Source organism: Lagopus muta, chromosome 3, assembly GCF_023343835.1.
Source record: "Lagopus muta isolate bLagMut1 chromosome 3, bLagMut1 primary, whole genome shotgun sequence".
Taxonomy (NCBI): Eukaryota; Metazoa; Chordata; class Aves; order Galliformes; family Phasianidae; genus Lagopus; species Lagopus muta.
The window spans coordinates 71,579,809-71,723,987 of NC_064435.1; the positions used below are offsets into that span (position 1 = coordinate 71,579,809).

The following is a 144,179-nucleotide window of genomic DNA, read 5'->3' on the forward strand; positions in this document are numbered from 1 at the left end:
TTGAAAACTTAGATCTCAATCTTATTTTCAGCCAAGATGCCAAATCTTACCACTCTCATTAAAAACAAACAAACAAACAAACAACAACAAAAAACAGATCTCGTGTAGCATAGGAGCTACATGGCGTTCCCCTTTGAGTTATAGTAACAAAAGAGTTGGATTTATGAGTGCAATATTCTAAGCTATTCATACATAAAGACAGGAAAGTAGACAAAGCTTTTGCTTTTATTATAAATTTTGATGAGGCTTAGTTGTCTACCTACTTTGCAGATGGAGGTCTGAAAATACAATGAGTTATAAGTGGTTTGGGAGCCCAAAGATCTTGGCCTTATACATCTAAATTTTGCTCAAGCCTCACTCTAAAAAACAATCAATCAACCAAGGAAACGAAACTTGAAGAATAACATAATTACTTTTGATATTGTCAACAAAAGTAAATAGCTGCTCCTTTTTTTTTTTTCATAGATTCATTTATCATGCTTGATCTTAATATATATATGTATTTTCCAAATATAACAGCATTAGCTCTTCTAACTAGCTTCAGAAATTCAACAGAATCCTGTGGAGATTCTTAGCATCCGCTAAGTATTTCAGTATTTTTGTAATTTGTAGACATGTATTTATCAGTTGTCAGTAACAAAAAGCAAGATGGTATCTCTGTCCTGAAGACTTTACAAAAGATATCTCTTCTGCTGGAAAATACAGCTTTATCTATACACATAAGAAATTATGTATGACTCAAGCTCTAGATTAAAGTAATTATGGCTAACATTCTTTTCAAATGTCAGTGCAAAATGGAAAACATTGGAGGAAGCTGTGTGCTTGGAAGAGGAATAATTCTGAAATGGCCAATCTGAAATAACATATTTTGAGACAAGCAGTTTTTCAATGAAAGGTGTTTTTCAAAGGAGATATCATGAAGAGCAAACCAGCACTGATTTAATTCAGGAAAAGAGCTGTAATACAAAAATATTAGAGTTATGTTTCCCTTTCCCTCCTCAAATGTTCATGGTACTACTTTGTGTCTCAAGAATAAAAGAAAGAGAGAAAAAATAATGGTTACAGGGATGCCCACCAATTTATTTAACTTAAAAATGCGTACCATTGGAGATCACTTATCACTGTCATTTTGTCTTTCTTAGGGCTTACTACCTGACCTTACCATAAAACATTCTTCCTATACTGTTTGCTACTCTGACTGACTTTTTAAAAGAATCCTACTTCAAACTGTTTTCCCATCAGAATGTCTGAAGTTATTTTTTCCTGCCTAAGCATTCCTTGTATTATTTAGAGAGAGTTTAATTTCCCTTATGAGGGAAAATTAACTGTTCAAAGAAGATGAATAATTTTTTGTCCCGTTTTTAGGCCTGATTTAAAGCTTAAGTCCTTCCAAAACACTCACATTAAGTTCTACAAGAATATGCTTTTCTTACTCTTTATTGTTCTCTTGTTTTTAATATTATTCAGTATACATAGGTCTGAGTAACACGTAATTTTGAAAGGTCTATAATTTGCTCTCTGTAAAGAGCATTATACCTCTGTAGAGGTATTCCTGTTTGGAGTTTAACAAAGGTACGTGATTCATGGGGAGTATTATTTCTGGAGCAGAAAACTCTTGCTCATTAATGTTTTATTCCATTCCTACCAGTACCGGCAGCCTGTGACTAGCATATAACATTTGTAATTTGGCCTTCCAATACTTAAAGAGAATCTGTCAGCAGGAGGGAAATCAACTATTTACATGTATAGATAGAGAGAGGACAAAGGGGAACAGTCTTAAATGAAAAGAGGAGATATTTGGATTTGATGTTGGGGAAATTTTTCACTGAGGGAGTGCTGAGGTCCCATCCCTGGAGGTGCTCAAGGACAGGTTGGATGGGGCCGGGGCAGCCTGTCCTGGTGGGTGGCAGCCCTGCCCACAGCACAGGGTTGAGACTAGGTGGGCTTTGTGGTCCCTTCCAACCCAAACTGTTCTGTGATTTCTTTTTCTCTCATCCCCTTGGTTGCAGGAAAAGACTTGCTTTGGAGCTGAAGCTGTCAGGGGTCTCATAGGTGACTGGCTCTTTCTGATGACATTGCTGTCCCACAGATGGGTTCTTCCATCCATTTTGCAGTGAGCCAGCTTCACACACAGAGCTATTTAATTTTGCCCACGATGGGGTGCTAGCTTGTAGTTCCACAAAGCTAGCACGCCTTTACATATCCACAGCGTGATGCTGATGTCAGTTTGCACCCACACATTCACGTTCACAAGCAAAATCATTGTCATCGTTTCCCATTGGTTCTACGTACCCAAACATGCTCCCTGCCGGTGCGCTGGGGTATTGTCATTTATCCTTCCATTCCATGTGACACCGAGCGCCCGGCCCGGCCGGGATGGGAAGGAGAGGGGGAAGGAGAGCAGTTTCTCTGTACACCGCGTGAGTCTGCAGAAAAGCCGCTGTCACGGGACTGACTCTTGCTTCATTGGGGTTTCTGGCGGATCTCGGGTTTGTAGCTGATAGCATCCTCGAGGGAAGCATGTGTGCAGCCAAAGCTGTTCTCGCACAGGCAGAGCGGGAGCTGAAGCCGTCCTGCCAAGGAGTGTTTGACAGCAGCTGGGCTGCTGTGTTACCTCAGCAAGTGCTTCTAGGGCTTGTTCCTGCTTTTGGGTAATTAAAGGAACCTCTGAATGCCCAGAAGGCAGCTATTGAAATACCGTGCCTTCCTTAAAAATGTGATGTTGTTCTTCCGTGAGAGAGTCACAGAGTCACCTACTCCTGCATTCTTCAAAGCCAGGATAGCTTTCAGGAGTGGATGAGAGAACCGCACGGCCTTCCTGTGGGTGCAGCACAGACACAGAAGAAAGCAAGGATTGCAATGCAGGGGATGAAGCACGAAAAGGAAGCTGGTGTTCCTTCTAATGAGCTGGGCTCAGCAGACACAGTCACTGAGCAGAAGGAGCAACCTGCAGAGGAAATGAGAGAAGAAAATCTATGCAGAAGTATTGGGGGACCTGAGGGGAGAAATAGGATTAAATCACTTGCGACACATGATGATGATCCTAGAGATTGTGAAATATATTTGTCTGTGTCTGACAATCCTTCAGCAATGGAGACACCTGTGGACAGGTAAGGATTTATTTTTTTTATAGAGAAACTTTTTCTTTTGGAAAGAGGTGCTTTCAATATGTATAAACTATGCTAGAACTCACTCTTGTTGTTGGGTACCAAGTTGTTATTTTATCATAGTGTTTTCAAGGTATATATTCTTCAAAGTAGATATTCTTGAAATTCTTCACAAACCCCGATGTATCTTAGTTTCTGGTGTGAAATAAGATCAGGTGTGGAAATTAAGATTTGTCCAATGCCCCAGTAATTAGGGTAAGGACTTGGGATATGCTTCTCTGAAACATTTCAGCAGGCTGTATTCTCTTATGGGGAACTGTGTTTAGTATTTACCACGTTGTTTCTCTCTTTAATTCATACTTCAGTATTGTTAGAAATTGAATCTCAAGCATCTGCTTGAAACTTGAGTAACTACTAAACTATGGTTTCCTACAACTTTACTACAGATGACAGTTTCCTTGTATTAGCCTGTCATTGACTTTATATTAAACGTTTTTGGTCAAGTGCTGGACTGGGCTGCCCAGGGAGGTTGTGGGGTCACCATCCCTGGAGTTCAAGAAATGGTTAGATGTTGTACTGAGGGACACGGTTTAGTGGGAATACTGGTGGTAGATGGATGATTGGACTGCATGATCTTGGAAGTCTCTTTCAACCCTGGTGATTTTATGATTCTATGATTTTTCTTGTTCTCAAGGGAAATATATGCAAATGGGTTAGCAATGTTACTTCTTATTTCTTCTTAAGAAAGCAGATTTGGATGTAGATGAGTGTAATTTAATTACCACCTGGCTGCACAGAGCCCTGCCTTGCAGTTTCCGTAGCTGCTTGTCCTCTTCCAGTCATATGAGATGAGTGAGATCACTGGTTGTTGCTCAACACCAGTAGAATATAGACTTAAAGCTTTGGTGAGTAACGTGTTTTTAGTTGTGTGCACAGATATAGCATTTATGTATATATGACAGAGCATTGTGGCTTTTATCTTTCACAAATCTGTCCTTTCAAAATTACAAAGAGACTCTAGTGCTCTGTAGACCCCATACTGCTGGCAGAAGTCCAGGCAGCTTCATTACTAACATTGGTGTCATAGTGAAGTGTTTAATGAAAATGTATAAGATGGAAATCAAATCAAACAGCTGAAAAGATTAATGACAATTATTTGTACTGTTCCATAATGTGCAGTGTAGTGAGGAGGACATTTGCTGTGAAGCAGAAGAGAGAGAAGATGCTGCACACTTGCAAGACAAGCTCTTCAGGTATGTTTGAACTTTGTGGTATTTAAAAAATGGTATTACAATTAATTGTATATTTCTGTTTGCTTGCCATTTTTGAAGCATGTAGTTCCTTCCCCACCAATAGCTCTGTAGCAGCTCTGTTGTTGTACAGCCAGTCTCTTTTGGCACCAAAGTGACTTTAATGTGATAGCATGTGTTCAGAAGTGCAAGTTAAAATGTTTTTTTTTCTATGCTGTTGTATGTTCTGTTTCATGTTTTTTGTCAGTGTAATTTGCAAATTCTATATTGACAGAATATAAATTAAGTGTTGCGCCTGAAATGGATATCCTGGAGTATTGTGAAAAGGAATGGAGAGGAAATACACCAGTAGCAAAAAGGATGAGAAAGGTATATTTTCTACTTTCTGACTTCACTGGGCTTTTTATTTCTGTGTTTCATAAGTGGCTTTCTACACAAAAGGTCTTTAAAACAGGAAAGGTAATAGCAATATTTTTCAGTGTCGTGTCTTTGAAGTGGCTGGTAACTGCATGATAGTTTTGGTCATACTTATTAAGAATGAATGTTCAGTAAGGCTACTTGTGACAGGCTACGATTTTTGTTTATTGCTCTTCTTTGTGACTGTTTTCAATTTAAATTCGATTTATTTCCATAAAATAGTAACCCTAAGGGCTATTGAAATGGCAGACCAGGTGGCCAAACTTTTATTTTTTTTGCTTTTGTTTTTTAGAAGGAAGTTAACTGAAGTAGGTGAATCACTTGATTTTTAAGATGGAGAGCTTTGTTGGGTAGGATCAGTTTTGTTTTGCTTTTAATTTTTTTTTCCTGATACTTATTTTCTGTACGTTTTTTGACAAGTTTTCTTATATTAATGTTGAGCGACAGCAGTAGAAAGTGAAGTAGAGATTGATTTGGGCGTTCTTTATTTTAAATTGTGTTGGAGAAAAAAAATAGTGGTATGCACAAACATCTTGTTAGACGAGCTGAATAAACATACTAAGCTTCAGAAGCTCAATTTCAGCATTGCTTCTTCTGTTACAAGTGTTTGTATGGGAACAGCAAAGAGGGGACAAATGTGATGAGACATCAGAAACTTCTGTTTAAATGCAAAATTTCCCCTGAGACATAAATAAGCTGCATGTGACAAGTATTGGGTAAATGGCATAAACTATTGCTAGAACTTCTTGTTGTAATCATGCTGTACTTTTAGGTGTGTTTGCGTTTTGTTTCAAACCTAAGTGTGCTGGCTACCTACATTCCAAAGATATTTCTGTTGTGTAGTCAGACAGTCACAGACAGTTACCTACTTCAGTTCCATTGGTTTCTTGTTTGTTATTTAGCAGAACTATGGAAGTTTTGTTTTTGTAAGGCAAAATTCATGACATGAAGTCATACATACTTCCAAATCATTTGATTGATCAAACCTTTCTTTGTTTTTGAGAGAGCTTTATCATTAGATGCTGATGTTCCAATTCCTTTATGATACTGGTGCCTTGAAACATCTCACTCCTTTGAAATGATTTATTAATGCTTTTGTGTTATTTGGATTTTTAATTTTCCTAGGGATATGAAGCAGTTGCACAGAAGTTTGCATCCATAAGGCAAGTACGAGGTGATAACTACTGTGCTCTCAGAGCGACTCTGTTCCAGGCACTAAGTCAAGCTACTCAGTTACCGCGCTGGATGCAGAGTGAGGATTTTACTGCGGTATGTGTCAAATAGGTCTTCTGACAGTAGACATTGTCTCTAGCCTATTGGGTGATTTTGTGGTCTCACTTCTCTGTTACATGCTCACATATCAATATCTCTTGAATTAAGAAGCAGTAGTGTTCTGTTGCATTGTAGGTTTACAGTGATGGCTCCAACTTGGAATTGAGTCCACATCTCTGTAGTTCCTAGTTTATAATGTGTAAATGTTCTTGTACTGACTGTAACATTGCCAGTAGAGAGAACATAGTGCTAATTCGGAGTCCTTGTAAAATGAAAACTGGTTGGTCATGGCTGACAGTACATATGCTGCTCTAGTCAAATGGTTTACTTAATATGAAGCACAAACTACTGCACAAGTTCTAATGGCAAAATGAGTTAATAAATGAGAGCCCAGAACTGCACATACAATTGGTGGTGTGTCCTTCAAGAGGAATGTGAAAGCTCTTAAGTGAGCAGACATAGCTGTAGCATGGAAGCAGTAGAAAACCTGTAGCATGTGAGCGGGTCTTATACTAGAGTGTCATCTGCTGCATCAACTGATCTTCAGGTTGTATTCTTTCTAAGAAACTTTGTTCCCTAGTTCAGGGAGTTCTCTGGAAAGAAAACACAGTTTTTGTGTTCTGGGCTAAGCAGTTAGTGCTTCACCAAGAAATGTGTTTGGTCTGGTGGATATGGCATCTTTCATTGCTGCTTCCGTTGGTTCCAGGAAACTTTCAGACACAGTCACTGCTGTCTGCTGCTGGACTTTAAAAACAAGTCTTGAGTAATTTAAACTTCTTTTTCTCTTGCTTTATATCAGGGGATAGTAGTAGACCAGTGCTCTGACTGTGAGATGGCAAACCTCCGTGTCCAGAGAGGCTGTGGATGCCCCATTCCTGGATTCATTCAAGGCCAGGCTGGATGTGGCTCTGGCAGCCTAGTCTGGTGGTTGGTGACCCTGCACACAGCAGGGGGTTGAAACTAGATGATCTTTGAAGTCCTTTTCAACCTAGGCCATTTTATGATTCTATGATAGGATGATACGATTCTATGAAATATTACCCAGCCAGGTGTGTTCAGTTATGGTCATAGTATGACATGTTCAGAAAAATACAAGGAATCATGTTAAGATGATGAACAATAAAAATATAATAATAATAACATGCAGTTCTTTCTTTCAGGATTTCTTAATTCAGCTGACTTTTCTTCCTCTGTTAACTTCCAGCTTCCTGAGAACTTGTTAAGCAAATATGACTGGATCAAGCAGTGGCAGCTAAAACAGAGACCAAGGAGAAAGACGGGAGAAATAAGTGATGAAATAAAAGAATATTTATTGCTACTAAAGAAGAAGGTTAGAAAAGTATTTGTTTGGTTTTGGTCTTTGTCAAATGGGAAAAATGACAAATAATTTTGAGTAGGGATGCTGTCACTAGTGAAGCAAAACATTTACCTGTGTATACTGCAAAATATCAAAGACAGACTGGTCTTCACCGTTTGCTTTGGCCCAATGCTGGAATTCATATATATGCACCTGTGCAGAAGATTGTTAAAGATTCTATGAAGAAATCAGTGTAATAGAGTAACATTTTGCTTCTGTTATTTTTTGTGTTTGTATGAAGAAGCGATGTATATTACCATTAAGTCTTGTTGCTGCTTTGAACAGCTCATGGAAAGAAAAAAACCCGCAGAATAATGCTGAAGTAATTTCAAAGGAGTAGTTTTTGTTTGTTTTTTGTGCTTTAACCTAGAATGAAAACAGGGCATAACAGTTTTCCAGAGAATTACACATCTACTTTGCTGTATTCCCCCTTCCCTTGCTCCTGAGAAACTGCAATCAGAGGCTACCTGTACTGCCTACCCCCAGCTACCAAAACAACATGGCCAAATAAGCACAATACAGACAGACATTCTAAATAACTGAAATATAAAGAATGTGAAGGTTGTGGATGCCCCATCCCTGGAGGTGTTCAAGGCCAGTTGGATGGGAGACTGGGCAGACTGGTCTAGTATTATTTATGGAGGTTGGTAGCCCTGCCTGCAGCAGGAGGTTGGAGCTTGATGATCCTTGAGGTCCCTTCCAACCCAAGCCATTCTATGATTCTATGAAGGACACAGGAAACAAAGCCCGTTACCTTTCTCCTATGACAGCATGTTTTGTCACCTTGTAACTATTTCCAGCATCCCCCTATTTTGCTTTTGTTGAGGACCAGCTAAAGCAAAATCAGACTAACCCAGCATGACCTTGGCAGAGCAACAGCTGTGGGTATACTGTAGTGTTTCTAATAATGTCAAAGCCTTTCCCAAGTTAAATTCAGAGTACCTGTGCTGAACATCTGACAATTCATGAGTTTTGCAACTCCTGCACAGTGATGGCTATTGATATGTGTTGTACATTGTTTTTGTTTAACAGTGGAAGTGTGTAAGTGACATCAAATGTTCTGCTGAGAAACAAGAAGCTTGTGATGAACTGTTTAAAAACGAAGAGGAGGAGTACAGTCTGTATGAAGCTCTGAAATTCTTGATGCTTAACACTGCCATTCAGTTATACAATGATGAGAAAAATGGAAGGAGAGTTCCCATCTTCTCATGGCTACTGTTTGTTCGTGATACATCTAGCAACCCTTGTCAGTTAATGCATAATCACCTGAATCAAATAGGTCACAGTGGAGGCCTTGAGCAGGTAAGGAGAGATTGTTCCTACAGCACTTGGGGGTTTTTTGCTTGGAGTTCTCAGTTTCAAGGGGCTTAAGAAATCATCCAGCTTTTGTTAGTCTGTCAGAACTTAATGTAGCCTGGTCTTTCATTGGGAAAAATTATAGTAGAACTACTTGTACTAAAAAATCTTCCTTATAAACACTAATTTTGTGTGGCGGATAACATTTGGGTACCATTCTTTGGAAATAAGGTATTCTTTGGATAGTAGCAATTGTCCTAGTGTTAACAGTTAAGACACTATAATAATATGATAAATTCTACCACTCAGAGAGATAAGGTGATTCTGTGTAGTACATGTACTTGCTGAATTCTGACAATGATTGCCTTGTATGTTGTAGAAACTTACATAAAAGATCCCAAACAAAACCTAGCAGGTTGAGATGAATAGTTCTAAAGATTGTAGGTAACATCAGTTTAAAAAATTGATACAGTAGTGCAGTTATACTCAGTAGTTTAAAGACACTAAAAGCACAGAAGTATTATGTTTGGTTCATGTTTATTGGCTAGTAACTAGCATAGATGAGACAGACTACTGTTAAATTAGCTGATTTGTTGTAAAGGTGAAGCTGCAGTGTTTTTTCTTAGCAGTGACCGTTCTTCTGACAAGTTTGGTCAGTAAATAATGTTACATATTTTCACACTGACTAAACTTATTTCTTTTGGTGATGCTTGCTGTAAATTGCTATTTAGAACATGCTTGTCACTGTAGTAGACAAAATGAAGAAACTGGAAAAATCTTCTCAAGTCCATTTGATATGTACAGGCTTTGTAAGGGCTTTCTGTCTGCAGCTGATTGGTTAGAAGGTCAGAGTACTCACAGAAAGAGGAAGGATCACTGCCTGAAACTGCTCTTTGTCTGGTTTGGTGACTTAATGGGATGAACATTGATATGAAAGTACATCTTTCCTACCTGCTTGTGGCAGTAGGGAAGTGAGGTTCTCTGAACAGACCACCATTTCCTAAGGAGCAGTATCTTACTATGCCATTTCTGCAACCAAAGAGCATGGCATCTTCGAGCTATTTATGCAGCAAGTCATGGATGGTTTTAAGCATCAAGGTACTGCATGTATATACATTCACATTTTATCAGTCATGTTTTTTTATTAAAAGTAACATCCAATTGGTATTTCTATAAGAAATACCTTGTAGAAGGCACATTAAATTTTACAAGTTCTATTTCTGCTTTGTTCCAATATAGGTGGAAATGTTTCTCCTTGCTTATGCTCTGCAGTACACCATCCAGGTGTATCGACTGTATAAGTGTAGTACTGATGAATTCATCACATTTTATCCCAATGATCCTGATGAAGACTGGCCTGTGGTGACTCTCGTAACTGAAGATGACAGACATTATAACATTCTGGTCAGAATGTGCCAAGAAACAATGCTATAAAGGGGATTTTGAACAGACACACCTGTGCTTATGGAGGTTTCCAGTGCTATTTTGAAACAGCATGATGATGAAACAGGTGTTATTAACCTTGCAACGACTTGAAATTCTTGTTTTAGAAGTTTGCATCTGGACTAAAATATCAAACAGGTTCTGTCTCAAGCATAATTCAAAAGTTTTGCAACTGTGGCTTCTGTTACTGATGTAAAATAACAAGTGGGAACATTTTCAATCTTTTTCTTTTAAGAGCTTGCTCTGAAATTCAAAAACTATAGATACTATTCTTTTAAGAAGTGATGATCTTCTGTAAGATGGGAGCTGTCTTGTGCCCTCTAAAATAATGAGATACTGATGAATTCAAATTTCTAGAAAAGTGTCCTAACAGATCTTTGTCTGCCTGCACACAAGCAATTTGTGTAAATCAAGGTCTGAGTAATTTAATGTCTACCTTGTGTTTAATGGTGCGAGAGAGGTACTTAAAAGTTTTCTATTGCTCTAGACCTGAGTGTCTAATTTAGAAGCCAGGCATCCGTTACACTGAAAGTGAAGAGTTCTTCCCCTTCTGACCTCTGGAAAAGATTATGACAAAAGGCATTGGCAGTAAAGGAGTACAAATCTCATTTGTTAGCAAGTCACAAATTCAAAACCTGCACAAAATCAACTTCAGTTGTAGTAGCTGATATGAGATGACCACGTGCACGCAAACTCCATGGCTGTTAACATTACTGTTTCTGTAACGTTAAGCTTTGCCAGTAACTGCTGTGGAGAACACAGCACAAGTAGATGACAGTAAATTTATGGTGGAACTCCTCTGCTCTTGGGGGGGGAGCATGTAGGTGGCTCTGTGTTTCTGCTTAGGAATATTCAAAGTTGTTTAAACAGAAAAACTAAAGGGGGCAGTGCTGGCATACCTAAACACAACGGAAGAAAGCCTTCACCTCAGTGGAAGTATGACCTACAGATGATTCTCCAAACAAGAGTGGTGAAAATTTCCATATATTTGGAGCTGTGTAATACTGAAGGCTTTTTAAGGGCTAGGTTTAAAGAGTTAATTAATACCTATCTTCCATTCGCCCCGGTGAAAGCATACAGCAGAATTTCTTCATACGAAGGAAAACAGTGGCCCAGATGATCTTGGGACTTGCTGGGCTTTGCATTGTTACATGTGGTAATGGTTGGTTGGCTGTGGATAGAGCTTAGAGAAGTGGAGCAGCGAGCAGGGTGGAGTATTGGGGCTTGGTGCAGCTCTGAGAAGCTGGTGCTGAAACCAGCCCCACAGTGCCTGTGGGAGCTCACCCAGAGCTGGGCTGCCTGGGGAAATGCAGGTGTGTTCAGTTCAGGAGCATAATGCATGCAGATCGTTGAGTCAACACAGACAAAATCCAGGCCAAGTTTGTTTCTGCAGGACAGCAACAGCCCTACCACACATTTGGGAGAGAAGATGTAACTCATTTTGAACTGGGATGGTAATACAGCAAAACATCCCCATGTAGTTGTTAAGGGAGGTGGGGAGAGGGAGCTCTTGCATTGCATATCAGGTGCATAGCTCTCAACCCTAATACTTGGGTCAGTTGTGCATCCTGTTGTCATAAGACCGTGACTGGCCTTGGTTCCACCAGTATTTTAGTTGGCAGGAAAGGACTGAAAATGTTTTAAGATGGCCAAGTGTTCTTTAAGAATGCTCCCTTTTTTGGTAATGGTGGAAACCCATGGTGAGCACATTCTGGAAGCTTTCCACTAGATGAATCATTGTACTGTGGCATCGACTAATACGCTTTAAATCAGACAGACGCAAAGGTTGTTTTCATTTACACATTTGTTGAGGAAAATCAGAATCTGAGAAATGAAGAGGAAACTTAATTCCAGCAAACTAAAAGTGGAGCAGGGGCTGGTTAGCACAGCTTCTTGGAGGAATGAGTCCATTTCTGAATTGGAGCTGATGAGGTGCCCTTATCCTGACTTCTCTTCAAGATGATAGGGTGCAAAAAACAAAGCAAACAACAACCAGAAACCAAGAAACCCACCAACAACCAAAACAAAAACAACAAAAACTCAACCGTGAAGAGGGATTACAATTACAATTACACACACAAAAAAATTCAGTAATCTTGTTACTTATTTTAAAATTCCTGTATCAAGATACAAAACACAGCTGCATTTTTTTCTCCACTTGCAGAACTATATTTAGCCAGTGTCTCAAAATGAAGACAGTTATTTGACACAGATTTAAGACAGTTCAAGGTATGTTGGATGATGCCCTAGGCAGCCTGATCCAGCGGGTAGCAGCCCTGCAGGGAGTTGAAGCTGGGTGGGTGAAATGCTGCATAGTGATGAAAACTAGAGTGATAGTAGCAGTGGGGCAAAGTCTTTGCCTGCAGCAAGTGAGGACAAGCCCAAACACAGACAGCTGTGGATGCAAAAACAAAGGAGGGGGAGGGGAAAAAAAAAATGCTGCTTACCTTCAAAAGACCTCAGGTACACAAAGATCTCTAGCAAGATACCCCTGCCTCTACTACCAACCCCTAAATGAGGCTCTACCCGTTCACTCAGGTACATTGCATGCAGCTGAGCTCCCCTGGGTTGACCCCACCTTCCCACCAGGTGCTCAACCACTGGTTCAGGCCATGACTTAGCATTTTTCCACTACAGTGGGCTTTAAGGTTCTTTCCAACTCAAACCATTCTGTAATTGTTTTGGGGGTAGTTTACTTTCCTAACACAAAGATGAGGCTAAACAAGGTTCAAGAATGATGTAGGTGGAGAAATAGTGAGGTTGGACTCTCAGACTGTTCAACAGCAGATCAAATCACTTTTAGAATGTGTAAATCTAATAATTTCTACCCACATTTAGGGCTGTGCAGTCCATATTTTATTTTTGCTGGCCTTATTGCTGAATACAAAAATGGTCCTGGCCATCTGCACCAGACCCTTTGATTCGATATCTGAAGTCCTAATTTGCCATAGGGACATGATTAAGGTCCCCTCAGCAATGAAAACCAGAATGTTGACCATGACGTCTGCAGGCCATGTAGCTATTACCAGGGGACTATTGATCCCCAACCTCCAATAATGTCCCCCAAGGTGCAAGTAGGCCACACCACTTCAGTCCCACTATTTGGATTCTTAGCAGGGAGGCCCATTTGGCCTTTCTTTGTGAGTCAATACAAAGGCCCTAGCAGCTGTACTAAGTGAGGTATAAAGGAACGTCAGTATCCCAGTATACCCCAAAATTCTTGCTGCTGCCTTGGTGTGCATCGTAGGGACCGGGAACTCCTGAACCTTGTCTGTTATTGCACTGTGTAGTACTTCGGTCTTTCCCAACCAAACTACCCAGGGATTTCACAGGAAAGCCTGGTCCTTGCACCTTTTTTGGGTTTATAGTCCACCCTTTCTCTTGTAAATGAGTTAGTGAGTCTACTGCCTTTCCTAATGCCCCCAGTGAGTCAGGTGTCAACATGAAATTATCAATATAATGGTACAGTTTGATGTTATTAAGATTATTCTGGTCTGCTAGGTCACACGCCACTAAGCTATGACAATATGTTGGTGAATGTACATACGCCTGGAAACTGAAAGGTCCACTGCCTGCCTCCTCGTGTAAATGCAAACTGACCCTGCAATTCTTCATGAATGGGAATACTGAACAATACATTGGCCAAGTCTAGGACATGGTGGTAGGTTTGTATCTCCCTACTCAATGTGCCCATCAGGGAAGCAATATTGGATACACTACATGAATGGGCAGTGTGATCTTATTTAGTTCTCTGCAATCCACTGTCATTCTCCACGTGCCGTCTGACTTCAGCCATAGATATTTTATAAAGATTGAGGTGTGCTTTGAAAAAGAAAAATGAAAATTATTTATGACTGCCTACATTGTTCCTAAATTACAGAAATTAAATATATATATATATACAGACTTCTAGCTAAAAGGGATGTGTTAACTGTAAAACACTTCTTGAGACTTAAGGATGACTTAAGACTTTTTTTTATTTTCAAAGTATTGCACAACATTCTGGGTTTTGCTTTTCTGCAGCAGATCTGGGTGTTTGGTTCTGGGGCAGTTGTGCAGAGCTGAGAGTATCCACTTGGGTGACAGCCCGCTCTGTGACACTTCAGTGGCGTGTCCACTTTGTAACCTTTTCTGCTTCCAGCTAGCAAAGTTAGTTTTCTGTGTCGGACTGTAATGAACAACAAGGGAAGACTTGCATCTTGGAAGAGTGTGGTCCTTTCAGCAAGTCAGTAGGCAGGACTTAATTGCAGCTTCTGTTCTCCCATCTGAGCCTGTCTTCTGTATTTATACTGTTGGAGAGGAGAGGGGAGCAGAACTAATAATAAGGGCTCACCTCTGGAACTGTTGTTGATTTGCTTAGGTAGTAGTGCTGGAAAGAAAGGGGAAAGGGAATCTTTAAAACAACGAGGGAAAGAAAACACTTTAGGCATCTGACAGTTAATTTCCCCTGCATCGGGTAGCACTTGCACAATGGCAGGCTGTAGTCAGATTGTTTCTTGCTTTTTGGCTCAGGTTCTGGTCTTCTCCCCAGCCCAGAGAACACCCAAGTGGAGCAGCAACACTTGGCCTCTTGCATACCCTCATATACTGCCACAGGAGGTGCTGGCTTGGTGCTTTTAATCTGTCAGGTGGTTCCATTATGTTTGCTTGATTCACTCCCCTCACCCTCACTAAGGCTTTTGTCTCATCAAATCATGCTGAAATAAATAATAAAAAAAAAATTACCACCACCATAAAAAAAAAACCACAACAAAACAACAACAACCAAAAAAACCAAAACAACAACACCTTTTTAAACTAACCAAAACACCCAGTGCTTTTCCAAAAAGTAGTAGGCAATGGGAAACATTATTTTAGAAAGAAAGGGCTGGTGAACTTGGAGCAATGCTTAGGACTCTTTAAAGGAAAGCTTTGACAACTTCTTAAATCAGTCAGATGGTCAGGCAGCCAAATGAAGTGTCCAGGTATTCCTAAATCCCTCAGTCACCACCATCCCATCCCATACATGCTTTATCCCAGCCAACCTGTCTGCCTTTGCAGGAAGATGGAAAATAGCAACAGAGGTCTGTGCTCATGGGAAGTTCAAAGGGAAGAATTGTGCAAGATTTCTTGTGAGGAACCATGATATAAGAGCTAAGAGTGCTGTTGTGAAGGCAGCTCTCTTGTGTGGAAGGGACTACCTTGTCATCAGTGCCTTGCCATAGAAACATCAGGCTCTCTAAAGAAACACTGCATGGATGATGTGTGAATGATGGTGGTAATTGGGTGTGGCATAGCATCGTCTGCTTTGGTTGTAAAAGGATACAGCAAGCAGGTGGAGAATGTTCTGTGTTGGTATTGTGTCTGCCTGCAGTTCTGGACCCGTGCTTGAGGACCCTTGTCTGAGGTCTCTTTGTGCCTTCTGAGGAAATAACCTGGATTAAACCCGAATTCAGTTCACTGAGGGAATGGCAAGTTGTCCTTGTTACCAGTGAAGGAGCAGTCAGAATGCAATGAGGAACAACCTCTCTGCAGGCAGTGAGGAGGCTCTGCTGCTAGGAGTGGAGACTTCCAAGACTGCAAGCAAAGGTGAATCAATAGTGTTATTTGCCCTCTATTTTTTACTTCTCACATGCTTACAGCCTGACTTCTTGCTTAGGGAGAGAGAAATAAAGCTTATATTGTCTGAAAAAAAGTCAGACTTGCTGCATGTGACTGCCTGTTTCTTCACTTTCTGCTGAAACCCGCCATGCAGCAGTGATCCCAGGACTTGTTTTGCAGCTGGGCTCCAGCCCTCCAGCAGTGGGTGCTGCCTACCAGCCCTGCGCTGAGCAGAGAATGCAGCAGGCCTCCTCAGGGCTTGCGGCTGTGGCCATATGCCTGGGGCTGCTGAGTCCCTGCCTGAGGAAACTGAGAATGCGCTACCTTCCTTCTCCCTGTTGAGGGGAAGGAACATCAACCCAGGTTAAACCAGAAACCCCAAACCCACGAGTTCACTGTAGAAATGAGGCCAATAGAAACGGCTCCAACACCTGTGTTCTACTGCTGCACAGAGTGCAAAAGCAACCTCTTTTCCATGCCCTATCCCAGCCCACCTGTTAAACCGCAGATTTTTTCTAGCACAGCCTCCTGCCAGGCCAGTGATCTCCACAGGGATAGCTGGGCAAGGTCAGGCCATGCCCTCTGCAAGCGGCCATGGGGAGGCTGTGCTGGGTGCCAACAGCTAATGAGTGCCTCAGGGAGTTATCTCTTGCTGATTTAAAGGGCCTAATTGTATTTATGGCCATGTTCTGCATTCTTGGCCTTGGGCAGGAACCAGCTATGAGGTGACCAGGAATGAGCAGATCCTGTTTCAGGGACAGGGACAGCTGTCAGTGGCTGAAGAGAAGGAAGGGGCAGCCACAGCGTCCCCAGCCAATGCAGGAGTCTCCGAGGGCTCTCTGGGCAAAACATGGTGGCTGCCCCCAATGACTCCATAGAACAGAACAAACTGTAAGGAGAGCTGCTGCCCAGCCTAAAGCTGAAAATAGAAAGCGACATCTGATCTGGCCTCAATAAGAGGACAACAGAGACAGCAGAGTCCATGAAGCTGGCCACAGGTGTGAGCAACACCCACAGACCTTTGTTAAGCCCTAAATACAGCATCTGCTGTCACATCAGGAGGGCTACTCAGACTGCGATCCCACCTTTGGCCTCCTTGCTGCAGTGGGTGGTGCAGATTTGGTTGCTCTGGAGTGCCCAAGGGACCGAAATATTGTTCAAACACTGAACATTTTTGGTGAAGGAATGTTTTCACAGCTTTCTGAGAGTGCCTTTGGGGCCTTGCCAGATGGGTGGATGAAGGATCTTCTCATGACTTTTGAGTTTATTCATGATGAGAAGAATGCTCTACTTTAAGTAATAACTATCTTTTTTAACAGGAATAATGAAAATTTTAGGGTTAGTGTGGAAGAAGTACTCTGAACATAGCTAGCAACTTATGAAGGCTTCACGGAAATAAAAAGTGCCTGTCCTGCATCATTTTATGGATACCTTTGGATTTCATTAGCTTCAAGTTGTCCTAGTTTCAGCTGGGAGAGACTTTTTTTTCTTTATAGTGTCTGGTATGATGTTATGTTTTGGCATTAGGAGAAAAACAATGTTGATAACACACTGATGATTTAGCTGTTGCTGAGCAGTGCTGTACAGAGCCAAGGACATTTTGGTTTTCAGCTCCTCATGCTTTCCTGCCAGTGAGAGGGGCTGGGGGAGCACAAGGAGCTGTAAGGGGACAGAACCGGGACAGCTGACCCAAACTGGCGAGAGAGATGTCCCACACCAAATGGTGTGATGTAAAAAAGCTTGAAAAATGGCGGGGAGTTGGCCAGGGGAGCAGCTGCTGTGTGGGGTCTGGCTGGGCACTGATCGTCAGGTGGCGAGCAATTGCGTTGTGCATACCTTGTTTTGGGTGTATGTATTTATATACACATATATATAATTATCATTACTATTATTATTTTTTTTTCCTTCATTTTCAGTTTCAGTAAATCGTTCTCAGCTCAACCCATGAGTTCTACTTGGTTGTTTTTTCCCCTCACTCTTTTCCCCAAACCCTCTGGGAGGGGCAGTGAGCAAATGGCTGTGTGGTGCTGAGCTGCTGCCAGGTTAAACCACAACACAAGTCAAGATCTTACAGTTGGCAGCATCGTGCTCATAATTCAAAAACAATCTGAGTGTTGGATTAATTTCTCACCAGGAGGCATATTCCGATTATTCCACATGAGAAGAGTGCTTTAGACCATGTCAGATTGCAAGAATTAATAACACGGAAGCAATCAGAATCATATGCAAACTTGTTAGAACTTTACTTAAAGTAATTAGAATATGAAAGCTGTTGGACAATATTGGAGCACAGATCTCCCCCCCTCCTAAAAGAAAGCATAGATCATTCTTTTTAACAATGCAAAAACATACATCTCTGTTAAATACATAAACAACACTCAATTTTTAATGCAACACGTACTTTTATACTTTCGACCTCAGCAGTCATTGAAAAAATGTACAAAGTTTTACCTTCATTGGTTTCTTTAGAGGTTACAGAAAACCCACATGTTCAAAGCAAAGCAAAACATTCATTAAAAAACTAACGGGTAGCTTTAGGTGTACAACTTCAAGAAAACGACACTTCTTTCGAGAGAAATCAATTGGAATTCTACAAAAGTATGGCAGAAAATGATGCATGAGGTAACATTTCTTTTAAAATCTAGGATCCCTGTACTGTAGTTCCAAATAGGGCTCTGACTTGACACCTACAGTCCTTGGAAAATTGACTTGTTTAAATAGTCAAGGATTGCTATTAGGCATACTGCTTTGCATAAAGATAGCTTTATCCTGAAAGACACTGAAAGAATCTGAATCTGATAGTGAAAGATACTCTGAAACAAATGAATAGCAAAGTGATACCTCTGAGGTGAAATAACCATTTGTTCTAAAATAACAGAAATGAACAAAAAATCAGCTTTTTCCTTATGGAAAGGTAACCTTAACACCAGTGCAAACACAGCATTCCCTAAAGGTGCCCAGCTGTTACTTACAAGCCTACTGAGAACAGAACAAGTCCTTGTCCTGCAGAATGCTCTCCGGACAGAGGCCCTCAAACATCCTCCTGCTCCTTCCCAGGAAAGCCTTCAGATGCTGTGCTGCCCTTTCTTAGGATGCTGCTTCAAGACACTATTCCCCACTCTCATTTTTTAAAAGTATTTCCACTAAACTAAAAACAAGTCAATTTTAGAGAACCCAAAGGCACAATTAGAACATGCAAATATGAGTTCAGTATTTATAGGCATTTCTGTGGTGCTGTTCCCTGCAGTATCCAAGCATTTTTCACCAGCATCAGTGAATTCTACCCTTAGAACACCTTTTGGAGATTGGAGAACCTGCTATCCTTGTTGATACTACTTTACAGATGATGTACAGTGTGGTCAAAGCCATCCTGAACCTCTGCTCTAAAACCGATAATTTCTGGAGGGCATTTCTATGCAATTTAGCCCTCCTCCATGATGATCCCTGCTGCGGAGACAAAACAGTTCTCATCTGCTGCTTTTTCCTTTGGGTTTTGCTCAGCCTTAGAGTTCCTTCTAGAACTACCTTGTGGCTGGCCGTTGCTCAACTATGTGAAGATGGAGAGAGTGGGACGCGTGAAGCTTCCTTCTTTCTCCACTGCAAAAAGTGTGACAAAGTTTGGTGTTTTTTGTATTTCTAGCACTGCAAAGTTCAGGTTTATCTGATGTCAGCAGTGCTGCCTGGTAACCTTCATAGGTGAGTGAACCTCTTGTTAAAGATGACAAATGAGGGAGTTGCACCATTAAACGCATTTCATCTATGCCACCAAGCAGAACAGACTCCTGGTCCCCAGTTGGGATTTCTGCAGCCTGTGGTATTAAGATTCTCTGCCAGTGTCACAGCATAAAGAAACACCAAATGCAGCATCAGAGGACCTGACGGTGACTGCAGTCCCAGCCACAAGTCCATCAATAAAAGGCAAAGTCTATTTTCCCTCTCTCAGAAGAGCCAGCTCTAGGGAAGATTGCTGCCCCCAGCTTGCTCATATTGGTGGAATGACAAACCATCAGGTTTTGTCCTAAAGAGACTCTGTGTTTCGAGTCACCTCCCACTTGGCAGGCAAGCCCTGGGGACCCATGGCCATGCTAGAATACCCAACTAAACAGTGCCCTGGGTGCTTGGCTTCAAGAAAATGGAGGCAGAAGCAACAAAAGCAGATCTAAAGTTGCAGTAGTAGTGGGGGCCAGTGTTCTGAATGAGTGACACCACCCGAGCTCAACTGCCTTTATGGTGGTGGTGGGAGCTTCTGTCCCATTGGCAAAAACACAGGTTGAATTCTGCATCTTGTGCATTTGCTTTGTAATAATGTATGGTGTTTTATGGGTAGATTTTTATTAAAAACAAGGTAAGCGAAGTGCACTTTGAACTGCATTATTGAAAGACTGATTAATTTTAAAAAGCTTGTTGACATCCTCTATAAAAATGCATACGAACCTTCATTTTTTTTACAGGTTTTGCTTTTGCAACGTTGTAGCATTTGCAAGGTTTGTAGATAAAATCGGTTGATGTAAGTAACCTTATGGCCTGTAGCCTCCTAATTGTTTCATTACAGCTTAGGAAGGACATTGTGTTTACTGTAACAGGACGCAAAGCCAGAGTTGCATTCTTGCTGTCTTAGAGCAAACTACAAAGCTGAGCATGCTAGTTCAGGCTCTGCTGCTTTCTGCATGTGTACTCACACTCTGCTTTCCACCCAGGCAGGATATTCATTCAAAGCTGCTTTTTTTTTTTCCAATTTTTTTGTTTGTGTTTTGGTGGAATTGAGGATATAGCTGTCACTTCAATTTTAAAATACATCCTTTCCTAAGAGGGTATTTATATGCTCTCATTTGTAGACAGGCCAAGCTATTTTATTACATAAATTAAGTATTACTTTGCATTATGTTGATTACAGTTATCAGAAAGGATAGCTTTTTTTATAGTGATGAATGATGCACATGAAAAGAGGGAGTTTCTTGCTGGTTGCAGGCTTTTGTACTTAGAGAGTTAACTGTAAAAGTGCAGTGCAGTTCTCACATATTTTGTCTGCATATACAATAGCTGATTTTTGCTTTGCCCTCATTGTAGGGCTCCCACAGGGTGGGAGGGTGCTTACAGCTGACCCTGAAATATGAAAGTTTTGTCATCTGCAAAAGAATCTGTGAAGCTCAGATTTTGGCTTAAATATCTGCATTGTTGAGCCCTAGCAGGCACCATCTCTCAGCCCTGAAACCCTAAAAAAAGCCCAAACAGTCTTAAGATGACAGGACTATCCTAGGTTGCAGAGAACAATTTAGGTCAGATGGAGATGGCAGGTATTTATCTATGTAATCCCAAAGCAGGGCCAGTTTAGATGTCAGTGAGGTTGCACAAGTCCAACTGAATTTTAAACTTAACAGATTCTTGCTATCAATCAGCCTCTCCAACTCTTCAGGCTATATTTTAGTTTTCATCTACACAAAGTCCTGTGCTTCCCAGTGCTTCAAACAGTGCACTGCTGCAGGGCTGCAGGGCCCTGGAAGAGTTGGGCCTGGTGCTCAGAAATCACCAGAAGGTCAAAAAAAAAATGGCTTAAGTAGTGAATTTGAATCAATTCTTTGAATTCTTGATTTTAAATAAAGAACATCCCCCAGTTCCTTCTATTTCTTGACTCCTTTTCAGCTTAGCAAATGAAAAGCAAAAAGCAGTTCATCAAAAAAAGTTTTGTTTTAAGCTACTTTTTAAAGACTACATTACTTGACATTCAGCATGAAGACTACATTTTCTTTCTCAAAATGCCAGCAGACAAAATAAACCTAGAAGGAGCCTTCAGAAGAAAATAAAGAAATGTCTGATGATGCAGAACTGGAAATGAGAGAAAAAAATGAGGTGAAACTCAAGTTGATGTGAGGAGTGACAGTATCTAGTGATTATATAATGCCAAGGAGAAATCTGGCAATGACTTTTTTGGCTGTGCACTGCTTTCCAAAGCAAATCTACACAAGCTGCCCCAAAATCACTCGTGAGCCACGGCTCCCTAAGCACTCCGCTTCATCCCCCTGCTCTGCTGCTCACTGCACCTGAGCTCACGGCTGATCTAATGTAGGTGCCTCACTTCATGCTGTGCATCAGCAGCCAACAACAAGGCATGCTGCACGCTGCTGAGAAGCCAAGAAGTGCCCATGGTGCTGGCGCTGCCTGGGGAACATGCAGCCCTTCAGTGGGCCCTCACCGCGGCCTGCAAACATGGCGGTATGCACATGCATATAGCTAACTTGGTACTTGGGAAATGCCAGTTCGATATCAAAGCTTTGTAATTCACCCTTTGTTACTCTGTTTAACTTTGTTCAACTAAAGCTCGTGTCATTTGCCCAGTTACTGCCAGTTAGAATCAGCAGGCGATGTAAAGTCTCCTCTTTGCACACCACAGAGCCCACATATTGGTTCATTTCTGCTTGAATACCTTTCTGAGATGTTTTCATGCTCGTCTCTCTGTTGACTCCTCAGAAACCCAAATACTCAAAGCTGTGTCTCATTTACACATCACTTCTCACCCTTCAGTTCCACTCCAGCGCAGTTAACAGGAGAATGGCAGAGCCATTTCTGCTCTCTGTTAATTGACTTCCACCCCATGATGCTGTCTTTAGGCTGGCTATGCCACATCCATAAGCTTTTCCACGTTCCCCACTTCTCTCCAGCTTACAGATCTAAATCCCGCTTTTTCTTACTGGTATCACGTCTAACGAAAGGTCGTTCTGATTATTTGTTTATGTAGCTTTAAACTGCAATTCTTCACACAACCTATTCCCTCTTTAAGATCTTATTTATACTTTGCTCCAGCAAACTACGTACAGCCAGTAGTAAAAACGTATGCATAAAACTGTTACATACACACTCGTATATACATACCCTTACATATATATATTCATCTATTTATGCATGGCTTTCAGACACACCAATGGCTACAGGACCAACACTCAGGTATCCCCAGCCACTGTCCCACTGATCACCCTGTGCCCACACCGCAGTGAGAGGCCATGGCGTGTCGCTGCCCTCCTGCTCGCACGCCATCCCGCGCTGCCTACGCCTCGTGGCCTCCCCGAGCACCCGAGGCGTCCTTTCACCCTTCCCTTTAAGCACGAGGCGCCAGCCCACAAAAAAAGAACTCTCTCCCTCAAAAGGCTCGTCTGTGCGCTGTGGCCTGCCCTGAATACACTGCATTCAGCAGCTCGCCCTCCATCTCCAGCCACTGTCTATCTGTCTGCAGCAGTTCGGTACAACCCGACCGAGAGCCAGATATAAATCTCTCCCATTCAAAGGAAATATTTAGCAGCAAAATGAGTAGGAAACAAAAGACTTCTCTGTTACTCACCCATCCTCTTGCCCAGCATAACTCTCACTCTCAACCGCGTGACTGTGTAAGAGGGATGGGACACGCAGAGCCTGCCTCACCAGGGCCATGGCCTGGTAAGCATGTGGGGGAGATAAAAAATAGGTGTTTTCCAACTCCTGTTGGGTCTGTGAAAGGAAAACTCAGACAATTAACACAACCTTAAACGTATTAAAAGCCTAGGAACATTAATCCAGAATCTACCAGTGTCCCTTTGACTTCCTGCTGTGTGGTATGTTCCTTCGTGGTCTAAAATGTAAGATATAGGAGGCAGATCAACTTTTTTCCTCTTTTTATTGCAACTTCATTGATATCATTCAGTTATTCTCAAGAAAGTATCGGAAGGCTGAAACTTCCATGAACTCAGTGAGATGATGGTGCTCTGTCTCTCCCTCTCAAAAGAGACAACAGATTTCTGTTACTTCAAAATGTATCGCACAGATAGAGATGTCATGAGCAACACCACAAAGGAGACAGCATCATCAAAATTCAAGATCCCTTTGTGCGGGAAGAAGCCAGCATGTTCACGAGGGCCTGCTCAGCAGAGACACTTGGGTGGGTAATGATTGCACCCATTCAGAGGGATTCGGTCGAGCTGGACGTGGCGGCACACGCCCTTGGTCCAAAGGCAGCCCAGTTGGACACACCATCAAATGGGGCTCAGATTGTCACTGAAGCCCTTGAAGATGTCACCAGATGGAGTTCTGGGTGCTGCTGTGGCACGTGGAGCTCCTTGTGGACCTGCCATCAGGTTGAGCATGCTAATGTGAGAGAGCATCTGCTGGGACACCAAGCTCCCATATGGAGTTACGTGTTGCAGATACATCAGCAGATTAGGTAAACCCAGCAGTGTAAAAAATACACAACGCACAGGAAATGGGTATCAGTGTTATGCATGAGTCCTTACAAAACCTTGTGAGTACTTGCCTCCAGCCACTCCTGTGCTCTTTTTTTTTTTTTTTTTTTTTTTAAATAAAGGAATATAACTTCCCACAGAAGAACTGAAATTTTGACTTTAACAATACCATTAGTTTCACTCTATATGACCAATAATCTACTCTTTGATGACTGTTCAGTTTTCTATCTAAAACAAAAGACTCAGTGCTTCAACTAATCTGTTTCCCAATTCTTACTTTTTGGTGCAGTGATTACCTTAACCCTACATCTGCCATGCTCAAAATTCCTCAAAATACTGCTATTTGAATTTCATTCAAGTATCAAAAGAAATACTACACACAAATAATTTAGTGTTTTATCCCCACAGTTCCTGAAAAACTGCGTGTTGTGGATTTGGATACAAATGCACAGGAGGAATCAAAACTACAGGAACAGAGAAGTCTTTAACTGGCAGCTGTGATCCGTAACAGTCTATATACATGTTACATACATATGACTGTTTGAGAGTATTCATGAATGCATATGTGTACAGTCTCCATGCTGCACAAAGTTCATTTGTCTGAGGACATTTCTTTTTGTCTTTCTAAAAAATCTCCTATAATAAACAATGAGAACAACCTTGTGGTGGCACTGAAAACGCGTGGCTACTAGGTTTAATCTTATCCTTTACTGCCACCACTAAGCAACCACAAACTGATTTTTCAAGTCTGTCGTTGAACAAAATCACTTCTAAGTCTTCTCTTACTGCATCTGTACATATAACAAATTTGTACAAATGTCTAAAATAAAATTCATTGATACAATGCCTTTCATTCTAGCTACACCTGGTTACTAGTCAACTTGGTAATGTTTTAGAGCCATTTTTAGCCGAACTTGGAAAAATAAAAAATGCATTGTCGCTTAAAATAAAAGTACATAATATACAATATATATATTTATACACATGTGTATGTATATACACACATATATTGATATAACATTTTGAAGTAATGGCTAATTCTGGTCAACTTTCTGAGTGCTGGGACTACCTGGCAAATAATCTAGAAACTGAAGTTGTCCACAATTAAATAATCATTTCCACAACTTACAAAAATATATTTTTACTAAACAAAGTTTAAATTAACTGGTTTGCAGATATACCATGTAGGATAACTGTATCCAGAATCAGAATCTGGCACAGCTACAAATGAAAGAACCCAAGTTACTACAAACTGGACACAGGAACGCTGCCCCGCAGCCAAACACAGAACAGCACAGCAATAGAAGCTGCTCCCGCAGCCATCATCAGTGGCACCCAAAACCATCTCTGGTTCAGTAACCTCTTACATAGGCTTCATTTCCACTTGACAAGGACCAACCATCCAACCCCACGCTCTACTGTTTAAGGCTCAATTAAACTGCACAGTGCCTGCCTTGTTTGCAAAGTGCAACTTGCTGGTTTGAGCAGCTTTCCACTTCCATGACACTGTTAGGAGCTAACAAGTGATCATGGTCCCTAATTGAGGACTTGGAGGATTAGCAGTACTTGAGCTTCACCATACTGATTCTGATCTACTGCATAGGTAAATATATCATAGCAAAACATACATATATGTATATATATATATATATATACTTATATATATATATACATCTGTGTGTGAGCATGTGTACATCACCAAATTAAGAATTTCATGGAGCTATGTGTAGTAATGTGACACAGCATGGTATCCTGCACAAATTACCTGTATTTTTTCTTTCAATATATAGACACCAGAAATAAAAGTAGAACAAATCAAGGTTAAATCAGTGGACAAGAACTTTGGTAAAGCTTGTCAATTTTTATTTTTTTTATTCAAATACAGTCAAATTATATCAGTTGCTATCACCCTCTTCACAAGAGGAAAGTGCATGTTTTTTATTTTTCCTAAAGAAAACTATGTGAGGTGATGCTTAGCTATTCAAATAGATTCTGAATTAAATGCTTACATTTTTCAAAAGATTTCTGTCTTTCAGATGGAATGAAAACTAAACAGAGTTCTTGTCCTGTGTGTATTTTATTTATTGTATGCATATATATATAAATATATATACATGTATGTCTCTGTGTGTGTATATACACATCCACACACTTTTAACAGGAGAGAGGAACCTGTTTTTCCCCATATGGAGACTTACACGTTCCTCCCTGTATCATACCCTGTGCAGTATAAGCTCTAGTGATGAGGCCAAACAAAAAGATATAGTTCACCATAGTATATTAGTTTATGTAGCAAAGTCATTTTCAAGCAAGTAAAATAAAGCTCTGTATTCCAAACTTCTTTTCCTTAACATTTCTCATAAAGAAAAGGAAGGAAAAGGAAAGAGGGGAGGGAGTAGGATTATGGCAGTAGCACTGAGCCAGTGGCACTCGTGTGTGTGCACACAGGCACACGCACACAGCAGGGCTTTGGTTGACAAATGCAGATTGTCCAGAGAAGATGGATGCATAAGTAAGGAAGACTCTACAGTGATGCAATTGTATCTTTTATGTTTGCATGGAGTGAGAAAACAAATTCAATTGAAAAAGAAAAAGCAAAGACCTCTTTTTAGGTCCCTCATCAGTGTGAGCATACTCAGTATGCTAGAGAATTTATTTGAAACCTTTTAAATCAAGGCCTCTTTATTACAAAAATAAAAACAAACAAACAAAAAAGTATGAGAGACGACAAGATGCTGAAGTGTCACTCCAATCGTCCCTGTAGAGAACAATTGCATCCCATTTCTTATTCATTCTCTTCTCTCATTTCTACGATGTCTGTCATTTCCTCCGTGTGGGGTATGTCGGTCATGGCAGAGTCTTCACCTTCTGCAGATGTTTCGTTCTCATTCCGCTTCTTTTTCTGGATTGAAACAACCACTCATAAATATGCAAATATGTTGTTTGTGAACTCAGCCCTACAAACTTTGGGTACTGGGAGAAGCAAGGTAGAAATAATACATTTGTTAGGGTATGTAAAAAAGAGCTGCAATATTTGTGTCATATTCACGGCTTGCCTCTAGCAAGTTGTCATAATTTAGAAGATTTTCATAAACTTTTGGGACTCAGCTTTCACCTTTCTAACATAAATGCAATAATGCATTTCTTATGCTAACAGACATCCAAGACAGGCGTCACTGTGACCGGAGGGAAGAAAGCATCTGGAATCTTTTACATCATGGACATTTTATTATTTAAAAAAAAAAAAAAAAAAAAAAAAAGCAAATAACATATTTATGAAGATAGGTTGCTCTAGGGAGAAATCTGAATTTCTCAAATGTCAAACTTCAATAATTTTTAAGATGTAAGCATTCTGGCTTTTCTTGGTATTGCTGATTGACTGTGAGCCCCCACCCCACCAAAGCCTAGTAATATTTGAGTATTTTTGGACAGCAGGAGCGGGAGGGCATTCAAGAGTCCTATGATTCATCCAGGATGTCCTGGATTAGTAAAGCTAAGAAGTATTCAGCCCCACTAAAAACAAATTGAAGCATCTGTTCCTTATTATCCATTTCTCAGCAGGCTGACTGGTCTTTACTGAAAACACTTGTAATGCTGACAAAAATACTCCCATAGGTATTACTGATTCAGCTGAGTTTAGGCATATCAGAATTTCAGTATTTCAGAGGTGTCTACACAAGTCTTGATTTGCAGATCTCAAGTACTGAATACTTTAGGTGAAAACAAGTTGATCCATACAGCTACTAGTTGGCTCTGCCACTGTCACAGTGGCTGTGGAGATGATGGTGTCAGTTACATGTCAATTCTGGTAAGGGAATAAATTAGCTCGGCGCAGCAATTACTATTACTGCCTGCAAAAAAAAGAAGTACCGTGTCCCTGGCTAGAAGCACTCTTTAAGCTACTACTGTAACAACAAACAATCAAAAGGTAAGTCAAAACCAGATAGATGTACGTTGTGAAACCTCAGGCCAACAATAGCCACCTCAAAGTCTATAGGTCTTACTCTGGTGGTCAGGAAAAACATAAGAGACTAATCATGACAGAGATCAAGGCCCAAGTCTGAATTAAGATGTGCTTTCACCAGATCCTGCAGAGCCTACTTCTTACCTGTTTTCGATAGACGTAACAGGCCGCTATTGCAACCATAGTGGATTCTCCCACAAACCCTGCTAGAAGGGATCCTACTCCCAAGGTGGCTCCATGAACTCTGTGGGTAGCAGACAAAAAATCAGTCATGGCTGTGTGACAGTGCATAATGCATAATTACATTTCCACTGGCATGTAGAACCAATCAGTTTTTAGAACTATTTCCTTCAAAGAAAGGCACTAGCAAAGAGAATAACTGGTATTTTAAAGAACTTTTTTGTTTTTTAACTTACTTCAGTGTTTAGTAAAAAAACACATTCTGAACCCAATTCCCAACTAAGAAAATCTGAATGCAGAATCTAAAGACATGTGAAGTAGAATAGATTCTTTAACTTTATAAACAGAATATTCCGATATCTTTCTTAACAATGCATTTAACATGATGGAAATAAATTCCACATAGGACATGTTTTTGCCTCTCTGGCATTTGTGCATTTTTTTCAAAATGGTCATCAGTATCTTGACTGCCTACAGCAAAGTCACACTTGTAAATCTGTAAATTTTTTTTTTTTCTTTTTTTTTTTCCCCTAGATATTGCAACCATTTAGAGTTTATATTACAGTTAGTGTTTGGGGAAAACAATCTGGATTAAGCAAACTCAGGAGACAGGACAGAAGATAAATCAATTCCATCATCTCTGGGAAGAGCAGAGAAACTTACCCCAAGTAAGGCAGAACAATGAGACTAGTGATGAGGACGATAATCCGCAGCACTGAGCTGGGTGCCAGCACAAATGTCTTCTTTAGAGTCATCAGCCAACCAGTCAGGTGTGCTCTGACTGTCACTATTTATGAACAGAGGAAAGGAAGGGGAAAAGGAGGCAAAAGCAGTGAACATCAGTCATTTCATATGAAGATTCTGTCATGCAGAGAGCACTGTTCAGAAAAACACATGGTGAAACTTCTTTCTGGTAGCTCTGCCCACTGGGAAACTCTACTAGAAATGAAGTAGCTTTAATGTGCGAATTGTTTAAACAGCATGACTTTATTTAGTATTATTTATATTATATATTATTTTTATATTATATATATGTAAATTAATATATATATATACACATTATATTTTTATATTATATTATTTTATTTATATTATATTATATATTATTTATATACTTAGTATATACATATATTTAGGATAGGATAAGATATATATTTAGGAAAGTCAACAATCCTTCACGGGAGCTGTTCTCTTACAATAATTTTATTAAATACTCCATTCTGATATATGCTACACTACATCACATAGCATTTGTTTACAGAAGTTAGAAATTTTTTGAGAGGAAACATTTTGAGCAGTGCTGTTAAGCTTCTCTCCTGAAATACAGACATTAACTAATATCCTGTTTTTTATGATGTGATGATATCTGAAAGTGTCATTCAGACTGGCTGCTGAAAGGGAGACTACTGGAGGCAGTGTCACAGTGCAGTTATTCCTAGATGCTACACTGAAGTTAATTGCAGCCCTGGTAGAAGAACAATACATGGATATATGTATCACTAATGCTAGCTGTGTGTGTTCTCATTGAACTGCAATAGTCTTGCTTTGGACATCCAGCAGTCTGCCTAACGACACCCTGCTCTTACTGCAACCCTTGCATCTTGACTACTGATGTAAACAGCCTTGGTCTACACTGACTCTGATAAAAACAGTGTTATCATGTTAGGCATGCATTTAACCATTCTTACATGTACAGCCAAGTCTGAATCTATGGCCACAGCTCAAAGCTGAGTTTTTGTTTTCTTGTTTTTACCTGGAACTGGGAAAAAGGAGAAGATGCGCAAAGGAACAACACATAGCTCTGCAAAAGCAAAGTCTACTCCAATTATGTCAACTAAAATCTTCTCTGACACATTTGGTGTCCAAAACATCACAAAACAGAGCTGGAAAGGAAAGACAAAAGAACAAAATTAAGAAATGTTTATATTTCAGAAGCAAAGCACAATAAAAGATAGGATCTCCTGGTCAAAAACATTGGGCATTTTTGGTATTAAATGAAGGAAGAAGATGCATACAAAGTAAAAAAACAAAACAAAACAAAATAATTTGCCTTTCCACAGCATTGACAGATCTGTAGCATGCAGGGATTAAGGTTTCATCATCACTAAGACAAACATATTTTATTATTAACTTTAATCATTTTCTTTGAATATTCTTGGAGATTTCTGCCTCTTTGGACACAGACCAATGAAAGAATACAAAACCTAAGTGCTAAGCAACAGTTCTGACTCAACAGGTTATGAAGCAGTCATAGAAAAAATAATACATGTGCAAGCCTAACAATACTGGTTTCCTGCACTTGGTTTCCAACAATTGGAATGTTATGGTTCAATCTGACCGTAACCAGGAAGATATTGGAGGTAGGCTTTTTAAAAGGCTCTTCAGAGAGCCACCTGGACCATTACCAATTAGTGTCTTCAACAACAGCTGATGATGACGAACCCTACAGAAGTTATGGGCAACCTTACTGTTCTCAAGAAAGTGGAAGACAGATTCTCTTCTCTCTTAAATCAATCAGAATCATTGGAAAATAAACAATCAGAAGCAAAGCTCCTGAAGATAATGATTTGCTTTAAGAAGTGTATTCGAAGCAATATTTTCACAATTTAAAGAAGTTTTCAATAATTTAAATGCAGAAAGACTCTAAGGTATAGTGTATTTGTACTCAGCTTGCATTCAGAAACACAGACTATGCACGTGTACATGAGAAGTATGTTAACTTTAAAAACAATTCCTGGTCTTCAGGTTCATCACATAGGAAGGCTGACACACATGTAAGGACTTTTTTTTATGGTGCCTGCAAGTGGATGTACTTGAATAGTCTAATTTATACAAACACAGTAAGAAGCTTTGATATTTACAGTGCTTGCTCTGTTTAAGACATCCATCTCCCTAAAACAGATTACGAAGTGTTTTAGCAAAATAAATAAGAACCAGAGACTTGATCTAAGATCAGATGACTAAACACATTGCTGTTCATAGAGCTGTTAGAATGCAATACCTGTGACAGTAAAGTAAAGATCTTCAGCAGCCACAGCCCTGCAGACATGGTGCCTTTCATACATGAAAGGAAGCCTTCAATTAAAAAGCCCACAACAAATGGTACAGCAGCAGTACATGCCATTTAACCTTCTGGTCAGTAGTGGGGCAGTGCTTTAGTCTAGACTGAGGGGCCTCTTTGCAGCTGGTGGTTCCAGCTTTGGTTCAAGGCACTCCCCAAGGAGTGGTACCAACAGCCTCTGCAGGACTTTGTTCTGTAAGAAGGTACACCAGAGCTCCTTTCAAATATAAGTGTTTTTGCAATTAAAAAAAGTGATTTCTTCCTGCTATTCTCCCAGAAGGAAGCAAGCTGACTGAAGAGGGCAGAACTTGGAAGCATAAACACCAGTGTGCCATGTAAAATATGCACATTCACTGTTAAATTTGATGGCTCTCCATGATTCTCAAAGCATGCTTTTATTTTTTTAACCTATAAGTTAACATCATAGTAGCTGTCTCTCTTATTATCCAGGTGTCACATCCATACACATTCAGATGGCTTCTAAGCCAGACTTTGAAGTTCTACTGCCTCCAGAGCGGCTGGGATTTCACTCCTACTCTTTGCTTGTGTGCCAGAGATCGTCCTTTCTATTGAGCCTACGTGTATCCAGCACATAGAAGTTTCTAAAGGTCTGTCACTAAGCGATCTGTGGGAGGTCTCACATTCTGACAGCCTGAGCAGTGGCAAAACCTTTTGCATTGCTGCCAGCGGAATAGTAACTAGTTTTCTTCCCTACTTCTGAGTGTAGGAAACAGTTTCTTTTCCCAACAATTGAACCTTCTACTCCATTACTTTGAATCCATTTTGCAGTGCATTTCATAGAATCATTAATATTGGAAAAGACCACTAAGATCATCTAGTCCAACCATCAACCCATCACCCATACCCACTAAACCACGTCCCTCAGTGCCAGAATAATATATGGAAGAAGGTAAGAGTGGAAGGCAAACTTGCATCATATGTTTTTCTGCTTTAGCCAGCATTTAGCCTTGCTAAGCTACTTGTGTAGGACACAACTGAAGCAGAGGGGACAATCCAGAGCAGAGAAGGTTGTGTGGCTGAGAAACTGGTTATTAAAAAGTTACTGTAAAGTTACAGGGCAAATTCTTTCAGTATCATAGACAAGGCAGACTGCAGTGATTTATACATGCTAACTGTAAAGCAACCATATTGAGAGTATTTCCTCAAATCTATCTTCAAAGTCCAGTGAATAACGTAAGATGCAAACACGTCCACTCTTCAATTATAGCTTACTGTTTTCTGAAAACCACAACCTTTATGTTGCTGGTACTGCCCAATACAATTAGCATCCTACTGAGCAGTATAGTTACTACCACTGAAAGACTCCATATAAAAAAGCAACTAAGAGAATTATTCTCAGCCATGTTCTCTTTGAAGTTAAAGTTTATTTCTAGCCTTGATAGGAACAGACTCAATCTCCAGCCAACTCAGACAAGAGAAAGGCCAGCTTGCAAATCAGGGATAACGTCTACCCAGCTGGCACGCAGGCATCCCTCCTCAGCTGTTGCAAACTACAGACCCACCTCCAATCAGCAGTCAGTGCTGATAAATGGCTTTAAAGAGCACTTCTTATACAGTAGCTGATGGATAAAGATCACAGTGATTGCTAAGCTTAAGGATAAGCAGTTTTGGGCCATGAGGTAGTAGAAAGGCCTTCTATTTCTGACTTAGCACCCTTTTGGTTTTGTAACGTTGGTTGAACATTCATTTTGCTAAGGGATTCCTCTTTGTCATTTTACATACTAATGACTTTCTCACTGCTAACAGGGTACAAAGCTGCACAAAAATAAATGAATGCTTTGCATCATGCAAGCTCTCTGTAGTTTTATTTCTAGATTACTTTCAGTTTAAGAAGTTTCTTGATTACACCAAGGACAAATTCAAAATATAGTGCAAAAAAACCCCAAGCCCTGCTTTAGGAAAACAGTAATGTTAAACACATGAAGCAGGAAAACTATCTTAGCTATGGTTGAGGTATACAGAAAAGAGATGAGTCTCAGCTTTTTCTGATGCTAAGAGTTGTGATTATGTTAGTAGAGAACTGAATAGTAATTGGAAAGGAGAGCAGAGAAGACAGATCCAAAGCAGTGCAAGCAGTCCAGCGAAAAAGTGTGGCACACTGACTTGGAGATGGGACCTACTGGAGGAAGCAGTGGTAACACCTTGGGGCTCAGACCAGAAAAGATCTTAGAGAACAGATTTACACCTGCTATGTCCCCTGTCTTTTTTGTAGGTTAAAGATCGTTTACCTTCTTCTGCCCCTTCTCTCCCCTATGTCTCTCTGCATATGCCTGCAATGTTAAAAATAGAGTAAATAGGCTTGGGTAGGGTTACAGTTATAGCTTCATTTAATCTAATCAAGAGCTGAAGACAATACAGTAAAAGCTTCAGCACTGACTAGCAGCATGCATGCATGCTTACACTCTGCAGCTTCAGGCTGTGATTGCAATTGATTACAATGCCTGCAAACAGCAAAGAATATTGTACATAAGAATTCTGCAGTTGAGCATTTTAATGCTTTGAAAGTAAGGATTTCTCTTGCAGAATTCTAGCAATTCAGCTAACTTGATTTTTCTCTCATATAGTATGAGTGCAGGATGATATTAAAGCCTTTTGTCATTTGTCAAACGGCACTTCGGCTGACAAGTGGTCACTTCAAGAACACAGGAAAAGAAGATAGAGGCAGAAGAGTGAAATACTACAGAGAATATGGAGGTCTGAATAAATAAGATAGTATTTATTACGGTGTTATCTCCGTACGAACACTAGCCTGAGTACTTCTGAAGATGTTTTAATCACTTGAAGTGATTTGAAGGGTTCTGCAATTAGGTAATGTGTCTTTAACCGATCTGGTGTAGTAAAATTTGAAAGACGTTATTAAATATGTCAACTTACAGCTGTGTGAGAACCAATACAGCTGTAATGGATCAGATCAAAGCTCCAACTAGATTAGTGCTGTCGCCCTGCTCAGTATTGCTTGGGTATGCCTAAGGAAAGGGCACAAAGAGAAGAAAAATGGCAGAGTAAGAAATGCCCTTTCCCCAGTGCATGGTCTGAGCTGCTGGCAGCTACAGATTTGGGCATTCCTCACTTAGGTAAGGCATTTGTAGAAGCATTGCCAATAGCAGTCATGCACCATTATCACGTGCAGCACTATTCTGTGCATACAAAACATCTAATGTTAGTGTTTGTCTTTTGCAAACCAATCATGCATTAAAAATACGTCACCTCAAACCCTTCACTTGTGACTGAGATGTTCTCAGTAAGTACCTGTGCTTACTTTCATGCCAAACCTTGTTTTTCTCATCTAGCAAATTCAATGTCCAGGCATGCTGAAAGAAGATGCTTTGAAAACTGTTGCTGTCAACAAGCCTGACAGAACACACCAAACTGTTATTGCAGCTGGGAAGGCATCCAACTGGTAGTGCTCAAACTTTTCTTTAATCTCTTATTAAGTGTACTATGTGCATCTGACTTTCACAGAGGCTTGTAAAAGACTGTTCATGAAACTTTATGTCAGATGCTGCACACGTGAGTTCTCTGGTTTTCCAGAACTATCACCATTTGGTCTCTTCAAAGGCCCTAAAGCTTCTGGAAGCTATTTCCATTTATTCTGGTTGTTGACAGGGATTGCTAGACTTCAGAGACCCACTACAGAACAAATTATGCTAACAAAGGCTATTGTCGTGTGTAGAATAATCTGCAGGGTGCCGGATTGATTTGCTTTTAGGCACTTATGGAAAACCCTGCATCTCTTGGGACATTCACTGATAAATATAAGGATTAAAGAGTATCCTGGTGAGCTATGAACAATGGTATAGCACTCGCAGACTTCAGTGCAACCTCCAGTAAGAGAAACACTGACAACAAAGACATGACTGTTCCTGAGGAAGAGGCTATGAAATCTAAAATGAATGTTTTTAAGAATGCATTAGATGTAACCTTGTCTCATTCCAGACTGGTATAACAGATTTAACCATGGGAATTTAACCAAATGGGTGGAACAGTGAACCTGGAAAAGGACCTTCTGTGTTGAAATGCAGTTCATAATTTTCCACTGCAAAACAACTGCACAGATGTTTCCTATCACTTTTTGAACTTAATATGTTTTCAGAAGTGTGGCTGTCCAAGAAAGGTCTTCACCCTTGAACCATTGTTTTGTGTGTGTATTAGTCTGCATCTTAACTAATTTACCCAATGCCTTGTTCATGGCATCTCTCTGCCCTTTTATGGCATTTGATGCTTAGTGAGGGCTTTATTATATATATCAGCTTTGATTTACCCCTCAGGTATTTGAGACAGTTAAGTTAATCATTTCTACTGATACAAAAGAACATTGCATGGTTTTTGCCTTTTAAAAATGTGCAATTTAAAAATGTGCAATAAATGAATTGTATGAAATAAACTTATCCTGTATTCTACACAGTCTGATCTCCTGAACTGCCAGTCATCTCCGAGATCTCTGTCATTCCCACATAAGCAGAACTGTCTCCTTTCAAGGCTTATAAACCAGGATGAGCTGCTCTTGTAGATACCTTTGCAAGGTGAAAGAATGTCTTCTAACTTGCATCAGTGCGACAAAAGAGGAGGAAACCTCATATTTTGCAAGATATTGGGGATGGAGGGAAACTGCACCTGATTTTTGCTGAGTTTCTGTGACCATTTTATACATACTTTCATTGAAGGACCTTGAAAATTGAGTCTTCTAAATCACTGTGTACCAGGATTTTTCTTAAACTTACTCTAGCATCTTAACGTTAAAGAAAATAGCACTTACTTTTATTCTCCATTATAAAAATACAAAGTTGTGTATTGTTAACTGCTAGTACTGAAACTATGGAAATAGTTACTATTAATTAGTCACGCTTCTTTTCAGACTACATTTGGAATGTGTATTCTGTTGCATAGCTTTATTCAATGCATAAACAATTTCCCAATACCTCCTGAAGCATTCATTCCACTATGCAATCTCTCAGGTAGCCAAACAACATGAAAAATGCTCAACAGGGCTCCTGCAGAGGAAGGAGACCTAACCACACACCAATTGGAAAAACAAAGGTTTTCATGTTTTACTGCTGACCAAACAACAACAAAATGCCTTATCACAGACATACTATTCCTTGTTCATAGGAAATCAAATGCAAGTATAAGATGAAATTAATCAACAGAAACAACTTTTTGCCATTTGAGATTAAGATTTTTCTGTTCTTTTTTATTTAAAAACAAACTACTATTAACTGCCAAAGTTATCTGGAAACTGTGTGGGAATTTCTGTTGCATGGTGTGAGAGCAAAGGGCAGCATCGTCATATTGTTCTGGGAGCTTGCTGCATACCAAATTCTGGCCCATACTGGAAGAGACTTACAGAATCCTCTCCTATCTTTTTCGTGTATCATGTCAGAAAGCAGTTTCCACCCAGCCACCCCCATTTCAGCAACTTTGAGGAATTTTAGAAAAGCTTCGAGGAAATCTAGAAAAGGTGAGGAATGTCTGGTCAGCCCAAAGAGAAGTATTTAGGTTTTCCACTGTGTGCTGTTGAGGTTTAGCACCGTGATCTGCTCTTGTAACTTGGAAACGGACTAAAAGTCAGTCCTTTTCTTGTGTAAAGTTTTCAAGACAAAACTTGGTGAAGTTCCACAGAAAACCTGCTCTCACCTCACCTCACATCTGACTCTGCTCCAAGCCAGAGGCTGGGCCAGATGAACTCTAGAGGACCTTCCAACCTGTCTAATCCTGTGATCCTGCGAAGCAAAAAGCCCCAGATCTGCGTGTAGTAAAAATGTCAGGGCACAGTCGCATTTGAAAACTGTTTATCATAACAGTACTGACATGAATTACCAGGACGTTCTCTTACAGAAATTATCCCTCAGGCACTTGCAAGTCAGTACAGATTTCTGTGAACTTTCTTTTCTGTGAAGGGTGCTATAAAGCTGAAAACAGTTGTCATAAAATTTGTCAAGCAGCAGGGGGAGCAAAAGAATCCAGAGCCTGCCTGCAGGAAAGCTATGACTTCATATCTTCTGACATAATTGGTTTCTGCAGATTTAAGTCTCTCCCTGCCTTCCCCAACTTTCTTTGCAATTCAGAGTGATGGATCATGCCATTCTTTGGAAATAAAGATAGGTCCAGCAGCTGCATGATAATCAACTCTCTGATAGCATTTAGCACAATGCCACAGATACTTCTCCCCCAGCTGCCACTGAAAATACTCGGGTGGTATTTTCAATTTCACAATTTAGTCATTTTTCTTCTGCCTTAAGTTTTCTGCAGCACTTGCTGTTTCCTATCACGATTGCAGTGCCTGAGCAGAAACATGCTGCAGGGATGATTTTTGACCCTTCGTTTTCTGCTTGCTTCAGCCATTCGTGAGAATAGACCCTTTGTGCAAAACCTGAACAATCATGAAGGAGACATCAGTCTCCACCTCACTGCACCAAACAGAAATCCTTTGTTCTGCAACAAAGGCTCAGTGCGGTTCCACAGATGGGAGAAGGCCCTGTGCTCACTCATGAGGATTTTATAAAGTCAGCCTCTAGTGGTCCAACATCTTCCTGAACAGGCAGGAATACTTCCATCCGTATCTGAAATAATCTTCACTGGAGCAGGAAGTAAACCTGACCTTGAAAAGGTAAAAATCTTCAGCCAGTATTTCTGCCAATACTTCATCTCCAAATGGTTATTTTTGTGCCTGAAGATGAAAAAAATATCTGGGAGTTCCAAGATGGGCAAAAATCAAAGCAGTGAAAACCAGGTCATTCACTAGATGTATTATTTTAAAAGCTGTCCTTGGCACCCATACAATAGCTGATAGTAAATCAAAAAGAATGTAGATTTAGTCTTCAAATTTAATGCTTTTTTTTTTTCTTCCTATAATGTAAAAGTCCTAGATCGGATGTGTGATAGCTTCTCAGTATAACGAGGCTGTAATGAAGCCATTGATAAAATAAGACAGGGGAATGTGGAGGAAATCTATTCCTCTTTTTTTTTTTTTATTGCTCTTCGTTGTATACTCATTAGAGATAATGACAACGAACCCAGTCACCCAGAGAAATTCAGACACTGGCACTGTCAGCAGCTGGGGCTGCATCCCCTGAGAGGGAACTGCTTCTTACTGTGACATTTCTTCCTGTGGTTTTTACTGCCCTGGTTCTATTATCCTGTGACTTCAATAAGGCCCAGTAGCAGCCTTTGGTAATAAAGCAATGCAGAGACATAAGATGAAGACAGCCAATAAAAGACAGGAAAAAATGAACGAACCCTGAACACTGCAGCTTCTGCACTGGCTTAAACTTTTGGCTGAGGTTTTATCCTACTGGAAACTGCAGGTATATGTAGTGGCAGCAAAACAAAAACTGTGTGGAAAGTTAAATAACACTGTGCAGAACGTTGGAAGAAAATAGAGTTTGTAATGTTTCTTAAAGCCAGTCACTAACCATGACTAAGCCTTGCTTTGTTACAAGATGATACTCATGAAAGCAAGCAATAAAATACAGGGGAACAACTATCCAGAATGGATGGAAACACTGTAGTGGCTGTTCAGCAATATAAGGGGAAATTAATAACTCTCATAAGCAGAAAAGAAGATATTTAAGGAAAATCTCCTGCTGAGGAGAGTTGTAAGTATGGCAGAGGAGCTTACTTACATGAACTACTGCTTTAATCTGGACAAACAGGATGATGTGCTATGAAGTACTGTCGCTATAGATTTTGTGCATGGGGAATGAGGATAGGTGATATTAAACCATGATTTGTGTTGTGTGATGCATTTAAATATTTCAATTATCCTTCAAACTATCTATATTCAAACTCAAATTTCTTAATAAACAGAAAAATACTCCTGCTCACATATTCTTGCTCAGCTTTAGAAAGCACAAGAATCACAGAATTGCAGAATGTCTCGGGTTGGAAGGGACCTTAAGGATCACGAATCTCCAACCCCCCTGCCACATGCAGGGCCACCAACCTCCACATTTAATACTAGACCAGGCTGCCCAGGGCCCCATCCAATCTAGCCTTGAACACCTCCAGGGACAGGGCATCCACCACCTCTCTGAGCAGCCCGTTCCAGCACCTTGCACTTCGCAGTGCACCTAAAGAGGTTCACCCAGACTGTGATGTTGCTGTGTCTACCATGACATAAACTCAAGATAAAAAAGAGGCTTCGTGAACTTCAATCCACTTGGAACTACTTGTTCAGCTGCTAGATGTTCCTGCACCTTCACTGCACAAAGACTACGTGTTTGGCTCTCTCACTAATATTAAATAATGTCCCTCATATCTTCCTTCCCAACACCTTTCCCAATTCCGCAGTGTAACTGTTTGTCCATTAAAAAAGATGCAAAGCAGCAGTGACATCACTTTTACAATAGCATTGGTGCTATTAAGCCTAAGCTGGAAAGTCCTTTGTGCCATCTCTAATAAAACAAACGTTACAACTGCTCAGCTCTCCTCCTGTGCATTAACTTGGTGACAGACAATGAACATGGTGTGGTGCATTCAGCCTGCCACCTTCAGCACTAGTAAGGGAAAAACTGGTAATACATACAGTGCTTGAAAACCTGAAGATGCAACTGGCAATATGTTCTTGCATACACTTCATTTAATAGAAACCATGCAGCTAATTGGAGCTGTTGTTTGAAAATGCATCTTTAAAGCACGTGATCTGCCCCAGCTGAGGCTGCTTGAAGAGGAAGCTGAACTGAACAGTGTAGTTCACTAACAAACACTCTAAGAAATGATTTCCTCTTTTCCAGTGTTAAAAAAACAAAACAACAAACAGATTGATACTGTTAACTAGATACTGTTCAGTAAAACTGACAAACTTTTGTGTCATCACAGAAGACCTACTTTAATAGAGTTCAACTGTGAAACGGGGATGGGATTTAAAGGAAAAAATAAAAAAGAGAGAGAAAATTATGTGGCATCAGCTCAGGCATCAGGCTACTCTGGAAAACCCCTGAATTATGCACTGTCATGTCTGAGTTCAGAGACACTGCTGCTATTTTAAGAAGAATCCTTGCTGAAGATGAGTCCATTTGCTGTTACTACTGCTGTGTAGGCCAGAGTTGCCTTAAATAGCTTACTTGTCACATAGCCTTTAGGCACATCTCACAAGGGAATGCTCTCCTCAACAGAACCAAGCTTTTCTGCAATGGAAAAGTGCAGTAATTCAGCACTTTCATTTGGAGATTTCTGCACTGTACGTAGACTGACACATCTCACAACTGCACAATGCGTAGTACAAATGCACTAGTTTTCATTCTCAGGGGCCCATGTCTGCACTTAGTTTACAACTGTACGTGGCTGACTTCTAGGGTAATCTAAACAGGTCTAGCATTGAACCAAAATGTTTGGCTCTTTGACAGCCTTATCTAGCAACGGCAGCAAGATCGGCATTGGGCACAATATCTCATTTATAGACCAAAGCCTTTTTGTCGAAGTGTCTTATGACAATGAAATAATAAACAAGTAAAAGCAGCATTATCCACACTCTTTAAGCCAAGAGAAAATTATCAAGTATGTCTTATTTTCTAAAATCAGAACCACTCAATTTTATGGGCAAGACTCTTCAGCTGAGTCCCTCCCCTCTGCTATATAGATTGTACACTCAATTACACAGCTGCACAAATTATGACTGTTGGAAGGAATCACTGCTTGCTTTCAACTAAAACCACATCAGTATGACTAATCATATCAGTTCTTTTACATACGGGTAGTCTAATGACTTCTGTTTCCAGCCTTTAAATACAATGGCATATCTAGACTTTTTTTTCACCAAGCAATACTACCTAATTTCCATTTGTTGAAAAGGCAGCTTTAACATCAGCCTGGAGCTTCAAAATCATGAGACAATCACAGACACTTCTGTATGCTGCCCAGTTAACTCAAGAAGACTCAAGTGCAGCCTTTGAGATCCTATGAACATTTTTAAAACAAAACCAAAGTTCTGTTTCTTAATAGAACTATGCATTTTATTATATTCTAGCCCAACACTGTCAACTGTCAAGGGTGACATACATATTTGCTTGGTTTGGAGTATGTCTTGTGTAGGCAGGACTGGTCTGTGGAAGGAGATGGGATATTTTTCTTCCAAGTCTATGAAATCAGTCTTCAATGATTGGGAGGTTTCACAGGGTTTTACACTGGGAGAACGCCTTCCTACATGATTGCTGCTCATATTAAGTGTCTGACTACTACAATGGAATTTTTTCATATTCCCACCTTCTATCTAGTGAAGAATGGATTCATATAACACGTCTAAGTGTCTTGTTTTGATCTCCTGAACCTAGAAGCCTGTTTCCCATTCTCATGCTGATTCCAAAGAACAGGATGTTACCAACAGTGATGCCAGTAGTTTACTGCAATCCATTACAATAGAGTCTTGCCAGGAATACAAAATTACTGATGATCATGGGAACAGTGGCCACCTGATGTAGATGCAAGAGAAGGAAATTTGAAATCCAGTTCCTTACAGTCTATGGTACATGGTAACTTGGCTTGTTGCTTCACTGAGCTTGATGTGCTGAAGCATTTGTGACTTCAGGCTCTTGAATCAAAAAGAGTCTTTAGAGCTCATGTGTCTATTTTTCTTCTCTGTCTACTGACAAGCAATCCTAAGAACTTATCGCTAGTAGGCAAAAATAGAGACAGGACAGAAAAAGCTATGGACCTCAAAAGTGTTTCTGGAATGTCAGTGAGGACAAATCTCTCGGGATGAGTTTATGAAAGGACTGCCCTTGAGACCTATTGGAATGCATCCAGAGAGAGGCCACAAAAATAATCCAAGGGGATCCTTGGAGCTCTCCTATGAGGACAGAACTATGAGCTCTCTCCCGAGAGAGCTGGGGCTGTCTTATTTTCCTAAATTTTTTCCTAAAGATGTAATATGTGAATGTGCACAATCTGAAAATCCTGCAGGTTGAACAAAACTTCATCCTTAAGCCTAAACACAACCCAGACTTGTGATCCACACATACTTTAATCTGTGTTACTTCTCATTTAAGATGAAAAAGTGTCCCCCACCAGTCATCATTCAGAGGAAATTTCAACAGTCATCTCATGTGATTTTCCTATCTCTTAAATTTCAATTTCCAACAATCTCCAACAAACTGGCAGCAGGAGTGGACTTCATCTAGTACTCTCACAGCATCTGCGGTCATTTAGTAGTCTGCTCTACCTGCACCCAACTGCAAGCTTCACAGATGAAGTAAAAAAAAATCCCAGTGAGTCTCTGATTTCCTACCTCTAATATTGCAAATACATGGCAATATAGCACATTACAGATTTAATTAACAGAATACCATACTTTAGCCTACCTGATAAGTCGATATTTTTAAGAGCATGAGCAAAATTGAGTAGATTAAAAAAATATATATATCTGTGATAATAACTTTCAATTGTTTGGTAATTTTTGTTATAAAGCATAAAAATCTAAAGGAGGTTTGAAGAGGATTTAAATGAAAAGGCTGATAAATAGTCCACATAGTATTCAGGCCTTGAGCTTTTGCAATGGATTTCATCTCCCTTTATGCTTTTTTAATGCTAGGGTAGATACTTCTAACTGTAATATCAGAATCAATCTCTCTAGATGGAGTACAATCACTTGCACAAACATAGCAAACTACAGAATTCAGGCATCAGTCCTTGCAATTCTTCCAACATAGACACAAGTTCAGATTCTTTCATCATTGTAAGCACCATCTCTGAGGTGCCCCTTGTTAGCTCATTTGCTTGTCAACTTGTATGCAAGTAGCCCTACCATGGAAGACTAGGGCCCAGTGAGGCAGCAGGGAATAGCTATGGCAGCTTCAACATATGCTGTCTTTCCCATTATTCACGGTCAATTTTGAAAGCCAGGGAATGGGCTGTCAATCCATATTGCATGAGACAGATGCATTTTTTCATTTTGCTGATAAGCCAGTTGTCAGAAGTTTTGTTCATTAAAAAAAAAAGAAAAAAGGGAGAGGGGAAAAAAAGAAAAGCAAATCTCTGATATCACCTTGAATGTGGCAGCTGACTTGAAATGAAAAGTAATGAGAAGAATTAAAGAAAATAACTCTAGCCCTTAACATATCTACTCTGAGTTAATCAATGCTGATTTTCTTAATACTCCAGTACTATGATCACCTCCAGTTAAAAGCAACACACTAAATAAGAAAAGTCACATGTTTTTTTCAAACTACGGTGCTTTTAACACTAGGAGATAAGTTTCTGGTTTAGATGAAAGCCAGACAGTTGAACAGAGGTTTCTTACCGTTAAGGACAAAGCCATGCAAACAAAAGTGAACTTCTTGATATGTGTCGCTGTGACGGTGCTATTGGTGTTCACCAGTTTATTGCTGGGGTTATTCTAGGGTAAGAGAAAGAGATAACAAGCATTAGCTTGGCTCCAGACTACTGAGAAGCTGACGGCACTCACAGTCCTTGTGTTGCATCTGACTGTGTGCATATACATCTTTTTTGCTTGCTTGCTGTTCAATCTAGAGCTTTCTGAGTATTGTGTAGCACCACAGAATATTTTCTGCTGAAGGTGACAGTAACTGCTGCTATGGCTACTGAGGACTGAGTAATATCCCTGCTTTTCTAAAGAGTAAATCCTATTTAACACATTCAGCTTTAAAAAAGAACAGTAACTCTTCCTAAGAAAATTCCATGTGATTTTTTTTTTTTTTACTTAGTTTAAAAATTGTAGCAGTTTTTCACAGGAGAAATGAGATTCCATTCCTTTTTACTCCAGAGTGATACCAAATTCATATATGCTTCCAAGTATCCTTACTGATCCAATTAACCAGGGAGATAACATAAACAAAGCTCCTCAAACAGCTGGCTCTGCTAATGCAGATTAATGAACAGAACATAATTAGGACGATTAGATGTTCCACCTTGAACATGGGCTCTGTACTCAGTACACATAGCAGTGAAGTTTTGCTTAAAACAACGAAAACCATTCCCCAAATGTCTAATGCACCAAATGAAGCTGAAGATTTAAAATTGCCCTCAGGGAACATGTTGAAACAAACTAAATGATCTGTGAAAGAAAAGAAGAGATATCAAAAGTAGGGCACCAGCTCTACAGCAGTCGGGTGTTGGATCATGTACTGCATTTACCCTGGGGCTGTTCGAAATACACTCACCTGTAACCAAACTGGTAAGAGTGCTGGGGAGATGTAATGCCACACTTATTTACCCTTGTGTATCTCAGATGGAATACCAGTATCTATCACATCTTGCCTTACTGAACTTACTTGTATGAGAAATAGGAACTAGCACAGACACATCTTGGGAATGAAGAAAATGAACATGAGCTCTGTGAAGGGCACACCATTATACACACAGTTGAGAAGTCAATAGAATTTTGTGATTTAAAGATTTTGTAGCAATGAGTACAGTGATGGCATGCTGACAGCCTTACTCTCTCAATAAAATATCTACTTGGAAACTTGAGCACATGAAAATTCTTGACCTTTTCATATAAGCATGTCAATCTCTAAAGGAGGAAGCTACCCTCAAGCTTGCCCTTTTGGGGTATAGGTTACGAAAACCTTCTGTAAATATTTTCTTTATGAGTATATCCTTATTTCTTGTGTTTCTGAAGAATATTTTGTTATCATTGATTTCTACATATGTGAAGATGGGCCCTATTTACATCACTCATCAAAGTTTACACAAACTGCTACATGGCTCAGCTTTATGACATTTGTTCCTATCTCACGGCTGCTTACACTGCCCTTATTTTATTCTGCCCTTTGCTGTAACTCCTGCCCACACACTCTTTATTCCCATCTCTTGCACACTGCTTAACTCTTGAATCAAAGCACCATACATAATATAGAGTAAAAAGAGTATCCATTCCCATCTACTTATCAGTAGCACTCACAAATCATCTCATAGTCACTGTGGTTGCTCTGAATCAGATCTGTTAAGGATAATGACATTATCACCATATATTTTCAGGCTGGATGGAGCTCTGAGCAACCTGATCTAGGTGTAGATATCTCTGTTCATTGCATGGGAGTTGGACCAGGTGACCTTAAAGGGTCTCTTCCAACTCAAACAATTCTATAATTCTATTATTCTAAATCAAAAAACAGCACAGAACCAGTATATTCCTGTTTCATTTTAGCAAATCAGTAGTAATCCTTAACTTGAGGGCAACTGCTACGCTGTGAGGATGCTCTGCAAACACGTATGACTCTGCATCTTTTACATATATGAAAAGAAGTAACCATTTTCCTTTGAAGACAAAAGTCTGACTTCTCCAGTATAGGCACTGAAGAGGAGCATACTTTCTGGATCCCAAATCACATCCGTCAGTTAAGGCAAATCAGTGTGTTTCTGGTGGCCATCAGCATCACCAGACTGTTGAGTAACTGGCAAAAGAAAATGGAATCTACATACATGCAAACTATTTCAACAATTAAACATCACAACTGGAGTTTTATAAAGAAATAAAAACAGGTTCTGTTTGGACTCTTCTGAGAAAGAAAGCCTTAGCTTTTGAAATGCCTGGTGACACATGAATGATGTGTGACCAATTAAATGTGTTAAAACAATTCTCACAGCGATTTAAAAATAAAACAACACTGTGGGTTTCTGGTTTGTTATTGTCTGAAGGGCACAGTGGGGCATTTGAAAATATAGTTCTTAGGATGAGGTATCTTTTATACTGTTGATACTGCACTTAGCATCTTTTATGCCAAAGTGCTCTTCAAACATACAACTAAAACCCCTGTTCCTTATCTTTTTGGCAAATAGATCATTTGTACCAATTTCTGCCTTATCTTCACCTTTTCTTCCTCACATTTATTCCTCAAGAGCTCCATGAGGTCTTTTAACTGAAATAAATTGACAAATCATGATCTAATCCTGCCACCATCTTAGCCAGGAATGCATCTTCTAGCAGGCAAGTGAGACCTGGATTTAAGCTTCTTAATTACTGTCAATTTTGCTAGGCAATAGTTTGAAAGAGATATGCATTTGGTTGTAGCTCATAAGACATAAGGTTAGCAGCCCCTGTGCTTCTGTTCCAAACCATTTTTATTTTGTGATCCATCAATTTTGCATTCTACAGGTTCTTTTCAGCAGTGTAACCTCTGAGAAAGTCTGTGTGTTGTATTTCACCTGATATGTCAATTTAGCTGCATACTGGCAAGTTAGGACCTATTTGATTTTTCTCTTTTTCTTTTTAAATTCTTCTTGGAAATATCATGGATCAAATCAAATGAGGCTTGCTTCAGTTAAGTACATACCTGAGCAAGCAAGCATGTTTATCACTAGTGAACTATTTGGAACCAGAAAGTTCAGCTGATATAATTTCTTGGTAAATAAAGAGAAGGAGAGGAGCTAGCATTTGAAAGAGTATCACAGAACATGACTGTTCTTCACACAACTTATGGGTTAGTGAGTACTAATTATAACACAGTAAAAAAGAGTCTAAAGAAAATTAACTTTGGTTATATTTTCACTGTGCACTCTGTTCCAGGAGCAGTCCTTGCATTCTTATGTAATCACATCATTTGCCAGCAAAATTCTTCATAGACTTGGTCAGCTAAGTCACTGCTACTAAAATAATGGTTTATCTGTGTTGTTGCCAAATTAAGAGACAATCTTTGTTAAATATTAATATATACCAAAGAACCCAAGCCTATGTCACATATGCCTCACAATAGAAAGAACAAGCTGATCGGAACAGAGACATGAACTCTTACACTGCTGTATACTTTATGAAACCTCATTTCATTAGTTATGTAGCTAATGAAATGCACAGTTAGTGAGGACGTTTTTTAATCCTTAAAAAAACAGCATCTATCTATTCAAAAGACAGCTGAATACCCTGTAACACAGTTAAGGTTAAAATCATAAATTAGACAGCAGCTTGAAGCCATTGAAAAACAATTCATTTTAACTAGGATTATAAGAAAACCTTATCAGTGAGACAAAGAACAATTGGTACCAAAAGCAAAAAATAAAGAGAAACAAAATGATAGATGGCCATTAATATCACCCTATTCAAGCTCTGGAGGGTTGCTCCATTTTTTAAAATACTCTATTACACTTGTTTATGCAGGTCCTTTCCAGCTCTAAGGATTCTACGACTCCATGGAGACATGAACTAAGCTTCTTCGTATCTGTTTGGAAGAAATTTCTCAGATATCAATGAAGTTACCCTCAAATCAAAACGTTGCAATGCAGAAGAAAGGAGGACCACAGATGTGAAATCACACTAGACGTATTTACTACATTCCTATGACAGGCACTCACCTTGTCAAAAGCTGGGTATACTGCTCTAATTTCTGTCAGCCAGCCATACGGCATGTGTCCCACAGGATAGGTAGCTGTCAGAATTGCCACTGCCTATGAAATGAGACAAGGAAACATAGACCTCAAATCTCTGAGCACAACAGTTAGACTAACATGCCATCTTCCATAAATACTGCTACGTTGACCTTGATGCAATGAGAAAAATAGGCATGCAACTGGAAGGTCTTTGCTTCAGGGGGGATGGCCATCACTCAGTCAGGCATTCAGAGCTTAGGAAATCCATCATGCAATATTGTTAACATTACTCAGCTTTGCCATTTCACTGTCATGCTGATAACTTGGGGATGACTGACACCTTAAGCTGATGTGTTCCCTTGCTCAGATGAACACCACCCTCCCACATTTCTCCCAGACTATTTTATCTAGAGATACTTGAGTAGCAGAATGAACTGGGGCCTTGTATCATATCTCATGATCTGAATTTAGACAGATTTTCCTTTATTATTCATACGTAGAACAGTTTTAAGCAAGACTGATTCCAAAGCAATAGCGCTCAGTGGCTGACTGAAGTTGAGTATCAAACTACTGTGAGGCATGAGGCACTTATGAAACAAAAGAAAGGTGCTCTCCCAACTTTGGTTCTAACCAACTAGTTGATTGCATTTTGTTCATAGGATCAGATCTGTTATGATTCACCTAAATTCAGACTCATTTCTTATCTTATGGTAGAGTTAAGAAAGACTTTTAACTACTGCTGTGTGTTTCACTTCCAAACTTTCGAAGTACATTTTCTTGGTTAACTGACCACATTTTCCTGTTATAAATATGATTGCTGTCCTTGTCTGGTGAAAGATCTATCCAAACACAGGAAACTGACTTTGCAACAATTTGTTCTCTGTGCTGTTTTGAAAAAAACCTCTGTTTTTCAAACAAGTGTTAATGTGCTCTTTGTATCTGTAGCTTCCGTGGAAACGAATAGGAGGTGTTGCTTTTGGAGCAACCTGTGCCATAGAACAGTTCCACATGGGACTACTGGTAATTGTACTAAAACCTCTGGGATCAGAACAATCCAGAGCAGAGCTTGACAACCTGGGACGTAGGAACTGTTCAATGAAAAAAATTCACTGGTCTTGTTGAGGGTGAGAATTTGGTAGGCCTGGCAGAAATGCCCATGTATTTAGGACTTTTTCTTGACAGTATGGCTGAGAAGAGAAACACAGAGGCAAGTAGGTGTAAATGACCATTTGAAGTAACAGGCAACACTGACTTCCTCACCTCTGTGGCTGAAGAACTGCCACCTAGGTCTCGGGAGACAAAAAGGTTGACAATGGGCCTGCTTATTCGCTGAGTTGCCAAGATTAATGCCAAAGGCCACCAGAAGCTCAGCATCTTCCTGATCGTAGCCTCTCCCTGGAGAAAACAAACAAAAAATAAGTGGCTTTGACAAGAAGTACACTGAACTGAATCAAAAGCACAGAGAAAGTATTTCTGTTTCTCTTACCCACTGTCAGTTTGGTGCATTCATTTCATTAGGTTTAAATAGCAAGACTCTAGAATATATTCATTCATTTTAGCAATAATGATTCAAAAGAAGTTGTGTTGAGGGTGTAAAAAAATAATGCATAAGGTACCTGAATAATTGTTCTGATTATTAATTAGGAAAAAGTATGTGTACTCCACAGTACAGAAAAAGAAATTTTGAAACATTCTTCCCCATGAAATAAAGCATCTGCTTCATTCGGTGCTGTCTTACAGCATTAGAAGGAGAGAGCTCAGCACTTGAGATATTAAGCACATCAATACCACCTAATGCACTGTCTCATGAGCATTAATAGCTCTGTAATAGATTCCATCAGCCCTTTTTAAACAAATATGGTTTTCCTTGCAGGATGGAGCAAGCAAGCCCTTCATACATAGTGGTTTAATAGAGTATTGTAACACAAAAAGCAAGTTTAAAGTCACTTAACCACAACATCACCAAATATTAAGACATACCCCCATTTCGGGCCCACTTCTGTCAGGAATGACATCATGTATGTTCCTGTAGTATCCCAGGCATAATGTGGTACATCGGACAAGCGCTCCCATGTATAGGGACAAGATTGGGATCAGGAGAGGCTCCCTGCACTCCAAGTGACTGTGAAGCAAAATGGCTACAAAAACGACCTGCAGAGCACACAAAAGAAAAGATGTGTAGTTTGTCTGTCCGTTTCTTCAGGAATAACATATCTCCTGTCTGACTCCAAGCAAGCCTGTCTGAGCCAACAACAATGTGTGACTATGCTATCTGACTTGCAGCATGCAGAAACTTCTGTCAGGATTCTTCCCTGCATTTGGTCACACAAACAAGAGTAATAAATTATCATCATACAGAAGCTGCATAAAAAGTACTTAGAGGCATGGGCAGATGTCAGACTAGAGGCTATAAATAGGAGGCTTGCATTCAAGTCCGGTAAAGTCTGACATCAAGCATGTACGGTTATAAGGGTGCCAACTCTCACAGGACAATTAGGTATCCTGATATCAACTGAGGCTGAAGACATGCCTTCAGTGTCAGCTTCTAAGTCTTGCCTTCTATATTATTGAGGGGAGCATGTGAGAATTAGAAAGTCAGATGTCTTAAAGCATTCAACTCAAAATTTAGAAGCAGGAAGTCTTGTGTTATCTCAATTTTGTACTTTTCTGAATGCAATTTCAGTATTCCCTCATTTGCTCTTGAGCTGAGCGTTACACTGATGTTACCAAAATGGAAACCATTGGCCTAATGAACAGCTCATAATTAAAACATGCAAAATGAAATGCTCAATCCAGAAAATGAAAGGAATTGATTAATACAATATTATTCTCTTCCATAGTCTCTTCCATATTCTCTTCCGTAAGAGCTGACGGCATGCCTGTTAAATTCCTAGTGTCTCTGCATGGTGGGCACAACTGGGAAGCCAACTGCATTTGCTTTTGTGAATAGCAGCATCAAGAATAACTCTGCTAGAGGTTCCATGAGTTCCAAGAAATATAAAACACATTGTTCAGGGGCAGGTTCTGTCTTTTATTGCTAGAGCTTAAGAAATGCTTAAATCACATTGTGCACATATTTATTAAGCAGGCCATGATGTTTGAAAGGATTTGTAAAATAGCTTTTTTGAACCCCACAAAAGAATTCTTCAGTAAACTGATGCAAAGTCAGTCACAAATTGTGCACACAAAGCTATTTAAGGAGAATTATCTACTGCCTGTGCACCTATTGCTTGCGTAAGGCATAGATGTAGGTGTAAGGAAAGTTAGGGTGTGGAGAATCACTACATTTTGTCTTCTGGATTTGCTCTTGCTCTGTGCAATACTTTTTTATAGACTGGAGACAGGTGTCTTATTCTTCATGAGCCTGGCACCCCACTCACTTGTGAAAAGGCCACACGTACCACGGCCAAAATAGGAATTCCAGTTTCTGTATTTAGGTGTAGATGACCTGACATGTATCTAAGGTCAGTCATGTCAGAACAAAAGCAGAGCCTGGGTGTTAAGGTCATTAAGAGTAATTTAGTATTATCTTCAGGGATTTAATGTAGTACTGCAGAGGACCAGACATGCCAAACATAGAATAACAGCTGACTGAATAGTTTAACCTGATTTATAGTTTTCTCCTATTTTGTATGAAGAAAATGTGATGGAAAATTGAACTAAGTGCTAATGACCTCATATTTCCTTTGATGCTGTACTATTATTATACTCTTCCTTACCCAGTCACTCCCTCAGCTGGTAATGGGACAGTACGGTAACTGTTTACAGGCTCTGGGATTCTTCATTTAATAATACGTTTATAAATACTCTAAAAAGAGGGCTCTATATTGGTTCTCAAAAGGTACAGCACTGGACATCAGCAATGCATATGAATATTGTTTTGTAAGTGTGTCTCGTACGAAGCAAACAGGATATTTAAGACCTCCTTCACAAATGGAAGTTCAAATGCTTGGTCTTCGCTGCTCCACCCAGGAGGTATCAGCACAGAAGGCTTCTGCTGCAGTTCCAGGCTTTCGTCTTTTGGTCCACTAGCAAGAGCAGTGCTACAGAGGCACTCAGAAAACGGTTTACACCTCTGTGTTTCACTAGATTAAACAGCATGTGAAAACTGACGTGTGGACATCAAGACATCATCAAGCAGTCATCTGATGTCATCTGATGACAAGCAGTCATCAGTCTCTCGGTCTGACCTTCTATTTCCCAGGTGTACAACTATATATAACTTGATTCTCAACCATCCCAACACAGTATTTGGAGGTGCCCTAAGCCAAATTGCCCTGATTCCTTTCTTCTGACACTGCATCAAGACTAACTTGATCCAGCCAAGTGAGACCAGCCTACACCACAGCTGTCTGCAAAGAGCTTCCACACAGTGGGGAAACTACTGGAGAGCAGCATGCAAAAGGCAATCCTGGTGTGCTGCCCGTGGTAGAGACAGAAGCCAATCTCCGTGCAAAAGCACCAGTGCTTAAGAAAGCATCTAATTCATAGCATAATGGAAACAGTGACTGCCAAGAGGAGCCATTACCTGAGCTATGACATCTGAGATGGAGGCACATCCCACCAGGAAACTGTACTTGTGTTTCAGAAGAATTCCAGCATGGGTCCATGCCTGAAAAAAAGAAGGCGGAGCAGAATTTGGGAAATTATCATGCTATTTGTTACAGATTTCAGGTCCCAGAATGCTCTTTTCAGTATGCTATATTATACACAAAAAACAGTAGCATCTGGTGTGAACCTGGGTAAACGTTAAGCCAGCAGTACAGAGAAAGTACTGCAACTCTTAGTTCCTCTAGGCCTGGGCTAGAAGGAAGAATGGAAATAAACTTACTAATTACATAGAAATTTCTGAGGAGGAGTGCCAGTAAGAAACTGTCCTAATAAAACAGATGCTGCATTTATCAGATTATCACACTAAACAATCCATCAGAAGAGTGGTTCTTCTCATTCTCACATTGGATGCATCTCAAAAATATAAAATTAATTAGCTAAACTGGGTCCCATCTGGAAAAGAAAATCTAATGAATCAACATCCTTTTATTGTCAGCTACTGTTTTAAGAGGAGAAAGCAGTGGAGGCATGCCACAAAAAAGTTATCATTTTTACTTTTATATAGAAGTATAGGACTGAATTATTGCTGCCATATTGTTGTTTACATCGTGCCAACCACATGCAGTAAGCCTGGTGATGAAGAGAGCAGCAGCCCACGCACTTGAGATATGCTGGACTTAGCTGTGCTTGCACAAAATGATGGCAACATATATCTTTTCAATACATTTGCTTAGAAAAAGTATTGAGCTTATTCCTTGTGAGCTCTGCAAGTAATCTGAGAACGTTCAGTAAATCAAACTCTTCCACTGCTAATTGCATTGAAAAAACACACAAACAGTCTGTGAGGCTCGTCACAAGACGATCAGTGCTTTCCAGCATGCATATACACTAACTCTGACAAGGAAACTAAGGACTTTCACATTTGTCATGATCTCTGGATGTTTAAATTCCACCCAGGTAGCAGAAGATGGCATGTTAGTGTATATCCAGAACTACTGCTTGCAAAGGACATGCCTTCCTCCTGCAGACCTTCATTTTCCCATCAAACAACAGACTTTGCAAACTAAGGGCACCAAAGAAAAAAACAGCATTCATATTAAAATTCAGCTGTGAATCATGCACTCACCATGGCATCCATAAAAGGGAAGGCAGCAAGATAAAGGAAGGCCCTCCGAGTTTTACTTCCCACTGATTCATCCACATGGTGTAGCTTATTAATTATGTAATACCCCAAATCGCTATACGCTGTAGAGATATAAGAATAGGAATGAATAATAAAGATTATATATGGATTCTGGGTAAGATGCCCCAAAGTACCTGAAAGAGGAGGATGCCCAGGAGATCAGAGAGCATCCACTCAGTAAACAGCTGCAGGGGCTTCAGGATGTTACAGCCTCACCAGCTGCTGTTTATCACTAAGGAGTGCTTTCACAATCCTTTTCCAAGTAACCTTTGGCAGAGGAGTGATAACAAATGGCTGGGTAGGGAGATGGGTATAATAAATGCCACATCTGTTTGGTAAATGAACACACTGCTATTCCAGAAAATCTACCACTCTTTCATTAACTCAGAGCTCTTTGTTAGAAAAGCTGTTATCACCAGATGCTGTGTATTTCATGGGTTATAGTGCCTTATAAATCCTGAAACCCCCTATTGCCACTGCATTCTCATGACATTACCTGTAAACCTGCCCAAAGCTATAAAAGGAGTACTATGAATTGCAGAGGCTCGCAATAAATCACACTCATTGTGCCCTGTGAGTGCCTCTCCCTCACTGCCTAATGACCACCTCTGCTGGGACTGTCAGGGCACTACATAGCCTCTAACAGTTGTTACTCTCCTTCCTTGTTTACAGCTGGCATCTCAGGAACCACAAGTCAGAAAACGATTTTCTGCACTGCTGGGAATCACTCTATTTGCTGTCCATTTTCAGTCTGGGGAGAGTTTTTAGTGCTGGGTAAAACACTTCTCACCAGATTTTAGTTTTCAAGTGCAGGGTTGAAGACAGAACTATGATATGGAATAAGGAAGAACTAGCTATGGCTAGCATGCCTGAACTTCAGGACTTGCGTAAATATGCATAGTTCAGTAATCCAAACAGCTTTCAACTTCTATAAATCATATTATAGATCTGCTTATTATCACATAGCTTCAACTACACCCTTGTAATAGTTGTCAAAAGAATGACTGAGTTGTACAGTCAAACTCCCAAAGCAAGCAGCTGAAAATTAACCTATACCTGGGTAGTCCCACCTCACTTCTCTTCTGTCTGTGTCTCTCCTAAGATAAAGATTCCCAATGTGAATACTTTCCTGTTTTTCAGTTTATAGCAATTCTAGTATAATTGAACAGAGTACTTTAGGAAAGTCATCCTTTTCATGAAAGCAGGCCACATCTTTGGATCCACAAATACTTGCACTAGTTGTGCAATCATTTTAGCCCATAAATAACTCTCATAAACAGTGTTTGGAAGCAATTAAAAAGGAGTTTAACTCATCATTGTTTCATGATGGCTTAGGCATACAGCAGCTACATGGTTTAAAGGACTGACAAGGGAGCAAAAAGAAACATGTAGTCCAATAGCACTGAGAACAAATCTGAGACTCAATCCAGACAGGATTGAGGCTCACACCACCCCAAGTATATTTAAATAATAAAACCTCTCCATTTCCCTATGCTGGTCCCTATCTACTAAAGTTGGGCTCACAGACTCTCATTTTACCCAGTAATCCTCAAGTTGGTGAGCTGAGCTTTCCTTCTGAGCCCCTCCACAACAATTGGACTAATTTCCTTTCAAAAGGTACTGGGAGAGAACTTCAGACTTTCCTGAGTTCAGAGTCCAGCTTAGTTCCTTAAGCACATTAGACACAAACAAAACCACAGCCCCTTCTTATTTTGGCACAAATATATTTGCACAATCCAGACTCTAATTTTCACTCAGTACTTTGAAAACTGTCTGTTATATATGGATTATTGTATGCTAACCTTGTAAAAAGCTGCTTTTTTTGTGGCAGGACGTTACATCAATGTTTCTAAATTGAATTACCTGAATGATTGAGAACAAGTTTGGAAAAGCATGTGAGGCAAGCTACCTATGAGGGCCAGGCTCATGGAGTTCTCTCTTAGGTCCTCCTGAAGTTGTGTTAAACTCCTCCTGCACAAAAGCTTAAAAACTATTGCAGGGAACACATCAGTCTTATTCCCCACAAGGAAACAAAGAGAATCTGCATCCAGCTGCTGAGGAGCCTGCTTTTGTGGAGGGGTCACCATCAGTGCAGTGATGGGAAGACATCATGACACCGGAGTCAACGTTTGTGTTTTCTACACACTTACCCTCTGGTCTTCTTTCCTACTTTAAAGGAGACTTCTAAAGAGTTTAGAAAATGAATAACAAAAAACTATTTTTGGCTCTAAAAGCTATTAGTATGTTTATTTTGAGTTTAAGTAAACATTAAGTTTCACAGAATTAGCAGGGTCAAAGGCTGAATTACTCTCATGTCTAGGAACACCCTGTTCACCACATGGTTGTAGTTTATTGGCAGGGCACTCTCAAAGGACTTACACAACCACAGCCCACAGCACCAATTTTTTAGGATTTCTAAGGATATCAGAGCCAGGCTTTGTAAGCTTTAAGATTCGTCCTCCTCTCCCCCATCCAAAAGGAATCAACTCTACTGTGACTTTAATTTTAAAATAGTGGAGTGACTAAACTAAGCTTAAAAGATAGTTTTAAAATACTTAACTATTCTCCTCCACCTGCCAGAGAAAGCACACGATCGCTTTTGCTGATGTCAGTGAATGCTTCCATTCTCAGAAAGAAGGACTCAAAAAGCTGAGATGTACTGACAAATATACAGGCGTGTGTCTCTGAGCTGTGATTAAAGCGACTGCTGATGCAATTAGAACTTAACCTTGGGCAACCTTACATACTTATTATGAAGCATGGTACAAAATTAATAACAGACAACAAGGCTGAAGAACACTACACGAATCTAAAGCAGATGGCTCTTCCCATTCCTTGCATCATTTCAGCCAAAACAGAGTCCAACTCCAAGATAAACTGCCTGTTTGCTCTTGTAATAACTCATTTATTTTGATGTCCATGGATTGGTTTTGCTTCTCATACAACAGCATTTAAGCAGGAACTTTTACTTTTGTCTTTCTTAGTTTTGTCTTAAGACCCAAAAGCTTACAAAATGATACTGAAATATTGTGCACCTAACTGGATCTCCTCTACACTGATTTCTGCAATGAGCCAATTATTACCACATAAACTTCAGACATCCTTGAAACAAGCGAACACACTCTTAATGATGCCAGTAGTCTCAAACAAATAGCTGCACTGTAGTCATCTTGGGGCTGTCTACACTCCAGCATGTTATACTTACATCATAGGAAAACAAAAAGAAACCCTCACAGGAAGTGATACCACTTATTTCCAGACACAAAACCTCAAATGTCAATATTTGCTTTTCACAATAATAAAAAAAAAAATCTAATTATGTTTTGGGGTTAAAGTGTTGCTTTTTTTGTTGTTGTTGATGTATTCCATATTCATACTTTGGTGCCAGCTTTAAAAATGAATTTAGACACTTGAGAAATAAAAATTGACTCTGCCGCTATTCAGAATGATGTCTCACAGGGCCAAAACTGGCTAAGTAATTTGGGTAGGTAGGCAAATACCAATTTGCTAAAAATAAGAAATGTTAATGGCAAGTCTTCATTTGGAGATGGCACAGGTTACATAGATTTCTTTATGTCTTTGATTAGCTTGACTTATAGCAGAAGCAGAAGCTTGGGTCCCACATGCAGAAGGCCAGATGATCTGGGTGTCTTGAGCTCCACATTTCTCTTTTGCTCAAAGCAATGAATAAGTAAGAAAACCAGCTCAGGAAAAACTCAGTGTATACTGATAACTGCAATTGTTGTCCTTTGTGATCAGCCATAGTTGCAAAATTGAGTTAGTTATTTTTTCCTAATCTGCCACTGTCAAAAGGCCCCTGGTTTACCTTTGGGTAGGCCAGCATCTTGCAAATTCCAAAATTAGTCTCTTTTAACTAAAAAACAATTACTATTCTAAAATCAACAAATGCTGTGGTCATAGGTTTTCTTCATTCTTCCTTTGCCCTTGAATACTTTGCTGATAAGAAATTGCACCTGTTTTGTAAGAAAGTTGTGGGTCAGCTGGGGAAAGAAGTCATTGCTTTAGCAACAGCTACTTGAAGATGCTGAAGCAGGAAACTGTTTTTAATAAATAACATTTTATCATCTCTTTGACGACAAAAATAAAAAGCAAGCCTGGTTTATATTCTGGTTTGTGATCATGCTATCATCTTTTCCCTGGGCAAAAAGTTTAGTACAAACCAGTACAGTGGCCAGGTTAGAACAAGACTGACTGGAAAAAATTGCTCATTTTGGCACAAGCCCCACTATGATACCTAATCACTGAAAGATCTTTCACATATATGAAGTGACTATGCATGCAGGTTCAAAAAAACTGCTAACAACTGATAAAGTTTTTACACCTGTGCAATCTGTGCATGAGGGGCTGGTGTCTGTTAGCACATCAGTAATAAATTGGAACAAAACAACAGGGCCACTTACATACACTTAGTGAACAGTCAGTCTGATGTGTCTGCCTTGTTACTAAAGTTCCCACCTTTTTTTCTCTGGTGATGCCAAATGGTCCATTATAGAATTTTGATCAGCTGCAGTAGACACCAGTCAATGGTGTCTACTTAAGCAAAAAGGACGTTTCCCCAAAGTAACTTCTTGCCATTTCTAGAACCTCAGACAGGTGTAGAAAGTAATATTAGCAAGCAAAAGGAGATACACTTTTGCAGTACACCTTTTCTCAGTAAATCAGTGAAGCACTGAACAATGCTGTTTTCTTGCTAAAGAAAATGTGCAGATCCTATATGACACAAGAGCTAAAGGGCCTCATTTAGTACGGAGAAACAACACCTATGAGGTGCATTATGGAACATGATGTTCTATAAATGAAAGCACCATTCTCTCTCTCAAGTTCGTAATTTATTAAGATGCCAAAAATATGCACACAAAGGCTTATCATCTTGAATCGTTTCTCTTATTGCCCAATATTCCCACTCAAAAGCCAATCTCTGAAATAAATAGATGCTTTACATTCCTTCCTACAAGGAAACTAAACTGCTGGCAGTAGCTGCTCCTAAAATAGCACAAGGGAAGGAAGGCAGCATACTATCTTCTATTTCTAGATAACAACTGAAACAGCAAAGGCAGGAATAATGTACTGACCAAGGTTTACAGCAGCACTTAAAGTGGGAAGAGAATAACAATTCAGTTCTTTTTGGTCATGTCAATCAGTTTCTTGGTTCTTACTGCTACCTGCACAGGAGAATTATAGGAACTACTGGTACGGTTGCTGCAGATTAGAATGTGGTGCAGTGATGGCTTAGGGACTTTCCAACTGTGAGTTTGGGTGGTTTGGCTCAGCCAGTCGGACCCACAGAGGAATGGGTTAGCCTCTAAGAGGAGCAGCAGTGGGCAGCTGGTGCTGAAGCAATGAAGTTAGTTGGGTGAAATGGTCCATTCTGATAGTTTAAGGGAATAGAGACTGCTATTTGTGAGTAGCTGTGAGTACAAACTGCAAATAGTTTCAATCACAGTTAGAAATGTGGTGATTCATTGTGGTCACTGTGTTTCTACCATCACTTGTTTTCCTCCTTCTGACTTTCTGTACTTCTTGATTCACTGGGATTTTTCTTTCCTTTTCCATCTCCTGGGCTTCACAATCCACAGCAGGCAGTCATGCCATCTTCTTTTCTCCCATACATATGGCACGTAAAAGAAATTAAGTCCCCAGAGTGGTGTTCGTTTCAGTTTTTTATCTGCTGAACAGCAACCTGAATTTTTGTCTCCTGTAGAGTCTGTAACAGGCTTGCAGCTGTTGGGGAGTAGTTGCAAGTCCTAAGAGGTTGCTTGTTTGCCACTGGACTCCTTCTCTTCCTTCTGTTAGGAAAGCTGTGCATCTGAGGTTCAGAAAAGAATAATTAGGATTTGAAACATGTTCAAAGGAAAGTTGAAACACAAAACTTGGCAACACTGCACCCTGGCAATTGGTGCTAGAATCTGACTAACTCCATTCTCTTGGGCGCTCTGCCAGTCCCTGCTGTGGCCTTTGCGTATTTTCAGGCAGAGACAAGTTAAAATACTAAAAAATATTTTGCAGTCTGCCACCATAAGCAGCTGAAAGATTGCGGAAAGCTTTTTAACTAACAGCTTTAAGGCATGGAAAGTACAGCCATTGTTTTTTATTTATTTTTCAGTACCTACACAGAGGGCATTTCAGAGGTTCTGAACTCAGCAGGGCTCTATTTCCAGGCAAAACCAAAAGACTTAGCTGGCATATCTTCAAGTGGCTGCCCAAACAGTTCCCTTCAATAAATAGTCCCACATGGAAAATCCAGCTATGTCTTTTACCTGGAAACTTGATAGTTACACTTCAAATATTCTTAAAATCTATAATAGTTTAAAATGAATTTTTGAATGACTAGAAAATATTTCATTTTTCCAGCTTGCTAAGCCAAAAACTTTGACCAGGAATGGCAGGAAAGCAAGTGTGCAACTAGAATAGCAGCTTTGGGGGCTAAAGAAACATTCTAAGCAAAGAAATCAGAAAGCCAAACTTTCTAATGACCCAAGTTTTTAACAGTGGCTCACTGAAACAGATTCAACTGTAAACATATTGAGGAAGAGATCAATAGATACTGGTGAAATAAATTGACTTGAATGCATGGATTCAAGTTAGAAAATTAGCAACAGCTTAACCCTGCCATGGACTTGCCGTGTCTAGTAAGCCATTATTGAAAGCATTTATTATGACTGTAACATAGAATAAACTGTATACGACTGCTGTATCTGTGGTGAAGTAATAGAGAAAACTGGAATGCTTGGGAGGCACACAGAGCCACTAACGAGAGCTGACACCCTGTTACAGGATAAGAGCATGGAGCATTCATGTTTACCTGCTCTATCCAGGCAGAAACTACATGCTGAGCAAGTGCTGTTCTTCAGACGCGTTAGTGTCTGACAGCAAATGGTGCCCCATTTCCAAACCACTTCCTAATTTCACAGCAATTCTCAAAATTCCCCTCAGACTTGCTTTTCCATTCACAAGCAATAGAGTGATCCTCTGCTGCTGGCCAAGCAGTTCAAAGTTACTGCTGGTCAACCAACAAGTGCCTCCACACTTGCTCCACACAGGCTATTGCATTAACTCCCTCCTCCCCCTCCACAGAGCTCCCAGCTTTGAGAACTGTACCTGTGGAACGTAATGCACTCTCTGCTTCTTCCTCTGATGTCTTCTCTTCCTCACTGTTGAGCTACAGAGGTTTCAATTCCATGGAATGAACGACAAGGTGCAGACGATCTGATGCAGTTCTTGGAGATGATGGATTTCAAGTCTTCCACATCACGTGGCTTTTTATTGTTATGGTCCCATGTCATTGTTTTGGCCAACATCCTGCTTGATGCTTGGGTTGATATATTTCTCCAGGCTCTCAGGAACAGTAAAATCCCATAGTTGCTTCACTTTTTATGTTCAGTTTAGGGTTACTTATGTATTTTTCTTGCTTCAGAGTACACTCAAAGAATTGACCTCAGTTTGGCATAAAGTACTCCTAGCAACTACTTCATCTCTCACAAATTAATTCCCAACAGAAGTGGATGATGTATCAGCTCTCGTAATACCTGATATTTTAATGAGGTTGCTGGCACCTACTAGCTTACAATTTTGTACTGTATCATAAGTAGAAAAGGGACCAGTACAGAGGGAACACACCAACAGTGCCACTAAGTTCTGACAAATAGATCTCCCTAAAACACTTTGCAGTTCTGTCACAAAGCGATATGCCAAATGTGGGCAGATACTGCTGAGTTGATCATCACTACCTTATATTAAATGAGCTATCTGCTTCACACAGCCTGTCAAACTTCCCAGCGTTCTGCTCACACATTTGACTGAAAAAGATGAGCAAATTGAGCAGCCAGGCAGGTGAACCCTGGAGGTGAAATCTGACACTTAATAACTTGTTTAAATGTTACTGAAAATTCGCCTGCCTTCGGCATGATAGTGGTCCAAGCTTTCATCTCTTTTGCACTTTCCCTTGCACTTACCATAAAATCATAAAAGAACAAATTAATTAATTTGAATACTAGCCAAGGGAAGTAAATTAAAAGATGCGTTAATTAGATTTGAAGTGACCTTACCTATTAAGGTATGGAATACAGCAGCTACAGCGCCAGCCACAACCATGCACAAAACTGCTTTGGTCCTGTCTCTCTTGCTGTTCACAAACACCAGACCTACATTTTTGAAGTCACTCATCGGACCAGTGAAGAACTTCATCAGGGAGTACGCCAGCCCATAGCTGGCCAGCATTTCCACAGCATCTTCCTTAACAGCAGCGATGCCCCTATTCAAGGCCTGTTGCAACAGAAAAAGACAGAGAAAATAATGCAGCACATGTGGAAGCATATCAAAACAATCTTCTGCAGCTGGTGTCTGAAAGAACAAGTTCAGCTCTTGCTGTTTCCCCCGAGTTGACTCTTATTTCTTTGGGTTTAGCAGCAGTAAGTGATATGTAACATGGGTAGCTTCATAATTTCATATGGACTGTAAGTTCAAGTCATGCAGATTTGAAGATAGATTGTCCTTTAGGAACTAAGGTAGATATCCACTTTTAAAGTGTTCAATGGCATCCCTGCTGTACCAGAAGTCAGTATTTTTTTCCCCTTTTAAAGTAATTTTATGATTATGCAAATAATCATAGGTGATACAATATCATTTAAATTGGACTAAGGCCTCAATTGATCAGTGCCCAAGGCATCTGCAAAGGTAGAAAAAACTCTGACGTCACTTTATGCTGAAATTTAGGATCTAAGAGTTTTTTCAGTGGAGTGAGCTTTCCACTCTATCTCTTATAAGAGACTATTCTGAGTAACTGGGAATATCCCTTGATGTTTATTACAAAACTAGCCCAAATACACACATAACTAAACGTATCTGCTCTTCTTTCATGCATTTAGATCTAGATTGAGGTTGGATATTTGGAATAATTTCTTTAGAGAGAAAGTGGAACAGGCTGCTCAGGGCACAGGTGGGGTGCCCATTCCTGGAGGTATTTAAGAGATGCGTGGAGGTGGTGTTAAGGGGCATGGTTTAGTGATGGGACTTGGAAGGTGAAGTCAGTGGCCTTCAATGTTTTATCCAGCCTAGATGGTTCTATGATTTCACAAGGTTCTGATCCTATATTCATTTACAGAACCTTGTAGCATATTTAAAAATGAATATGACACATCTATATGTGCATATTCAGGTTCAAATAATCTAACAATTAATTCTAGGTCTATACTTAGGAAATGTCACTGAGAACTAGATGGATTACTCTTATAGATAAAATGAACCACAAAAAAAAGTGTAGCATTGTCTAAGATTTCGGCTTGCAACACAACAACTGTAAAATACTGAATACAAATGACAGAATGATACATTTTATATACAGTGTGACAATATCAATCATCTGATATATTCAGAAAACTGTTAAAATAGGATTAGATTTGAAAAGCACGAAGGATGAAATTGTTTTCACAAATATTTAGCTCCTATGGGTTACAACTGCTCTGTCCTGACAGGGTTGTGACAATTTGTCTTGCCAGGAACATCTCTCCAATCCAAGCTGCAAATCTCAGTTTATCCACTTCCACAACACTTCTAACACTGCTTTTTCTGAACAAACAAAGCACAGACAGAATATCATCAAGTAATCAGGGTGAAGTCCTTCCAGTTTTAATGCAAGCATGCTTTTTCTCTTGCAATCTTTTGCTATTTCTTTTCTTTTTGCAGAGACCCTATAAGCAAGCAATTTGCACCAACTTCAAAAACCCCACATCCATACAGCAGAAATTACTATTTCTCCTAGCGTTCTTATCACTCTTTCTGCAAAATATACTTAATTTTTGAAACAAAAGTTGCACCACTAGCATACTAAAATCTGTAGAAAACACCAATTTCTCCATCCATTTTATCTGCCAAATCTCTCTGGCAATGTACTCTGCCCTGAAGACGTATGATTCCAGTGTTTTCATCTGTTCTGCTCAAATCTGTCCCCTCTTGAAAATACCCTCTGCTAGGTACTGAATATCTGCAGCTGCTATACAGAACCTTTTCTGCAATACAGATGACTCCATCTATTGGACTGATAAGACTTCAAATTATATTAAATCTGCAGATGGCAACTGCACTAGTGGGTGAATAAACTGTACTCAAACAATCTGTGGAAAAGAATGTGGCCTGTGAAATGAATAGTTAAGTTCAGCTGCCGTTTGTGATGGTGGTTGTAACGATACTGCATTTGGTATCAAGGTAAACAGAGTTATAATCTGTTCATTTAAATGTAACTTTAAGATGCTATATCTCCCTGTTGCTGTTGTCAGTAATACATACATAGCCTTAAATTATTTCCTGTATGGGATTCCTTCCTTGTAGCTTTTTCTTCTGTCCACATTGAAACATTTCTAGCAGTTTAAACTTAAAGAGAAACTGCTCACCAGTTTCAGGTTGTCCGCTTTAAAAGCTTCCTGTCACACGTAAACAGCTAAGTACCTTTTCCAGCACAGTTTCAAATGGACAAGTACTTCTTTCCTTATTTGGACAACCACTGAATATCAGTCCATGGAGGAAGACAATCCACTGCTGACAAGGTCTCTGGGGCAAGAAGTGTGGTTTTAAGAAACCACATTATCAGCTGGCACAGCATGAAGGTCTCTCCTTAGAGATGGGCGCAAGCCTTTGCAGAGCACAGTGCTCAAGTCAGTGAAAGCAGCTGTGTGTGACCTTGGACCTAGTACCCCAGAGTCCCACTCTAACTAGGATGGACAGAAAGACTCAATGCTTCTCCTTCTCCTCCTCTCTGATTTTACATACAGGCTGATCTCTTTCAAACCAGCAAATGATAGCTGAGCAGATAGTTCTGAGTAATTTTTCCCAGACACAGACTGTGTACCAGGTAACGTAAGCTGGCAAAATCCAAAAGGGACTTTGTAAAAGGTTTGCTGCCATTGATTTATACTCCTGTGGAACAGTTGGCTAACATGATGAAATACTCTAGAGGCTGCCTCTGAAAAAGCAATGCTTCTAAATGTTTATTTGGAAAGATTCTGAAGAAATGAACTGTCAATGGAGCTGTGTACAAATGGTTTAGCTTCCGTAACTTTCCATTTTTTTCTTTAAGATAACAGTACAAAATGTTTTTTATCCTCTGCTTCCATGCACTCTAAGAGAACTAGCCTTTTTTTTTTGGCCACTAAAGCTCAGTTATTGTATTTGATATCCTTAAATCCACAAGACATCCCAGATCGTTGAAAAAGTCAGTTTGGGGTGCTATAAGAAAGATATACACAGCTGATTAAACTTCCAGTCTAATTTCCTGTTAGATTTTCAGTTAAGTCTCTCACAAAAGAAAAAAATAAACATAAACCCAGGCAAGGTTTCCATCTTTTTTCATCTGATTCCATTTTGTACACTTTTTATATGCACAAAATTACTAATAAAAATTGATCAGTAGCATCTGTATTCCATATTTGTTTCACACACAAAAGAGCATATCTCTGCAAAGATTTATATGGCTTGCCAAAAGAATCACAGAACTAGATGGTGATAACAATCATGATAATACTTACACAAGAAGTTAGCTCAATTATACATATTTCAGATGCCATTCTACTTTCAGCTGGCTCATTCACATCAGTTTTGAAGGCAGAGCTAAGAAATCCATATGTTGAAAGAAAGACTGTTGGTGATGGCACAATCTCCTCAGTTTTTAATGAACAGCTAACCTAATTTGTCAGCTGGTGAAAATATCACAGTAAACTGCTTTTCTCCAAACAATGAAAACAGCCACTGCCACTTCTCACTCCTCTTTTAGAAATATCATAAAACACAGAATACTTCCAGGCTGATCACTATTTTGTAGGTATACAGACAAGCTGGTCAAAGTAAATCATATTGCTCAAACACTCCTCCACAAGGTAGGGAACCAGATTTATAGCTACTTCTATTCCATGTCTTGTATAACATATGATGTTATTACTAGAAAGATGAGATCTTTGCTAGAGGACACACAAACACCTTGAGCACTTTTTAATGAAAAAAATGTGTGCTGCTATTCACTAAGATCAGAAAGGACTGGGCCACATCTTCAGAACTGGTACTGCTGCTGGCTTCCTTTTCTTAGAAGGAACATATGTGACCTCCATCAGATTTCTAGGAAATGCACAATGGATGAATAAAACAATTTTTGCATGAGAAGACAATGATTTAAAGAGCAACAATTGTTAAGAAAAAAGGCAGAGGTCTGGCTTGTCCTATTTTGCATGAGCTTTCAACACTACTCACTAATATTGGCAGAAAAAGTTTGGTTCCAGTTAACAGCTCCATATCCTGTTGCTAAAAATTCTGTTTCTGAGCTCTAAAGAGTTTGATCGCTTCTCACACGATCCTCCCACAAAATAGTTCAGAAAACATTTATAGGATGTTCTCCTTCTCCCTGTCTTTCTCCCAACCTGCCCTCTCCTCTGAAAGTGGAAAAGAGCCAAAATACCTGGTCAAAGAGCAAGCCAACTTAAGGGACAGTCCTTCTCCGGTGTCTAGCAATCCCTCTCTTTATAATTGTTGGCAGCATTTTCATTTTGTAAATCCTGACGCTGAAGTCTTTGGTATCAAATTTACCAGTTGTCTTTGGCAGTTCAGCATTGCCAGTCACACCTGCACAAACTACACTGCCAAAATATCATGTGGCAGTTCCAATAGTCCATCAGCATGGAATAATCAGACCACTGTATCACTGCCGTCAGAGCGCTGCCATATCTGTAACTGTGCTCATAAAGGCAGGAGCCAATGGTAAGTAACTAGACAGAAACAAAGTGTTGTGTCTATAACTTTCACAGATGTAGGCATTGAGGTGGGAGAAACTGGAGTTGTCTCTCAGACATTTATTCTGGCTCAAGAAGGTTTTCCAAACAATTTGAAAGAGACAGCCCTGAGGAGGTAGAAGTGTCTGACCTTGTAGTTAGAAACAATGACTAATAAGTGTTCAGTGTTATGTGCCTTTGTTGTTGATCACATGCCAGATAACTGAAGGGCCATCCAAGGGCCATCCTCTTGGCCCCTTACCAGAACACCCTCTGTGCTTCTGTGCTGAGGCCTGTACCAGGGAGCAGCCATGCCATCACTTGGCTGTCCCTGCCCACACTTCTGCACGTGGCCAGATCATCCCAGCCCATGGAACTGCCAGCAGCAAGCTACAATTGACAACTCCACAGCCCAGTGGTGTGGTGTCTGGTTTCTGGAGACCATTGGGGCTGTCCTGAAAATGTGGGTTGAAGGGTTTTTTATCTATTGCTGCTTCCTAACACCCCTCCTCAAAACAAAACAGAACACAACAACAACAACAAACTCACAAAAAAGAAACAAACATACAAAAAAAACTGGCCTAGAAAAGAAAAGCAAGAACAAGCATTTTTGCAAGACTTCTACTCTTATCTGAATGCAGGGTACTCTGTGACCATCACCAGGCTCATGATTTTACTTGTTGACACTATTCACTCACTTCGTGTCAAAGCCGTAAGAAAGTGTGTCCTGGAAGAAGTTTAAATAAAGACTCTAAACACAAAATAACATAATTTTCAAGCATTGACTGGTTTCCATTGACAAGAGGTACATGAGGGAACAGCACTTTCTAACAGGCATTCAGGAGACATAGGGCAGCTGTGGCACAGTGCACTTGGTGAAAAAGGGAACCCTTCTCACTGCAAGAGCTAATGGTGGGAAATTAGGTAAGGCATACTACCTGAGGGCACTCAGTGCCTGCACGTAGATACAATAACCAGCAGAATAAGGCAGAGAATAATCAAACAAACAACAAATCAGAAGATAATCACGGGAAATAAACTACAGTGGTGAAACCAAAATGTTCTTCACTCAAAACATTTGACAAAGTGCCAGAACATTCACAACACTGGAGGAGTGAATGGGTTGCTGGAGATGGTCTTTATCCCAGAGAGGTGGAGAACACTGATCCTGAAGTTGAAAGAGCCATGAACCATGATAGTGGGAAGCTCTTCAGGATGCATTCCTCAGCAAATGTCCACTGAATGTGTGTCACTGACATAAGCAGGAAGCAGACCTAAACCACTGCTGCTTCTGCTGACTGTGGCAGAGGATCTCATTCCTTGAGGGGGACTACAGGCATTGACTTTCCTGGCCTTTTTTTAGATAAGGAGTGCTCACAGCAGCACAGGACAGAAGCAGAATCAACATGCCCAAGCTGCTCCCCTGCACTGTGACCTCCCTGGTACTCCCTGGCTGATGTTAATTAATCAGCTGAACAAAATCTATTTGAAGTAAAACTCACAAGGGAGATCCTTTGCTCTCAAAACGGCATGCAAGCTTTTCATTCAGGTTTCCCTGAGAGCAAAATGCAGTTTTACCATAAAGACAACTGGTTGCTACCAGAGTACAGCTAGCTCCAGTTTGCATTTATTTGTCTTCAGATATTCTTCATGTGGTAGCCAAGGACACACTTTCTCTCAAAAGCTATTTATATTTCTAAACCTACGAGCAGAGACAAATAAAACTGAGACATAAACTGAGACATATAACACTGGGAGGTCTGCTCCCTCTTGTTTCAAAATGCCCTGAGGAATTGCTATTATTTTTTCACCAAATTCCATTTTGATTACTTCTAAGTGGTAGAAAACACCAGGGATGATACAAAATAATATCGCATACATAGATACAAAGAATATTTGCCTTAATCACAAGTGATACAGTATCTGCAGCAGCGTTCCTTCTGTTCTTCATTTCCCACAGAAAGCCTTGTGGCTACTGGATCTTTATTTTCCTCCATTATATCCCCAAAGTAAAAAACAAGCTGATTTACTATCAGCTGCTTATTTCATAAAATCATATTTTCTCATGTTTATAAATTAAATCTCTGCAAAGACTGTTATAACACTTGTTTGTATGCATGCAGCAAATTTAATCTACGCAGGTCCTGCGCCTGTCAGTCTGGAACTCCAGTATATTGCCATTTTATTAGTATTCACTCTGTCTCTGCTGATGAATTCCTCACAACTCTGTGCTTCTGAAATGGATATTGCCACTGTTTCCCTGATCACATCTTCTTATCGTGTACAGACTGGTCCAGGTGGAAGGGATCTTTAGGGGCCAACTTAGGGCAGGCTGCCCAGGGCTGCAATGAGAGATGTTGCAGAAGACATCTGCACCTGAATCTAAGCATGCAATTGGAAGTGAATCAGAACATCCATGGCCATGCAGCTACGGCCCATACTCCTACTTTCAGTCAATTTATGTTCTCTCATATTTACCCCTTCTTTTCAGCAGGTTCCACAGTATCATTGCTTTGTACCACTTTGCTGCTGTCTTTCACCAAGGATCTTGTCAGTAATTCAATAGACCAAAATTTGGCCAACCATCTGCTATCTATCAGCTGTCCTGGTTTAGCAGAACCTGTTAGACTACTTTGAACTGCACAAAAATCTTGTCAGTTTTTCCAGCTGTACTGCGTGTGCTCCTGAGCATTATGCTTGGAGCACTGAAGGCTAACCACCCCACAGCAAAGACCAGGTGGGTTCATGTCCTTAAGCTGCCAGGAGAACAAGGAAACTCTAGCTTTAGCGAAAGTGAAAGCACTTCTCTTCTCATGGATTGAAGAAGCCTATGAGATTTCTTTCTCTCTGCAATTGTGAAGCGATTTATTCTCCTTTCTTGGCTCTTGTGAAAAGCATGTGGGACATCAGAACCATAAAATTTACTTTTATTGCTTCAGCTCCCCTATTTCTGTACACTCCCCATGCTTTGTTAGTGATTAAGATGCCACACTTGGAAAACAACTAATTGGCATTTCCTCTCATTTTTCAAAGGTATGAAATAATTACACACAGTTCATTGTGACAGCCAGCAACTGAATTCTAAGCTGTCAATATTGTAGCAAGATGTTATAGTACCACCACAAGGAATACTCTACCACTTCATAGCAGCTCCAGAGATTAACCTACTGCTGCTTCTGTTTAGATTTACTGATTTTACCATGCCAGAACTGGCAATTAGCTGGAAGGGGTGGGTTACTTGGTGGGTTACTTTGCTGGAGTATAGCTCTGCAAACAGATGTTTTGGTGTTTGGTGCACCTAAGTAGTGGAACCCCCCTAAAATGGATCTCCTGCTAGGGGAACCTTCTGTAACATGAACAGCCAATCTCTTTCAGAAATAATCCTTTGAAAAATTTAGTTCAAGTGGTACACGGCCAGGATGTTCTGATTGCAGAAGAGGGTGAAGTTCAGGCCCAGTGACAATGTGTGGAAAGGGACCAAAATGGTTTAGAATTATGGGACTTTAAAGGAAGATACTCACTGCACCATAATGGTTTTTTGCCTAAATCCTCTTATAGCTGTACTAAGTGTAAGATAGTCACTCAAAAGTTGATAATGTCGGAATTATGAAGAGGTCATCTTTAGTTGTCTGCCTGTCTCTCCCTTCTACAGTGTGGTTCAAACTCATCTGAAGGCAGCCAAAAACTGTAAATGTAGCTTGCAAACTCCAATCCTTCCTTTGTCAATGAAACTTCCCAAGTCATTCAGAGCTCCTTGTAAGCTTCGTCATGTATGTGTGATTAAGCCTCTGCTATTTAATGAGCATCACTTGTACACACTGAAAGACTAAAGCAAATTGAAGCAAGTGTCTCCAGACTTTGTTCATTCAGCTTGGGTAAATGTTCTCTCTCCCACTGGAGACAGAAGAAGTAAGGAGACTGCTGAGCAAGTACACAAAATTCTTGGCTTGGCATACAGCAGAACTTATAATGAAAGGCAAATAACTGCAGCTGGGTCATTGGGTCTTTCATTGTAATCACTGCTGCATTATGTCCAAAAAAAAAAAAAAAGGAAAGAACAATCTATGAAACCCATGTCAAAGCTGCCATAATTACAAAAATATATATAACAATCAAATAAGACTTCTGTGCCTGACTTGAGAGGTGGGAACTTGTCCAGCTGTCCCTAAGCACACAGTACAGCAGTACTGTTAGGTGTACTTAGTGCACTACACAATCATTCACTCTCTTTAAACGCACTCTTTAAGCACTTATCTCCTCATGTGGCCCAGCACAAAGCTGTTACTTATGTGCTAGGGCTCTTCTCAACTTCAGCTGAGCAGACCAGATCTGAGGTCTGTGATTCCCATCAGCTGCTGTCAGGAGCACAGAACAGGGCTGGTGAAGGTCTGTCATGAACCAGCTGTTCTCTCCAGCACGCTGCCAGCTGCACAAAGCAGTTTGTTAGGTGTGAGTACTGGTAATGGTGGGAGTAGAGCTGCCAGATTAGCTCATGTCTTAATTGTTCAGGACAGAGAAATAGAGGGCACCCAGTTTACCAGCCTAAGTGCAAATTGTTTCCGCTGTTGGAAACATCTGTTGTAAATTAACTCTGTGACACCAGTAAGAAAACCCTTCATTTGTATCTGTTCATCTTTCCCTTCCATTCTTATTTTTTATACCAGTTATTTGCTTAGGATGAGATTAAAGCTATTCAGTTGAATTGGAAACAAACTCTGAAGAGTGACAATGATTTCCTTTCTCTAGGACTGGTGAATGTATTGCAAAACATGCTTTGAAGCACTTCCAGTTATTACAGCATTTTCCGATACCTGCTGAAAGCAAAAGTCTCACTATGCCAGTGATTCTGCCTCTAGACTCTGACCCAAAGTACCTGCTTAAAATAAATGGAAAGTGGGTGAAAAAGATGTGGGAGTGCAGGAAGACAGAAAGGTAAACTGGCAAAGTTTCTGCGAAGCAAATTTCTTCTCTTAGAAAATCATCTATGCCCACAGCCTAAGTTCTGAGAACCTTGAACTTCTCTGCCGGTTCTTGCAGGTGGTGTTTACAGGATTGGCTAACATTTCCTTTTAAAAATAGCTCAACTATTTCTCTCAGTATCCAATGACATGAAGTCAACAAGTTAACTCACAATGAAATTATTGCACATGTTTTTTTCCAGACATTTCCAGTGTATGTGGAGCACAAATAACTGCAAGGTTCATCTAGAAATTGGGAACCCTTTATGAAGACAGTTATCTTCCATAAGGGGAACCCAGCAGTATTTCTGTGTGAGCAAGGCAGAAAATACCCTCTCTGACAAAGGACAGCAGGAAGCCAGGGGAGAACGACTGCTATTGCTTATGGGATCTTATGGCAGCTGCAAGCTCAATTGCTGCTATTATTATAAATGACCTTCCACAGTAACGGAAATGAAGGTAAAATACTAATTAAACTGAAACGCAATCAAGCTACATATGCTCTGTCCTAACAGGATAATAGTAAAGGGGAGAAATGGAAAACATATCAGTGTTTCAGTTTTTTCCTCTGTACCTCTTGAGAACATGTATGTTACACAGAGATACAAAAAAGATTTCTGTCTTAATATACTCGGATGGAACAACTTTAGAGACAGGCAACGTTAACACTCCTGTATCTTCACCAAAGCCTTGGCTAATGCCTTCACTAAGAATTCCTTATCTAGTAACTGGTCAGTGTTTTCCTCAGGGAAAGAGACTTGGAAATGCACAGGGAGGTGTAGCAAGCCTTGCAAATCTATTTCTTTGTATCTGGCAGAGGGGAATTTTAACAATAAGTGCAATCACAAGAGCTTTCTTGATTATGCTAAGTATGTTGTGCAATTTGGCGCTTAATCTAATCTGAGATGTCTACCCAGGGCTCATAAAATCCAAACTCAGAAATACATTAAATCACCTCCAGCTGAAGGGGCAATCAGACATGTAGCGGATGGGCTTCTCTGCTGAGGAGCTGTCAATGTTGCCATAGTAATTCTCAAATGGGTTCTGTTATCTAATAGCATCTCTTCAGACACCTTCAGAGTGCACCACTTGTCACAAGTTATTTTATGCATAATAAATAAGCTCAATGCTCATTTAGCCCTGCGCTTACTGCAAACTTAACTCTAAGCATAAAACTATCTATCTTTACTGACCGCCTTTCTCATTCTTACATTTCATTTGACCTTGAAATGTAATAATTCCTATTTGTTAAAACACACTATTTCAACAGCAAAGCAGGTTCTTCTACTAACTCTTTCCCTTACACTTCTCTGTTTGAACTGGACAGTTAAACCTTACAGCTCATTTTCACTTATCTCACACAAGCACAAAACCTTGACTTGCTAAGTTCAGTAAGAACCGACAAATTCCCAGAAGCTTAAATAAAGGTAATGCTGAAATATTCTAGTACAGCAGATAATTTTGCCTTGTAAGTTTCCTATGAGTCACAGCTTCTTATCAGTCTGTCTCATCATGCTTTAAAATGGAAGTATTCAGTGAGAATATTATTCTATTACTCTAGGCAGACAAACATTGCTCATAAATAAACAGATGAATGAGGACAGAATATGTGTGCAAGTTATGCAGGCAGTAGGGTATTAAAACCCTATTGTCAAACCCCAAGAATGAAGCCATTAGTTTCTTCTGATACATTTTCTGATGACACGATGTAAGCTGTTAACATGCACAGTTTCAGAAAGCAAAGCTAAGACGAAGCATGCTATTTGACTTCTGCTTTATTGCCCTGCGTTGTCAGTACAGTGAGGCAGAACACAGGCAATTTGGGCAGATTTTCACAGACACAAGCTGCAGTTGGATCTGTGCACACCACCCCACTCACATTCCTCAGTTTTCAGGTTTTGTTTAGGCAAAATACAGCTGGCTACAGGTTATCAATTCTATGTGCTAACATTGCCTCCTTTATTATTTGTGCACCCAAAGCTTTGCAAAGGAGTCTTTTTTTTATCCTTTTTTTTTTTTTTCTTTTTTTCCAGCCTTGTACCTTACATTGTGTTTTATCCTCTGGCTTTGAAGATTTCAGCAAAGGATAAGTTTTAATCCATTGTTTTTGTAGACAGCAGTGTTTTGAAGAATTCACTGATTAAAACTTGCTAATAGTCTGTACTACACTATAAAAGCAAGCCAGCTCAATTATTCAATCCCCGCTCTTCAGTAGTGTGATGCTCAACTAGACTCTCTCCCCCTCAGTAAGAATCATGGCAGGATGCCCATCCAAAGCCAATTTTATATTTCATATTAAAGCTGCTCAGAGATAAATTTTCGCTGCACATCAGTGAGAGGGCAAAAAAAAAAAAGCAGTTATGGAAAAAAACAGAAAAGAGATTGCAATTCCTCCAACTTTATGGAAACAGGGTGCTACGTGACTCAGAAAGCAAAATAAGAATGGCCTGGGTGTTGGGGGGCTGTGGCAGATGACTGCTCTTCTGGTCAGGCCTCTGCATAACGTATGAAAGAGTAGTAGGTAGTCTTCTTCATTACATATGTTACCAATTTTCAAATCCAGAAGTAAGGAAATGGATGACTTAAAATCACTGAGAGTCTAACTGGGATAATATTCTCACTGGATACAACCTTTTAAAATAAGATAAGACAGACTGATAAGAAGGTAGTTGTCCTGCTTCTCACCATGCTTTCATGGACTCCAGCTTCTGCACTGGTGAAATCCAAGTCCGTTTTGCCTGGCTGCTGGGCTTTATTCAGCCACACAGTGTGGTTGGGACAAAGTGCAAATGCTCCCAAAACAACCTGTTAATTGTCATAATGCTAAGAGAAGTAGCTTGGACTACAGTGGGCATTACCAACTTGGGGTAAATATAATGAAGGTCTTGTAGGGGTGAGGCACTAGAATATAAACACTGCAGAAGCAAGCACAAAGCCAACAAAACATGGTGATCCTGGCAGGACTCTCTTTTTTGACTCACGTGGTAGAACTGAAATGAGGATAACCACAGTGACTGTAGAACACTTCTGGGAAGTGTCAGAAATGCACAGAGACTGTTGAGTCTCAAGGTGGAGATCAGGAACAAATTAGTCTGGGCTGGTTTTGACTAATAAAGGCTTTTGGTCTTCAGGAAAATGAGGTAAAACCTGCTTACATTCCACTGGAGTGAAAGTACTCTAGTCTAGAAAGTAGAGCTCTCTAAGAGCTGTAGGAGTTTGATGGGGTGGTCCCACAGTGCCTCCAAATGCACTGTCATTTGGAAGTCATGATCCTAAAAAGAGATTTCAAAACCAGCTTACCAGAAGTGTAAAATCATAGTTTTCTATTTCAAGACTTAAGAAATTTCAGAGATGCTGCTTAGCACTTATCTTTTCTATCTATTTGAAACTCTTTGCTCCAAAGAGCCAAAAATCTAGACTAAGGTTCCTGCTACTCACATTAAATGTAGGTTAATTAGGCTGTAAAGTGGCTGGATATGAAGAAACAGCGTGCTTGTGAGCTTGGTACATCAAGCAAGTTATCTCCTCTTAGATCTGTTTCCAAAATGGTTTTACAGTTCTCGCAGTCTCTGGTATCAATCCTAATAGATCCTCCAAAAGCAGGTAAGTGCTGCCACTGCTTTGAATCAGAGCCCAGGCAAAGGAGGGCTCCTGAGTTTCTTCAGTGCAACTGAAAGTCACCAGCACCTAGGAGCAGTGCTGGCTCTCCTGCAACCTGGTGTCCATGACAGGGAGGTCTGCACTCTGAAGCCATTCGTTATAGGCTTTTGAAACAGAGATAAAGGTTCTCAAGTGAGAGCAGAAGAAAATAATGTGTTCTTTGGAGAGAGGTTAATTTGAAACAATCTTGACAAAGCTTACCTGTTTCTCTTGAACTTTAGAGGAAAGACAGCTCTTTTGATGGGACTCTGGATCTGAAATAATCACTCTGGGTTTTTGCTTCAGGTTAGATGACTCAAAAAGAGCATTTTCAATCAGGTCATCCTAGATTTACTGTAGGCGGTGAATTTCCTGAAATTGGTTACTCTGTCTTGACAGTGTACAGTAGAGTTCTTAACCCCCACTGAGCCCCAGAGTCCAACCACAGGAAAGTACACCTGTAAAGCTGCTCTTAGTGAGTAGCACAGAAATCCTGATGGGTTTCTTTCTTGTGAGTTAACCCAAGAGCAACAGATTCGGTTTTCTTTATGTGATCATGCACTCTACCAAAGTGCAATTGATGGTAGAAAAAATCTGCTCACTGTTGTCTCTTCTCCAATGCTTGGCCCTTCACACTTCCTTCCTCTTGCCCTTCCCATCCTCCACTGCATTTCTCTGCAGCCTGCATTCAAGAGTGGAGCAGCTGCTCACACACACAGCAGCTGCCCAGTCAGCCCTTTGTGGATTCTGGCCACCATAAAGTCTTAGACCTTGCATGAGACAGATTAATTAGCTTTAAAAGCACTGCAAATTACCCCTTGCCTTGCCACTGGCTAAGATCAGAGTGCTTCAAATACAACAAAAGGACTGTATTTTCTTAAACTCAGAGGTATGCGATATCATTTCCATAGAACTTCTCCTTTGTGCTTTTATCCACTCATACATGCCTCCTCATCTATAAGGCGACTCCTTTAGCACTCGTGCTCTGTTTTTGGAAGAGACTTTATTATTGGAGGACATTTTTTGTTTCTACCTAGTTTTAGTGTACCATATTGTGGGAAATACATAGGTGATGTAAAAGTGGAGGAAGTGAAGTGACTGTTGTCACTTCAAATTAAAGCTGCCAACGTGACTTCTCAACTCCACACAAGACTGCCAAAATCTCACTTTATAAAAGGAACTGAGCTGAAATAATTCCGTGAGTCAATAAACAATCTCATAAACAAATCCAGTCAAAATCTGGGTGAATACTTCTTTACCTACATGACTTATTTCATTCCAAACAAAAGAACATTGAAGCCACTAACAAAGCTGCTGATGTTGGTCAAAAGGGTTTAAGGAAAATAAGGTATTGTTTTTTATTATAGGGCTTTTATGATGTCTCTCCCTCAGGAGGCTATCTTGATTCCTTTAATAAAGATGCCTTCGAGGAAGCAGATGTTTGTCACAGTGGTATCTAGTGGATTAAGCCTTTTCTCCTGAAAGTTGGGGGCTTTATAACTGAAGAGCCTTGAATTATAGCCACTGTAAAATTAAAAGGCAATTCTGCTCTGGAGCTTAGCTGTGTACTTATCTTGTAACCCTGAAAAGCATATTACAAAGAACAATTGTTTTAAATTTTTCAGACATGGTATTTATTTGGGAATCAAATTCTGAGCCTCAATTTGGGCTAGCACAGTTGTGTTTGCTCTCATACTTTTGGAGGAAGATCTACCAATGTGTACTATCAATGATGCTAAAAGCCAAAGTTTTCTGCTAAACCTCAGACAGATGTGACGGGATGAACTGGCACTGTCTTCACGCTTCATGCTTTTGTAACATGACTCTCAATGCCAATGTTCAGCCTATGCCAGTTCTCAGACCTAGCAAGGACCATCCTTACTGCCTGTGGCAGGAAAATAATCACTCTTGCAGTGAGCATAAAGGCAGGTACTAACTGACATGACAGAAAGCAACATTAAATATCAAGCCAGGTTGTCAGAATAATCTCAGAAGTGCAGAAGCATCGGAAATGCTACAAACTAAGCACAGGGAATAAAGATTAAAGGCCATTATACTTTCTAATTAAAATTTTATGATAGCAACACAGACTTATAGAATCAGTAAATCATAGAATAGTGTGGGTTGGAAGGGACCTTAGAGATCATCCAGACTTGCTTGGGCAGGGGAATCTCCTAAAAGACCAGGCTGCCCAGGGCCTTGAACACCTCCAGAGACTGGGCATCCACAGCTTCTCTGGGCAGTCTCATCCAGTGCCTCACCACCCTCTGAGTAAAGAATTTCCTTTTAACATCTTTTAACATTTAGATGTTAAAAGACACTTTTTTAGTCTAAAACCATTTTCTCTCGTCCTCTCACTTACTGCAGGCCCTAGTAAAAAGTCTCACAATCTTTCTTATAAGCTTTCTTTAATACTGAAAGGCTGAAATAAGGTCTCCCCAGACTTCCTGAGATGAGGCTCAAACTGGAAACAAAGCGGCAGTAACTCTTTTTTTCCAGCTTGCACTTCATGAATGGAACATAAATGTATATAAAGTGCTGTTTTATGCATGTGGTAAGACCTGATCCTGTTGCTCCTGAACTCACAGCAGCTCAAGAAGCACTTTTTCCTTGAGGAAGAATTTTTCTTGAGTCCTTTTGCTTCCCCAGGTATCCTGCCGGAAGACATGGAAGGATGTATTGAGCTTTGAGACCCCCCCACTGATCCTGTCCAGCCTCACAAACTCAAGTGGATAAAATGGTATAAGGAATGGAAAGCGGGAAACAGCACAGTTCTGCATAAAGTAGTGCTGATAAGTTTGGCATTGTTGAATATTGATGTATTAAGAACATGTTTATCTTACAGCTGTCTAGCTAAACATTCCTGAAGTTTCAGTTGAATAACAGTCTTTGTTTTCTGTCCCAAATTCTCATGTTCATAAAGGTGACGTAATCTTCCAGGCAAGTTTACATTTCAAAGCAATGTTTATCTGGAGAATTTCAGTTAGGTAGTTAAATGACGAAGGAATGGTTTAAGTGGCATTTATTTATTTATTTCATCTGAAACACTGGCTCAGATTAGGATTACAGGTTTTCTCCAGAGATTTGAAGAACGAAAGTGGCTTAAAGCATCCAGGAACATAACAGGCTTTGTTCTGCACTACTGCATGCTGAGTGCTAGCTGAGGTGCTACAGCTGCACAGGCAAATGCACAGGAACTTTGATTCTGAGAGCCTTTGGCAAGACTTTGCCAAGCTCCCAAACTGTGAGCTCTCCAGGTCTGTTCTTTGTCCAGAGCAAATGAATAAACTGAACAACAGACAGAATAACTGTACAAAACATCGGTACAAGAGAATATTTCAGTAGTTTGTTTTTAACCAGAAATTTTATTTTTCCTGCTCCAAGAGAACCTGATATTACTACATTAAACCTTTGCTATTTATTTTTGTGACAGTATTATGTCACATCCCTAAAGGTAACAATTTCTTTTAAGGACAGGGTTGTTTGAAATAAATAAGTTTTCAAGGAAGGAAGAGAAACGTAGTTAATGCAAGAATAGTTATTCCATTTGGAATCTAAAATTCCATTTTGAGTCTAAGTCGCGATGTTTCATGACATTAAAAATATTTTTTGTAAGAGCATTCATTGATTTGCTAACAAGTGAGTGAGCTCTTCTGACTGCTGCTGACCCAGCACTATGAATTCAGCATGCTTACTGAGCTCACCAGCTCACAAGTATGCCTGCAACAGGAAAGCAAAGAGTCACAATTTGTTGCTAGTTGGAAGGCAGCAAAACATATAGAAATATTTGTCTGGTCTTGCGGAAGGGGGATATGTGGAACAGAGAGAGGTTTGGAAGATGCTGTGAGAAAAGGCTCATTAGGCTTACACAAGAATAGACTTCAGGACATCCCAACAAACACTGGTTACAAGGCAAGGCTTTGGCAGAGCCAAAGATTCATCATTTTCCCCTTACCTCTGCAGAAGCGATGCCTCTGTATCTCTATTGACAGCACTAATGACAGGATCATGAAGCAAACTGGGGAAACAAAGCTGCATACATACTGCAAGTGTCCTTTACACAACCCTATTGGGTTGGACAGACACATTTTATTTTCTAGGTGACTGTATCTCATGGTGGAATGCCACCAAGTCAGTGGGAAGCAGGACTGCGGGTTTCAGCTCTTGAAAACCCCAGTTTACTGCAGATGCCTTTGGATGGCTCTGTGGGAGTATTCCTGGAACTGATACTCCCATGCACTCTGACCATCTTACATACTTTGCCCACATGAAGTAAACAACCAAGCTTGCCTTCACAACAGTGAAAACAAAGGAAAAAAAAGGAGAAAATCTTCAAGCAGTGACAGCACAAGAGAAAAAGTCATGACTAACACTTCAGAAAACGGTCACCAAAGCAGAATATTCTCCTCCTCTTTTTATTACTTCAAATGTTTCAAACAATAACAAACATCATCTGAAAATTAAAAGAATCCTTCACTACATTTTCAGCAAATAGAGCCATGTTGAACAAAGGAACTGAGGATAGAAGCTACACTCAGCAAGCTTAATGCCAAGTCCAGACAACAACAACAACAGCTACACAGTCTACATTTCAGAACTTTGAAAGAACCAGTGCATGAAATTGCGGGGGGGTTTAATTAATTTGTCATGCCAGTGTTTGTAAAAACTGATTAGGTAACAGCATCTGATATGGTATCATATATGAGAGGATTCATCAGACTGAATAATTACATGGATTAGAAGCAGACCTCTGAATTGCTTATGGGACTGGCTCAAAGAGAAATGCAATCAGCAATGTCAGATGGGGATGCTCTGGTCTCCAATGAATTTACTGGCAGAGCTCCCTAAGATCAAGCTGATATTCTTTACTATTTTCATTAATTTTTATTCACCACATCACAAAGAGTATGAATATGCACTTACAACTGTTAAGGATGCAAATGTATCAAGCACCATCAGTACAGATGACTTTGAAACTTGTGTAATAAAAAGGGGATGAAAACAAAGTATAAAATGCCAAACCAAATACTGGGGACTAATAACAAGAATTTCTGCCACAAGCCAGGAGTTCATCAGTTAGAGTGGGTGTATTAATGCGTTGCCAAATGTCTGACTGGCAATGCGATGCAGCCATGGAAAAAAAAGCAAACATAATTGGAGGATGAATCTGGTGAGGCATTTCTGGTAGAAACTGAGAAATACTGTTGCCATTGTAAGGCTTTGCTAAGACTGCAGTAGGAGGAACACTGCACCAGATCAAGGACACTGCCAGAGCATCCCCAGTGCAGTGGAAGGTTACTGAGCTGATCCAGGGGTGCAGAGAAACCTGATCAAGCGAAGGGAAACTCAAAGAGTTTGTTTTCCATAGCAAAGCGAAGACTGAGAGGCTGCTCTGTTTCAATACAACCATGGAAAAAGGGCAGTTTAATTTAGAAGATGGTGCTGGCATTAGGACAAATTGGTATAAACAGGACTTGGATAGATTTTGGCTGTGATTTAGAAGAAGACTCACCACTGAAACAGAAAACTGTTCTTCCTCCATAGGTAACAAGAGCAAAAAAATTATGTGGCATAATCTCTCTCAGCAAAATATAATTTGATCACCCGAAGGTAGGGAAACATGACCTGGAAACCCAGCTGGGTGCCTCAATCTTATTTTTTTCTTATTTTCATGGTACAAGCGTCCTATGGATCTCTTGCCCCTTTTATCCTTTCTATGTACAACACATAAAATTAGGATCAGAAAACACTCTCAGTAGGCAGCTTTCAACCAAGGGGACTTTCCTCCACGTCCCAGGGACATCCTCAGCAGTAGGCTCTGGCTGAGGATGGCTCCAGTACCAGACACATTTCCTCTCATTCTCCAGCTGTTTTCTAACACAAAAAGCAAGGCCAGCCTCTCAGGCAGCATGTTTCAGAGACATATGCAACAGCTCTTATATTGAGAAGTTGTTTTTTTGTTTTCACTCTGTAGTGTGGCTATAGCTTCCTCTTTCTTCTCTTCATCACGTAACAGGACAAATCTACAAGAAGCTTGTGAGGGAGGGATGAGTACATCTGCATTGACTCTCCTGTGCTCTCACCTCTCACAGCACCTGGCTCTCCCTTCTCTATGTACTATGCTAATGTTGCAGGAGGATACTAGCAGCATTCACCACTCTACCACTTAGAGATATTACTTTCTATTTTCTTGAATCATGCTGGTTTCAGTTTTTATTACCCTTGACCAAAGCTATCTCCTCTAGCATCAACAAAGCCAATATTTTATCAGTATTGCTGTTTTTGCTTGAGTGCATGTACAAACAAAACATATGAATATATATTAAAAGATATAAAGGAGATTACTATATGTGTACTGCAAGCCAAGACAATGAGAAATTTGATTAAGGACTTCATGCTGTATCTTTTAGAAGTGAAATATTAAACAAGGTTTCTGCATTCACTATGTTGCTCAGGCTTAAAAGCGTGCAGGCTCAGAAGCACGTTTTAGTAGGAGAGTGTTACAGGATCTGTGATCTTCCCATTTAAATCTTAGAAAGATTTTAAGTGGGAGAAGTGGGGGAGGGCATAAAATACCTACTGTTAGACTGTGCCTATTGTCTAAGCCTGCAAAAAACTAATTTTATTCAATTTGTGTTATGCCTGCCTTTCTTTAGACTTAGCTGTCAGGAATCTGTCTGGCATCCTCAGCAGAAGGATAATCATCAAGATGTTTAGATATAAAAGACTGACAATTAAACAGCAAATACAGTGCACGTTTAAAGAGCTGGATGATAGAAGCTTTGAGACAACACACTGTAGTTTATAGTCCTCTTTATCAGTTGCGTTATCCTTACACAGAAATGACTTGGTGTCAGCAAAGAAAGCATGCAAGGGAAGAGAGGCATGTATCAGGAGGCCAAGGTCTCCTTTGAAATGCACTCTGTTGTGCCTCTAGGCAAGGAACTTGAAAGCCCCCAGCTAGTTTGATATCTCAGTCCATTCGAAATAAGTACTTCCTTTTCCTACCAGGTTCCTTCCTTTTATTTTCTGTTTCTGGGTTTTGTTTTGTTGGATTTTAGGGGGGGAGAGAAGAGGGCAAGGAGGGGGCTGTTTTGATTTTTTCTTTCATGATTTAGTTTTACTTTTTTTTGTTTACATGATACTTTTTGGTCTTCAATGGCTAAAGAGCCTGGCCATCTGATAACACAGTCCTTTTCAACACTTCTGGATGCAACATATATGCTGGGACAAACTTAGCCAGAATGCCTGATTATAGAAGCGGCTGTGTTTGTGTTCTAAAGCAGCTGCACAGGCTTCAGTGGTGAATCCTAAGCGTCCCCTGTGATTCCAGAAATCCCTTCATAGTTCTTCATGAAGAACACAGCAGTATGAAATTTCAAGGACAAATCTTCACTGCCTTCTATTTTCTACAGATATTTACACCTATATACAATGAAAAAAGGAAGCTTACCTCTTGAGGTGTAAGATGGAGGAGAACTGAAATGGAAAATGAAATAAATCATTCTGTTTTGACTTGTGAGTAATAACTGCTGAAGCCAACCTTTCCACACAAAATGCTCCATGGGTTTATGTGGCCAGGATGTTTTGCCACCAAAATCTAGGTGGAGTCAATTGAAATCTGTCCTGTGGGTTTTGTGGTAAGTTAATATGTTTTCTAAATTTAATTTACTCCTGGGCAGAAGTCTTGAATTCCTGAAGATAGCAACCCCTGTATTTTTTTCCTTTTCCTTTTTTATTTTTTCTCTTTATTTGCAAATAGACAGACATGGAAAGGTTTCTTACAGCTTTCACTTCTTCCTATCACAGGCTAGTTAATTAACCTAAATTTGTTCACTTTGTCATTTTGTGAGTGATGTTCACCTATCTGTATGTCTGAAAGAGTGAATGACTGCTGAAGTGAGGATAGAAATCCTGTAAATGTGTGTAGGAAACAGAAGCAACCTTGGACATCTTTTAACGTAAATAAAAACTGTTATATTCTTTGTGACAGTCCTTTGAAATGATAATTGGTGAACAGTTAATTGGGTATTATGAACTTTATTCCACTGCACGTGCTGCTGAAAAAACTCATCAGCACACAAACAGTTCAAAGAATTGTACCAAAAAGTGACAACAGGAAAGGCAGAACTATGATTTGTCTGGCAGTGCACTTCCTGATGACTAAGCATTCACAGCACACAAACGGAAAAATCTGGTAATACATTTGAAGACCAGAGGCCATAGGAAAAAAAAAATCTCCTGTAACAAGGAAAAGGTCAGAGAGACTAAGATTTAATTCAGCCTGTGAAAGCATCTTCAGTTTTTCATAGGCACGAGGATAGGCATGACTTCAAATGTCAGACTTGAAACTCTGATACAGGAAATTTGGCTAAGAATGAATGAAAACTTACTATCTATACCCCAGAGATGTAAAGCCTAAATAGCTTTAAAAGATATGTGATGCAGAGAAGAGAGTATTCACTTCTTTTAAGTGAAGGTGATACAAAGATCTAAGTAGTCACATGGGCTCTGAAGAAATTTATTCTCTCTGGTTGGACAAGTTCAGTGTTATATTTTATCTATGCTCAGGCACTGTGACATGCTAACAGCCAAAGGTGAAAAAGACAAAAGGATGACATTAATTTTAAAAATTTCATATATAAGCAAGAAATTCATAGACAATTATCTTGTAGATACTAGCAAAAGTTTAAAAGTCCTTATCTGGGAGTCAAACCAAACAGAGGAGATTAAACCACAGCTCTGAAGTTTTGTTTAACTAAAGTTGAAACTTATTTGAGCAATTTGAGCCATTGCTGAACTTCAAGTCGATCTGAAATGGAAAATAGGCTTGTTTGCCTCCTTCCCTGGCAAACACTCATACTTCTACAGACCTTTCTGTTAGAGGTTAACCTCTCAACCCTCTCTCAATTTTTTGCCAAGAGCAGTGAGGATAGGAGCAATTCTCTAGAAAGCTAGTAAGTTTTTTGAGGATGATGAAAAGAAAATAATGCATACATTTAACTCTAATATACTGGATGCCAGACCTCAGCCTTATTCATAAATACTGCAGTGTTTTCCTTTAACCTACTCGTGCACTTAAGAACCACACCTGCAATGACAGGGAGTGCCTCCTCTAAATTATGATAACTGAATAAACTATTCCCAGTCTTTTTTGCTGATGGAAGGAGGAGAAAATAAACTATGGGCTGACTTGCACTGACTGGAACACAGCTTTGTGAAGTAATGATTCTATAAGCAGAAATGTAGGTGAATCATTTCACATGCATCAAAAGTCCTTCTCAATTGCTTCAAATATTTGTAGTTCAACGTCTACCATGTCTTTTTTCAGCATGCGTTATTCCCCTCACCTTGAAACAGGAACAAAAAAAGCACTCACATTAAAAAAAAAACACAAAAAAACCACAAAAAACTGGGACACTGTAGCTTTCAAAGGTAACTCCATGTGCTTTTTCAAACATGCTTATCTGTCACTTATCTGCTATCCTATTCCACAGTGAATTGTAACAGATAACCTGGCTGTTTTTTAATGCAGCAATGCACAATTGAGCTCATTTTATTTCCTCACTACTGCGCAGTTAAAATAAGGCATAAATTATTGCTATACTTAAAGTGTAATGCACTGCAATGAGGTAGATATATAGTCTTCAATGCAAAGTAGCTTTTAAGCATTAACTAAATTACAAGGGCATTCTGAGTCCAATGAAAAAGAGCAGGTATTTTCCAAGGATACTACCATTATAATTCACCCATTACTTTTCTCCTGTGCAGCTCTGGTAAGAGCAAAACTGGAGGCAGAGAAGGGAAAATAAGTTTATTTTATTTATTTATAAGCTCAGCTATGCATGCAGGAAATGGCTTTACCAAGTTTTCTTTCACTTTCTCTTTCAGATCTAGTAATATCTTCCTATCAGTATTCTCTAAAAAGAATCCAAACTTGAAGCAAAGAAAAGAAATAACATGCCCGACATCCAGGCCTATTTCTTTAGAAGCACTGAAGGAGTAAGAAAATGGATCTTCAACCACTATGAAAATATCTGTCAGTCAGCTTAAAAAATTGAAGTTGGTATTGTTTTAAGCCTCTAAAATGATTTTTTTTCACTCCTTGAAACTGTACTGCTGTCAAAAAACTGATCTGCTGGTAAAATCAGAAAACTCAAGAAGGAAATATTGAATATAACAAAATTTGATTATAGTGAATGCCTGAACAAATTTTATATTGCTGACATTTTCCCCAAAGCATATGTACAGCATATCTCTAGATCAATTTAATCCTATTACTTCACCATATTACTTCCTCAAAAGGCTGAATTCTAGTGCTAGGGTAACTTTATTCTACCCTTCTATGCAAAGACTTATCAATTCTGTATTTGTATTTAAGTGAATCATTTTAGTTTTTTTTTGTTTTTTTTTTTTGTCTTAAGCCAAGTTCTCTCTTTCAGTCTGCATATCAAATGGAAAGGAAAGCACATTCTCCGATGCTGTTACAGATCCAACTTCATCAACTGGAAATGGGATCTGGAAAGGCACTTTCCTTCTGCTTCAAATGCCTTCTTACATTGGTTCACAGCCACTTAATTGATTTCAAAGGTATCTAGTAGTGTTTAGAAAATCTGATTTAGTGTGTTTTAAGCTGACTCTTTTCATGTGCTTCTCAGTAATGTGCTCAGCTGGGATTTCCTAGGAAGAGATTAATTAATCTTTTTTTTTCTTTTTTTTTTTTTCCTGGTTATAGCTTAGATGCTCATTAGAGTCAGTTCATTAACAAATCACTTGTCAGTATCATTACTTTCTGCCAGTGGTTCATTAGGTGATTTGCCTTACCAGAAGAAGACAAACCAAAGGATACAATTTCTTGACATTAATTCCCTTCAGTGAAACGGGCAAAATACAGAGGTTGAAGGGAAGCAGCTTTGAGAAGTGGCGGCCCTCCAAGTGGCTACCAGTGCTTTGAGATTTCTTTAAAACTACTGCCTTGGTAAAAGGCAATACCCAAGCAATCCCTTCAAAGCCATTGTATGCACTTTATTAGGTATTGTGTATCAGAAGTTTGCCTCATGGATATAAATTTTCCTCCTTAAAGGAATAAATATTCCATAAATCAAGGCAAGAGGAGATACGGTTTCTAAATGAATGATTCATTGTTGGAGGGTGCCGTTGTGATTTGCTGGAGTTGCTATGATACCTCAGCAGCAATGCCAACTTGTAATAGTCCTCAACGCCTTTCTGGAAGCTGAAAAGGCACTGCTGAGGGCAATTATTTCTTTACTTTTAAGCAGGACAAGTCTATCTACAGTGCAACTTCTTTCCATCTCTTACCTTTCTCCATCAGATAGCCTGAAATTGTAGCTCTGTTTTCTCCCATGGGCTCTGAAGGGTATAAACAGGAAGGCAGCATATGCTGAAAAAGATGGCAGGATGCCCCAAAACAGTAATTGAAAAAACTCTCCTAGTTGTGCCTGCCAAAACTTGGGTTTAGGCCTTTTTTCTGATAAAAAAGAAAAATGTGTCAACAACTTTCCACTGCAGTGAAAGCACATGTGGCTTTGCTGATTCATGTTTACCCAGAAAAAGAATGAGGGCGTATGGTGCATATTCTTTGTGAAGAAGCACAGCAAAGTTTTTAAAAGAATAAAGCTGGAATTTCTTTAGGGAATTCTCGCCTTTAATATTGTAGCTACAGTAAAATCTGTCTTCTAGCAGCATAAAAATTACATCTTGCACAAACTGTCACCTAAATAGGGCTGGCACTAACTAAACGCTGGAGCACCTTAATAACAAAAATGTGTAGTAGAGATGGGAATGAAGGAGAGAAAGAATTTAACTTCCAGCATACAAATTTGTGACACACTGAACTGCAAGGAGAAATTGAACTTAAATACTAATGTTGCTGAAATAAACTTGGCTTCTACTGTAAATCTGTGACTGCCCTGAGAAGAGGAAGACAAATATCACAACCTTGAATTCCTATGAAAAATGTCACAGATTTCAGACTTTCAGAGAAAGTAAAATATTAAAATCAATTTAGTAAATAACAATATTAAAATTAATTTAGTAAATAACTAATGGCAGAGAATCATTTCATAAGAACAAAAATACAACAGACTCTAGCTAAAGGTTACCTATGTACATATTTCCTGTGTTGCAAAACCAATTCGATTTTCTACAAAGAGCTATGGTACGAGCTGCCATCTTCTTTCTTTTGAAGTACTCATTAGTACTTTTAAATCCAGAAGACAGATAGTATTATGAAAGTGGGAAGTCAGAGGGGTTTGCTATTTAATGCCTTTTGCTTATGCCAAGTCACAAAGTGCAAATAAAGAAAGTAGGATGAAAACCAAAGAAGGAAAATTGCTTGCAGAGAATAGCTTAGATAACAGGGGAATGGATACCCAGCCTCCACTACAGAAAGAAAATGATTTTCTAGATAGTTTAGATAGGGTTGGTTTTAAATGGATAGATAGGGTTGGTTTGGTTTTTTGTTTGTTCGTTTGTTTGTTTTTTTCTTTTAGTTGAGAGAGTTGAAGTTGTCTTTAAAAAAAAAAAAATTAAAGAAACGACAGATTCCTTTCTGGTACCTTTTTGGTAACTTATCTGGCATGGGAATCATCTTTGTGCGGTTCTTCAAAAAGCTCAGTAACTTCTAGTTTGACTCCATGTTTAGTTAAGTAGTGTGCTTTTGAACAGGTCGTGCTTCTTGACCGACAGCCCAGGCACATTTCATTTTTAGTACCTCCAGAGAATTGACCAAGAGTGACAAGATACCAACAGGTATGGTTTTGTAAAGGTAGAGCTTCGTTTTAGTAACTTTTTTTTTAGTTCATTGATTCATTTTAGTAATTTTTTTTAAGTTGCCAGTAAGTCTTTGCATCATAACTAAAAAGCCTGCCTAAGTTAGAATAGTGGCTGAGAAGTACATTCATTAATTTATTCATAAAAATGACTTACTGAGAACTAATTCACAGTGCCTGACTCTCTTCTAGCTGTTCTGCATCTATTGGATTGCAATGAAGAGATTTTCTGTGTGCTGACCAGTACAGGCTTCTTAAGCAGAAATTTCTATAAAGTTTATACTATTATTACTAAAATCCATGCGGTATTCTTGACTTTAATTCCACTGGCCATTCCCGAGCCCTAACATTATTGTACTTCATTCAGTTAGAGACTTTCCTCCTTTTATTGCTGCTTCTATCAATGAATGAGTGTTCAGAAATACCTCATTAAAGTGATACAAAATGACCCAACTAAAAGGTAGAGCTGGCATTACCTGGAATGAATGGGCTTCAGAAGATATAGTTTGAATCTAAATATATTGAAACTGTTGATGAGTTGGGTTTTCATTTCAGAGTTTTCTTCTAAAGCTGAACAAGGAGATGTTTCACCCTCAAACTACTGTGTATCTGTGTTTTTCAGCCTTGGTGCTTGGCAGTAGCAACCCAGGAAAACAGGGATGTTAAAAAAGCAAATAATACTTACAAGGACTTAAACGGAGTACCAGCAATGTAGGAGGAAAATATGATTTCTGAATTAATGCAATACTTCCCTGCAACATCTTTGGCCTTTGACTATGCCCAGCCCCAACGGCATGAATTGATGAGTCTTCCCAGATGGTCTTTGTCATTTGCTTTCCTTATGAGGCTTATAAGGTTGTTTTTCTGTTTGTTTGTTTTTGTTTTTTTTTAAAAAAAAAAAAAAAAAAAAGAAAGAAAGAAAGAAAAGAAGAAGGAAAAAAAAAAAGAAAGAAAAGAAGAAGAAGAAAAAGAAATGCCATACGTAATAACAGAGAGCTAGATTTACCATGGTGGCAATTCTGTCAGATCTGGGGATTTGGATTGCCATCATGGGGACTGCACTGCATAAAAGGAGGCTATAACATTAAAGAGGGCTCGTTCCTCAGAAGTTACTCCTTGGAGTGTCTGTGAAAGGCTACAGGAAGGCGGATGCTCTCAAACAAGGCTACAGTGTTGCTACACCTTTTCCAATACAGGTGGGGGAAAACTGCGTGAATAATCTGACTAGGTGATCTGACAGACCAAAGTGTGAGAAAAAGTGATGCTTCCTTCCTTTGCTGCCAGTATTCAGAAAGTGTACCTTGCATTTTTTTTCCTTTGTTGGTAATTTTTATGCTTTTCCCTGACATCGGATTAATTATGAGTTTGGCACAATGTCTGCAAAACAGAGTGCAGTGACACTGCAAAGTAAAAGGAGAAAAAATTGATCTGCCTGCACCAGCAGCTGAAATACAAATTACAACGGAAAAAAACAACAGCACCTTCAATGTAAGCTGCTCAGACTGTAGAGTTTGTATCTAAAGGAAGCTCAGTCTACAAATAGCTACTGCTGGAATTTATTACATTATACCCAGCTTAATAAGAACATTCTCTGACAATAGCAGAGATAATAATCAATTTTTTACTTGGGATGACAAAGGAGAGACAATAAACGACAACAACCATGATACAGCTGTCCTAACAGAAAGAGCTGCAGCAGCAGCAGCCATCCCTGAGCTGCGGCTGACACAAGCTAAAAGCTTTAAAGTTGATGTATCTCTGGGTCCCTCATCCAAACACAAAGAATTGCAACTACGTTCATATAAACTGAACTAGGAATCATGTGTGAAAGAAGAGTTCTGCCTCCAAGGGCTGTCCTCCACCTGAAAGTGAAACCTGCTTCTCTTAAATCTAATTTAAGTAGGATAGGAAGCTTGCACACTGTTAGGAGGAATAAAGCACCTTAATCTGGAAGGACTACTGAGTGTAATTTACAAAAGCAAGATTGCACAAGCATCTGCATAATACAAGGTTAACAAAATTGAAGTATATAAAATTTAGATCTGAATTCTAACTTTTTTTTTTTTTTTTTTTTTTTTTTTAACAGAATAAAAGTAAACTGATGATTAGCAGTATCACTAAAGCCAGAGCTCTTACACCAATATTATGATTTGGTGTGCTTTTGAGAAGAGTTGTGTGCTCCAAGTATACATTCATATTCATGGGGTGTAACCTGTCTTATATTCAGTTAAGGTATTTAAAAGACAACATGCATATGGAATGCTGGTTTGCTTAAAACCACCAGCAACTAAAACCGTGACAAGCTCAGCTCATTTGGCATTTGCAGGTTAAAATTTTTTATTAAAATGACATTGACATATTATTCCATCTGTAAACCTTCAGCTGTTTTCAGATGCTTGCTTCTGAGGTGACCAACCAAATAATTTCTATGACATTCATATACGAATCAACAAACTGACATCAAGCAAATCGCACTAATAGATCTTTTTTTTTTTTTTTTTTTTTTTAATGTACACTCAAGCTGACATTCCAAGCAGTGTTTTTCCCCAGTGCAATTAGGAGAGAGTGGATTTTTTTCCAAAACCTCTCCAGACAATTAAGGCACCCAGCTGCTCCAGAGTCTCAGCAGCCAGAAGTGGCCTAAATCCCTCAGCTGATGCAGAGCTGGGTATTCATCACCTTCCGAAGCTCAGCATTATCACCCCTCAATTAAATTGGGAAATTTCAGATTGAAATAAATGTAGTATGTCATGTTGAATACTTTTTTTGACAAATTGCAATACCATGTACGAACAACCGCTGCTCTTCACTTCAAAATACAGATCAAGAAGCTACAAGGAGGTTCCCACCAGTGTGGTGATCTCTCTGGCTGCACCATGGGACAGCAGGCCTTGCTCAGAGGGCTTCTGCCATGTTGGTCCCAGTAGAGCACTTCTCCCCTGACAAACCCAAGCTCCATTTAATCAACAAAAGCACTTCTTTTCCTTAAATTGGTACGAGCCCATGTTCTCTACTGCTAAGTAAACTTGTTTGTTTTCTTTTACTTCTGTAGTTACTCACACCTGAAAATGTGATCACAATAAACCTAAGTCCAGGTGGAAAATAAGAGAGGTCCACTCAGCATTCCCATCCTGTCAGGGCACACAGCAACAGCATCAAGTGGGAGTGGGACTCCAGCCCTCTGTACCTCTCTGAGAGGTGTAAGAGAAGGCTAAGCAATAACTGCAGTCAGTGCAGAGGAGAGAAGGAAGAGGTCTGAGAGGAAAAACCACCATGTGCACATCGTATTTGGTTTTGGTCCAAATGGGGCCATGCATGTGTATGGTTGTAAAACAAGAAGACTGAAAAAACATGTTGCAGAATTATGCTGTGAAGAATTTGCACGAAATGAATCCTAATTCACTCGTTAAGCACAGTAACTCCAAGAGGACCAAATCTGGCTTGAAATACAGAAATATCTTCATATCTGAATGAAGAAATGTAAAATATTCTCAAACGTGTCCTAACAGGCACTCTTTACTCCACATTTGCTAATCAGTTTCTAAATTGAGTAGATACACAGTTAATCTATGAATATGGTTGTACGCTACTATAACGTTTTGATAAAACTTTCTTTATCTTTTTAAATACTGTCATTTGACATGTAAGAATATTTCAGGTCCTCCAGATCCCCCCTCCCTCCAGGGGGAATGTTGTTCTTATGCAGCTTTAATAATTTAAATGCCAATGTAAAAATCCAGGAATGGAAACAGCATGTTCCAGGAAAGTTGTGGTAAATTAGTAATTGTGATCTGCTTGTAATTGCTGATTATCCCAATGAGTTCTACCCAGACTAGTGAAGTGAAAGGCTTTCACGGAAGAAAAGAAACTTAATGAAATTCAAATGAACAGTGGCCTGCAATTTTCAAAAGGATTTTCCATCTCTTTAGCAATTGTACGAGACCTGCTCTGAAAGTAATGCCTCTGATTATACTATGTTGACCCATGACATCAGAGGCGGATGTTGGTGGTATGGCAATAGAGCTTGAACCTTCCCACCTATATCCTGCTACATTTTGTTGCTACGTGACAGATGGCAGCAGAGGGGCAGTCTGGCAAAATGATGTCTGACATGGAAGTGTGTACAAAGCAAACGTGTCACTGAATTCCTCCATGTGGAAATAATGGCATCTGTTGACATTCATCAACACTTGCTGAATGTCTGTGGAGACCAAAGAGTGGATGTGAACACAGTGAGGCGGTGGGTGGTGCATTCCAGCAACGTGAAAGACAGGCCATCCTCCAGACAGCCATGCAGATTTTTATGAGAGCGGGATACAGGCTCTTGTTCATCACTGGCAAAAAATGCAAAGCTAATAGTGGTGACTATATTGAAAAACAGTGTTTTGTAGCTGAAAGTGCACTCTATCAAACAGTATTATTGTGTTCTTTGTATCTTTGTAGTTTCCATGGAAATAAAGAGGAGGCATTAATTTTGGAGCACTTTATGTATAAATAATTGCATATGCAACAAGAAACCTTACTTCTAGAGCAGGGAAGGGGCAAGAGCCATGTATTGCTCTGTATGTAAATAAAGGATTCTGTTACCAGGCTCTTACATTACAATGTCAACACAAATACGGTAGCTATGGAAAGAAGAAAAGCAAGCAGGACTGTACAGGAAATCAGCTGGATAGAATGTAAGGTAGCAGAGAGATGCATCCTTGGCAGTTTTTGTATATGCCAAAAAAGAAGGATAAAAATGACACACGGGACGTGATGCAAAATAAAACATTAATTTTGATGTGTTTTCCCTACTGACTGTCTCACTCCATCTCTTTTCTCCCTCATTTCAAGGAAGGAATTCATGTCTTGGAGGAGGTAATAAATACAGAATCAATGTAGATTTGGATGAGCAGATGCTGGGTTTATTGCATAGCAGGCTAAGACCAGATGCTGTCATCAAAAAGTACCAATAAGAGTGCCTGTGCATTCTGAGGTATAATTACACAAGAAAATGCTAAAAAGAGGAGACAAAGATAACAGATGGTTAAGCAGAAGATGAACTAATAAAACTGGAAAAGAAAGCTAACAAATGAAAATAGTGGTGACCTGTAATGCCGATTAAGAAATGCAAAAAGGAAAGGAAAGAGGAAAGCAAAGGCAATGATTTTTTAGGGACTAGTCACTGAAGATGATGAAATTAATTTCACTGAAATGAAATGGATGCCTGTAGTGAAACCAGCAGCTTGTAAAATAGTCCTTTACTCAAGGAAATTAGGAAAGTAGGAGAGAGGTAGATGAAGCTGCTGGAGGAAGGAAAATGGAAGCATAGGTGAGTAGGAAGTATTGAGGGAAAAGTCACGTAGAAAAATACAAAATCACCTTAGCAAAACTCATTACAGATCATGTTGGACAAAACATGCAGCCGAAGATGTGATGCAGGAACACTCACACTCAAGTGTGAATCCATAAACCATACCTGTGCCTTTTTCCATTCTCTCTCTGACTCACATTCAACTGCACTTGACTGGTACTAAATGTCTTCAGCCTGACCATGAAATAATATTCTGAGGCATGCACAAAGCTGCTTAGAAGTCAGTGGAGCACTACAGACATCTGCTTACATGCATCAAAATGCAGAGGACCACATGTGCAGAGAATGCTCATTCTTACTGCAAAATTATGAACCTTGTTTTCCTCTTTTCCTCCACACAAAAAATGAGAATACTATTGGAGCAAGAGTGACGCTATTCACATGTTCTTCCTGAAGTGAAAAGGTTAGCTTTAAAACATCCATGCTTAGAAACAATAAAGTCTATATGTCTAAGTCATTTCACTGTCACTCAGAATCAGTTTGGCAATCATATAAGCAAAAGAACTTTGCCTTTCTCTTGCTCTGTTACTCAATATATTTACCCAATCCACCACTGAGATCACTGTAAAGACACAGTATATTTGTCAGGACTAGGAAGCCACTTTTATCCTAGTGGACTCTTTCAAGTGCGCCAGTTGCAAAACCATCTCTACACATATTTTTGGTAAACTATCAATAATCACAATTTGGTGTCCTCTAAATTAAGAGCTTCTATCTGAATACAGTTACACTGCTGCTATTGGAAGTGTTTTTCCTCATGTGAATGGATACAATCAAAGATACCAAAACCATTGGTGGCTTTTAGGCAGGAATTAGAGCATTTCACTAGTAAGAATGCTTTCATAATCTTGGAGCTCAAACTTTTTTTTATGCTGAATGACTGAGTTTTCAGAGCCCTAAGATAATAAGGAAAATTGTAGAACCTTCCCTTTCAAACTCCATTTGTCCAAAGAAACAAAAACAATGGAATGAAAATAAAGATAAAATGCTCAGGAAACACTGTGTTTTGTGAAACAAAATTTCACAACAGGCATGAGAGGTGGCATCTTTAACCGATGCCACCACCATGTAAGCCATGCCATGCTAATCATTGGTTCACTAAATGTTGAGGATTATTTGTTATCTGAACATGTCAGCTTACACATTAACAAATACTAAGCTAAAATCTGACTCTGAAGTATCAGCAATCACTGATAACATCAGCATGTGAAAAAAAGAATAAATATAAAAACAGGCCTCCACATTTTGATCTGCTCATTGTCATCCCAGAGGTCTTTTGTGTCCAGTGTGTCAACTTCCATGTATTACCTTTTTTTATTATGATCACATAGAACATTTTCAGAGCTTTATGCTTGCCAGAAAAGTGCTTGGATGGAGACAAGGGATGTTTTTCCTTGGTCTAGGATACCTCCAGAAGTGTATCTTTCTCACTCTCCATGATTACCTTAAGAAATGTTTCTTTCATGTAAATTCAGTCTGTTAACACATAACAAAGTAGAACTTCATGGACCACGTTTCTAGTCAGATCTGTTCCTCGCCCCACCCAATGCTGCATGCCCACTTTTACAGACTTACAAGAGCAAAACTATTCACTTTTGTTAAGGTACTTGGCTTTCCATTTTCTTTGTGTTTGCTCCGTCTTGGTTTGTAAACACAGAGCTTGAGATACAGCACAGAGATTTTGCAAGTTTCAGTTATGATTGCACAAGAAAGAGACAGAATTAGGTAAAAGAAAAACTGCTGTTTGTGTTTTCCAGATTTGGAAATTTTCCTTTTCATCACTGTTTGCTAGGGAATTTGGAGCCTTTGCAGAATTTAGGAACCTTCACTGACATAGCTTTGCCTCCTGAATCTCCTCTCCGAAAACAGCTAGCAAGATAAGTTCTCCCTGATAACCATGGGCCATCAAAGTTTAGTGACCTGTCATGGGCACCCTTGCAACATCACTGCTTGGAACTTCATCTAAATTTGGACTGTGAATGTATTTAAGATAGCAGAAGGAGGGATGAGGCCTATACATAAAATGGAGCTTACTGTATGATAAAGGTCTTTACACAGAGCTTATAACCTCCAAAGTAGAACTCATGATTTGCATATGCCATGAACAGCCAGAATTGAGAAGTTCTTTCTCCTCTTCTGCAGCAGTCAGCATTCATGCTCATAAAGAGGAAGGAACAGAAGCAGAAATTGTGTTCTACCATATCAGCCTTCTATAATCAGGCTATGCACTCCAAAGACCTATCTTTATTTTTTGGTGCAGTGGGTGAAGGAGGAAGGATGGCATTTTATCTCACATATTACTTGGTGAGCTTTCTCTTTAGCCTGGAAGAGCCTCTCAGCTGCAACATGAACGCATCTTCTGAGGGTCATCAAAGCATCACTGAGCCCATCATTCTGAGCCATGGCACAGTAGGTCACTGCCTCTGCCCGCTGCAGCTCAGGACACAGCCTCTGTTCTTTAACCAGAGTATTCCACAGTAGAGTACCTTGTTTCAAAGTGGCACATTTTCTTAATGACTTGAATTTTGGCTAAGGACAGTTCTCAGTATGTCAGTGAAAAGCGGGAGACTGGCTGTCACAAATCATAAAGAGAAACATAAGGGGGAAAAAGAGGGAATGACATTCTTAGCTCACAATGCATGTTTAAAATATCTTATTTTATCTGACTTTTAAAGATCCCTTCTGTTGTCAGATACATCCTCATTCTGCTAGCAATAATCTCCATTCTGTCAGAAACATAAAACTGGCCTAGAGTTCAAAGCGGGAAAAACCTTTACACATATTTCACTTTACTACATATACACAACTGGCTACATTTGCTTCTACCTTATAGTCTGCAACTCAACTTTAGTATTTACATACTAATTGTCATTCATTTTTAAATACTCATTGAATGGGGAGGAACAAATAGAGCACAGTGGCAAATGACTGGCACAGTACAATTCCAGGTACCAAACGTGGCAGATGAAGTGATTGTCTCCTGCTCTGCCTTTGTGAGGCCCCACCTGCAGTACTGAGTCCAGGCCTGGGGCTCACAGCACAAGACACACGGAACTGTCAAAGGGGGTCCAGAGGAACAATATGAAGATGATCCGAGGGCTGGATCACCTCTACTCTGACATGTATTTTATTCACATTTTGTTTTCAATTATACTGACCACATAGTTACGAATTACTGAGGATTAACACCTATACTGATTCTACAACAACACCCTAGCTTAGTGAATGCTACCCGACTGAAGGAAGCAGTGAATAGCTGGCAGTTCAGTGGAATACCAAGTCAGCTTGATATTTAGAGAATTCATTACACATGTTTCCAAAAGAAGCATGACTCAGATACATGTGATCAAGAGCATTTGCATAGAAATTGGAGGCAGGTGTTTGCTAGCAGGCAAAGCACAAAGTGTCAAAGCAATGAACTGAGTTGAAAAGGTGGGTCTTTGGCTTACTGCAGAAAAAAGTCTTTTTGACTGTGACTGTAACAGTAAATACGGGATTAAAGTTTTAAAGTTCCGGTGCCTAACTATCTTAAAAAAAAAAAAGAGAGAGAGAAAAAGAGAACAATTTATACATTCTGTGGTATTTTTTAAATAGAAGATGCTAGATTTTCAGATACTAAAAACAAACAGCCTATATGATCTAGAATGAAACATGGCTTAAACATACAGAATACTGTTACTGAACTATAGCAATGTGTATTTAAAAATAAAAACTGCACTGTTTTCAAAGTCTGCATTCTCCAGATACAAGATACAGTAAGTCAACCAAGACATCATAATGAAATAATCCTCTCCTATGCACAAGAACACTTAATAATTTTTACGTTAAGCTTTGCTTTAGTATCTATAAATCTGCATGCTCACCACTTAACAGATACTGTAACTCTCTGGAAAAAGCTGAAATACAGACTTGTGAAATGTGGTGAATTGAGTAAATCACTTTAATTGTACAGCAGAGGCATTTTTCTTTCTTTGAATAGGACTGTATATTTGTTCGGGGCTGTATCTTATCATCATCAGCAACTTTTTCCATTAAATCTTTTTTTCTGAAACACAGTACTGCAACTGATACTGTTTGATCTCTACAGCTCTTGCACAGCCTTTCTGATTTTGAGATGTCTAAGGTTTGTTCACAAGCTGTTACTAAATTTGGCTGAACTAATCCTCTTTTCTGTTTCTGATATTAGTATTACAAATACAACTGAGCCAGTTCCACTGGTAGGCAAAACCAACTTCTTTGGAAGGAGACCCAGCAGCCCGCACATCTTGGAGACCCAGTGACAGCAGATTGTTTCCTGAGAGAGTCTTATTATAGTGATAATTGTTGCTAACCTCCTGCTTTTGTCTATGGCAAAAAAGGACATGGTGACAGCGTTAGTACAAGACAAAGGTATTTTTAAGACAGTAATACAGGTATTTATGTATAATACAGGTAAGACAGTTGAAATACAGGTATGTCAACTACCAGTTTCTCTATTCTTTCATCTCCCTTTTTTCTGAAACACTATTAATATGCAATAAGCACTTCGTAATGATTTCAACTCTATACTATCGGAAGTAAATGAAGTTGAACTGTATTATATGAAGAATTACAGTTCCCTGGCTCTTACTACAGCACAAACTTCTGCAAGAAGATGCAGAACTGTTAGAGCCAATGACTTTTACTATACAAGTGAAAATGTAAGGGGAACAGATGACCTAATTCCCTGCAGGTGAAAAATGGTGGACCTTCATCCTAAATCCGCACTGGTCTGACTGGCTAACAGACTGCTGTTAGAAAACTTGCATTTGTTCCTCCCGCCTGATCTTTTCTTTTTTCTTGTCTGAGTAAAGAAAGATTTGCTTATTGGCATATCCCAAGCTGCTGAGTTTTATTCTGCTTTTTACATAATAAGTTCTTTGTCCTGAAAGCAAAGAAATGTGATGACTATAGCTTTTGTTCCAAGATCTGGGCTGAGTTTTGGGCCATTAAGACTCTTTCCAATTGTAAGATGTCACTCCCTCAGGCTTTCTATGTAATGGGTGATAAAGGAGTTGGAAAGCAAATTTACTGCCTCTCTTTCTTAAAGGCCTTCTTTTTCATCCTTGACAGTGAAAACGAGACCTTTACAGCTGATGCTATTGGGTTTCTCCTGAGTGTCTTATTCTTCAGTGTCATTAAGAAGATAAGTTATCCTTTCTAAAATCTCCTCCTCCTGTTCACTTTCAAGGTCATGTTTTTGCATGGCTTCAATGTTAATGTGCAAGAAGTTCCCACCAAGCGTATGGGAACTCTACAGAATGTTCTGGATTAGGACTGCATTTATTTATCATGGCTCTTGTATTTTTTCTGGGGGTATCGGATATTACAGACAACCACAATTTTCCAGTAAGCCTGTAAGAACTGGAGCTGCTTTTATGTCATGTGATATTCTCCTTCATCCTTTTTCCCAGACCTCTGCTTCTCTGGAAGCTCATCACTGTGGACAATATTCATGTTCATAGAGCAGATTATTTCTGATGATTCCATAGTTTCAGTGGCTGAAACCTCTTTGCACAGGCAGCATAAATTTCTGTTTGCAGATGGTCTTTATTCTGCTTAGTTAACAATGATACAGCAAATTTCTAATTCTCTATCAACAGTGAATTAAAAAGATCACAATCTTTAAAGACTGTAAAAAAAAAACCAAAAACATTTTCTCCAAATTCTAACGAGTTTTCTATGTACCAATAGCTTTTGGGAGCATTGTGCCTCTCTCAATGAGGGGCACATATTCAGGAAAATGCCCAAACTGCACCATTTTTCACATACGGGTAGTCTAGTAATGAAGAATGATCATTAGAGATGGTGAGCACAGCCACACTGTAGAAAGACTTAAACTTCACTGAGTTTAGGGTTTAAACAGTGCAGTAAACAGACCTGCCACTCTATTTGTGGAAGAACTGTCCCCAGTGGGACAGAATATGCACAACTGAGTGCACTGTAAGGACTCCAGCCTCATTCTGAGACATCCAGAGCTGGGGATGGTTGGAGACAAAGGCTACTACTTTGTAAAAACCTGCTAAGTGCCAACACTAATTAATCCCAGTGTATTTTGGGGACAGGAATCCTCTCTTAGTTGTACACATCCAGTCCCCTTGCACATAGGCCAGGGCCTACTGCCAGTCCTGCAATACAAATGTTTCTTCACAATCATAAAAGCATGGGATCTGAAAAAAGTCCTTGAGAACAAGAGTGGCAGAAGGATTCACATCTCTGCTTGTATCATGGAAGGCAGACTCAGACAAAACCGTTCCTTGTCCTCTCCCAGGCTGTTCCTCTTTGGCAGTGCTGAACATGGAGCAGGGGCAGAGAGGCCAGCAGGCTGAAGCAGATACTATGCTCCTGATGCTCTGTCTGTTTGCTTCTCTTCACTGTAAGCAGAGTGCTCAGTCAGCACTCAGACACTCAGAAACACGTGACACAGCTAAAAAGAACACAGAAACACCCTAACCAAACACAGTTCCCGTTTACCTCAATCTTGATTCAACCAGATGAGGATGCTATGCTTCTGAGACACAGAAGTAAGCCTCTACTGTCTCTCACTTGCTCTTCTCACAAGACACCTTGTACCATTCACATCATAAAATCATTTTAAAAGCTCGTTTTTAATTAACTAGAGTAATATAACTAGAGCTTCTTGGTCACTGCATTTATGCAGACACCAGCATATTTAATACCCTTGTTTCTAAAATGTCACACTTCCGAAGTGAATATACTGCATCATACAGAGCTTGTGATAGATATTTTTCTTGTAATGGCTCATTACTGTAATTGCGGTTGCTATGCTTTCAGAAGGACTAAAGCAGCGTAATTCAAATGGATGGAAATACACAGACTGTGATTTTCAAAGTGCCCTAAGGGAGTTAAGTAATTCTCTCTTAGTGCAGACTGCATGCTTTCCCCTTCAATGTTCTTTAGGCACTTCTGATATTACTAAGAATATGCTATAGCAGCAATGTTTAAAAAGATTTTCAAACCAGAATGCTTGCCTGCTATTTGGGATGCTGGGAGAACACATAAGCAAAGAGAAAATGGGAAGGTATTTCATGTATTAAGATTATACTAAATCAGGCTCAATGGCAATGACAAAGCAAACACTAAAGCTCGGCTCTGATTTATCATTAGCATGCAAAATAGAAGAAATGAACAGATAAGCTACCCTGTGAGCAGTGATAAAAGGGCATTGCTAAACCCTTGCAAATTTTGTTTAACGTGTTATCTTTGAAAATCCTTCTTTATGAACTTGAATCTCCATTGTCTTCTCTCATTATATTTTTCCTCATGTGACTGAGCAGCCTCCATCCTCAAGCTCATCTCTCTCCTGTCACCCCCCCACCCCCACGCTCATTCTGCTGGAGCATAAAATGAACAGAGCTTCATTTGTTCACCCATGCCAGCACCAGCAGTAATGTCAGTGCAGCAGAAGCAGCAGCCCTGCCTCCATAGCTCTGGGTGAGGGGACATCTCGTGTTTCCGGGAACCAGGCATCCTAATTATCTGCTGTACCTCCAGGAGAACAGCTAGTGGTTTTGTGTGGGTCTCTTGTAAGCAATGATTTCTTTTGGAAAAAAAAATAGATATTAAAAAACAGTACTTTAGAACTGCTGCACATTCAGTTAGATTTTAAAAATATGCTGTAAGAAAAAAAAGCCTTCAAAATTAGGACTTAAACTGAACTGGCAGGTTCTCTTAGATAATGACTACAACAGCATAAGCTAAGGTCAGAGCATCTGATTTCTTGAAACTCCACCAAAAAGGATTCTCTTCTTTTGTATGGATCACATATTAGAGATAGATATATATAAAATGATAGTGGTCTGTACCAAGTTCTTCTTCCTTCTTCCAAGAACATAGGTTTCAGTTCTTTGCTGTGCTCCTGGGACACGTGCAACAGAATGGCTTTCATTAACTCAATCTTAAAACCATATAGTTCAGTTTGCCTGTCCCTGATCTGTCCAGAGCCCTCATTCTTTTGGCAGCCTGAAGCCTTCTTCATTTCCAGCATTAAAGTACTCCCTGTCTGCTAATACTCAAATACTGCTACTCAGCTTGCTCTTGTCTGTGAGTAGGCAAACACCTTACCTTATCTACCTCCAAAGAGCAACCTTAATTATGCTCTGATCATCTTCGCTGGGATACAGTAATCAAGTTCTTTCAGCTTCTCCTTCCCAGATAAGATAATAAGAAGTGAAGAAACTAATTGTTTGAAGGGTTTTGTTGTGCTGGTTTTTTTTTTCCCCTAATCTTTTGAACAAGCTTCAATTGACCTGCTTTAAGCATGTCCAGCCAGAAGCATGTGCAAAGAAACCCCAGATGAAATCTCAGTTGAGTCATATATTAATATATATATATTTTTATCTCTGTTGGGAGGCAGACCATCAGATAAATCCTCCAAGCTTTCCAATTTTCTCCCCTTTACGTCATCCTTGTGTATTTCATATACTTCTTTCTTTTTCCAGAGAACAGAAGCCCTTTGCAAGTGATATTTCAAACAGTTTGCAGTGCCTCAGTAGAGAAACACCCATTCATTTTCATTAGGAGATGAACCTACTTTGGTAAACATAGAAATCTACAATCCGAATTCTTGGAAGTGCTAGGCAAGCCAAAAAACCTATCCCCTGAAGCTATTATTCCTATAACTTTTTTATTCAGAGTATTTACTGCTTGTTGAATGTTTCTGTTCTTTCCTGCATGCTAGTCAGCTTGTTGCTTCTTTACTGTCCCCAGCTCTTCTGCTTTACTTTTTCTTCACTATAAAACTAGAAACGTCATCAGTTTCTGTGAAGTGGGGATATTTTCACTGTCTTAAGATCAATCTTGGCTCAGGACTAGTTTAATTTAGAACAGGTAATGGGTCTGACTCACACCATGCTGTTCGTGTCATTCATCTCCGCTTTGGAACAAGCTTACTAATTTACATATGACCTGAAAATGTCTGAAATCAAATTATATATAGCATTTTAAAAATATTTATATTGTTAAGAATGGTTATAAACATCACCAAATTCCGTCAAGATGAAATTCTGTTGCACAAGTTAACAATGGATACATCTCTTTCTGAAACCTTCCCTTGAACACCTACTTCACAACATCTGGAATGCCTCACACAATATATTCATGACATTTACAAATGACTGAGTTCAACATGCTTCTCCAAGGCTTCCAAAAAGAATTGCTTTTAAAAGAATACACCAAAGAACAGAATGATTCTGTGATCCAAAAGAGGCTTTGGTGAGATTAGATTCCCTCAGCACTTCAACATCTTTATCTCTGACCTTGCAGGTAAGAAAACATCATCGGTCAGCTACAGCAGGATGAGCAGTCATGTAAGGAATGCAGGCAATGATATTCTCGTCTGTGATCCAGAAATTGGCTTTAAGACTTAGTGAGAGAATAATCACTTTGACCTTTGTGTGCAACATCTTAAAAAAACAGTGAGGAGAGCAAGCATTCACCACGTGCCATCAGATGCTAGCATGCAGGAAGAAAAATGTCACTGTTCCCCCTACACATCATCGTGCTGAACAGGAATCTAAAACAAGCAACTGAGGGTGAGGACAAGAGAGAGCCACAGGTCACTGGCAGTGGCAGAGCAGTCACATCTACATCTTGCCAGCACTGCAGCTAGGCAACTTGCCAGCTAAGAAAGAAAGCCTCTGAACAACACTGACCCAGAGCTTACTCAAGCACAGTGGGATGGGAAGGAGAAATAAAGTTAGCCAGACAGCAGGTTTCCTGGCACCACAACTGCATGTTTGCAGGAGTAAGAAGAGACAAGCATGGACTAATTGCTACATAAAGTCCTGCAGCTTTGCAAAGCACACATTCTTAACTTGAAGCCTTGCTGCCTCATATGAGATACATACCAGTGCATGTGCTTAGCTTGGGCCTAAAATCAAAGCACACAAATATCAAAAAGACGTCAAGTAAGCATTCCTCTTCTGGAGCTGGGCCTCTCATTTATGAGGGGCTTAGCAACGGGAACCTTGCTGTCATTACCATGGTGGCAGTTTGCCTACAAATGCTAAGAGAAAATATTCTGAGGAAAGCCCTTGGAAAAGGCACAGCAAAAGAAAATTAGATTTATGAGATGACAGCAAGTTAGCAGATCCCTGAAGATTACAGACAGCTCTGGAGACAAGAGCGTTAGTCAGTGACGCTACGGAAAGGAGTGGTGGCTGAGGAGCTCAGGAGCTGCCCAGTGTTGGAGCTAGCAAGGCACAGGACCTGATGGTGGACTCAGCTGAAGGCAAACGATGTGACACACAGTCACTTTTACATAAACATATGTAAGCAAGTAAAGAGGCCAAAATGTGTACTTGAAGCTTAAACTGATGATGGTAGGTCATCTTGGATTCAACTTGTCAGGCTGCAGATGGCCACTTGTGCTTCATTGGTGTGATGCCATGCAGTGGAAGAGAAAAAAAAAGGATTAAGTGATATGCAGGGATCCTTATTTTTATATCCTGTTTCTCTTTCTCAATGGGATGTTTTCTTGCTTTCACAAAGGAATCATGAAGAAGGGACAGACACAGTAGACTTGAGGCTTACAGAATCTTATCTAGTCAAAACAGAAAGACGTGTATTTGATACTAAATGTCATGAGACAGAGGCACTACTCCTTACAGAGAGCAAATGAGAGATGCTAAAGCTTGGAGTTGTCTTTGAAACTAAATCCTAGAAGTTGCTCTAATAACCTCTTGCAAAATGGCTACTAATCTTTCTTTCTTCGTAATCATTCAAGCTGTTTGTGTATCACTCCCCCCTACCCTGTGTCAACAGCAAAGTGTTTAGAGTCCCTAATGCTAAGAGCCTGTTAAGACTAAAAAAACCTTAAAAAACTCTTTATTCTTCCAGCTGTAGACATGTATAGGTGATTTACTTATTTCTTGCCATACAGCTCATACTCAAGAGTTCTCAAGAGGTAAGGCAAGCTCTTCTGATACCACTGTTGATACATAATGGTTTCTTTTGGGGTGAAGCTAATATAATTATCTGCACTTGAAAAAAGACCAGGGATAGTAGTGAATCATGATTTTCTTTCCATATATTTCTACAGTTCAAAGCAGATTATCCTTTATCACCCGTTGGACTTGTATTGCTTAACATTCTCCTCTGTAGTGGTCATAGAGAAGCCAACTGCCTTCTTGTTAATCTAAGTTTATACTGGTTTTGTTCGCTTTAGACTTAGAGCGGAATGAGGGAGGAAAAAATGTCTGTTATTCAGCAAGATATCAGTCATGAAAGTATGGCCCCACAGCCACATGGTATGTAAATATCTTAGTTTTTCTTCTGAGGTGAAAAGCTCTTGTGACTTGAGACAGGCATTAGTTGCACACTTCTGGGACGTCCTGGTACTGCTAAAGCAAAAGTTGCCAGGCTTTTTCCTTTCCTGCAGATTCCTCCTTAATCTAGAACTTTCTTTAACCACTTGCCCCATTTCCACCTTTAAATCAGTAGATACATTCAACACAGAAGAAGCCACATTTGCAGATTACCACAAGCCTGAGTGAACCCTCACAAATGCAGCTTAACATACATTCTCTTCACTAAGTTCAGAGGCAAGGATTGTGCCTTTGCTAGCTAAGATGTCTTTGGCAATACAACTGCTCATAAGGAGGCTGGAGATTGCAGGTGACAAAAAAGGGATGCTGTGAATTGGAGAAGTTAGCTCACAGCTGCCTTTCTGGAGAGTGATTCAAAGCTCACCAATAGGTCAACCCTAGAATAAGAAAGTGTCAAGCAGGCTACCTGCCGTGTTTCCTCATAAATTTATTGAAGAGAGAAATGTTGGCCTGTGAACAGTATCAGCAAGAAAAAAAAAAACAACCAACAACACTTCTTATAACAAATCCAGAAGGCCTTGCTGAAAAAAGCTCTTCCAAAGATGATTACAATGCTGGAGCATGTCCTAACCAGTAGACCGTTGACTGTATCTCAGAAAGCTCATATAAGAACAAGCCGGCGAATGCTGAAAGGTCGTCATGCTTTCATGCTTTGAAATAAAAAGCTCTGAAGCAAAATGTCTGCCCACAAGTATATAAAGAACAGTGGTGCCGTGAGCAGGAGTGCTTCAAGGTTATATTTCAAGAAGATGAGATTCATGTAGAAAATCAATTATTCAAAAATAAAGCCACACTTGCACATGCAACCAGAACTGTAGCATGTAACCAGAGGTGTCTCAAACTACAGGAGACAGTCATGCACACATGAAAATACCTAGATAGTTCCACATGCAGCTTTTGTCCTTTCTGTAGCCACCTTGTCTCACATGCAAAGTAGTGAGTAATCAGCACAATACTTAGTACCACTCAGTGAACCATTTTTCTGTAAATGTATTCTCTTTTCATGCTCACTCTATGTGCGTGTTTATGCACATTTATCTTTTGTATTAGAGAAGCAATTGAGAAATGTATTTACCTGGAGCAAACAGAAAGGTTTTTGTGGATCTTAAAAATGTTTTATGGTTTAAACTTCCTTTCTCTTCTAAAGCAAATGCTTCAGACTGTGAAACCGTCATGACTTGACATAAACATGGGCAAGCTGATCATGCTGCCATAGTAGACTTGTGGCTACATGTTATCAGTCATTTTGTACTATTGAAGAGCAGAGTAAAATTGACAGAAACATCTCTGTGACTAAAAACTGAGGTTATTTTAATGGGCTTCAAAAAGAAGTATGAGCAAGAGATAAGAGATTAAAGTTTGATAGCGAAGATGATCCATACACTGAGAAGGGAAGATTTATTCCCTACCAACTGTGGGGCAGCCTACAGACAGTGCACGGGTGCTAGTGAATGAGGGAATGAGGGAAACCAGCTGTCTTCCCAAGCTCATCCCATGTTTAGCAGGTTCTTCCTGCTATCACTGGCAGCAGGTTTGAACTCCTCTCCGTAAGCAGCTTCTTGGTCGGTGGATTGCAATTAACTCAAGTGTTCCAAGTCATTTCCAGAATGCTAGAGTGGATGAGGAAGTGAGGTGGTTTGATGAAGTAAATTATAAAAGCTAATAACAGGGCAAGGGCCAAATGACTGTCTGAGACTATCAAGATGTGATCCCTCAAGGAAGGCAAGAGTTTGAATGGGATGAAAACAAGGAGAGATGTGCTTGCCCACACGTCCCTTCCAGAGGCTGAGACTGGAGCAAGGGATCTGAGCCCTGCCTTCCCTTTGCTGCCAGCAAATTACCTGGGAAATCCATGTGCACAGGACCTAGTATGATGCCCTTCCCTGCCCAAGTCAGATATTGGTAGCTACCTGTGAGCAGATAGGATGCCTGTGTAACTAAACTGTTTCAGTACCCAACAGACAACAAGGCAAAGCAAATGAACCACAGTAGTGAACTGAAAAGACTACTGTGTGGAAAGGACATGTATTTTATGTCATCACAGTAACCAAAACACCCTTTGTGTCTGCTGAGTGTCTTCTCAAGGCAGCTATCTCTTTTAAAGAGATAGAGACGCTGTTATTAAGAGACTCTCTGCAAACCTCCATTGTAAAATGAGAGGCAAGATCTCTCTTTTTCCCCACTGAGGAAATTCCAACACTCAATTTCTTTCACACTAGAAGGCTCCTTGGATCCTGAGAACCTCAAATTGTTTGCATTCTTTTCCCCAGCTCTGCTCCCAAGACTCTAGAGTTGCATATTGCTTGCTCAGGTAGCAAAGAATACGCTGTTCCACTGCACACTTCTAAAATGAACATGAAAGGGACTTCGCAACACTTAAGTACATAACTGATTTCCTAACAAGCCATCTCAGTACACTGAACTTGGGAATTGTTGTGTTAAAAACAGAATATTATCATGTATGAAAATCGTATCATAATCACAAAAGCCAAAGTGATTGAAATTAATATCAGAAATACCAAACCTCTGAGTCCTTGTACAAAGAAAAGTCCATGTTAACTGTCCTTAACTACACTGCCCTTCTAGATTGCACTGATCTTTTTTGAGAAGTTCATAGATTCCCAGTTGCTTGACTCTCTCACCAGAGAGAGTGGTCTTCAGGTTTGATTTATCATGTGCAGTATGTTACATCGATCACAATATTATTTGCTTTCAGCAATTCACTGAATTTGAGCCTATGTAAAATGTCACCAACATCTAATGCCATCTAAAGCCTAGCACTGTTCATGCCAACATATTTTAGAACTAAATAACGTATGAGCTGGAACAACTACTGCATTTTACTTGGAAAAATTGTCTGGAAACCTTTCTGGTCTAAATTATGTTTAATTGCTTCAACCTCTCTTATTGCTCTGGGACACGTTCTCCTCTGAAGCACTGACCTAGCTAACACTGTTTCTTCTCCACCATAATCACATTGCAGTTCATAGAACTGCAGACAGTTATCAAGTTCTTTTTTTTTTTTTTCCAAGCTACAAATATTTCATTTCTATAATATTTCTCCTTATGTAACTGACATTTTATTCCCTGTTAACAGAACTGAAAATGTAAAGTGTCTTCCTGCCCTGTAATACTGTAATATTGTTAACTACTTATTTTCTCTTCAAATGTGCTAAACACTTTTTAATTGGTGACAGAGGGAATGGTAATGCTGGACTTGTGCAAGCCTGTCTTGCATATGCAGAACTACAGTTTCAGATCAAAGGCTCCCAACTTCTTGGAGCATACTGGTATGGCACAGCAGTGAAAATCTTCGTAACAGGCAGGGAGCTGCCTGAGGCCTGCCTCAGTTCAGCTCACCTTACCTTCCATGGCTAGAGAGCAGCAGCTGCCATTCACAGACATAGAGGTTATAAAATTAAGACACTGGTCCCTGATTTGCAGCAGAATGAAAGAAGGGCGAACACAGTGAGACTACAATGCAAATACAGAAATAATCTAATAAAATACAAACATAAATCCTATATTTTTGGGGAAGTAAATGTCAAATACCATCACTAAAAACAACAGTGGATGGAGTGAAATTTTGCCCCTTGTGCCTACATACTCTACTTATGTGACTTTATTCAGGAAAAAAAAATGGTGGCAGTTAGGGTGTTGTGTTTGACATATGGCCCACAAAACCTAAACTGCACTAAAAAAAACTACGTACAAGACATCAGAAGCAGGTAACTGAGAAAAATGTAAACATTAATGCGCCATCCAACTTGTATGGATGTTCTTTCTGCATCTCCACTGGAAGCTTTTCAGAGCACTAAAATTGAAAAAGGTTGGAAACAACGGCCATAGCAATTCAACTGCAAAGCAAAAGAGCTCTCTAGAGCGAGTCATTTGAAATTAAGTTGTGCGTTACAGTTTATTCTTGCCAGTTCCAACAATGTAGTCAAAACACTTCCCACACTAAAAGCTGGACTCTTGTCGAGCCACCAACAAGAAATGGTGCCATATCAGCAAAGCAAACTGGGCATGCCATCACCCCTTCTCCAGCAGTAATACTCCTGCCAAACAAGAAACAGTGAATTACTCGCATAATATTGGAGAAAATAATTAAATATTATTTCATTCCATTCTAACACTATGTTTTATTTTTAGCAAACTGTTGTTTACTCTCCAGTATTTGTCCTTTGTCTTTTCCAGTATGCTCTTGAAATGGGTATGGAAATAAACTGCGTTCACAAATAGCAATGCTGTACTTCAGCATTCCTTGAAACCAAAGGCTTGTTTACACCTTGAATTAATTTGTAGTTAACATTTTATGCAGGCACTTTTATTTTACTGTATATCAGAAAGGAACTAATCAAGAAAAACTGCACATGCAAACAAACTTTAATGTAGGGTAACAAGGCTCTGTGCAAAATCTTCCACAGCAGTGATACCACAGAGCAAACAGAAGGTGGAGAACTGCAGAGCTCTGCTGTTTCGGGAGCAGAAGTTCATGGGCCATTCAGGTCTCTTGTTCCCACAGCCATTCTTTTTAATTCTCAAGCTAATGGTTATGGAATGGTTATTGGAAGAGGCAGCAGCAGCCTATACCATAGCTACAGGAACATGTCAGTAGAAGATGAAGCAAGCAGAAAAAAATATAATCTGATAGTGTGCTTTCATATTAATGTTCCTGCTTCTCCCTCCCCAAAATCCACAGCATTCCATGTACTGAAAGGACGAGGAATCAATACCTAGTTAGATTAATTCATTGAAATCTAAGGTCATCACAAATTTTCCTTTTCTCTTTTGTACAAATGCATGTTCTGACATGCCATTTAAACTGGAATTGAGCTTAGCAGTAATATATGCTATTTAAGAACATCACAGATTTCTCAAAGTAGCTACAAAGCAAAATCTGTTTAGAATTGCTCAGTTTTATGCATGGAGGTTTCTGCATGAGTTGGCAGCTATATTTACATTTTCTATTTATACAGCAACTTACATCCATGTTTTACAAACATGAAGGAATAAACTTTGTAACTGCCTTGTGAAACACAACTCTATTTTGGAACTGACAAGACTCACACAAAGAAAGGGATAAATGCCTTGTCTAGGATCAAGTCAATTAATAGTTAGAATCTATACTTTCAGAGCTGGAGCCTAGCATCTGTGCCTTCTTTGCATATAGAAGCAGTCACTTATCTTCAAATAGTCATAAGACTGGTCATGCTATTCAAGGTTTTGTACACATCCAAGTTATCCATGTAGCAGCAAAGTGAGCAAAGATTAAAAATAAACGAGTTCAGATCAAATTAAATGTAAACAGAAATGCTTTTGAGAAAGAAATGAACAAAAGACCTGAAACTATTTGACTCAGAAAAAGAAGTTTTGCTTTTTCTTCTATGATGCAGAGTACGGTGGTTCAAAACCCTTTCGAAACTCAAGTTTTGAAACAATGCTTTAAAATTAGACTTGGGGTATATCTGTTCTTACTGATGCTGTTTTCATCTACTGGACTTCACTGAAGGAAGGGGAAGACTTCAAGCGCCCTGTCCCCCAGCATGCAGCTGGAGTACTTGGCCACAACATGATTCTTCCACAGGGAGGGACTGGGATAAGTCCAGAAAGAGCCCTCTGCCCAAGGGGGATCACTAGGGCAATATAGTAAATACCCCTGCTCTCCCAGCACACCACTTAATCTTCTGCTAGGGAGAATAGCTTCCAACCCACAGACCAAGAAGTTTTATAACAACCTACTGGGCAAATTCTGATTGCGGGGGGGGGGGGGGGGAACAGTGAGGGTGGAAAGCAAGGAGCTGATCAATCTTGTGAAGGAAGGAGAGGGCTGGATGAAAAAAAAGGTACTGATGGAGCACGCTACAGATCCTATGCCCAGATTAGATATTCTACAGCACAGCAGCACAGAGCACAGCAAGGAATGGGCTCCTCATTCTGAGGATCGTTCTGACAATTTCTAGTAATATCCAAGCAGATCCACAACTCTACATTACCTGTTGATTTTGTGTCATACCTGTTACCAAATGAAAATACGTATCAGTTCAGCTGCTGAGAGAATGCATCTTTGTTACAGTTAAGAACAATAATGCACTGCTGAGATTTAGCTTTTGTCTGCTAGCACTTTATTAGATCTTTGACTTCTCCCTGGATCTCACTGTGTGCCACTTGCTGTGAAACTCTAGCAAATGCTCTGTATGACTGGTGTGTCTGGCATTTAATGCCCACTGCAACTAACCACATAACCATGCAGCCACATAAGCATAATTAATCACTCACGTATTCTCAAGAACTGTCCACAGGGTCTGCAGAACATTTAGCACTGGCCTGAAACCTCCAAGTGCTTTGCAGACAACTGTTTAGCAGCCAGGGCTGTAGGACTCAGGTTGGCATGGAAGATGTGCTTTGCCCAGAAACAGAAAGTCTCTGAAGCACGAGTGTTCAGATCAACATCCTGCAAATCACAACTTTGTGCAGGTTTAGTTTCTGATTCTATACAATGCCTTCAGATAAGACTTAATTTACTAATTTAATTTAGAATTTCTTGTAGTCCATATTAGTTAAAAACAAATCGAGTATTTCCATCATACTCACACTTTGCTAGTGGTAACAGCATACAGTCATCATCTACACTAATTACAAGACCTTGCTGGGTTCCTTGTTTGTGTGATATTAAAGTCCTGCAAAATTTCATTGAGTCACTGACCTCTGGTAGCAGCAGTAACAGGAGTACTTTGCACTTGCTCAGCACCTTTCATCTTAGAGCACTCCTTATGGTCCTGTGACACAGAAGCAGGCATACGAATACACTTCAAAGCCAGATGAACTGTGGCACAATGAGGTTATGAAACCTGGCCCAAATCCCTCCAAATGCTTGTTCTGAAAGTCCAGACAATAACACTTACCCCAAAAATGAGCTTCATAAAGTATTAATCAAAATGTTTAACCCCCTACCAGTTTGCAAATGGCATGGACAGAAGATAAACTCACTAATTCTTTTTGATACATTATTCATGACTTGTTCAGCTTTTCTGGCAACTTTTTTTTTTTTTTTTTTTTTTTTAAGGAAAAACGAAGAGAAATGCATTTAAATACAAGAAAAAAAGGTTTGTTTTTTGAAGAATTATTAGGAAAAAATAAATATATATTAGAATCCAAAATCTCTATCACTTCCTTTATAGTTCACCTGCCTGATCCCAGCTACTGAACTGTGCTCAGTTCCCTGCAGGACACAAACTCTCCTGTGATTTCAGGAGAAATTGGCAGTTGGACTCTGCTTGCCTGGGTTCAGTTTCCAAGTAGCTGCATCCCACTGAACACTATGTCTGCATGCCTAATAGTAGTGTTTGAAAATAAAATTACCTAGCCAACATCAGTTGAAACTAAAGATTCAGGGCCCAGCTGCATTGTAGCGTAAAAGGACAAAGCACCCCTGTTCCAGTAGATAACTAGAAAAAATAAGGGACCACTACAGATAGGTCACTGAGGGTCCAGATACTGCAAAATATTGCCATCTGCCTGATCTCTCCCATGAGCAGCAGACAGTCACCAGTTGTACTTGCAAACTGTATTTCATCCTGCTGAAGGCTAACAGTGCACTTCTGAGGAAGCCATTTAAATAAACTACACCTCACCTCAGCCCCTTGGTAATAGTTCTAATACAATACATAAACTACAAATTAGCCCATCATGGTATACATGAGCAGCTCTGAAAGTGTGTTACATAGAAAACCGACGAGGAAAGCAACAGATTTCCGAATGCACGGGGTTACAGCAGTGCTATTTGCTGGGTGAGTTGTTTGAGGCTGTGCTCTACTTCCCCGCATGGGAGCAGTTGATCTATTTCCTTCCAAGTACACTTTACAACATTTTCCATAGAAGTCAGGAATTGTAGTGCAAATCCTGATCTAAAGCACCCGGTAATAGTGAATCCAGGGATAAGGTTCTAAGAGTGAAACGCTCTTGCCGGCAGAACGAAGGCACTAATCTCTCTTCTGCTGGTGCCAAGCTCTTTGGATAAATGCTCTGTCCTGTGCATTTGTGGGTGTACATAAGGATAAGTAAATAAACACATACCTGCACATGCATGCATACGCACAAACACACTGTTTCTGCAGAAAAGGGAAAATGGTTATTTTCCTGAAGGCCTTTCTCTCAGAAGAAAATTTCCTAAAAGATATGTGAATAAATTGTAAGAGAAATGGGTTGCAGAAGGTAATGGAAATGGATCAGAAATGGTTTACTTCACCAATCTGCTGGCAATCTACCCTGTCATACATCAGGATTACTTTTTTTAGTACAAAAAGATACCAGGTATTTGTCTAAGAAGGTGTCACGAGGTAAACAGACGAGGTCAGATGACCGAACTGGAATAGCTCTGTAATACAGCCTTGGCATGAAGTGCTGCTGGACAAGGGTTCCAGGGTCACCAGGAGACTCCTCTCTGGCTACAGTGGTGCTGAGCAAACTGCAGGAGATGAGCCTGCCAGCTTTCATGAGCACTGCTCCAGCGTTTTTTACTTCCTACCATCTAAACAAAACTGTCAAAGAAAACATATGGTACAGGACAAGAATGGCACTCACAAAATACATTCTGCAAGTACTCCGTATACCTTAAAGTTGCGAGAAATCCAGAGACAGCAACATTAACAACTAGCTGGCAGCTTCCTACTGATGTTGGCTGTTGAACAAAACTAACTGACACCTAGAAAAGTCCCTCCGGTAATAAAAGACTGACTTTGTTTTGCACTCTTCAGACCCAGGCTAATATTGTTCGGTTTTGTTACAAAGGCTGTGCTTTGAATACTTCTTCCAAATACCCTTCCTGCTTGACAAAGCAATGTATGAACACAACATACCAAAAAAGTTTCTGACTTAAGGTATTTTTAAACACCTATCCTCCCTGCTCACGCAATGTACATTCTCTGCCTCATTTTTTGCAGTCATCTCTTACTTCTGATCTCTAGTTCTCCTGTTTCTTTTACAGTACTGTCCAGAGGGGTTCACTTTACTTCGTGATAATTTGACTGCCGTTATCATTCCTAGAAATCTTTTTTATCCGAAGCGTACATTCACTGAGGGACATACCGGAGCCCTTTCAGAGCTATCAGTTGGCACATCCATTCACGTGGCTTCCTTTCAGGCCTGTCATTAAGATTATTACAGTTTTGGAGAGCAGAAAGGTGACTGGCTCAGAAAGCCAATGTATTTTCAGCAACATAAGTCCTAACATCCTATGGGTGTTAAAAATAATGCATGTAATACAAGTAAAACTTCAATGCAATTCGATGCAATTACTGTCCTTTCGACAATAAGAGGATTTCTTCTGACCTGGAGTGGCTTTGTCCCTGCCTCAGTTTCCTGATTTCCACATAGGTAAGCTCTCACTAGGCCGGTACAAAATGCCTCTTTCCAGCTCCCACTACTGATCACAGGTTTTCTTCAGCAGTCTCACTACTTGCTAGATTTTTCCCTCTTTAATTAAACACCTATCCAGTCACTTAAAAATAGGTACCCTAACACCCCCAGAAGGCCAGTCTCAACCTATGCCATGGCTATCAAACAAAATCCACTTTCTGAGATGTTTTTGCATGCTGTTGTAAAAGATAGATAAGCTAGATAAGTATCATCTGCATATTAACATCCTTGCTGTGTAACTCATTCCAGATCACACAGAAGAGCCCTCACTTACACAATTGAGGTATTTGTTTGCTATTTTTTCATATTCTAGTTCAGAGCATACCGAAGATAGGATGTTCCTAACAGATTGATGTGGGTTTTGAATGAAGCTGACCTTGTATGAATTAATTGAATACACGCACCTGTCACATGGCATTTGCTGAACGAACTATTTTCAATTTAACTTCTGTTGTATGCTATTTATGTGGCATAATTATTAGCATTTAAGTCACCATTTCCCTTGCTGCTTCTACCTTTTCTTTTTTTTCCTAAGCATGATTTACAAAAGACTGAGTCAGTAGGAAGGTACTCAGTTGTTAGACAAGGATGGAACTGCAATTTTTTCACATCACAGCTTATTTAGATTTAAAGGACTAGGAAGCAAAATGAGATTAAGATAAGCACGATAAACACATGATAACTTTTTTCCTACTGTAATACGTGTCCTTTGGCTTTCCTCCTCATAAACAGGTGAAAGTACGCATTAGTTTTCTGGTATCTGCTTCTGGAGTATGGGAGCCAGGTGCCTACTCCAGTAACAAACCAAGAGCTCCTGAGTGATCTGGAAAACTGAGTGATCTGGAGCAAGGAGAAAAGCTGTATAGAATGCAATACTTATTGTGGTTGCCCAGTTTAAAATCATGAGCTTACAGCGTTCTGATAAAAAGGTGGTGTGAGCCCCTGTATCACAGCCGGACACACGGCTGGGGCCTCACCTGTCATAAACACCAAACGGAGAGACCACAGAGCTCTCTGCTGCATGATGCTATGACAGATGAGCATCCTTAATGAAGAGCAAAAGAGCAGAGGACAAGTACGAAAGGTTGTAAGCTGGGATCAGGACATCCCGAGATTCCCCACAGCACTCGGGTATCTTAGCAGGGCTGAGGTGCACGTACCCGCTAGCTGTCTCAAGCAGGGCCGCGGCCAGCAGCACGGTATCACCGGCCCGCAGCCCCGCGGCCACCCCCGGGCCGGCCGCTGCACGCCCTCGCTTCGGGACGGCCCCGCGGGGGGACCGCGTCGCTGCGGCAGCGCCGGGCGGTGACGGGGGAAAGAAGCGCAGAGCCCCTCGAACGCATTATGTAATGTCACGTTATATAATCCCGAAATGCACGGGGGAATTAAAAAGTCCTTCCCCGTCAGCCTGAGGTCGGGGCAGCCCCGGTGCTCCCGGGCTGGCGGCAGAAGACGGCGGGGCCCGGCCCGGCTGCGCTTTGCGTCGCGTCCTTGCCCGCTGCGGCCCTGGGGGAGAGCGGGCGGCGGCGCCTTACCTGCTCCCCGAAGTCGATGGCGATGTTGGTGATGCCCAGAGGGACCAGGAAGCGGATGAGGGGCCAGTAGTTAGTGAGCGCTGGAAATTTCACCATAGTCCCAGCTGCGCGGTGGACCCAAGCACATCTGCCGCCGCGGGAGACCGCGAGGGAGGACGCCGGGACGAAGGATGAAAGGGCAGAGGAGGAGGAGGGCGCTGCGTGTCCGCGTGCGGGAGGACGGGAGCGGCGAGGCAGACGCGGACCCCCGGCCGCCGGGGCCGTCGCTCGCTGCTCGGCGCGGCGCGGCCCTGCCGGGTGCTGGCTGGCGGCGGGCGCTGTGCTGCCGCCTCAGCAGGAGACCCGGGAGATCAAGTCCATCACCGCTGCCCTCCTCCCACACAACAATGATCCGCCGCCGCCGCCGCTGCCGCCGCCGGAAAAAAAAAGAGGAGGGACGCGGCCGCCAGCCTCTTCTGCGGGCAGCGCTGCCATCCTCGGGGCGCGGGGGCAAGGGGAAGGGCGCGGAGCGGGCCCCCCCTCGCCCCGCCTGACGCTCGCCGGCGGCAGGGCGACGGCCGCGGCGCCGCGGAGGAAAACACCGCCCTGCCCTCCCCTCCCCGCCGCCGCCGCCGTCGCCGCGGGGCCGGCGCAGGCCGCGGGGCCGCGATGCGGGGCCGAACGCCTCCGGGGGCCCGGGCCGAGGCGGCGGGGCGAGGCGGGCGGACGTGCGTTGGGGCCCGGCCGCTCGGCGCCGCTCTCCGCGCCGGGCGCCCGAAACACGTGGGTTTGACACACGCACCGCACACGGTCTGCCTGGCGGCGGCGGAGGGAGAAAGAGCGGCACCGAGCGGCTCCTCCTGACGCCGGAGCGCCGGCGCGGTACCCCCGGCCGGGCGGGCTGCCTCAGCCGGGGCTTCTGGCCCGGCACCTGTCAGCCGGCAGGGCACGGATAGGGCTCGCGGGCGCTGTGCCCGCTCTACGCCGCCCGGGGCCATCTTGAGGCGGTGGGCGTCGGCGTGGCAGCTGGCGCGCCTTGGGTCGGGTGCGGGACGGTTTCCATTGTCTTTCAGTTCCCGCAAGCAGAAGGCCCCAGCGAGAGCACCGCAGTACTGTGTGGGAGCCTGGCTTTGCTCGGCGCTTCCTTAGTCCTCTAGCTGCATGTGCCGGGCAGCCCCAGCTCACTGCAGGGCCTGCTGCAGTCTCATGATGCCTTGTGTGTTCGATGCCAGCCTTCCTAATGCAACTGGGTGCAAACAGAACTGTGGCGGTGAAGGGCTGCTGGCTGCTTCGTGCCCTGTGCAGGGATGGAATCAGAATCATTAAGGTCAGAAAAGACCTCTAAGACCATCTAGTCCAACCATTAACCTGCCACCACCATGCCTGCTCAACCACGTCCACCTGTGCCACATCTCTGCATTTCTTGAACACCTCCCTAAGTAGCCTATTCCAGCAATTCGTCACTCCTGAGAATAATTTTTTTCTAATACCCAACCTGAACCAACCCTGGTGCAACTTGAAGCCATTTCCTCTCATTCTACTGCTGTTACATGGGAGAAGAGGCCAACCCCTACCTCACCACAACCTTTCAGTGACTTGTAGAGAACAATAAAGTCTCCCCTGATTCTCCTCTAGACTGAACAATCCCAGCTCCTTCATCTGCTCCCGTTAAGAATTGTGCTTCAGATCATCCACTGGTTTCATTGCTCTTCACTGGCTGTGCCCCAGGGCCTTGATGTCTTTCTTGTAGTGAGGGGCCCAAAACTGAACACAGTACTTGAGTATCAAGTAATTCTTTGCCATCTGCACACACTGCTGGCTGATGTTCACCTGGCTGTTAGCTAACATCCTCAGATCCTTTTACTCTGTGGTACTCATGCAGCAAGAGAAAAGCTGAGTGGGTTCTATAGCTAGTCCTCAACCAAGGAGAAATCTAGTCCATGGCTTTTCATCTGATATAAAGTGCATTATCTCCCTTATTTGTATAAACGGAGAATGTATGCCAGTATACTCTGTTTTTTTCAAAGTCTCTGCCTGAGTTCTGGACAAAAGGAATGTGTTTGAGGCCCAGCCCTGGTCCTTGTAGACAGAGAGCACACATGGCTTTCCGACCCACAGCACTGAAAAACTGAGAGGCTCTTTCAGTTCAGCGGATAGGAGGAAAGACACAAAGCCCTGCTAAGATTTTTACGGAAGTTTCTCAGCATTTTGAAACTCACAGAGGGATTTGCGGTCTCATTACAATTGAGTTTTCTGGTAGCATTTAGCTCAATTATGTCACCTTTCACATCTCAAGAAGACAATGTTCAAAAAGAGGGGCTGGCAAAGAGCTCAGGAAGGCCGAGGTCATGCAATGACTGATGTCTGTGTCTGATCCTCAGAGGAGCAAAGCACAGCAGAGGAGTGGTGGGCAGATGTCCTAGCCAAAAGCTTATATGAAACATTCGCATTAGAAAGATCCCTTCCATGTGTTTTGGAGAGTCAACGGGAGCTCAGAAGATCTGAGCAGGCAGATGTGAGGCCATGGGGTAGAGTGACAGCTGACATGGCAAAGCCATCCTGCTGCTAGAGGTTTTGTCCCTCCCATGGTTGGAGCTGTCTCACCTCATAGCCTTCATGCCGGCACAGGGCACGGCCTTCCTTGTGGCACACAGGATTCAACTCAAAATGCTTATGATCCTTGTGAGGATGCAAACACGCCTGTGGATCAATTAACATGCCACAGGCATGGTGTCATAGGAATGAGGCCGTTTAGCAGTGAAGCAGGAAAGGACAATAAACCGAGAGATTGTGTGTGTATTTTTGTACTAACAGCACCATTATATTCGATAAGAAGGTCTCCTTCTTTGTCCTATGGTGAGTGTATATTATGCTCCTGAAGCATAAACAAGAGTAAATCATTAAAGCATAAATCATGCTCAGTGCAACAGCGTGACCTGTAACTGCACCCATGTGAATGTTTTGTGATCATTTTTCAAGGTTGTGGGGAAAAGTACAAACTTGTTTGTTCTCCAAAGAAAGTAAACTGTAAGCTCTGCTCTAGGTAGGTACCATCTAACCTCTGCTCTAAGTAGGTACTATCTAACCACCTCCAGTTCTTGCGGGAGATCATGAGGCTTTGAATCAGTGGCTGGTCCATAGGACCATTTTGAACCAAAGGCATGATGGGGAACATTGAGTCCAACCAACTTGACTGAAGTTAGTCTGAAGTAGAAACTCCAAGGTGGAGGTAAGGTTTCTAGTGCTAGCTGCCTTTCTTCACTTGCTCGTGTCAGCTGAACTGAACTGCCTGCCAGGTTAGACACAGCCTGTGTTTATGCTTATGTGCCAGGCTACAGATGACCCGTATAGTAGGGCCCTTTCTTTGAAGGAAGTCTCATGGCTTTTGAAGACAAGATTAGATGTATCAAAGCATTAAATCAATATTTGATTCTCTCTCCTGAGATTGCATTTGTTTTTAGATGACTGTATCGCCAGTAATGTATTGCTATCAGGAATATCAGGAATACTGATATAGTAATAATACTGAATACAGAAATTCCTATTTCTGATAGGACTAGGTTTTACTGTGAGGTCGTATTCCTCATTGTCATAGGTCTGAGAAAAACTTAAAACTGAAACTGCAGAATAACATTGTTCAGAACTCACTACTTTTACATATTTTCTAGTTAAAGTTACTGTTTTATTTTGGTTCAGAGGGATTTTTTTTAGGGGAAAGATCCCTTTAGTGCTTTCCCTAAATCAGAAAAGAAGTGGCAGAGAAGCCTCCAAACTGCTTGTAAATGCATGATTTTAACTCGCCATCTGGAGTTTTCAGGTGAGCTGATGTTTGAGAACTGCCTCTTCTCATGTCCAGCAAAAACAAACCACCACAAAATTAAAACATTTCAGCATTGCACACGTGCCTCACAGTACTAATTATAAAGCATCCACAGTGATTAGTTATTTTGTCACAAAATTATGCTCAGGGCTGGAAATTCTGAGACACCTGAGCACTTTAATGGAGTGTGACTGAAGTAGGTCCATTTGGGAATTTATTTTGTGTTCATAAGGTAGTTGATACTTCTTCGCACCAGTAGATAGTGGATCAGATCCCTTAAATCTGCTATTAGTTTTTATCTGATTAGGTCACTTGAGAGCTCTGCTTAACTTTTTATCTTCCTACTGCCTAAAGAAATAAAATAGTTTAATAATGGTGTCCATTTAGCTCATAACCTGTACTGAGGTGTCCTGGGAAAATGTTCACAAAACTGATTCTTTCTGAGTTCTAGATATTAAAAGTATTAAACATTTTTAATAAACAGTTGGGCTATTTTTTAGGTTTGTCTGTCTGTCTTCTCATTCATCTCTTGTGTTTATGGAATGAATGTGGTTCTTGTGTGCTTCTTTTCCAGTCCAGATCATATTTACGGTCATAAAGCATAAACCCTCGGATTCATTACAGAAACAAAATTGTATTTGGAACCTAAGAACAAGAACAGTTTCTTACATCTTGAAGTCAGTAGTTTGCTCAGCTGATGAGCTGAGGAAATAGGTCATTTTAGCTGTCTTGGGCAAAAAGCAGTGATTACTAATCGTTTCCTTTCTAGCATGTTTTCTGTTACACTACATTACTTACTCATATACCAAACACTGTCTGTTTGTTTAATGGAATAATAAGACACAGAGAGGACAGCAGGAAATAATTAGACACAATATCTCTACTTTTGATAGAAGAATAATCTAGCAGGAATATCTTGAAGCAGGGCAGTCTATGGAGATGGAAGTCCATATGGATCATATATGATCCTGTAATGTATATTATGTTGTGTACTATAACCCTCTGCAGAAGATTGTAATATGAATGATGAAACGTATCATTAGAAAATTTCCTTGTGCATGGTAGCAATATGTGCCTTTATTAATATGTGCCTTTAACTTCTGTTTATATAACAGGGTCAAAGTCTGGAGTTGTCTCCGTAGCAGATTGTATGAGGACGATGCACTTTAGCTTTACTCATGCTGCCAGAAATGCAATGTGCAGGTCAGTGCATGAACTTTAACGTGTCTAAAAATTCACAGTCCTTTCCTGAGTTTAAGGCAGGTTCATCACCTCAGACTACAAGATGGGAATCCTGAGAGGACCCTGTAATACATCTTGCTTCAGAAAAATGTCCCTATTTCTTCATTGATAAGAAGCTAACCAGCTATAAGAAAAAGAAAAGGCTTGTGTTTTTTAATTTCTGGTCTTCATCTTCTCATCTCCAGTTGGCTATTTAGCTGTCACCTATGCTTTGTGGAGTCACTTGCTCTCTTCCAATCCTTATATTCTACCTAGATTTTTTTTCCCCTTGTACAGTCCGGTGATTGAGAAGCATTCAACATAGAAGAAATTCAAACTGGTGGTTAACAAAATTTGTAAGCCCACTGCTCCATGAAGGAGAGACAAAGTTGGTGTCCCAGCCTACAGAATGGCCAATGATTCTGATCTCTGAATGGCCTTGGGCCGGAAGAGAGTAGATGGCAACTGTCCTTTACTGCCCGTTATCTGAGAATTTGGAAGGATATCCCTAGGGTCATCTTCTGCTTCTGTCCTCAGTTATTCTTCACCTTGCAACATCTGCTTGCAGTCAGAAGTTTAATTTTTAATGGAATCTGGTGCATATTTCAAGCTCTTTCTTCAACAGTAGTTAAAACAATAAGATTTTAATTTCAAAAGGTTGTCAAACTATGACTGTGTAAATTCTCAGAATTTATATTTATTTACAGAATCTTTAAGGTTATATTCAGATTCATATTTAATATTGAGCAATAAACGTGAAAATCATCTACTCACTTACTTTTTTAGTGGACTGGCCAGGCCCAAAGACTGATTTTAAGGAATCTCCATGACCTGGCTGAAGAACAATGCAGCCTTTCTTTCCTCAAACTCCAGTTCTGCAGAATGGAAAGAAATATGCCTGGCCTCTTCTTTTCCTGCAGGGCCAAGGAAACACATATACACAAAACCTTTTCTTCTTACATGCAAACTAGGTCTATATAACTGCAGTTACTGTGATCTCGTTCTTCTGAAGAGGCTTCATCTCATGGGGTTAGTAGAACTCACCTTGTCTTATGGGAACCATGTTCTTGGGCAGCGTGCCTGGCTGTACCTTCTAGGCTATTGCAGTTCATAACCAGAAAGAATACAGAAATGCTGTGAGGAAAGGCTGTATATATAACATTCTATTGCATAAAGAGATAGAGCTGAAAGAAAAGATCAGAAAAAAGCCAAAGGAATTAGGGTTGCCAGGCAGACAAATGTCCAACTAATCAAATTCTAATTAACTACAAGCTCAGTGTGAAGAATAAAAATGATCTTTCCTGTTGTCCTATGTCCCCTCCCTAAGGCCAGTCTGCCTGGCCTCAGCTGGCTTGTCAAGTTAGATGATAAAGATGATGGCCCTGCAGGAAGCCCATGTCTTTCTTTTTTGGCTGATGTAAGTGCACTGGGAGCTCCAGGCAGATGTTTCCCAGCTCATGATGTGGGAGAATCTTCCTATTAATACTTAGCAGACCAAGATAAAAAGAATAGCAATTTTCAGTGGCACAGGAGATCTGGGTCAGTCAGAAGTGCCTAACTCATTTTGCAGGTAAGTATCACAATGCTGTCCTGCGCCACCTGCAGCAGGAGACCAGCACAGAAAGTGCCTTCCACCACAGGACATCAAGGAATTTTTGTTCTGCACACCTTGTCTACACTCTGGCGTGTGTTCCACAGTTCCCTGAGGCTTGCAACCTAGGGTAATCCCAGCTGCAGGTATGATGTGTGATCTGGAGTTAAAAAAAAACACCTTATTTTTATTTGGGGTTGTGTTCTGAGTCCAAAACTGGATCTTCTTCTAAAATGACACCAGGCACATGACTCTGCAGCATTTCCAAACTGAGGGAACTGGTAGGAGCAGCTGGTGTTAAGCTGGAGGCTGTCAGCAGGGACTCATGCCCAGCTGCAGCACCACTAGGGCAATGCTGTGCCATGTCTTAGAAAATTAATCCCAGTGTCTTCTTTCTCAGCACTGGAATTGCATAAATGCTAATACAGCCTTGCAGGAAGCTGTCTGGACCAGGCTCTGCCTGAATTAAAGATTTCTCTTTAAGTGTATGTAGAGTGGCATCTGCATTCCTTAGGGACTTCAGTGCTTATGAACCTTGTACACTACAGAAAGGACTGCATTGTCCTTACATCGTGCCTGAGGCTCTGGCATTGTTTTAGGATCAGAGTGAGGGAAGAAGGAGAGAGATCTCCTCTTTAGCTTTCTAATAATCAAAGCAAACATATACAAATGTTGCGTTTTCTCATCATACGGGAATTTAAGCCTTTAAACAGAGAGCTTTTGTTGTTGTTGTGTGCAGTTTCTCTCCAGTGATTTCTATAGTTACTTAGGAGTGTGGATGTGCTACAGAGAGGTGAATGGGGTTTTATGCTTATCTGAAATTGTGAAATTTGAATTTTATTTTTAATAGATAAAGACATTTGGATTTTACATCATACAGTTTATTTAATGATTATGGCTGGTGCATTCAAATGTCTTGAAAGAAATGTAAATAATGATTTGAAAAATATTTTTCTGGAAGTTACTTCTAGTTAATAATTTAAAATGTATTTGTGCATTTAATTATCTTTGATTCACCAGGAATTCAGAATCATTTTTATGTGTATTCGGGATCTTTGGTCCAAGCATTAGGTCTTTTTCAAGCTATGTACTTTTCCCTAAAGCATCTACATGTAATATTGGTTGTTTTACTATACAGTAAGCACATAGCCTTACCACTATAGTAAGAGTTGCAAAGGTCAATCTTTATGACTGCATATATCTTTAAAGTGAAAATCAATATTATACTTCAGCTGTCTATGGAAATTACAGGCGTAGTTGAACACCTTCAGCTAAAACTTGTAGGAGAAGGTGTTGAATTTCTGTTCCAGACTCTTCTGTTCCACGTTCTTTCATGATGTTGAGCTCAGTAATGAGATTAATTGTTGAGAATATACTTAAATGTTTCAGAAATGTGCACTTATGAGATAATAAATCATGCTCCCCAGTTTCTGCAGGAGGAGGTCATTTTATCCTAAATAGGCACCATGCCAAGTACAGATTTTGTATTATTGCAGCAATCATAAAAATAGCCTCTGTACAGCATGTGTAGTAAAACAATGAATATTCTAATATATTTGTGGACAGATAGCAATGTGCAAAAGCATAAGCATTATTTATTAGTGTTTCTGTGACTTAAAATGTTATAGTGTGTGCATGCTTAGAGACAGTATTCCCAAAGTACTCTAGGAATTAAAAATAACAGTAACTTTTATCTTCAAAATATACAGTGCTGCTCTTTGACATCTTAGACATTACTGCTCTCTGGTCGTCTGATATTTGATAAAATATGCTTATTTTAGAGAAATGTTATTTTGTTCTCACTTTCCTTTTACCGTCTGAGAGTTTTAAATAAATTCCTTTTTTGAATGAGCACTTTCTGCTTTTAAGATATGGATGTTGTTAAAGAGGATGTGTAAAAATGTTTAAATGCCAAAGTAGCTGATTTAAGAAACTATACAAAAACACCTATCAGCTTTTTCATTGCCTTTCTGCCAGACGCAAAATGTTCCACAAACGTGGGGCTGTCCTCATGTGATATGTGCTGCAATAGCAGAAATAGCAGTGTCAATAGAGCCCCTTTTTTTTTTACAGATGAGCACAATGTGGTGTAACTAATGGCTTGTGTAGATTTAGTCAGAGGACTTATCTGTAACTGATGCTGTTCTGATGTATTCTGATGTAGGATATTTTTGCTGAATCTAAATGGAAAAAAAGAAAAAGAAAAAGAAGAATTTGCTCACAGACAGGATGTTCACTCCAACCAATTAGTGTAGAAGTATTTAGAGAAAAGAACTTTGAAACTAAGTGTAGTCAGCTATTTGTGTGTGGATGATGTTCTTATGCAAGGTCTCAGAAGTTTATTTTTCATTTATAGATTTTTATCTATTTGCATCATTTGCTTCTCCCACAAAGAAATAAAAGGGAAAAAAAAAAAACAAAAGCCAGTTTCATCTGAAAACTTGAAGTGTCTCCTCCAAAGCCTGGTTATTTTGGATTCTTTGAGAAAATAAAATAGAAGTATATGTCACTGATAGAAGAATGCAAGCTGCTCTCACAGTCTACTTAGTATCTTATATTAGTTTTCAAAATGCTTACTACTGAAAAATGGATTGACCCTTGGCCATCTCTCTTCTGTCCTTGCAGGGTGTTCACCTCCTCCTCAAATAAAGGGAGGGTAGATACTGGGTAGTTAAACGATGTCTGTTCAGTTTTTTTTCTCTGATCAGGGAGACAAATCAATATGTCCTATTCAAACAAATGTAGTTGTAGATAAAGGTGAATGTGTAAATGATAAAAATCCAAAAGCAATTCAACTTCAGCTAATATAAAAATTCCTCTTTAGTATGCTATTTGTAGATACGCAAAAGAGTCAGGATGGTCAGGTCCTCTGTAAAAGGAAGCTGTGATGACTGATGAAAGAGAATTCAGTTTGCATAACCGCTCGTTACTGGCACTGTCTAGTAGTTGACAGATTTCAGCAGATGTCCCTGATAAATTCTGTAATTTTGATCAAATGCATTTCAAAATAAAAATAAATTTGAGATTTTAAAAATTTCCAGTACTTATTGCACTTTCTTTCAAATCCAGTACGAGAGGCCCTGTAAGCTTGTTAAAAACATGTAGATATAACTATGCCTAATAACACAACTACTGGCATTATCCCTTCTCTCAGCATGTTTGGCTGTCATTCTTTTCTGTAGTTTAAAAGCAGCATTATGGAGGGACAGGGAAGACTAGGCCAAGTGTTGCTCATCGTTTGCATGTGGGTACAAAGTACCTTAGGTTCTGCTGGATTCTCTTAGATTTCCCCAGCTTTCTTATCAATGACATACACATTGGGACCCTCAACAACTTTGCTGATGACACCAAGCAAAGTGGTGCAGTTGACATGATAGAAGGAAAGAATGCCATCCAGAGGGACCTAGGCATGCTCAAAAAGGGGGTACAGGAGAGTCTAATGAGGTTTAACAAGGTCAAGTGCAAGGTGTTGGACTTAGGTTAAGGCAATCCCAGATATGAGTGCAAGATGGGAGCAGAACTCAGTGAGAGCAGCCCTGCAAAGAACTTGGGGGTCCTGATGGACATGAGTGTATGAGCCTATGATTCTCTTGGAGATTCGCATCCTTAGCGTATGTACTGCTCAGCAACAAACAAAGCATTGTTGTGTTATCAACATTATTCTCAATCTAAATCCAAAAAGCATAACCATGCCAGATACTAGTAAGAAAATTAACTCCATCCTAGCCAAAAGCAGGACACCGTTCAAAGCCATAGGAAAAAATCTGCAGTGAGGGAGGCTCATTTTGGTGATGGGTAATGACTTGGAGGTGTTCACTGGAGATGTTAAAGGCCAGGTTGTATGGGGCTCTGAGCAACCTGGTTTAGTACTAGATATGTAGGTTGGCAGCCCTGCCTGCAGCAGGGGGGTTGGAGCTTGATGATCCTTGAGGTCCCTCCCAGCTCAAGTCATTCTGTGATTCTGTGATTCTATGACTTGAGAGTTTGCTGATTAAGATCAGCCCTGCAGAGGGAAAAAGATGTGAATTTCTTGAACTGGTAGAATTTTGTTGTGAGTGGCCATGGAAAGGTCTTTATCCTTGTTAGTTGAAGGACAGAAAAAGATTCCATATTTTAAATGTGGATCATGTGAGGCTGATACCTTCTATCAGACTCTCCATGAAACAGCTGCATGGCACTATGGTTGTTGCTGTAAGCAACAGCCAGTAGTGATGTAGTTAGCAGGAATGGCTAATGAACCAGTAGTAGCAGACAACTTGGGCACCAAGAACAGCACTTTAGTGATTGAATTGTGCTGAACTGTACCACTCTGACTGAGCAGATATTGGAGTTGTCAAAACCAAACATTCATCAAAGGTAACAGGGTTACCCCCTTCTAGCTGAAATCTGAAGAGTCTAATTCTTCATCACACTGGTCCACCAGGATGGGAAATATCTTTCTAGCTACTAAGTGTGGAAGAAAGCAGGCTAGGTCAGGTCTTTTGCCAGTCTGCTCTGAAGTATGCTGTTATTTTTTTTTCAGTTTTTTCCAAGTTAATTTTTTCCCAGTTGGTTTTCTTGCAAACAGAAAGCTTTTCAATATAAGATACAGTTTGGTTTATCAGATGCTCTTATGTTCCCCAAAGGCCTAGCTGCTAATCCTTAGAGAACTTGAAAGGTTTTCTGATTTTTATTCCTCTGTTAAAAATTAGTTGAAGATGATCATATGATTTAAAAATTGTCAGGCAAGGACAAATGGATGGACTGGCAGAGTGGGAGACTGCCTTATATGTTCAGGAAACACTTATTCATGCTCACTGTGACCTGTAACAACTATGCCTTCAGCCTGCATATTGGTCTATAAAATAGAATAACAAAAAAAAAAGTCTTTATTTTTATCAGATATTTGATATCAAATTATTAACTTTCAAGTTATATTTGTATAAAAGCAGAATGGATTCATAAGACTTACTAATGTAGACAAATGTAGACATTTCACTAAGGCCTATTATGATATACAAAAGCACATACAAAAAGAAACCATGGTCATTGATTGGCTCAGATGAATCACTGGGAATACAGTGTAAGGATCGATACCATTTGCCTGAAGATTAATCTCCCTGTTACGTTTAAGTATTGTTTGATTCACAGCACGCCAACTCTCTAGGCAAATTCTTTTAACTTTGAGCTTTGGTAGTGAAAGATGTTACAAAGGCAGTGAGTTAATTTGCCATCCCCAATCCTTGTCATGTGATCTTACAGCTCTGGGGGCTCACATATCCATTGGGTAAAGTGACAAGGCTCTGTTATGTGCACTGAACTGAAACTATGTGAATAAAGCACAGCCTTTAATGTTTTGGAGTACTGTGTTATGTACTTTGACAAGTTTAGTTGAATCTTAATTATTTATATAGCTCCAGAATGTAAAGTGATTAACTTCTGCACAAAGTAATTGCCTTTGCTGCATGAGAGCAAGTGCTGTTAGTAAGACTGTGACAAATTAAGACCTGTCACCAACAGGCTGGCAATGGCTGCTTGTTTCCACTGGGGGGTATCTTTGTTTCTGTACCAATTTTATATATTTTAGCATAGAAAAATCCTTTTTTATCAGTACGCAACATTTTAATTATTCACTTAATAGTTATCATGCTACAATCACTTCCTTGTGTGTATTAATTAAGATGACTGGGTGAAGAAAATGCATTTCTTTTAGACTGCTCTGTGCTGTTAGGGCCCTGCTGCTGATCAGTTCTATGGCATCATCAATGGGAGTCAGGGTGAACAGAGTGAGTGTTCCTCCTGTAGCAGTTTAACATAGATTTTCCAGGCTTTCAGCATTTCTCCTAAGCATGAAAATAGGAACTAAACTGGCCAAGGACATGCTCCACGCTGTGAAACAGCAGATCCTTACTGCGTTTGATAACCCTAACATGACAGAAATATTCCTCTGGTAGCTTTGTGCTAGATTGATGAGAAGCAGTTATTTGCAATGTTAAATCTGGGGCTGATCTGTTGCTCATAGTGGTCAGATGTCCAGAATCTATTTTTGGACTCTGGCTGCTGAGATGTGATTCAGAAAAGACTGCTTATTGTGAGGAAATTATGAAGCCTTGGTATTTGTGTGACATAGGTAATTCTGAGACAGACTTGCTACTTTATTTCAGAATTTGCCTTCTGAGGATAGATAATATGTGTAAGTTTTTAAATGATTAATCCTGAAATCCTCGTGTTCACATTATCACTTAGGTCATTGGAGATGTTGGTGTATTATTGCCCTGGAGAGATAGAGTTGAGAAGAGTCTGAGTTTTTACTTTTGAAAGTCCAGTCCCCCTTACCAACCAAAGTCATTCTTCAGAAACTGATCTTTATTCTTTCATTCTATCAAGTGGGATTTCATTTATTTATTTATTTATTTATTTGCTTGCTTACTTACTTACTTAATTAAAAAAGGAATATTTTCAAGAGTGAATCAAGCTGATACTCAGTTCTCCATTAACTGACTGTAAATTTTTTGTTTTGTTTTAAATACAAAGATACTTACTAACATGTACTAAACCACTACATCTAATGGGATTTCCTCTTCTGCCGAATGTCAGTGCAGAAATGGTTAGGTCAGCCAGGGACACCAGATTTCGTGAAAGAATCATTGTTAAAGCTCCATGTGAAATCTGACTGAATTTTTTTGTACATTTTATAGTAGGTCTGACAGTTCTAGTCATATAACAAATAATTGAATGAATCTTGATATTTCTTCCTAGCATTTCGTTATTCTTCATGCACATTTAGACACATTTGGAGAACAGGATTGGAAAGAAAAACCACCACAGATATTTTATATTGATTATGACACATGTATTGAACTGGATTCCTCCTGGTGCCTCTGGGACTTCAGTATAGATTAAATGTTTTTGTCACTACTGTCGTGTTTGCTGCATTTTTTTTGCAAAACACATTTTTGCATTGCATTTTTTGGCCAGCTGTTGAGGTAAAGCAGGCAATGCCTTTTGTCTAAAGGTAGTGGTGTCCAGTGGATAGGAACTAAGGTGCTCTCCAAGAGAGGGTCCTCTCCAGTTTCTGGATCCTTCACGGTTACAAAAGTTGCCTCCAAAAGTGATAGGTTAATAGACAATTGGTAAAACTGAGGTTTGCAACTACTTTTTTGCTGTTGATTTCTAAAACATCTCTAAGAGGTTTCCCACTTAGGAAAAGATACTTGAGGAATCTAAAAAGAAATAAGCTTAGTTTGTTTATTATGTGCAGCCATTCAGGCTTCTGACTGAAAATTGCTTAAGCACTATTACACATAATGATAATTTGGAGACTTGCTCCGTAACCACATAGTGCTGAATGGTTCCTGGGCTGTTGCTGATGACACTGGCTGGTCAATGCACAGCATCTGCTTGGGCTGCCGAGCCCTGTTTCTTCTCTGTCTCTGCATGTGGGCACCTTATTCTCACTCAGTGAAAATCTGCTGCAACATAGCTTCCGTAGCTTCCATAGAGAGTCATTTATTTGCTTCACATTGCAGAATAAGTGAAAATATTAATATGCATTTGCAGAGTAAAATGTAATGTGTTCATTAGCATTAGAAAATTATGAATGTTGATTTCTTTCCATTGGGTATCAGGGCACCAAAGGACTCCCCTGGTGGGACGGGTAGTGATGGGTCCTGCCTGCCTGTCTTCACCAGGCGCAAGGCACTGGGGGCACCAGGGCAGCCCCAGCCTCTGGCAATGGGCACGTCCCTGCCCCTGCAGCTGGGCTGAGTCCAGGCCATGACTTGGGCTTGAGGCTGGGCCCATCTGAGTGGGGCTATGGCCAGGTACAGATGGGTCATGGCCTACAACATGGCAGAAGCTGTAGCTCAGGTGGACGCTGCAGGACAGAGGCTAAGCTCGAATGCGGCCGCGTGGGCAGAGGTCGACCTCACCAGTATCCCCAGACACAGGACGAAGGAGACAGCATACAGCTGCTCTGGCCCTGAGCCCAGGGAGCCAACCCTCCAGGAAAGGCTCTAACAAAGGAGTATCCCCCTGACACGGATTTATCAAAGTTAAATTATCTGAGATTGGCTAGTCACTGGATATGTTTCATGAGAATTAATTGATAGAATAGAGATTTGTATGCAATGCTTATTTTTAATCTTTTACAGATGCCTATTAATCTATTCTCTTTACACTTCCACACTCTCAGCAGAAACAGTTCTTACAAATCTGTATGCTGGTTTTCTGTTTTATCTAAGAAGAAAACAGAGATTTGTTGTCTGCCTGCTTTGTTCACAGGGATAAAGCTGCTGGAATCCCACGAGCCTGCATCAGAAGGCATCTGGGAGTTAGACAAGCCTTGCAGTTAAGCAGATTAACGATGATTCCTTTTCTTCAGTCTGGCAGCAGGTGTCTGTAACTGATTCTGAGCTTTGCAAGATGATACTTTATCAAATAAATGTGCTGTCAAAGTTAATTAGTTACTTTTTGTTTTACTATTCATCCCCACGATGACAACCTGCCAACAGTGAAAAGTGCTCAGAAAAAAACATCACTTACTGAATATCATGTACGCATGAAAACAGACTTCTGGAAAATAAATATGAAGGTTATATTGGATTTTGCTTCCCTGGTTGTGGCCAACAATATAAATGATTAAAAGCTTTTGGAAATTTTGACCATTCTGGCACATTTCAGGGGTCTGTCATCTGTCTTCATTTGAAGATGTCTCTCACCCTTGCAGTGATGCCATGCACGCAAAGAAACCTATGAACTGTGCTTGAACTGTGATTACCACAAGACTGAGCATTGCTGCCATATGTATCATTTGTGATGGTATGGACAAAAACTGTTCTTCAAAACAATTGGTGAAACATGCCTTAGATCTTATCTCATAATCTGTGAATAGGGATTCGTCTACCTACTTGATACCATCTCTAACAAAAACAACACACAGACCATTTATTTCATAACTGCCAAACTTGTTCAAGACAAACACCTGCATATTCACAACATTTTGAGCTATCCTCCTACAGACAAGGATCCTGACATCTTAAGAAATGAAGCAAATAAAGTGTATAGGAAAATTCTCACAATAGAAGCAGGGTGTTTTTTTCACTTTCTACCCTAGATACTGACTGGGGACAGGGTTCACTGAAAAAGTCAACAGCAGTGTAAAAGACAGCAAACGCGTGACAGCAATTGCAAGAACAATTGTATTGCTTACAAAGCATTGTAAGGATTACAGTGTAGGTTATTTATATCTCAGTAAATTAAAATAAAAACATAGTAGTTCCATCTTTTTCTGTGCAAGTTATGGTACTTGGGCAGGATAATTAGTTCATTTTCTTTAGATATCTGAAAAGTAGCTTATATTAATTATCATCAACAACTGAATTGATGAATTGTGTTGTGCTTTTATGAGCAGGTAAAATCAGTTGTGCCGTTTTACAGTTGTGAAATCCGGATGTCATGTAGACTGCCAACAAAGACTCTGTAATATTGCAAACCCAATAAACCCTTGACAAAATAACATCACATTGATGCAGTTAATGTTAAATAACAGATTTTAGGTGGTTTTGTATGTTTTAACTTCATTTTATTTTTTTCAGTGTCAGGAAATACCTAGCCAACAAAATTCCTTGATAATATAGTAGTAGGAGTCTGAAAATTGAGCCCTTAGCTCTTTCAGAAACCTTCAGATAATCTGGTCAGAAAACTTCACCGTTAAGGTGTTTTTTGAACCAATACTGTTCCAGGAAGCATGTGTACCAAAATTTCTTATATATCACTGGCATACATGTTTAAAAGTGATTGAGAAGAGAGTCTGGAGAGTTCCTGGTTGTTCTGTCAATGTGGTACATCAGCTTCCTTCCACTGAACTGAGAGGCCTTTCTGAAGATGGAAGATTTTCCACCCTTCTCCATAGGCAGTGGAAATGGATAGGTGTTTCCAAGATATGGCTGAGAAGGACTGAATCATCTTTCTGACTGATACTCATACTTCACTCTGATGATTATCTAGGGAGTCTAGCCATCCTATTGAAGTAGTAGTCACACCTTTCCATTTCCAGTGGGGCATTATACCTACAGTCTAAATCTGTACTTGCTTTTTATTTCTGTTTTTAAATGACAAGTTGTCAGGATGTCACGGCAGTAAAATTCACTGTGGGGAGAAGGGGAAGGTATGGCATACCTGCCAATTCCGTGAGGGAAATAGACTGAGTGTAGATCTACAGTGGATCTCAGTAGTTTGTCACAGCTTCTGGGAAGCAGTCTCAATCAAGTGGACAACTTCCCACTGCTTTCTTTTTTAATGGGGTAGCCACATCCTCCCCATTTACCCCCCACCTCCTTCCTCCCTTGCAAAACTGCTGTGATAGCATAACCCACAATTACCAAAAGCAAAAACCCATCATTACATTTCCATGAGACTGTGCAAATACTAATTTTAAAACACAGGAAGTCCTTATGTTGTTGCTTACCTACATTCTTTAGGGAGAAAACAGGCAGACAGGGATTAAAATATAGATGACTGTTGCTACTGTGATGACAAGCTTAGATTCTGTACCAGTAGCTTTCAAAATGCAATACAGCTATATTCTCCTGTCTTTTCCTAAGCAGTGATGTAACTGTCATGATGTGGTCATAATTGGGCTCCTCCAAAACAAACTGCAAATTTTGTACAATCAGTAAAAAATACATAAACAAATAAATGCTTTTAGATCCTAGCAGGTCAATTTCTTCACTTATGGTAGTTATCTACGTGTCCCATTAATGTTCAGCACTGAAATACTAAGTCAACATCTTGCAGGTAAAGCGAATGCTTTCTCTGTGGGGTACTTATTTCTCCCCTAGTTTTTTTTAACAAAAACTTCTTTTGCAGATCTGTCACTCAACAACATAGGCCTGTAATTAGTTGTTCATTTAGCCAGAACTGATGGGTGGATTTCACTAGCTTTACCCTTGTAACTGGGGACAGTCTGGATTAATATGTCTATGACAAGATATATATAATTACAGAAATCTTGTTGACAGATTACATTTCTGAATATGGTACTTTACTTTCTGCCCCACATTGGCTACAACCAGCAGTTCCCAAAGACTGACTTTTCAGTGTTTTGGCATATTTAAGCTGAAAAAACAAAGCATGTATTTTAGATTGGTTATTTTCAAAATAAGGAAGTGTGTTTTTTTTCTTTTTGATACATACTCAAGTTGGTTTTTTTACCCTTCCCAATTAAAAACACTTTGTAATGCTATCCATGCTTGCAAGTCTGGGAGATTATCATCTCTTTGTTTCCAGTGGATGCATGCTACATAACCAGCATCTCCATAACTTGCAATAGTAATAGAAAAATAATTGTCTAAGGTGCATAACCAGAGTGCTGGTGGAACAGAGTAGTCTTGGTTGAGCTTGGCATCTGCAAAGGGTTTTTCTTCAGCTTTTTGAAATATAATCATGGTCTAAATTTGCTGTTAGTCTAAGCATGTGTGTTCTCTGAAAATCAGTAAAAGGTTTTTTTTGTGGGGTTGGTTTATTTTTTAAGTGATGAATTTTCCCTGAGAGAAAAAACGAGAAAGAGCAAGGAAACCTAACCAGGCCTGAACAATAAAGTAGCAGGAGCAGCTGGTAGAGTCCTGTGATCAGAAGGTAAAATATTATTTTCCTTTGTGGTGTAGGCATGGAAGAAGGGTAAACTACTTTGTTTTTCCATTGTGATAAATTTTCGGGAAGGCCTAGGCTTCTGGAACTTCTTTTTCAAAGTCAGTTTTTGAGATTTACAGTAAATTTAGCAATCAGGAAGTGGAGTCATCCTTCCTGACTTACAGTGAAGTGCAAATATCATCTCTTTATTCACTTGAAAGTCATATTACTTGAACATTTGCTAGAAATATTAGCATCTTACCCCAAAAATAATAGACCATTATGTGCACAAGACACTTATGTTCAGTATGGAGCAACAAAGCATAGAATCAGAGAATTGTTTGAGATGGAGGGGACCTTTGAAGGTAATCTAGTCCAACTCCCTTGAAATGAACATGGACATCCACAGCTAAACAAGGTTGCTCAGAGACCCATCCAGTCTGACCTTGAATGACTCCAGGGTTGGGGCATCCACCGCCTCTCTGGGCAATCTGTTCCAGTGCCTTCTTGCCACTGTTGTAAAAAATTTCTTATAGAATCATAGAATCATGGAAACATAGAATGACCAGGGTTGAAAAGGACCACAGTAATCATCTGGTTTCAACCCCCCTGCTATGTGCAGGGTCATCAACCACCAGACCAGGCTGCCCAGAGCCACATCCAGCCTGACCTTGAATGCCTCCAGGGATGGGGCATCCACAGCCTCCTTGGGCAACCTGTTCCAGTGTGTCACCACCCTCTGTGTGAAAAACTCCCTCCTAATATCTAACCTAAACGTCCCCTGTCTCAATTTAAAACCATTCCCAAATCTAAATCTCCTCTCCTTTATATGGAAACCATTTAGTCTTGTCCTATTACAACAGGCCCTGTTAAGGAGTTTGTTCTTTTCCTTCTTATAGTCCCCCTTCAGATATTGAAAGTCTGCTATCAGGTCTCTTCTCCAGCTCCAGTTCTCTCAGCCTGTCCTCATAGGGGAAATGTTCCATCTCTTTAGTCAGTTTTGTGTCCCTCCTCTGGATACACTCCAACAGGTTCACACTGTTCCTGTACCAAGGGCTCCACATCTGGACATGGTACTCCAGGTGAAGTCTCACCAGTACAGAGTAAGGGGGCAGAATCGCCTCCCTTGACCTGCTGACCATGCTTCTTTTGATGCAGCCCATGTTGCACTTGTATTTCTTTGCACAACTGAATACCTCACAACTTCTCAATGTTTTGAACACAGATTTTATCAGCTTCAAGTACCACGAAGATACTTTCTTTTCTCTTATTATTATAGTCATTATAATTATTTAGCATTTTTAGTTATGTGTTAATTATTATTTTATTATGTTAATTACTTTTTGTGTGTTCAAAGGGACTATCTATATGGAACACAATGGAGAAAGCCTGATATGACAGGCATAGAGTATCTGCACAGAGCACCTTAGAGTCATAGTCAAAACTGATGCATGTAGGAAATGGATATGAAGATGTATTTTTATATGCCACTACTTTAGTAGTTCCCAATGTTTAGAATAAGAAATAAGGGAAGTATATCTGATAGGATCTGCTAGGTAAATATTGAATTCTTAATAGTTCCTATTGTACAGTCATATACCTGATGTCAAAAACTTCACAAGTAAACCTGTCCAAGAGGGTCAGTGTTGTAGACACATCTCCATTTATCAGACGCAGCAAAATTCAGTGGTAACTAGATCACTGTGTAAATTACTGGCATTTCCTTCTATTCAAGGAAAATTGCATGGTGCACATTTACTCTCAGGACAGTCCATCAAGATGCCTGCATAGGCCAAGGAGGCTATCTTCATGTCAAATATTTCACCCATGATTCTTATTTTTTATCCTGACACTTTCTTAAGAGTAACACAAAGTGGATATGTGTGGGTATGTAAGGCAAGGAAGGGCTTTCCTAGTTAAGACCTACATGTCTGGAATTCTCTCTCCATAGTAATCAACTGGCTGAGTAAATATCCTGCGTGGGATGCTTCACAGAAAAGTTCAAGTTCTCTTCATTTTCTTTTTATCATGGTTTCCCTATAATTGTTGCTTTATGTGGTTTTGATGTAAGAGTGAAAGGGAACAGTGATATGTCTTGTGTTCAGAGCTTCTTTGAGGTGTCCCTCTGAATTTCCTAACAATTATCTTCATGTGTGCCCTTTGCTCAGTTTTCTGATAAGACTTTAACCAGTGACTACTGAGCAAAGAGGAGTTTTCCTAAAATGGTTGCTGTTAACTGTTTGAAAGAAACTGCAACAATATGAACCTTCACTAAATCTTGAACTGCCAGCTCAGTATTCTGATCCCCTAAGGACATTGGTAGAATGTCAGCTGGACACATGATTTCCTGCATTAAGGCTAATATAAATCAGTCATTGAAGTCAGTGAATGTTTGTACAGTCCAGATTCTATTCCCTGTCTTCCACATATATTTGCTTTGAAGAGGAATACAATGGGATGAAAACCTTATTATTTTAAAGTTTTCTAGTGTACTGTATGAACGATATTGAGACTGGGTGTTCAACTGCTGACCTAGGGTTGGCTTGGTTTTTTTCCCCTGTGTGATTAAGTGCCAAGAGAAGTTTGTACAGTCAGAAGCATAGCTGCAACACAGGGAATGGACTGAGACAGCTCAAGATCTTTTGTTTTGCAAACAGCCTAGTCTTATTTTTGGTGGCTTTGGTTTGGTCACTTTTCAGAGACCTCTTTCCATAAGGGCTTTTCCTGCCTTTAAAACCTCAGTTGTTTTAACAATAACAAATCATAAGTGTCTCTGCAAGAAAACAGACTTGAACAAATTGAAAGGCTCATGTTATAACAGATGTAGGAAACAATGTGCTGAGTGCCCTGCAGGCATTATCCAGAAACATTGCTGTGGAGATTTCTGGACAGCAGAGTACCCATGGGTACAGAATTTCACAAAATAACTGTCTTCGCAAGTAATTTTGCAGTGTGGTTGGTTCTAGGCTGATTTATAAGAGAAATAATGTTTGGAAATGCACATCAAATGAGGCTGCTCTTGGTTTCCTTGCAATTGGACAGATAGCTTACATGTAAAAGCAACAATTCACCTGGTGTACCAGAAAGGCTGAAGAGTGAACTGTATCATGATTTATGGTTTGCTCTCAAAAACAGCTCACAATTATTTATGTAGTTCTGCAGTTTCTTTCTGTTCTATTGTTGGCTGATTAGTCCCTATCAGAGCATGGTTCTATGGTACAGTGCAGCTTAAGACCTCAACTGCATGTTTTCTTTATACCATCCTGCAGTGGAATTGTGTTTATTTACAGGGCAGGAAGGGTAGATACTATAGATTGTTCACTGCTGACTTGAAGCACTTAGCTAATATACCTTAAAGATCAGACTAATTTCTGTGGCTTATAAGCAGACGACTTCAGGCTTAAAATTTATCAGCCTGATAGTTCTTTTTAGTATAAGTAACAAAGATTGAATTCTTTGGTTTATTCACTGCAGAAATGACTACTATAACAAAGCAGTTAGTGAGGTATATTTCATATAGTAATAATAATAATAATAAATACAGAAAATGCTACTTAGTTCTGGAGCTTTATTTTATTTTATTTTACTATCTAATGAATCAGGAAGAAAACGTGTCCTTGCATAAAACATGTAAAATCCAGATGTTTATTTGTAGTAGTGTTACTAGAGTCTACAAAAGAGCATGTTATTCTGTTAGACTTATTCCTCTGAACATAACCAAACAACTCATGCTGAGTAAGATTGGGGCTTCTGTTCAAACAGTGGTGGTAAATCTGTGGGACTGGAATCTCCTGTATGAAGGGAAAATTTTAAGACTACTCTCACGAAGTTTGTGGAAGTGTAATATACTGGGCTCTTTGTGCTTTAGAAATATGTAATGATTTTTTTTTTTTACTTTGAGAGTTTTGTTGTGTTACATTTGCAACTGTCTGAAAGAATTTTTATAAACTCTATCTAAATGATGTGCATCAAATCACAGGCAGTGAAAAGTTGTTCACTATCTGGGAACAGGTTTTTTTCTTGCAGTTACACCTAGGTGAGGTGAATGTTTGGCTTTTAACCAGGTGATCAGGTTTTATCAGCAACCTCAGAGTCCTTAAAGTTGGAGACACCTACCAGTAGAAAACTGCTTCCTTGAAAGTGGGAACTTCTCCTTTTCCCACATGATTGAGTCTGGAGCTGCACTAGATCAAATTCCCACCTGTTAGCTTTTCTGGCCCAGACTTTCATTCCTTTGGAAGAAACTTACTGCATTGCAGTGATTGGCTTCCCTCTGTTGCACTGAGGAGTGGCTCTGTGGTAAGCCAGTTATGAACAGAAGTGGCAGGGTACTGCTCCTTTGGCAGTCCCAACCTGGGGCAGGCACTGATAGAAAAAATTTGAGTGGCATAAGATGATAGTTTAAAACTGTCTGAAGATGTATCTTCAATCAAATTAAACCCCGTATATTAATGGCAGTATTTATCAGTAAGAGAAGTCAGTCTTGACCCTTTGAGGTGGTACAGTGAAAACATCCTGGAGAATCTATTATTTGTAACCTTCAGTTCCTCTGTTCACTATGGCTTTTTTGTTTTTGTGTTTTATTTTTGTGTCTGAGAGCACATGGAGTTTGAAATGTTGCAGGTAATGAAGTCAGTGGGATAGGAACAAAGGTGTGGGGACTGTTCAGACAGCTTTTTCCATTCTTGTCTGCATTTCTAATTTAATTCCTTGATTATGCACACAAATGTAGTCTTTAATTAGATCACCACATCCTATTTTTCATTCTGAGTCAAGATTGAGGATCAAGTTCCCAAGACTGCTAAGATACCAAAATGACTAAAGACCATTGTGTCTGAGTCAGTGATGAAAATATACATAATGTCCATTGTAAAACACTTCACATAGCAGCATGCCAGCAAGTGCCTCCCCCCAAAAAACCACCACCCACCAACAAAAACCTACTTCTTACTGAGGCAAGGTGTTCTTCAACGGCCAGATAGCATCTTGAAAGATATCTTGGTGTACTGACAGACTGTGCAACCTCCTTTCCCCAACCCTTCTGTGTGGCTTGAGTGAGAAGCTGTCACAGAGGGGTGACATCTCCCAGTGATCACTAGTTGATCATGCAGCTGTCTGAGGTTCTTCATTTCCACTCTGTTTATAATGCTGCACATCATTTACAGCTCTGTACCACACCTGCTGGAAAAATCTTTATGTTTCTGTTGTGTACTTTAAACAGTGTGCCCTCTGTGAACATTAATTGTCATGCATCCCTGTATAAAGTGCTCTAACTTTGATGGTGATGATCAAAACATAAACTAAATTGAAGTTGTTAGGCAATCTGTAGTACCTTGAGATGCCGATAAGCTGAATATGAAAGAGCACTATTGTTTGATATATTCAAAGTATGGCTCCACCACTGCAACTTCATTTCTAACTATTTGTGCTTTGAACATTCTTAAGCTAAAGCTCAAGAATCCCCTGTGAATACATGGAATTTATACATTACTAGATTGAATGAATGTCCCATATCCTACGGGGACTATGCCAGAGATGGGCACCTCATTGACTTTTCCAGCACAGTATTCAGTTGCCTGAAGCAAAGCCACTCAATCTCAGTATGATTTTCCTTGCAACTGCATCTTCTGACTGCTCATCAGTCTTATTTCTAGGGAACAAGTAGAATTATTAGTTCACTGAACACAGCACAGACAAAATTGTTGGGAAAATAGGAGTTTTACAGTTAAGTAGGGTGCTTTGGCTGTGTAAATTGTGACTAGTACAACATCTTGTATTTTGACTAGATTATGAAAGGTGCACTCCTTTCACCCCTGTCACTGCTGTCCTATTCCAGCAAACTGCAAATCTTGCTGAAAAATGCTGGGTAGGATTTTCATAAAGGAACAGTTTGCTTTTTCTAGTTAAATCAGAAAGACTCTGTTTCTTAGAAATCATAGAATTTTTTCTATCTAAGTGCTAATGCCTGCAGATTGAGGAAAGACCCAATATGGAAGAGGTGGCTTTTTTTTTTTTTTTTCTTTTGCAACCAAGGGAAGAAGGTTAAACGAGAGAAGCTGGCTAACTTATTAGCTGTATAGCACTGCCATTTGCCTTATAGTGCTAGACAATACTTGTCTCTATTTGAAATCTAGAAAATGGTAGAGTCAAACCAAGAACACAGAAGGATATTTCTCATACTGCCCCAGGAGTAGAATTTAATAAAAAAAACAACAACAAAAAAAAAGCCACAAAACAAAACCAATTAATTGGTAGAAGACCAGAAGGAGGAAGAAACTGTCAAAAATTAAAAAAAAAAAGAAGTGTGAATTAGAGCCCCAGGTATATAGCAAGAACAAATCAAATTTAAAAGTGTGCCCTAAAGATATTCCTCTCGCAGTTGACTTATTTATTTAAGTCCCTCTTGTGCTGTGACGAACAAAACATTGGTGTTTTGATGTTAAGGGATATATGGTCCTTTGTTTTCAGATATTTTTGTGCAAGAACTATTATTCAAAGTTTATTCTAGGTCTAAAAGGCAATTTGACACTGATCAGTGTTGTTATATTTCCTACTACTGTTGGTTCTTTCCCAAATCAAACATTTCCCACTTGACAGATTACACAATAAATAGAAGATGACTCTCTCCTTCATCGGTAAACAGAGCCCTGTTTCTGTCACTCTGCAGGCTCTTCACTACCCCTGTTTTTCATGCAGTATTTAACTAATTGGTTGTTATGTTGGCCTTCTGTCCCCTATATCCCACGATTCTTTCTGCTGTGGTCAGTGCCATTGCATAAACCAGTCATCATAGTCTCCTTGTGGAAAACAGGTCTGTGACTTCATCATATTGTGAAATAAACTCTAAATTAGTGCACGAAAATATTGTACAAAATAACAATTAAGTAAGTAATTAAGTTCACAGTCTGAGTGTAAAAATATTGTTGATCTAAAAAGAAGTCTGTAAAAAAATCTACTGCTTTAAAATACTGAAGTAGCTTTGCTTTAACATCAATCATTTGTTATGTGGATTAGCTTCACATGGCTGTATTTTTACTAATTAATGTTCAGTATCTTGCAGAGTAGTTCAAGTATGTTGTGAATAGGTTTACGTTCTCATCCTTCATCTGGAAAGAAGCTTGTTTCTTCAGAAAGGAAAGCCTTTGTTTTGAAATTGCATTTCACAAAAACTCATGCAAGAGTTGAGAAGCACTTATCTATAGTTGTCTAACAGGGCCCACTATGAACTACCTAAACAAGTAGGCATTCCAAACTCTCTGTCTCTCTCTCTCTCTCTCTCTGTATATACATATATATATAGGAAGTCTTATGGCTCTCAATTTAAATGTCCTTTCTCTTATTTTAGGATTAAATGAGTTTTCAGATTTTTGTCCCTCACTTAAATTTTCCATACTAACACAGTGTACAAGCCAGGGTCTTTTAACACTTGTATGAGTAAGACAGTTACTGAGTCACAGAGCTGAACTTGAATAGAGCTCCTAGGCTCAAGGATGAGCAAGCAACCTCAGGTTAGGCTGGTCACAGATATTAGGGCACATTAGTGCACTTAGGGACATCATATTTTGTAACTTGCTCCAGAATATTTTGAAGGTAATTCCTGGTATGCAGGAAAGATGCATGCTTTGCATTATTCTTTTGTTATCCTGGGTGCCCTTGGAAGCAATGCTATATGAAAACAGTGCAGATAAGATATTCTTATTTTGATGTACTAAATTTTTAATAGTTTCTGTTGTGTTTCTGATGTGTATTCATTAGAACTTCCTTTTGCTGTACTGCTATTTTATTCCTTAAATGTAGCAGATTAAAAAAAAAGGTACAGATAAGGTGCTTCATTATGAATTGAAAACAGCTTATGAAAGACAAATTCTACAGTTTGCAGACATCAGTGAAGTAAACACTAAACTTTTCATTTAGTTTGGATAATTCCTGTTTCCTCTTAAAAGTCATGAGGACCTCTTAGAATTTATGAGGGAGGTATGTGTGGAGAAATAAAAGCAGAATTGCTGTCATTTTACAGTGAACTAGAGGGAAGGAGGAGAAGAAATAACTGGGCTTCCATATCTAAGGGTATACTGGGAAGACTGAATAGGAGACTTTTCTATTCTACTAAGCTAGGACATCAAATCTGGACTTGAGCTGCTGATGAAATATGTCACAGAGGGAATGGGAGAAGCTCCTGTTTCTCTTGATGAGACACATCAATTTGAGTTATGAGCAGATGAAGTAGAAAAACCTGGGCTTATGAGGGTGCAGAAATGCTTTCCATGAATCAGGTCAAAGCACTTTTAAAACAGACGTAGGCCAAGCAGTTTCATGGATTTTCTGTACTTGAATTTGAAGCTTTATGTGAGATGCCTTGTGATATTTTCTTATCTTGCTCTTGCTGGCCTGTTTATCTTTGTGTCTCAATAGCTGTACAATGAGTTTAAAATTACATTAGTGTTTGACTGATACACATGCACTCCAATTTCTAATCTACCTTTAGTATGTTGTACAGTTGGGAACAGTTTTCAGTAAAGAAAACTGAAAAACTGAAAAACTGAAAACTGATGAAAACATGCAAACAAACAGTTGGTGGAGAACTAAGATAAAAGTGCAGTGCAGAGTTCAAAAAGAAGAGTTCCAAGGGATGCTGAGTAGCTCCTGGGGGAGAGAACCACATCCTAACAATTTGTTAAGGTTTGGTTTCTGACTCAACTACATGCTTCACAGTGTTTCTTTTGTGAATTTACATGCTTGAAGTTAATGAAGAACTTACACAAATAGCTGAATTTTTTAACACAACAGGAGTCAAATTATCTCTATTTCCATGCTGGTAAGTGTTAAAATGAAATGATTAATCTTTTTAGCTGTAAAATTTTGCTGGTTTTTACTTTTTGTCAGTTGATTCTACGGCTGGATTAGTATCTGACTTGGCAATGAGTTGCAAAGCCTATAACGTTTTTCCAACGTTTCAGTTTTTTCTTGCCTATATTGTTAAATTCTCAGAAGTATAATTGTCAAAAGCAGGCATACATGCTGAGAACATAGATTGCCAGTCATTAAGAAATATTATAAGACTGCCTTTTACCCTCTGAAAATAAATTCACTCTATTCTGTTCTTAACTGCAGTTACCAAGGCTCCTATGATATCATGCAGCTGTGCTTGTGGGGACAGAACAGCCAGCTTCTGTCACTTTGGTTAACCTTAGAAATGATGCCAACTGTCTCATTATAGCATCATATGAGAAGCTGGAAAGTTGCTGTCCGGAAATAGTGCTGTAATTCGCCTATTATCCTGCACCATCACCCATGATTAACTGTCTGAAACTTCTTTCCTGGAAAATATGGTTCCATTGACATCAGACCAGCACTAGAAGGATAGTACTCATTCCTGGTGATTTCTATCCTTCTGACTTGACCTGAGTTGTTTCCAGAACTCCCGCAACTGAATGGAAAATTAAGGGAAAATCCTGCATTGTAAAGCTCTTGAAGTGCAGGGCCACCTCTTGATCCTCTGAGTGCTGTACAATGCTGTGCAGTTTGCACTGGCATTGACAGTGCATAGTTCTTGGTAGCTTGTGTCTTACTGATTGTCATTTTTAGATAAACTAAAAATTTATCTGACCCAGCTCTGCTTCTAGTAATATCCTGTTCCTCATGATACCCTCTTTCTTTGATCTGTGCTTTAACCTGTGCCGTGTTCCTTTGTCCCTGTCTCCAGGATTCCTGGTCCTGCACCCATCCAAGCTTAGCATAGAGAGAAGGGAACTTCTTTATAGTGGGGAGCAGACTATTTAAGTTTGGTGAGAATTTTCAGGAAAGGAGAGAAGTCAAGTATCCAAAGATTACCCAACTGGTAATCTCTACATTGAGCTACTTTAGTATCTATTTCTTGTTTTGAAAATGCTGCCTAAGATTATTCTGATTATGATTCTAAAGGCACAGTTGCATTTTTAAACTCTCCCATCTTATTAAGTACCACAGAGTTTTTCACTTCATTGCAAATGTTATGATTGGAGTGGGAAATGGCAGCAATAATCTTCAAATAGCCTTTGATTTTTCATCTTTATTCAACAGTCTGAGGTGAGTGAACCTCCTACTTAGCTCTTATTTTATTAAGCCTCTAGGACAACTTTTCATGGTTACAAAGTTTCTTACAATGCTGCTTTCTGCTGAATAAGCTCTTTCTCCACTCCTTCTAACAATTCTTACAAATTGATTTCAAAATAAGTAAAACTTTCTTTATTCTAGTCATGCTGCTGGACTGTGAAGTAAATACATGTAGAAATATTCAAGCCAGAAGCCACAGAACACACAAGTATTCTTGTTTTACACACATTAGATGCACATTGTTTACATTTGAATGAAAGAATAGAACTTTACAAATATCTTATCTTAAAACCTGTCTCTTGACTCCATATTTATGTCCTGGAAATATTGGTCAACATCTACTCACTAAAAAGTTAAATTAGTCACTTTTAGATTTTCTTTTTGTAATAACTCTTCCTATCTTACAGAGCAATATATTTTGTAGAACTCTAGCTGTGTCATCATAATGGTTTACCATACGAGTGCAACCTTTTAAGTTGTCATTCACTAAAGGTAAATAAAAGTATGATAAATCCCAGGTGTACACACTGTTGACTACTTTGTGTTGAAACACTGCCCTCCAGATTAGAATGAGCTGTTTTACCTGTAAGAATAAAAATTCTAAATACGCAGTCTTTGTTTCATGTGTTAGGCATAGTAGAGTTAGGCAGTGCATAAACCCTAAGTATAAGACTGCAAGTGTTCTTCTCTTAGCTTACATGGAAGCAATGAGTCAAAGATTTGGTGAAAATCTTTTTTTTTTAGTTAAGACAACTTAATTGACATTGAGAATCAACAATGGTTTTTTTCTGTATTGGGGCTTCTGTGTAAATGTATAAAACAAAATTTTAGAGAAAGTATATCTCTACTTCTTATGAAAGGAGATAATCTGTAAGTAGTGTGTTTTTAAAAACATTT

At 39.9% G+C, this 144,179-nt stretch overlaps 2 protein-coding genes across 2 annotated transcripts; one reads left to right on the forward strand and one right to left on the reverse strand.

Moving 5' to 3' along the window:
- The first annotated feature begins 2,364 nt into the window (after positions 1-2,364).
- OTULIN (OTU deubiquitinase with linear linkage specificity) lies at positions 2,365-11,542 on the forward strand. The gene is made up of 7 exons (XM_048939483.1): positions 2,365-3,110; positions 4,287-4,360; positions 4,632-4,726; positions 5,900-6,043; positions 7,251-7,376; positions 8,436-8,705; positions 9,939-11,542. The coding sequence occupies exons 1-7, from the start codon at positions 2,797-2,799 to the stop codon at positions 10,131-10,133; spliced, it is 1,218 nt and encodes a 405-aa protein (XP_048795440.1). The 5' UTR covers positions 2,365-2,796; the 3' UTR covers positions 10,134-11,542.
- Positions 11,543-17,941: 6,399 nt separating this feature from the next.
- On the reverse strand, positions 17,942-115,508 carry ANKH (ANKH inorganic pyrophosphate transport regulator). The gene is made up of 12 exons (XM_048940162.1): positions 114,970-115,508; positions 61,207-61,423; positions 53,084-53,202; positions 51,935-52,018; positions 49,387-49,557; positions 48,667-48,801; positions 47,392-47,484; positions 43,385-43,480; positions 29,824-29,953; positions 28,734-28,857; positions 28,035-28,134; positions 17,942-26,828 (listed from the first exon to the last, which is right to left on the reverse strand). Exons 1-12 carry the CDS (start codon positions 115,063-115,065, stop codon positions 26,712-26,714), a joined length of 1,482 nt encoding a protein of 493 aa, XP_048796119.1. The 5' UTR covers positions 115,066-115,508; the 3' UTR covers positions 17,942-26,711.
- Between the last annotated feature and the right edge of the window lie 28,671 nt (positions 115,509-144,179).

What these genes read in the sequence shown, in the direction of transcription:
- ANKH (XM_048940162.1), bottom strand. Translation starts at nt 115,065, where the DNA reads ATGGTGAAATTTCCAGCGCTCACTAACTACTGGCCCCTCATCCGCTTC. An exon ending in TCCCTTTTATGGATGCCATG is followed by an intron (nt 52,019 to 53,083) that starts GTGAGTGCATGA and finishes TCTTTTTTTCAG; the next exon opens with GCATGGACCCATGCTGGAAT. An exon ending in TCTCAGATGTCATAGCTCAG is followed by an intron (nt 49,558 to 51,934) that starts GTAATGGCTCCT and finishes TGTGCTCTGCAG; the next exon opens with GTCGTTTTTGTAGCCATTTT.
- OTULIN (XM_048939483.1), top strand. Translation starts at nt 2,797, where the DNA reads ATGAGAGAACCGCACGGCCTTCCTGTGGGTGCAGCACAGACACAGAAG. An exon ending in TTGCAAGACAAGCTCTTCAG is followed by an intron (nt 4,361 to 4,631) that starts GTATGTTTGAAC and finishes CTATATTGACAG; the next exon opens with AATATAAATTAAGTGTTGCG. An exon ending in TATTGCTACTAAAGAAGAAG is followed by an intron (nt 7,377 to 8,435) that starts GTTAGAAAAGTA and finishes TTTGTTTAACAG; the next exon opens with TGGAAGTGTGTAAGTGACAT.